We start from the raw sequence: 101,948 nt of genomic DNA, 5'->3' as shown, positions 1-101,948 counted from the left end.
TGACGGAGGCGCCGCAGCGCAGAGGGCGCCACCAGCAACTGGTGTGTCAGCCGTCCGAGCGCCCGCGTATGCGCGCTGCGCGGCGGGGCGGATCAGTACGTTCTTTTTTGCTTGTGCCTCGTCTCGATCTGCTAGTGTCAACATTTTACAAATATGCCTACTAACGGGGCTCAGTACTGTTAGCGCTCATCTAATATATTTTCCATTTTGGCCGTCGGCAACGCCTCGGGGAAGCAACATGACAGTAGTTGGGCTATAGTGCTCTTGGGCTCCGAAAAAAACAGCTTGGAGAGGGGCGCGCGCACGAATTCAGACTCGCACAGCACGGTTCATTCACCGTACAGCTTGAGTTAGCATTCCTAAAGCACCTAATTCGCGTTTTAGAATGTAGTCGTTTTGAAAAGAGGGCGGTGTGGAGCCAGGATGTCTGAAGAAGTCAAAACGTGCAACACATGCGTTCGAGCGCTGAATAAATACAGCTGGTCATCAGTAACCAATTATTAAGTCCAAAATGGTATATTCCGTTGATTGACATGCAAACCATGCCGACTACACTGCGTCACCTGAAAACACTAGAAAAGTCGGCATTGCAGATCGAGTGAATTAAATATAGAGTATCCCGCTGAAGGTAGATGATAGCAAGATGAAAAACGAACGAGAAGCAGGTAAACAGGCTATTGAATAACAGAACACAGTGGGTCTGGAAACGTGGAAGAAGTAGGAGGTAAAGACTGCAAAAAAAAAAAAAAAAGTGTCGCCTAACAGGGAGAGAGAAAGGGGTGTGTGGGAGGCATGCGGCATCGTGAATAGAGCGACCGTGAAGGTGGAGAAAGGGTTGAAATTTTTGTGCTGCACGGCAAACGTACGACTCAGAAAGCGGACAATTAAAAATAGAGACATATGAAAGGCAATAAAGAAAAACGGAAACAGCCGAGCTTAAAAGCCAATTGAAGTCATGGGAAGACGAAAGCAGTGCACAAACAATTAAGCTACAATTCGGGCGTGCAATCGAACGCGTGTAGAGGTGTGACTGTCGATATTTAGAAGTCAACAATTTAGTGAAAGTGTACGTTAATCTAAGGACAAACCTTTTTTTTTTATTTCAATAAACTGGAATTTCTAGTAACGGATGGCTTTAAATACTCGGAGATGCGTGTTTACTTAAGACATTTAATCTCAATGCGTTATAGCTTGACGGTAACTCAATTGTCCCAGAAAATGTTTTCATTCTAAGTAGTTTTTTTTTTTATTCTGCGTGCTCAAGCAACAGGCAATATGCAAGTGATTCTTACTCCCAGAAAATCGCTCTAGGGATGTTTTGGTGCACATACAAAATGAAAAAGAAAAAGAATAGCTTTGAAAAAAAAAAAAAAACGACGCCTAGAAGACGCAGATGCTATAGTATGCGCGTAATTCGCTGCCGCTAGACCATTATTATAACTATATGGCGGGATTTTCGATCAGCTTTTAACACGCTGCGAAAGAGAGGTTGTAAGACCGGCACTCGGTTTCTCACCATGAACAAAAGCTGCGCAATAGGCTCGAAGCATAGGTCACAGTTTGTCCAACAATTTGACTTGAGTGGTCTTTCTGGACTCCTGCGCAATTCATATTTTGCAACGTTCCTGTAGAGTGTTGAAGCTGAAACATTTTATCTGCTTGGAACAGAAAGCTTACACTTCAAGCAATGAAATTTCATGTGCTTTTGCGGCTTCGCTTTTTGCGAAGTCAAAGAAACGCGACAACAGTTCCCAAAGGAAAATATAATTAAATTTCCTTGGAAGTATTTCACGTGTAATATCAACCTTGTTATAATTTTCTTAGGGAAACAATTATAGCCTGATTAGTTCTGTAAAGAGTAGTCGCCAAGTCGCCCCATTATAGTCCTTTAACTATACATTCGATTACTCATATTTCGTACCACACACTCGAAAATAAACACGCATTAGTGTCCGAATTTGAATTTAACCTTATATTAATTACTTGCTTATTAGGTGCTCCTCATTTGTTTCGCATTTTTCCGTTTTCTCTCGGTGCGCGACAAGAACCGCAGTACTTGCCAAGGTGGCACGCAATTATAAGTGTCTTTTTTTAATTGCTCTGTACATCTACCATTTATATGCTATTAAACGTCCACACTCAAGTGCCCACTACAACCGCATTCCTTCGTAAGTGACTGGTTCAATTTTTCGTATTTTATTTGAAGCATTGCCCTAGCTGTACTTGACTTTTTTTTTTTTTTTTTTTTTTTCATCTGTGCAACTGTTTCACCCTTTCGTGAGCGGCACGTAAACTATTGTCCGTGACATATGTATTTGTTAATCGCTAACAAAAAATAAATCCTTGAGTGGCGTATATGTTCGTTTATTTTCGCCGGTACCCAGTGCAATGCTTCAATTTATATGTTTAAGAATAAATATATTTTGCTCGCGCACTGTAATTTGTGTAAGCGGTGATTAAGGTGCAGAAAGAACACCAATTAAGGAGATAAATTACAAATTGCTAATGATTTAAGATAATTGTTCAGTCATATATTGATAAGCGCAAGCTGCAAAATATAAGTAGGTGTTCGTAAAAGATTCGCAAAGAGCCCTCATAAAGCTCAATTAAGCATTGATTCTCACGTATACTGTTTTCCTCCGCGTATAATACCGCTCCTTACGGGAAGAACGATTACAAAAGTCCACGCTTCGTTGGAAACAATGCGTACAAATATCTCATCTGACGATTTGTGGCTGTCCGCAGGAATAAAAAATGTTGAAAGAGTTTCAAATAGCGATTCAAACATCGCACGCAGCTCTGAAGGCATACCAAAGCGTGCAAGGCGTCTCCACAGAGATGTAAAGGAATTGCATGGATCAGTTTAAGCCCCTGGAATAAGTAGCCTCTTTATTAAATACTGCACCAATGGTGTAGCGTTGGAAAATAGCTCCAAACAGAACCGCACCGCTCATCTGTACCTCCGCTGTCCCCGCAGCGGCTACGCGCCGAGCGCCGAACGTGGCACCCCTGTTGCAGGTCGCGCCCTCTCGCGGAAGTCGGTTCCTGTCATCGCAAAAGCGCCCCGCTCTCCGGCGCCGGTCGTCACACTGCCCAATCTTCTAGAGCACTATACCCATGGCAACCGAACGAGGCGAACTCGCTAAGCCTAGCAGCTCGGTAAATCCGGAAGCAATCAGAAAATATAGGGCGTTTTATTGCTAAAATTTGGTGGTGCGGGCATCATGAGACATAGCATAAGCTTCGTTGGCCTTTCGTTTGCCATGAACGCGTGACACCATGGAGCGGTGACGACGAATGTGTGCCGAGGCGAGCGGCCGCCGCTTGGCCGGCCGCCGCCATGTTGCCGTAACCCAAGCGACCCAACGGCGGCTTGGGGCGAAAGCTATTTCCGAAAAATAGGGGCCGCCCCTAGCGTTAACCCAAGACCCCAAGCGCGCCTTACGTTCTGCGCATGAGCATTTCGACGCCCCAAGCTCCTTGGGGGCCCCAAAGCTTGGGGGGCCCCCTATTCTAAAACTCTCTTATAATTGTTGATTCTTCGCGGGCCTCAGCCGTCAGGCGGATGGCTTCTTTTTGGTCTACAGGGTTGGCGCTTTGAAGCAGGGTTTCCCAAGCTTCTATGCAGTGGCGTCACTAGGGTCACCCGCACCCGGTGAGGAGACGTGACGCTGCCCCCCCCCCCCCCCTTTGTCCCCGCGATTTAAGTATTGCAACTTCCTTTCTACCTCCTCTGTGCTCATGGTTTGCGTTGAAGTTCGCTTTGCACCCAATCACCACGTGGCGTCTCTTTTCTTTTTTAACACGGCGTGGAGTCTCTAGCATAAACTAAGGATTGTGTTTTCAAGTGCTCCTCACAACAGAATAATTCGTTCTATGAGGAGATCACACTTGTCATTCAGTGTCTCCACCAATGCGTGTCTTTTCGTGTCTTTATACAAAATTTATTTCGCCCCTCCCTCCTTTCCCTATCTAACTGCTGCACCCCCTCCCCCTCCCCCTGAGGCGTTGCACCCAGTGCGGACTGCAACCCCTCGCGACGCCAGTGCTTCTATGTCTAGAATGTTTATCATAGCCACAGGTGGAAAGGGACATTGCCATATGATGTGATCTAGTGTGTCTTTCTGTCCACAATGTTGACATGTGTAGGGCCCGTGGCGCGCCGCGCATTCGAAGGCCGCGCCACTTCCCAATGCTCCCTGCGCGCTGCCTGGTTCCCTCTCCCCGCTCGTTCGGGGATAACCGGTCCCGCGCGAGGGGGCTATAAAAGAAGGCACGCGCCGCCGTCTCGGCCTCCTCTTTGCTCCTGCTCTTCGTTCCTGCTTCGCTCCTGGCGCTTCTCCACGGAAGACGACCCGCAGGCTGCAGCCCCCCGGACGACAACCCCGCACCGCCTTGGACGACCCCCTGTGAGATTAAAGGCCTACTTTACTCAAATTTTCTAGGCATCAAAAAAGCTACGTTTGTGTAGTATACATGTAGAGCATGCTACCATAAAAATATAACCTTTCAGGCCCTAGAAGTTACGGCGCAAGCGGGACGCAAAAATCAGCATTTTTAGAACCGAAACTGGAAAAACAGGCGCCATTACCGCTCGCCGGAAGTGACGCTTGTTTGAGACAGGAAACGTGTGCGTCGTCTGCTGGGGCGGCTGTTGCAAAGCGCTGACTGCAAAGCGCTGACAGCGGTTGCGCGTGATGCTTTTTGATTTTATACGACTATAATATGTAAACGAACACGCGATGCCGCCTGTGAACACCTACATTCGGGTAAAATACCTGTGGTCTATGTACGACAGGTTTGAAAGCATTTCACAGTGGCCAAAGTGCTAGCACTACACGTGTCACGCAGCTATATTCGCCTTAAAGTATTTAATTGGAGCTTATGCGGAGTTCGGATCACATTTAATGAATCAAGCATAATCCAGTATAACCCAAGAGCAAGTAGCCGATTGCTTCAAGTCATTTCTACAGTCAGACACGGGTATTGCATGGCAAATCCGAGCAGGGGTAAAAAACGCGAGGTGATTCAGTGACAGTACGGTGCGTCCAGGCCGATTACATAAGAGGAATAGATGTCCTTTGTAAAGTGAACGAAGAAAGCAGGAAAGTTTTACGTCTTTCAAAATCAGAATCTCCTCTTTGTTCCATGAGCACGAAATGACGCTGGTGCCGTTGATGGGAAGGTATCGTACTTCGGAGCATCATGCCGCTGTATAGAAATAACGTAGTTTAGTAGGTACGGTACACAAAAACGTGTCATATATGAAGCGAGTTTATTAACACACTTACCTAGGACCACTTGAAGCCCGTGTACTCAACCGATGGGAATGTTTTCCTTATCAGTGTTACGACACAGCTGGGCCTAGCCGACCATACGCCCACCACGCAAACTGTCGGTACGCAGTGTACCTGTATCGACTGAGAAATAATGCATAGTCAAAATTACATTGTGTGCATTTGGAAATAATCACTGAAATAGCTAACGCATTCACTTCAACGACGTCGTGAAAGCGCGGGTGGTAATGTTGTAGTTTATTGTACTCGACCTCGAGAATGAATGGCGTGAGGCAGTATGTCACGAATTCGGCGTTTTCAGTGACGCAAGTCTGGCCATTCATTATCTTTAACAGGACCTGCTGATCTTCGCGGCAACACACAGATTCCGCTCAGGTTGGCATTACTATGCATCGGGCGCAGCTGCACCTGCGATAAGAGCGTACACATGCATTTCCAACGAAGCAGTCCAACACACGCATGCATGAATACGTACCATGCCGTGCTCATAATCCTGTCTAAATTAGGGGGGCTTGGAGCCGAAGGCGGGTGCTGTGAACTGCTGTCGCGCTCGGCGGAATCGCTTCTCGGCTCGAATTGATATGGAACGACCCCATATCTGGTCTCTTCATCCGAAGCACTTCGCCAGATTCGCGATAGGAGCTAATATCCGACATGTTTGCTTGTACAATGAAGCATATGTCACGTATGTGGTAGGTTCTCATTGCTATGTACCCCAAAAGCCGAAAGGCAAAACATGCGTTTCAGTTTCGTTTTCGCTGATAAAACTAATTGCCTAGCTTTGTCATGGCAAAAGTAATATCTAGTGCCATGCATCTTCGTCAAACAAGTTAAGATTTTTTCTCATCATTCGCGGAACGAACCGCCCGACGAGGCACTAAACACGGCTGGCCGGTGGGCAGATCAACTGATCTAAATTTTTCCTTCTATAAGCTACTATGCTTTATTAAATAAAAAAATACCAGTGACCCTCAAACAGTGGCTATCCAAACAAAATGAACAATATGTAATATTGAAAAATAAAATCTGTCATAGGGTGCAATAGCAGACGCGCCAATGTAGAGAAGTGCAACATCAGGTGCTAATGAGAAACTAGAGATGCCATTTTCCAGAACGTGGAAACAACTACAGATAACAGCCTTTATTAGAACAAACAATGGACACACAAAACGTATAAATCGGTAGAAACAACAATTGAGTTTGTACAGTAACCGACGAAGGCTGATCCCCGGAACCGAGTGCGTGTTGGAGCAACCAACAGCGGCGCATTTTGTTGGCATGGCGCCAAAAATTCAGATAATGGCGCCACAGTAGCCAAGTCAGCATTCGCAGCGAGACTACCGAGACGCAGCAGCGCAAAAGCAAATAGCACGCGAAGATAGCAAAGCGAAAGGGCCGCTCGCGCACGGGTAGCGGCAGTGGTAGCGGAGCCGCGGAGCGGCGGAGCGTCTCAAATGTACGCAATTTCCGGTTTAATGCTTAGTTGCTTAGCACGCCGTTAGATGGCTGCGTCGTCTGCTACCAAACCTTTTAACCGCCTGTAACTATAAGACCAAACGCTTTACAGCCTTAAAAACACAGATTAGTAATGTTGGTTACATTGCCGATGCATTGGGAGCATAGTTAACCGGCGAGGATTTTCGGTCAAGTAGGTCTTTAAAGATGTTTGTTACACGGCCCGCTGTGTATTTGTCGTGAGCATCCCTCGCACAGAGGAATCGCCCACAACTGGCACCCAACTGGGGCTGAATTAGCACCCATGTGGACGATTTCTCTGCCGACGAGGCAGCGCACGGCAACACGACGGGCCGGTCCTTTGTATGATAGGCGCGACGCCATTTTGAGTTTGGGGCTAGCGTGTGTGCATATGAGGCGGAGTGTAGTATAGTGGTGCTTGTACAGTGTTTTAATTTTGTTTTGGGTTATCTGTGTGTTTTTTAGTGTCGGGCGGTTTGTGTTTGAATTTTTTTATGTGCATATGTTAGTTTTATGAAGTGTTTAGCCTTTGTGAATAGCCTCCTGACGCGGACTAGGTGGTAGTCGTGCGCGTGCAGTTGTTCTGCGGCTCCCGGCCGGGCTTAGTTGTTGAGTGCAATGCCTCCGAGAAAAGACGTGCCAGATAGGGCCGCCGCAGTGAGGTAAGGGACGCGGTAGAGTCTGCGCAGGTTACCGATGCGGCCGCCCTGATGAGGCAGATGAACGAAATATTGTCGGTGTTCACCCGTCAGCTCGGTTCGGTGGCTAGCTTCAACTAAGCCGCAGCTGCGGCGACAGTCTCGTGTCCGCAGATAAATGTAGAGGTTCCCTCCTTTTCCGGCTACATGGACGTGAAGTCAGTCCACGAGTTCTTGCAAGAACTCGATGATTATCAGACGGCACTGGGTTCCCCAGACAACGTGGTGCTAGCGCAGGTAATTCCCGTAGCACGTGTTGAGAGCGCGGCGCGATGGAAACGCTGCCAGCCGGCCTTCCAGTCGATGGCAGAATTCACCGATCGCTTCCGCGCCCAGTTCTTGCCGCCCGATTACAAGCGCCGGATGCTTGAGGAGCTAGCGTTGCGCACACAGCACCCAGAGGAGAGCCTCCTTGAGTATGTACGCGCAATGCAGGAGCTCTACAAGAGGGCAGATCCCACGGCAACCGATCTTGAACAGGTCGCTCGCGTGATCAGGCAATCCCATCCGCGCTTCAAGCCGTATTTGCGGGGACGTGGTTTTGCAAATCTCGAGGCCCTAGCACAGGAAGCGAAGGTAGTGCAGGCGGATTTACTCGCTGAATTGCGCTACCAACCACCCCCCAGGCCAGCCGAATCGCTAGAGCCGCGATGCGCCTGGGCCGGAGGCCAAGACTCCGTGCCGCGCGCCAGAGGCGCAGACGTAATGACAGTAGGGCAGGAAAGGCCAGCGGAAGGCTCCGCGATTCCTCGTGCTCTTGACCCGTACGCGTTCGAGCAGCGGCGTCGAGCTGGGCCGCCAGCGACGTCCGCACAGGCGCGGAGAGAGGGGAAAGACGTCCCCAACCGCTTCGTGGAACGCGGCATCCCCCGACCGCGCGGCAGGTGAACGATCGGCTTTGCAACCGGCCGGGCCACGTACGTGGCACGAGAGTGTCAAGCAAGGCGTATGCAGGGAAACGCGGACCGCCGGTGGCCATAATTGGTAACACCAGCCTGTCGCCGTCTGCGGGTGCATTTCGTGGTAGCCAGGGCGAAAAATGGGAAATGTACTCCCACGCCGCGTCACCGGGCGACAGCCCCGGGTGCGCAGAGGCTTTTGTCCCCCTCGCCTGTAGAGCGCAAGGAATGTTGTCGCGCTCGAGCCCTTTTATGCTAGTGCGGTTAGTTGGTCAAAGCTACTCGGCACTCATTGACACAGGCTCAACTCTGTCACTGGTCGGTGATGTGTTCGAGGCCTGCCGTAGATGTAACATCCGTGTCAGGCCAGCAGAAACCCCTTTGAGCTTAGCAGCAGGGACGACAAAAGCGGAGGGAGCGGTACGTCTGGTCCTGCGTTTTGACGGCAGGAAGCGGAGGCATCGCTTCATCTATCTGCCCGGCTTAGCCATACCAGTTATTCTGGGAAGAGATTTTCTTTCGAGCGAAGGCATTGTGCTTGACATGGGGGAGAACGGCTATCGCTACAGCCCCTTCATCCCCCTAATTCCCTTTGTTAGCGCACCCAAACAGGAATGCGTCGCTGAGCGAGCGAGCGTCCACGCTTTTGTGGCAGACGGCTCCCCCGCGACCCTGAATGGTAGCTCATTAGAAGCAATTATCGCGCCCTTCTCAGGATCCGGTAGTCAGCGCCGAAGGCTCGTGGAATCTTTACTCCCGTTTTCGGATTGCTTCACAGAGAAACCAGGCAGAACTGACTTGCTTCAGCACGAGATCGAAACGGGTGATGCGCGCCCTTTCAGATGTAACCCGCGGTCGTTAAGCGCGCGTAAGAGACAGCTTCTCGACAGCGCCTTTGACGAGATGATTGATACCGGCGCGGTGAGACCCTCACAAAGTCTCTGGGCGTCCCCAGTGGTTCTAGCGCCAAAGAAAGATGGTTCGGCCAGGCTGTGTGTTGATTATCGAAAGCTCAACTCACTGACGCCTACGGTTGCGTACCTTTTCCAGTTGATCGAGGCTGTGATGTATGCGTTAGGGAACGCAAGGTTCTTCACAGTCCTGGATGCAAGCAGAGGGTACCTGCAGATTGAGATGGCGGAAGATGACATTCAGAAAACCGCATTCACCTGTCACCGCGGGCTCTTCGAATTTACTCGACTCCCGTTTGGTTTGTCTAATGCATCGAGCACGTTCATGCGATTGATGGACATCGTGCTGGGCGATGCAAGGTTCAACTACGCGATGGCGTACCTCGACGACGTCGTGATATTCTCACAGTCGTTTGAAGAGCATCTCATTCACCTGAATTCCGTTCTTGAAAGAATGAGACGTGCGGGTATAACGATCAACCCAAAGAAAGTGCAGTTGGCATCAAAGAGAGTGAACCTCTTGGGATTTGTGGTTGATGATGGCACTTTGAGACCAAACGATGACAAACTGCAGGAAGGATGTGCTGGGTTACGCCCGTACATGTCCTGTTTGCCAGGTAGCCAAGCCTCGGGCGGGAAAACCCGCTGGCATGATGAAGCCGGTAGTTAGCAACTATCCATGGCAAGTGGTCGCGTGCGATATCATGGAACCCCTCCCTCGCTCCGCGCGCGGACACCAATATATCCTGGTAATAACGGACCACTATTCCAAGTGGGTTCAGGTTTTCCCCCTTAGGAAGCTTGTGTCAGAACGGATTTGGGAAAAACTGTTGGGGACATTCACTCGTTTCGGTTTCCCTTCCGACCTGATTACAGACAATGCTTCGTATTTCACAAGCAAAGTCTTTGTTGATTCCTGTCGGGCGCTTTAAATCCGCCACAGGAAAACGAGTTCCTACCACTCTCAGAGCAACATAACCGAGAGAGTGAATCGGAATGTTAAGAGTATGCTGGTCGCGGCGACCGAGCAGCACAGATTGGGACGCATGGCTGTCCGAACTGGCTTTCGCCACTAGAACAACCATGAACAGGTCGGTGGGTATGACACCTGCTTACTTGAATTTTGGGAAAGAGATCGCTTTTCCGCTAGAGAACGTCCTACTTGACACGGCGGGGCCCGCGCCCCCTCCGCTTACGCAGTACGCGGCAAAGTTCCGCGAGCGCCTTGAGGCAGCGCAGCGCGCGGCTCGTGACAACCTCGATGTCGCGCGCATGGAGCAAGCGGATCAGTACAACAAAGGTCGTCGTCACGTCGTTTTCAACACGGGCGACTTGGTACTGAAAAGAACGCACCCGCTTAGTAATGCAGCGCGTGGTTTCGCCGCGTCGCTAGCGCACAAGTGGGTTGGACCGTTCGAAGTTACGGCACGGACTACGCCATTCACCTACCAGCTGCGGTTGTTGGCGAGCGATGAAACCGCTGGTCCGGTGCACGTCGCAGACCTGAAAGCTTACCACCTTCGCAAGGACGATAACTGCGAAGCGGGGGAAGCTCAAAGCGATGCAGTGATCTCCCCCAAAGTAAGGCGTACAGGTAGCAACCCGGTTCGCAACCCGCGCTATGACCTAAGGCCAAGGTAGTGCACTACTTTGTCTAACGTCTTTGCTTCTTTCAGAATGCATTCTGATAAGATTTTGCAGCAGCCAGATGAACCACCGTCGCTGGGGCGGGAAACCGCACCCAGCGCATGGTTCAAGGAGGGGCCACTTAAACAGGGGGTACCCTCCTAGTTTTTAGTGGTTTGTGGCACATCATTGTGACCAGCGCGGCCATGGGCCGTCTTCAACGAGTCTGGATTGGTGCCCGCTGCTCAGGCCTCGAGTACGGGCCTCAGGAAGCCAGGTGTGCCCGGGGCGGAAACGCATGCTGCAATGTGCATCCAGCACGGCGCCACGTGGAAAGGGGTCAACGATTTAGAGTAGCAGCTCAGGGCCGCTGCCAGGCGTATCCGTGGCCGAGCCCAGCTGCGCTATGACCCCGAGGATGTGGCCGCTGCCGGAGAGGGACCAGCCGGAACAGTCCCGCTATGCCTGCTGCTTCTCCCGTCCCACGGACCAGCTGAGATGGCATCCCGCCAGAGTCAGGAGACAAGCCTTCATATTTTACGCCGACCCGGGCTCGGACATGAACATGGCCCGGCTGTTGGCGGAGCCCGGGTCGGACGCTGAGGGGGGGGGGAAGATGTAGGGCCCGTGTTGCACCGCGCATTCGAAGGCCGCGCCACTTCCCAATGCTCCCTGCGCGCTGCCTGTTACCCTCTCCCCGCTCGTTCGGGGATAACCGGTCCCGCTCGAGGGGGCTATAAAAGAAGGCACGCGCCGCCGTCTCGCCCTCCTCTTCGCTCCTGCTCTTCGTTCCTGGCGCTTCTCCACGGAAGACGACCTGCAGGCTGCAGCCCCCCGGACGACAACCCCGCACTGCCTTGGACGACCCCCTGTGAGATTAAAGATGTTTGTTACACGGCCCGCTTTGTATTTGTCGTGCGCATCCCTCGCGCAGAGGAATCGCCCACACATGTATCGTGTTCTCTGTCATAAATTTTGAGATGGTGTAGCCATAAGGGATTGGGGCAGTTTCCAGCCTACAGCCTTCGAAGCCGTTTGGTCTCTCCATTGTTTAGTTGCTTGCGTGGTGTTTGGAATATTTTCCTGTTGAGTCTGTAATATTCGCAGATTTCGTTGCATGTGCTTAGCCTCTTCCCGTATTCTGGGTTATCGAGCCTTTCTGCGTTCGTACGGTAGTAGATGTCTCGGGTGAGCGCGTGAGCGGCTTCGTTTCCAGACACCGATTCATATAGTCGTTTTGCTGTCACTGATTATCATATTTGCCTTCGTGCCGCCGCAGAATAGTGCAATCGCCACCTCCTCAGCGACGTCTGCATCTCTTGTCTTTACTGATGCCGTGATCAATGGGGTGCCAGTTCCGTTTACCACTGCCGGGACTGCCGGGACTGATTTGCCAGTAGCTGCGTCTGTGTATGCTACAGTGTTTGATTCAAGTTCATTCACGTTTCTTTCGATGGCCTTGGTCATGTTTTTTCTTCTTCGTTGTGGGTGGGACTCACATTCTTGGAATGAGTGGGATGCGCAAGTTGGCTCTACAACCTTGGCTAAAGCTGATTTTGGGGTTTGGCCCTCTTTTATACTGGAGCCCGACCCATTCTAGAATTTTTTGTCCTGTTTCGTTCTGGCTCAGTCTTTCTACTTGTGCAATTCGCGTGGCTTCTGCCCCCCCCCCCCCCCCCCCACGTGTTATGTACTCCCATTTCCATCAATCTGGCTGTGGTTGTGCTGTTTTGGAGGCTGAGCACGATTTTGACGCTTTTTCTTATTACGGCATCGATTTTTCCCCTTTCTCTTTTCTTTAAGTTCAGGTAGGTGTTGCATATAGCAAACCCTAAACTCTGCTGATTATGTATACCTGTACTAGTCTTAATAAACGTTTTTATTTGAGTCCCCTGTTTTTGAGGGACAGTATACTGATAACGCCTTTCATTTGTTGCTTCATTTCCTTATAGTTTGCAGATTAAGCATCCGTTTTTGCCGTATGCTTGAATAATGAGGCCGAGAATCCTGGTTTGGTTCACCTGGGGTACTTTTTGGCTACCTACAATGATGTCGAAACTTGGCTTGTCCTTCTTACTCGTGTAGACTAGTGGTGCTGATTTTTGCGGCGAGCACTGAAGTCCTATTTTGGCTGCGTACTCCGTAGGTATTTTGACCGCGTGTTGAAGTTTCTCTTGTATTTTCCCGTCCGAGCCTTCGTTTACCCAAATGTTAGACACCGGCGTAGAAGCTGAACTCGATTGCTGGGATTACTTTGAGCAGAGGCAGGAGGTTGATCATTGGTATATTGAAAAGCAAGGGGGAGGGTACCGATCCTCGTGATGTGCCTTTGCCTGTTGTCTTGATTATTGGAGATTCAGCCTCAAGGAATATGTATACGTTATCAAAAAGATCCAAGCCTAGTATGGCCTTTGTGTCCGTAGTCTTTCTTTTGTTTACGATGTCGTGTTTTAGTCTTAGCATGACATCCTGTACGCTGACTCTTCTGAAGCCAACCATATCATGGGGCCAGAGTCGCTCGGTCTCCATCTAGTTGGCTAGCCTTGTTTGGATGACTTTTTTCATCAGTTTCCCTCTATTTCTGTAGTTTCTGTGGTTTTCCAGGCTTGGGAATAAATATGACATCGACTGTTCTCTATTGTGTGGGGAGCTCTCTTCTCCCATACTTGCGGCGTGTATTTGGTGAGGTTAGCGATGGAGTCGTCGTTTAGGTAGGTTTCTAATTATTCTGTTAGTTATGCCGTCCGGTGCGGGTGCAGAATTCCTTTTGAGGCTGATAATCTCTGCTTTAACTTCAGCTTCTGTTATGGACTTGCCCAGCTCCTGGTTATGCTGGAGGCGCTTGGATGAGGCTATCTTCAACGTAATTGTCTTTGAGTTTGTTAAAGAAGTCTTCTTCTGAGCCCTCGAAAGCATGTTTTATCTTCCGTTGGTTTATGCCCAGGTTGCGAACGGAAGTGGGCCAATAACGCAATCGCGTTCAAGTTTTAGCAAAAATGTATACAAAATACAACATACGAGAGATAAATTCTATTATTTCCTAGATAACATTGAATGAATCATTCACGCTGAACAGTTATGCGTCACTCCAAAGAAATGTTATAATGCCGCACCAAGCCACAGTTTTAACTTACCTGCGTACCACAACATTAATGGGAAAAGCTGATTACTGTTCAGTGGTACTATCATATGAAATGAATTGCCTAAATGTGTCAAGCGGCCCACCAAATTTATTTCTGCGCTAAGCAGGTTTTTGCTCAAAACACAATGAAGGCTCTTTTTCTTCATTGAGGTCTGGTTGGTTACTTTTGCGTTGCTAGCATGTACCACCATGCATATATGAGCTGATTAGAGGACAAGACGTAGATTACGCTTTATATTTCCATGGTTTATCTCTGCTTTTCTTTTTTCTCAGCATTCATTCCACTCCTCATACCCCTGCGCCGCTTACTTTCCTTTAAATCATCGCTTGCTTGGAACCTCGAAAAGAAAATTGTGAAACTACCCTCTCCATGTTCCTATGTGTGCTTTCCTCAGTCTCACCGCGATCACACAATATGCAAATGCCGGTTATCAAACACAGACTGAAAACCGATCTGGGGTTGCACATTAGTCCGTGTACTTCTGTCACACGGACAAGTCCCAACTCCCTCGAACTTCTTTTCCATAAAGGACCACGGAGGGAGCTCAGCCCCAAGAGAGTTGTCGCCGCGTCACATAGCTAAAAACGAGCTCTCAGAGACACCGTCAGGGTCCCATAAATCAGTACGAGCGCAAAACGACTTTTGCGCAATTTCCCATCGATAAACAGTCGTTTTTCTTATTTTGCTCAACCACGCATCGCGCTGGCTTAAAAAAAAGAAAACCTTCACGAAGGCTGCTTGCTGCACAAAAATGTCGTGTGGTTCAATGACGACGCAGCTTCACCCCCACTAATGCATTTAAAACGTGATTTCGTAATCCTAGGTGTTGTGTGCGCCACTGACGACAGCGCCCCAAGCGGCAAGCTAACCAGGCGGACCGCCGGGAGGCCCCGGCATGGGCGACCGCGCCAAGCAGAACGAAAACGGGCGCCATTACTACCTGATGTATAAATAAACAGTTTTGCTTGTTATACCGGCTACGTCTACCACATGGTGGCAGCGGGGGGATAACCTACGCAGCATGACACCCAGGACAGCGAGCCCAACGTAAGCGACCGCAGCGTCATGCCAGACACTCGCGGCGCGAACGAAGAGCGCGCGAGCGGCACTCCGAGAATGACGTTCAACCCGCTCGCCGTGGAACTGCCGACAAAGCTCGATTTCCGCAAGTCCGAAGATTGGACATGATGGCACCGTAGGTGGGAACGCTACCGACTCATCTCCGGTCTGACAGGACAGGACGAGACGACGCAAATCAACACATTACTCTACGCCATGGGCGAAGAAGCGGAGGACGTGCTCGCTGCTTTGAAACTAACAGACGAACAGATGGCATCATACTCCGCCGTGGTGAGTGCTTTTGAAAAGCATTTCCTACCTCGAAAGAATGTCATCTATGAGAGAGCGCGATTTAACTCCGGAAACAAGAGCAGCATGAAAACGTCGACGCATTTGCGACTGAACTGTTCAAGGTGGCCGAAAGATGCGATTACGGAACTCTCAAAGACGAACTGATTCGGGAAAGACTCGTGGTTGGCTTGCGAGACGTAAAACTCAGCGAGAGCCTGCAGCTTGACGCAGAACTCACTCTCGAAAAAGCAATCACAGCTGCCCGCAATTCAGAGAGCGTGAAACTTCAACACAAGGAAATTCGCTCCATCGAACAGCCAGCTCTCGACATGGGAGAAGTTCGCGGCCAGACAAACGTCAAAACTCGCCGGAACGAAGCGAAGGTGCCTTTCAAGTCGCGCCCTCAACGTACACACAAGACGGGAGACGAACGCTGCAAGTGGTGTGGTGGTGTGCGTGACCAAACGAAGACACAGTGTCCCGCGATAGACAAGGCATGCAACCAGAGTGGGAAAAAAGGCCACTAGCCCGCGTCTGCATGTCTAAGCCGAAGGACGAGACCTCGAGTATCCGACAATGACCAAAAGATCTCGGAGAGCTATATCTAGGCGAAATAAAAGTGAGAGTGAACACGCCGTGGAGGATTACTGCTACCGCGAACAACTTGCCTTTTACCTTCAAGGTCGACACCGGCGCGGATGTGACTGCAATCGCACACGACCAGTACGACAGAACCGTCATGGGACCCATAAAGTCAACGCAACAGCTGTTGATAGGCCCAGGCCAGACAGCGATAGCCACTGTTGGCTACATTGATGCAACAGTCACCTGGCGCAACACTGAAGTCCAAGAAGCAGTCTTCATCATCAAAGGATTAAAAGAACCGCTGCTCAGTCGACCAGCTATAGAATCACTTGAGATTCTACAGCACCCTCTTGAGCTAGACGAAACCCTCGCACAATCAACTGATGTCCCCAACTTCTTGGCGTCATACCCAAAGCTAACGTCTGGGCTTGGAGTCATGAAGACTGAGTACCGCATCAAAGTAAAAAAAAAATGCTGAGCCATACGCAGTCAGTTATCCTAGGCGCGTGCCCCTTCCACTGCTTCCACTTGTGAAGAAAGAACTAGAAAGGATGGAAGACTTGGGAGTCATCCAGAAGATCGAGCGAGCAACCGAGTGTTGTTTTCCAATGGTTGTCGCACGAATAAAGAACAATGAGCTGCGCATCTGCGTGGACTATGGTCGACTCAACCAACAAATAATATGCGAACGTGTGCTCATGCTTACGGTGGCCGAGTGTCTTGCAAAATTAGCAGGTGCAATAGTTTTCAGCCGCCTAGATGCACGAGCAGGGTACTGGCAGGTGCCACTGTCCAAGGACTCTCGCGAATACACAACCTTCACCACACCAGTTGGCAGGTTCCAGTTCCTGAGGCTTCCCTTCGGAATTTCCACAGCGCCAGAGTTCTACCAACGAGAAATGCTTCGTGTGCTCGAAGGACTAGATGGTGCGAGTTGTCTACAAGATGACATCATCGTCTCAGGGAAGACAACTGAGGAACACGACACCAACCTACTGCTGGTGCTGAGGAAGCTGGTAGATGCAGGTGTTACCCTCAACATCGACAAGTGCTCCTTTCGACAAACAGAAGTAACATTCTTAGGACACGTCGTAAACTCAACAGGAAGGGTGGAAGAACGGGCTAGTTGGTAATTCATGTTGAAAATCAAACTAGCGCACTTCAAAACAAGGACACAGGGAGAGAACGACAACACAGCGCTGACTTCAACTGGTTTTTATTGGAGAGTGACACATTATATATGTACGAAAAGTGGGCGTAAAGAATTGATAACAACTGCTCAGTTTGCACGTGGCGTAAAACGACTAAGGCAAAGTTAAAAGGCGCACGATAACAATATAGGTCAAAGCAAGGTAGAACGGCAGGGGTATGAAAAATAAAGAAGCGAAAAACGGGGAGGCATGTAGGGAAAAAAAACAGTTAAAGATGGCATGATCCGAAGATACATAAACTAAAATCAAAAAAAGCCAAAAGGGGCACTAAGAGCGATAAAAGCCAAAAGGGGCATTAAGAGCGATGAAAGCCAAAATGGGCATTAATAGCGATAAAAGCCAAAAGGGGCATTAATAGCGATAAAAGCCAAAAGGGGCATTAAGAGCGATAAAAAAACAAAAGGGGCATTAAGAGCGACAAAAAATCAAAAGGACAATTAAAGGCATTACAAGACCAAAAGGGCATTAAAAACAGAATACCTAAAACAACCAGCGCCCCAAGCGGCAAGTTAAACAGGCGGACCGCCAGGAGACGCCGACATGGGCGACCGCGCCAAGCAGAGCGAAAACGGGCGCCATTACCTGATGTATAAATAAACAGTTTTGCTTGTTATATCGGGTACGTCCACCACGCTAGGCATCAAAGCGTGCTTACGAACATGAAGATTTTTTACGGACATGCAGCCAGTTCGTCATTTTTCATGTCATCATTTCTTGCAGTTGAAATGAGGCAAACCCAGCCGGCTGTAGAGAAATCCCACTCCTTAATCCTGCCCGATCGTTTCTGTACCGCATCAGGCATTCCCCCGAATGCCCGAATTGTCCTGAATTCTATGTTGTCCGAACACTGCATGTTTTCCTGTCCTGTTGCAATTCATTCCCCTTGTTTTCCACACCCTTCTCCCCCAAAGTGGCCGGCTTGGTTAGCCTCTGACCAGCTGAAGGATCAGTTGGCCTTGGTGACCGTGGCTGAGGATATTCTTGATACTTAATACTGCGTTAAATTAAATATTTTTCTTTCTCCTCTTCCTGCTTTTCACCACTTAAGTGGTTGAGTGAACATACAGAGTCAGTACAGCGAAAACTTCGAAGCGATTTGCCTGAGCACTCAATCAATGCTGAATAAGACACTGCACCTTTCAGAAAAAGCCGGTGTGCATATGCACTAGCCTCCCAACATGTTGGTCATTGCGAAAGGACATTTTATTTTGAGAGAGATGCAGACACCTCTACGCACATAGCTTTCGACGGTTTTGGATATGGGGTTATCCGGTCCATCAGGCAGAAGTGACTGGTCGCAATAATCTGCTCGCTTTCGACAAAGCACAGAGAATTCCACGTCGTGGCGTTGTTTCACATCACAACTATAGAAATCGAAGCAAAGCGCCAAGTGAAAGTGCCGCCGTGAACCTGTATCGGATGGTCATCTTTGGTTATGTTGCGCAGTGTTGCTAGACACATGACGTTTTCTAGAGTTGCGAATAGCCTACAGAGAAAAATTTGGCGCCGCCATATTGAAAACTCCGTGGCGCTCCCGCCTATTGAATGCGGAAAAACACAGCTTACGGGCTGCCACGGTATAGGCGTACGACACGTCGAAACGGGAGAAACGGCAAGTCAGCCCTTTATAAACGCTGCACATCACTTTAATTATCCACCTAATTGACAGTGAACGACTAGATGTATCCTATGACAGTAAAAGTCCACGAATCGATGCAAGCAGACTCCAGTAACGCAGCCAGCATTGCTAGAGGCCGTTCATCTTCAAGCCGCCCTCTGAGCGATAATGCGGCGGTACCTCTATACAGTATAATGCATATAGCAGGTCTGATAAGGTTTTATCGAGCCGTTTTCTCATAGCAGGACTAGGACAAGGGCCACTTGGTTCTGGATCTTGGTTACCGCGCGTCACAACACTACTAACACAGTCTGCAGAAGGATACGAAGAAACAGACAGTACGAATGGAGAGTGTGCTCACAACTGTTTAAGAAAACTAACACATGTTATATATTTATAAATTTTTTTCGCATGATCGAGTCATGCAACTATACAGGATGCAGGTGTCACCGCAGCTTTATCCATTCTTTATATCTATTTCAACTTTTGTCAATGTGATGGAAGTAGGAGAAGGCTTTATTGCAGCACATAATGCATCGATGACCTGAGGATGAGCAGGCGCTGTTCTTCCTTACCCTCAACACCAAGCCAATCCAGACAGGTCCTAATAGTATGTGAGGGGGTGGGAAAGAAACGTGACTGAATGGATGAGGGAACGTAGTCTGGTTGAGAAGCCAGCGCCCCTGAACTGTATAGAGCGGCTTTAAACTGTTCTGAAGAGGCTAGCCACCTGCCAGTCACGGCGAAGGGAAATAAAACTGCGAAGAGGATGAAAGAGCCCGGTGGCATAAAGTTAATCGGTGGAGGTGGTTATGGGAAGGTGGAGAGCAGCCTTATAAAGACCGTTAAAAACTCTGGCAAGTGTGTCCAGCTGGGTCTGGGTGAATAACAGATATGATATGAAGTAAACAAATTTGTTAAGAACTAGCGTGTGAGCCAGTTGACAGGCGTGAGCTTCCCTCAGTCCGGAGGGCCGCCTCACAACTCGGCGAAGTCAGTGGGTGACAGGCTGACAGGTAGAAACAGCCACATGGGGAGCCCGGACATATTTGGCGGCATGCAGAGGCATGTTAAGAACGCGACATTGAGAAACTGAGGATAGGGGAGCCGCTCAAGGTAAGGAAGATTAGTGAGTTGTGAGCTCGTTGATAGGCGGAGTTGTTTAGAAGTAGGAGTTCTGACATCTCGGGCGCGGGAGGAGGACCTGCGTGGTCAAAAAAGGAAGAGTGGTGTTCAATCCCTGATGAATGGCGTCTTACACATGGCCAGGAGAGCCGCGCGAGCACCACAGTGTGATGTCATCGGCGTAAAATAAGTGCTGAAGATCGAGCATAACTGAACCGCGAGAGAAGCCATGACAATGTTGAAAAAGGTAGGTGAAAGAACGGTACCCTGAGGTGAAACGATGGGGTGTAGAAGTCAAGTCCAATGCTCGGAAACGGGCCTCGCGATTAGAAAGAAAACCTCGAACGTATAAATGCTGGAACCACGGTGGGCGTTGGAAAGGCAGGTAAGAATATGGTCATGAGAAACACAGTCGAATGCCTTGCGGACATCGACTGTGACTACGGCATGAAGCTCACAACTACCACAGGTGAAGGAGGTGTGCTGAAGTATGAGGAAGAGGTCCGGTGCAGGCACGTGGGGCGAAAACCAATGAAGGTATGAGGAAGCGAGTTTGAAGCCTCCAAATGCCGACGAAGCCTAGTGAGTGCAATTCTCGCCGTCGTCTTGCCGACACAGGAGGTCAGAGAAATGGGGAGATCAGAAAGGGCTGGTGGCTTGCCAGGTTTGGGAATGAGGGAAATTTGTTAGGAAGTCCAGGACGAGAGAGAACCTTATTCCCAGGTGATGGCATAGAGCCTGAGAAGGCACTTTTGCGTTGTCGGAAAGACTACGAAGAGCGGAGTAAGTGATTCCATCTCCACTGGGACCCGACCGAGTGGCGTTAGCAAGAAGTGCAGCTTCAAGTTCGCGCAGTGTAAAAGGAGGCATCGAAATCACAGTCTACACAGCATGCATATGCAGGGTAATTGGGGAAAGAGGAGGGTAAAGATCTGCAAGGGTGGCAAATACCTCTTCGGGAGACTGTGCTATAGGGCTTTAGCGAGAGTAGGGCACGAGCAGGGGTGATACCGAGGAGGGCTTGAAAAAGGGCCCAGGTCGATTTTTTATGGAGCGCTGAGTCAAGATTGTCGCTTAGGGTATACCGTCTAGAATCCTCTAGCGTAGCACAATATGCCACAATGTCGTCTCGTAGCTTTTAAAGGGAGGTCTGAAATTAAAGATTAAGGATTGCAGTCTGGCTGTTCGGAAAAGGTTTTTGCGACGTTTCCGTAGTCTGAGGAGTTGGGGTCGGTGTCGGAAGTGGGATACACCGTGGCCACCTTGAGAATAGAGCACGAAGTCGCTTGAAAAATGCGCTGCTTGCGGGTGTGAATACGGAGGGGGACTGAGATAAAAATAATGTAAAGGTCGCTCAGAAGGGCATCGACAGTGGCTGACCCCTGAGGTGAAATGAGACCACAGTAGTAAGTGTGGTCAGGGGTTGCGTGGCGCTGGGAGCTTGTGCCCGCCCTAGTGGGTACTCCGCGGGTGTTGAGGAGGGTGAAAGCGTCACTAATGCATTCTGGATCTACCTACAAATGTATACATCTCTTTGATCACTCTTTGAATCCTTTCGCCTGCATGTCCAATTATGCTAGCGCCAGCAGAGTCCGGATGACACCGTGTCAAGTGCAATGCGTATAGCTACAAGTTCTCTGGATGCGTATTCAGCCAACATTTTCTGTAGTGTTCACATTTGGTTTGGTCGATACATCTTTCGGTTTATTAATATTGGCCACAAAAGACTAGAATCTGGAATCTGGTAAAATAGGCGAATGCCGCATTCCACATATGCCTTTTTTTTGTGAGTGATAATGCATTTGATTTTCCTTTTCATTTCTGCTTACCCTGGCACACATAACTCTCTTCTGTGGTGTCAAGAATAATACTGCAACATCTGCCTTAAAAAGCCCATGGTATATCTTATTTATGCACATTAAAGGAATGGGATACTTCTTCTCTTTCTCTGTTTTGTGGCATTACCTCGTGCAATCGTTTTTAGAGCTTTTCTGCTACTGACGCAAGCAATACGCTTGGGTACCCGCTTTTCTTGAGTCTTTTCACTTGCACAACTAAGCTGCCTTCAGTTCTGTAGTGGCACGACATTTTAACGCTCTGTAATTTTGAAAACGCTATGCTTCTTTCAACAAGTTTTGATCGAGTGGCATGAATCGTACTTCATCAAGCACTTTCCGCAGCGGCCGCATTTCTATGCAGGGGAAAAGCAAGGCGCCCGTGTATACGGTGTGATGTCAGCGCACGTTAAAGAAAACCAGGCGGTCGAAACTTCAGGAGCCCTCCACTACGGCATCCCTCACAGTATGAGTCGATTTGGAAATTTATGTCTTATAAAAAAAAGCAAGGCCATTTATTTTAATACACGTTCACTGAATTTAAAAAGTAATACAATGCGATCAGTGGGACTCACTCGACAGTAAAGCCTTAGCATTAGTTTAGCAAACACAAGCGTAACGCCCGGACAAGGAGGTAACAGGGGACTTGTCCAGAAGGCACTGTGGCACGTCATTTTTATTTCCCTCTTCGAAAGCGGGGAAAAGGGAAGTGTAAGGCGGCTGTAATGGTGGCGGGGAGAAAGGAAGATCTTTATCATTTCACATATTGCGTTCCCTACACTGTTTGAATGTTGCTTTCCCTCTCTCCCGACACCACTGAACGGTGCAATTGACGGCAAACCACGAAAAACTGTTTCCCAGTCCGTAAGCAAACGCAGATCGATCGTCTCATAAAAAAAAGGCTTACTGGGTGGTGGGGAATTAGTTTTTGCAGGACGTGGTCTCCGTTATGTCAGGCTAAACGAAGTTACATTTGAGGGGGGGGGGGGGGGGGTCTCGTTTTGTTCTGATTTTCTCGTTTCATACGTGTCGCTAGAAGTTCCATTAACTATAGTTCCATATATGAAGCATGTTAGATTAAATGGGCCACTTCCCCAGCTCTAGGAGATGGGACCTGGGCTGCAACCTCCTTAGACACCGCCCGCGAATTCGGAACGCGACAGTGTACACTCGTTCCCTATACCTCCTAGACACCTTGCTCATTCGATCTTCGAGGAACTTCTCTGGATTGCTGGTTGGAGTACGCCATCCTAAAAAAAAATATTACAAAAAACGCAAATGCTTCTGTTACAAACATAAATACTGGAGGCCTCTGCCGACTATCGGCCATCGAAAGTTTGCTGGTGATTAGCGCTATCAGACCTCTCGAGATACGGCGCATCGCAAGCTGATAGCAGGAACAAAGTTCGCTGCTGGCAAACCACAATTCCTCCGTCATTGGACCGTTTTTTCCAACCAGGTGCTCAAAGCTGACTAAGCGCTGTCGCTGCAACCGACGTTTCCATCGCGTGTATAGAGCGTTTCCTCATAGAGAAAAAGATTGGTAAAGAGCGGACACTCCCATAGGGCCCAGCGGCCCATTTGACTGCAGTGCACCAAGCGGCCGGCGGCAACTACTTCCGGTCTTGCTGAAAGGCGCGCGATTTGAATGCTAGCCACGCGCTGCGCCCTTCCCTGCCCTTTTGGCGCATTATTTTGGTTTTAAATGGTCTGCTAGTGTTTCTATTTATATTCAGCATTCTTAACAGGAAAAATAGCTTCCCAGTTCTCTAAACTGGCCATCAACGCAGCTGCGCCACAGCCTTTGCAAAACAGTATTGCAGAAAAGACGCCAAGTGCTTTGTGAAATTAATTTATTTTGCTGCATATAAAACACAAGAGATGCAACAGATGGAGACGGATGCATTGACAATACTTGACACACATTAGGCGATGTGCACAATACAGAAAAATAAAAATACACAAGGTGAGAAACAGCACTTAGGCAGAGACAAAAAATAGCATAACTGATTTCCGAATTATTGAAAATGAGATGTAACAAAACAGGCAGTATACATTAACTACACAGCCCCAGTCGCGGCCACCTTAGCAAGGGTAACTTGTATTTTCCAGGACAGAGAGGAGTACCGACGCTTGAGGGAAGGCTACACCATTCACTCGTCACATCTGCCGTGCTTCGGCTGCAGTCCGTGGGTCCATGCAGTGCTGTTGGAAAAGGAATGAACATGATGCAGAAGGTTGCAATGAAATGTAAGGCCACTGCACCGCGCACACATCTGTGCATGTGGGTGGGTAATGGTCCAGAACAGAAAAGCTGTCATTCGTAAAATTGATACAAAAGCTACTCTTGCAACGTAGAGGTCAGGAAATGCAGGCTAACCAAACCTATCTGAAAATGCATTTCTACAGAGCGTGAAATGACAGCCACTAAACTAACAATATTCCTCAAGAGCACTGAATAGCTGAAGCAATGAAGCTTGCCGCATAATAAAACATTTTTCACTTTAACGTTGTCTCGTTAAAAGTAACGCGACACCACGCAAAACCGCGGCCTGGCCTCACCGCGGCCGGCGAGCACGCCATGTTGGCTTGCCTTGCATACGCGACTTTGTGAAGCGCAGACCACCGCGCTGAGCTAAACTGCCCGAAATGCCTCGCAGTTTTACAAGAATGAAACATTTGTCACCTTGCGGTTGCCCTGTAAAACGCTACAGCACGCAAAACTAGCCGTTCGCAAAACCTCACGCCATGTCACATGTCGTCGCGGCCGGCGAGCCATTTTGGCGAGCGCCTTGTCATGCCTGTTGGCTGCCCTTCACGTGCGACTTTGTGAAGCGCAGTCGCCGCCGTACTGAGCTAAACTGCCTGAAATACTGCGTAGTTTGACAAGAAAGTCAAGAATGAAACATTTCTCACTTTACGGTTGCTCTGCTAAACGCGACACTTAGCAAAACTAGCCGTTCGGTAAACTGCGTCAGCATGGCCGCACCGGCCGGCGAACACGCCATTTTAGCGCAACGGCGTGCCTTGGTGCCTTCACATGCCATTTTGTCAAGCGTGACGAGCTAAACTGTTCGAAATGACGCTGTTTCCCGGGAGCACAACATATTACACCTCGGCGTGGTTGGGAACCGGCAGAGTTACGGCGTAACGAACTGCGCCTGAACAGCCGGCGCGCCTGTTCAAGAGCTGCGAAACTTATTGGCACCGGCCGGCATGGTCAGCATAAACTTCTTGAAATGCAGCGTAGTTAAGCAAAAAACGTTGCTCACCTTGCCGTCGTTTCAAACCGCTGTCGTTCCGCGCAGCAGCCCACGAGAGGTCTGTGCCGTACAAGCGCGGCGAGGCACAATCACCCAACCGCACCCTTCGACAACTTCTTGTCGTCTGCTCCGGCGGGCTACCGCTGCAGCGAGTGCCGTCGCGCGCGCGTCCGCGCATGCGCATGTTGGTGCCGCCATCCATCAATCGGCGGCAGCGCAAAAAGTCGCGCGTCATTTCCTGGGGCCAGTTTTCGCCGAGTGACCGCTCTTTACCAATCTCTTTCTCTATGGTTTCCTTTCCAAGCGGTGGATCATTGCGAACGCACAGGTCAGGAAGGTGCATTGCACGATGTCGAAGCCGACGGTGGTGCTCGCCTACAGCGGCGGCCTGGACACTTCGTGCATCCTGGCTTGGCTCATCGAACAGGGGTACGAGGTGGTCGCCTTCATGGTGGGTCTCCTTTGCAGTAGCGCACGCATATTGCTCTTTCCCCCTCTTCCACATGCATGAATGTGTGCGTCACGCGCTGTGGCTGAAATAAAAAAAAAATGCCTGATTAGCCAACGATGGGCAATGTCGAGCGCAGCTGTGGGGATAGCTGCGCCGTCCTTGCGAAATGGAATGCGCTAGCATTTATGCAAAAAATAAGAATGTAGAACCGAATCAAGCATTTTAAATCGAGCATTAAAACGCTCTGATCAGGTTCGTGCGCGGTGTCGTGTTTATTCGCGCCTTTTTAGGTACCAGTGGACCATCTACTGCGGAGTTGTACGGGCAATACGAAAAGGAACGCGTTATTTCCATGCCCTCTGCAGTTGCTTAACGGGCACGCGTAAAGCTTGCTTCCTTTTTTTTTTATTGAAAATGTATTTATGTTTTGGAAAAACAATAATTTTCAAAACTCGTAACCCTCCGTGTACAGGTAAGATTTTTTTTTTTAATGCAAGCTATCCATTTTTACTTTTGTGGCCCGTAATCGTGCCTGTACTCGACATTGTATATCGAGAAGCCCACCGAAATCGATTCAGTATGATGGATTTTTATGGTGCAACGGTACGTCCACGACGCAAGGTATTTTTTTCACAAGGTTAAAGAAGACAATTTTTCCGAGCATTTCACCTTCTTCAAAGCCGAGCATCAGGCCAGGGGAAAAGCTTGTGCCGATAGTATCATCGGTGGGAACACTGGGAATCGAGCCCTGCACCTCCCGCATGCGAGGCGGATGCTCCAACCTCTGGGCTTCTGCTGCGCTTCTAAATCTATTCAGCATAGGTGTTCGCTGTTCTCCAATAATTCAAGAACATTTGGTTGCTTTCACAACGATTGGGTTAAAAGAGGCTGTGGCACCCGATTTGTCCTCTCTTTTTTCGATCAACCCGTCAACACAACGCGACAGCTGGTCAGGTTGGTACCGTGTGCTCTTTCGAAGAAATTTTTTTCACCTCATATCTCAACGATGTATTTTGAGCTGTGAACTGTTCGTCGTAAAAAAAAAAAAGAATCGACTCAGTACTGGCCAAAATAATTCCAAAGTCCATAACGTACTCAGTCTAAGTCGCTGACATTCAAATTGCATGCGCGTTCTATCAACATGCAAGGGAAATAAACAACTCCCTGTATTCAAACAAGCCATTTCGGTGAGCAGAAATACATTTAAAATTTCGCCGTACACAGAAGGAAAAAAAAAATAGTTGCTTTTTTCCCGTTTAAGACAGGCTTGCAAATCGGCCCCATTCTGCACTTCAATGAAAGTGCGTGCTCCCCGTAAAACACGAATATATATATTTAGGCATTTCATAAAAAAAGCACTTCCATTTTTTCCTTACATAAATATCTCCCCCCCCCCCCAAAAAAAAAAAAAAAAACAACAACAACGACTATCTCAAAATTTCTGATCATGCTCAGAGAGCTTCCACCGAAACACTGGAGATCCGACAGGACATGTCTTTCCCACAGTTGTCCATCTGTTCTACGCTTCTCCTTTGGCTATGGTTCAGCAAAACCTCCGTACACCAATGAAGAAGTACATAACTCAGACTAGAGCTTTTCATCAATCAGTTTGCGCGCATATTTTTGAAGCGCGATCCGTACCAAAATACACCTGCTATCCAGTTATAACGAGATTATTTAACAACAAAGCACGAGCCACCAGCCCACCGTTCTTGCTATTTGGAAAAAGAAAAGAAAATGTGTCAGAATGCCGGCATGTATACCTGTATGCCTGTAGTACCTGTATACCTACCTGTACATAACGAATTGCCTGACATCTCTCCAAAAGACGCGGTCCGCTACTTCCCGGGTACAATTTTCTGATCTCACTCTATTATAGGCGTTGTAAGAGCAGCCTCAAGACACCGGTAGAGGCGTCCAGAAAGCAGACCGCACGCATCGCTAGCAGGAGACAGACTGGCCCACCTCGCTGTACGCGGGGAAAGCGTTTATTCCGCTCTTTCCCTTCCCGCTTCTCCCTCACGCAGACCGGGTCGGGTAAAACTTTTTGTTTGGCTAGTTGGTCCATAACGATGTGAAAAAAGTTCAGCGCAAATGAAATAGCTCGAAGGCGAAAAAAGAGGGGGCTATTTCGCCTTCGGGCTATTTTGCGCTGAAGTTTGTTCACATAGTTCAGGTGTTGTAGGGAAGACGTTCAAGTAACGGGAAACCCATGGGACACTGCTTTGAGGAATCGTCACACACTCTTACATAGTTCTGCCAAAAACATCTACAACAATGCACCATTCAAGAATTCCTCGCATGGAAGGAAAGATATTGGGGCCCCCGTCAAAGATACTTTTGACAGCACAATCGTTTTGGTTGTAAGTTATTTAGCGGGGATTCCTAGCACATCTGGCAGTCTCAAGTTTGGGGGGATTCAGGATGCGAGGCCCTTCTGTTTTCTAGAGATTATGATCGCTGGGGATGAGGGACGAGAAGCAAATCTCTTGGGCTGTATTCTTTTGACGAAGGCTGTACGCGTTGGCATCGCTGGGCGCGCTGTACAGCCAAGAAGTTTTCGAAATGCGCTCGAGAAGACCAACATTTGCTGGGCCACAGCTCTGAGAATCTCTTTCTTGAAATTTGGACTGAATTTATATTGCTAACGGCCAGAAACAAATATGATTACAACCAGGCGTTGTTAGAATGCTACTGGTAGCAAATTAGTTCATAATGCTTCCTAATTAACATAGTGCACCTATTTTTCATGTCGGCCACCACTGGTATATAATGCCGAAAATTCCATGATTACACCTCAAAAAGCACAATTGTAAAAATTAATGGTGAGCTTCGCTGCAAGACCTGCTGTGTATTTAGTGGTCGTTAGTGGCTGACGGTCCAAAAAAGCCAGCCCTCGACAATCTTTTCGAAGAGACAGGAATAACATTCTAAAACAGCGCAAAAGAACAGGGACGAGAGAACGAAACGTACAACACGAGCGCTTCGTTCTCTCGTCCCTGTTCTTTTGCGCTGTTTTAGAATGTATACATACCAACTCGCCCAGGCTTCTATTTTGACAGGAATAACCTTGATTTTCCGTGCACATTAAAAAACGAGTATTGATTAAGTGTGGTTCGGCCAAATGCGAATTATGTTCACTAGCAAGTGGGCTTTCTCTTCGGTTTCGCTTTCAAGGTTGATCAGGCTGCAGAGAAAGAGCGGTTTGGGGACCTTAGTAGAAGCCCATTATATAAATCAGGGGCCGCTTAATGCTCCTGATGAGGGAAGTGCGACAGAGGTGTTTTGGATCCAATGCGAATAGATGGAGGCAGCTAGGGCACAGTGCGAGAGAGTGGCAGTTCAGTTCGGCTGGTAGCGCATTGATCTCTCCGTTTTTCAAAAGTGGGGCTTATTTGAATAAGAGACAAAGGTTTTGATGATTGAAGCTTCAGCAAGGATCGCATTCCTGAAGATGGCAGAGGTAGTTCAGTATCGACTCGTGAGGGCGACTAACTCTGTATTCCTCCGTGAAGAGCCGACTATGCACCGATTTTTCATGGATGGCTCCGGGAAGCACAGTCTGCCGCCACTTTTGCCTCCCTGACTCTTCCTGCGACCCTTGTCAACATTCGGCATCGGCCACTGCGAAACAACAATGTCTTGTCGCTTACGTTTGGGAGAGATCTTTACGAACGCTTGTCTTATCTGATAGTGACGCCCAGCTCTTCAGTTTGTCGGCACTTCAGGTGCGAGAAAACAATTGAACGTGTGCTTGGCCACTGCCGCTGTTTCGACAGTCAGTAAGTGCTTCTCGAGGGCAGCAGTGTGCCGATAAGGTTCGCATCCTCCCATGGAGGCCAAGGTTTCAGGACTTGAAGCTTTCACCGGCACAGAAAGTCCCCAAAGTGCTACTTAAAACAACGCCAAGGAAAACAACATCCGTGCATTTCTCACCGAAATTATATTGGCTGAATTTTTGTGGCATAGGAGTTGTTCGTCCATTAGCAAGGAGCCTTTATTCAGAAAAAGGTTGAAATTCAAAATGTAACGCCTTCTGGTGTTTATAATGTGCACATTGCGTATCTTTTTGGTGCAAAGTTGAAGCGACTTACTGCCACTTCCACGTTGAGGGCTCTTTTGTTGAAAACGCTTGGTTGTGTCCGATCAGCTGTAAAGTATTTTATTTTTGTTTTTGCTGCTTTACTGCGCCGCCAATACATTGCTGTGACACCTGCGACCATCGAGTGAAATTTACAATAACCGGGGATTCTTCTTTCGGTTAACACAGGCAAACGTTGGGCAAGAGGAGGACTTCGCTGCTGCTGAGAAGAAGGCGAAGCGCATCGGAGCTAAGAAGGTGACAGTTTTACGCGTTCCAAAACAACCTTACAAAGAGCGCACAACGCGGTGCCTGAGTGCGAATTGTGCTCAGAATAACGAAATATAGCTCTCATCAGACAATGCCCGAGAAATTTGCGTCTTGGCCACTGCTTCTTCTTCCATAAAACTTGAACTTCTCAAGCAGGAACCTGTTGTTATAGATAGATAGATAGATAGATAGATAGATAGATAGATAGATAGATAGATAGATAGATAGATAGATAGATAGATAGATAGATAGATAGATAGATAGATAGATAGATAGATAGATAGATAGATAGATAGATAGATAGATAGATAGATAGATAGATAGATAGATAGATAGATAGATAGATAGATAGATAGATAGATAGATAGATAGATAGATAGATAGATAGATAGATAGATAGATAGATAGATTGATAGATTGATAGATTGATAGATTGATAGATTGATAGATTGATAGATTGATAGATAGACAGACAGACAGACAGACAGACAGACAGACAGACAGACAGACAGACAGACAGACAGACAGCCAGCCAGCCAGCCTGGCAGGCAGGCAGGCAGGCATCACTGAAAGCGCACGCTCCCTCTCTACCGTAGGTGCTGGTGGAGGACCTGAGGCGCGAGTTCGTGGAGGAGTTCGTGTTTCCCGCTTTGCGTGCGGGAGCCGTCTATGAGGAACGCTACCTCCTGGGCACGGCGCTGGCCAGGCCCTGCATTGGCCGTGCACTGGCCGAGGCGGCCACGCGGGAAGGAGCTGCCTTCGTATCGCACGGCGCCACGGGCAAGGGCAACGACCAGATACGCTTCGAGCTCGCCTGCAGCGCGCTGCGGCCGTCCGTGCAGGTTCGCATTGCGTAGATTCCCCAGAGTTTCCTCAATGGGGATCGTCGACTCGGAATACCCCTAGCCGTGCCACGGAGTCGGGGCACGCGTCCTTCGCTGAATTTTGCGCAACTGAGATGGTACTAATCCGCACACATTCACGGCCATATTACCGGTATTGTTTGCGTTCATCGGAACCCAACTTCTTCGCATGCGCTGTTTAGAGTTTACGAGATTTCTGAGTCTACCCTGTTTTCGTCTCCCTCTTTAGTTTTCAAAACCATATATTTGTCACATATATTTCAAGTTCTCCAGCATACATGGCAGTAATTGAATTACAGTAATGAAATTAGTGTAATTTAATTACTTTTCGCGTTAATTTGTAATGTAATGAATTCCTTTTTCGTGTTGGTAATTTAGTAATGTAATGAATTACTTTTTGGTAGTAATTTCGCAGCAAAAGTAATTAATTCCTTTCGAAATTACTTTTACTAAAATGCGCCACTACTCCTTCAATAGACGACGAAGTAGAGTGCCGCGAAAGCAGGAACGGCGTGCGGCAAGTGAAGCCAGCGTAACGGATCGGCAAAGGGGGAAAGAGTTGTACAGAACAGTGCGTCTGAGACCTTAACCATTCTCCAAGCAGCAGGATAGAAGGCGTCAAGGGAATGCTGGAGAGATGGTGCAAGAAGGCTGGAGCGGAAAACTAGTATGGAGCGCGGCGTAGCGCCACTCCCTGTTGCGTCGGCTAGGGCATAGGGGTGCCTGGTAACACTCAACACCACGGGGCGAAGGAGGATTGAGGTTGGGGGAGATAGGCGGAAGGCTCCATGACGCGAGGCACCGTGGCTTGAGCATTACTGAGCAGTGAGCACAAATGTGCCGACATCGATTCTTGGGACTGCGGAAGCAATAAATAACCTAGCTTCTCAAGCCCTTCAAATGGCGGAGACAGCTCTGGGCCAGCAAGACGCTGGGTTCGCCGGTCATTTCAGGACCGTTCGACCATGTTTTTGTTTTTTTGCGGTAGTCTTGTTTTTGTAATCGCACGTACTGTAGGAGAGAGAGAAGGATAGCTCTCTGGGATGGAATTTGGCGGGAAGATGAAAGAATGTGGGTGCTTCGCGTCTGGAGAAGATGTTGTTTTGCTTACTAGCTTTGCTTAGTTTTTGCATGGATGGAAACTAGAAAGTAATTTAAAAGTAATTTAATTACTCAGTAGAAGTAATTGTAATGCAATTTCATTACTTTTTTGGGAGCAGTAATGAGCAATGTAATTTAATTACTTTTCTGGGATTTACAGCAAAGTAATTAGTAATGTAATTTAATTCTTTTTCAAAAGTAATTTTGCCATGTATGTTCTCCAGGGCTAAAACTCACGTAAGGAACTAGCACCTAGAAAATATATCTCTTGCACAGTCAAATCAGGCTTGTGTGGCCGCAACAGAGGAAACTGAGCTGATGACCCCTGTCACTGAAATTGTGAACACGGACAGAAGAAAGAAAGAACACACAAGCAGGTTGGCATTTGCTGACGATTCCAAGTACCGCGGGACAGAATGGGTGCAGTTACAACCCATGAACAGCTTTGATTTTAAATAAATGCTTATGCCGGCCACCGAAATGTTTAGAGAGTGACATTTAGTCCAGACTTATAGCTATGTGTGAGGTGAGGGGAGCTGTACAGTCTCTAGTAATTATACCTTTTTCACCACAGAGGGCTAGAAACCTGAATTTTATCAATGGCTAGTATTCTAGTCATCGAAGTCTGTCTATCGAACTTTGACAGTGTTCGGGTCTCGAGTGCAGACATACCGCTGACTCGCTGTGACAAATTTCACCCTCCACTTCTAGTTACTACTGTTGTCTCTGCCCCACCTTCTACTAATTCAGATCGGGCGAGGGATTCGCCCCGTTTTGCGTCTGCATGTGGTGATTATGTCGGTCTTTTCAATTTCTTCTCTTCCATTGACTGGTCCCTTTTAAATGACATTAGTGATTCCGACGGACAAGTCAGTCGCTTCACTGAAATAGTTCTTGATGGTATGCGTCGGTACATACCTCTGCACACTCCTACGCGTAGGAAGTTTCCTTCCTGGTTTTCAAGGGAACTGACAACGGCGTTAAAACTTAGGGAACGGGCCCATCGTAAAGCAAAACGCCTCGGGTTTAACAATTGGGCTGATGAGTTTCGCCGCTTACGTTCTCTTTGCAAACGCTTATACAAGCGGGACCACGACTCGTACCTTGAGTCTTTAGAGAGAAGTGGCTCAAATCTTCCTAGTCAGTTCTGGCCATACGTTCGCAAGCGTTCCATTAAATCAGATTCGAGTATCAGCTTAGTTGACTCTCAGGGGTCGGAAATTTAGGATGTTGCCGACAGTTTTGCCAAACATTTTTCCTCCATATACAAACCTGCACATTGCGATTCCGTATGCCTCCCATCTGGTGCACCTTCTAATTCTATTCTCTTTGACGAGGAGTTGATAACTGGGAGTTTTAAGCGTCTGAGACCATCTTTGTTTCCTGGACCTGATGGAATTCCAGCCGCCATAATAAAAGCATTCAGTTGTATTTTTGTACCACTATTGACTGCCATATTTAATAACTGTTTAAAAAATGCTGCCTTTCCTCGCGTGTGGAAAATGGCACGCGTGTTTCCTGTCTTTGTCAGGAAACAAATCAGATGTTTCTAATTATCGTCCGATTTCTCTTTTATGTGCAACCTCTAAGCTTTTCGAATTAGCTTTGCACAACGTACTTTCCTTCCATCTCAAACATATTATAATACCGAATCAACATGGCTTCATATCGGGTCGCTCTACTTCTACCTACCTAATCACGTTTATGACATATGCCTCTGCAGCAGTTCTTCAGAGGGGTCAGGTTGACACTGTGTACTGTGAGATGAGCAAAGCTTTCGACGTTGTTACTCACTCACTACTTCTTGAAAAGCTTCTAGTCTCTGGCGTCGAAGTCTCACTCGTAGCCCTCCTACGCAACTATCTCCTTGATCGCTCCTGCTTTGTCAGTGTCAATGGACAGACCTCCTTCGTTTACCCTGCAACGAGTGGAGTTCCTCAAGGTTCTGTATTAGGCCCGCTTCTCTTCTCCGTTTTCATTAATGACGTTTCCTCCGCGATCAAGAACTCCTCGTTTCTTATTTATGCCGATGGTATAAAAATATTCAAGGTCATACATTCTTTCCAAGATTGCTTGTTGTTGCAATCGGACATATCTGCCTTTTCTGATTGATGTGCGAGGAATCGACTTATCCTCAATTCTTCCAAAACTAGGGTTGTCTTATTTACTCGTAAAACGCACAGCTTTCTCTACCATTATTCTGGGAATTCTGTGCTGTTGGACAGGGTTGATGAAATTAATGACCTTGGTGTACTTTTTGACCGCACCCTCAGCCTCTCCTCTCATACTAAACGCATTGCTCAGCGGGCTATGCGCACACTCGGATTTGTTTGCAGACTTTCGAGAAAGTTCCGTACTCCACTTCCGTTCTTAAATCTGTATCTGTATCTGCCGCTCTTGGAGTACGTGTCGGTTGTTTGGAATGGTACTTGCAAATCGAGCTTGGACAACGTTGACAGAGTACAGCAAAAAATTTTTACGAATATTTAGATATCACTTTCCTTGCACAACTTCCTCCTCTCGCTCCACCAGGAGCGCCCAATTGAGTCTTCCCTCTCTTCACTGCCGTCGTATCAGAGTTGATATCACTTTTCTGTACAAACTCCTTCATGTCCACATAATGCGCCCTCAGCTCTTAGAGTACATCCTACTGCACGTTCCGCGAAATAGCATTAGGAAATTCAGACCATTTCAAGTTTCTCCGTCTCTTCATTCCCATTCCCCTCTGGACAGAATGCAGTGGTTGTTTCACTTTTTTTGTCCTCACCTTGATATCTTCCAAAACTCGCTCTGTTCATTTATATTAGATGTTCGTAGCGTTGTATTTTAAACAGAACTTCATCACATACAACTTCCACTTTCTAGCCTAATTATTGTATTCACTTCACTTATGGCTCTTTCTCCTGTTCAATGCTGTCTGTATCTTAAACTGCTTTCTATCCATTTCTTATTTATATTTTAACTTTAAACTTTATATTCGAATCTTACTGTCCCGCGTTCAACTCTATTTCTTTATTGTATTTCCTTCTGTTTCTAGCCTGTGTTTTAGATACCAAACACTTGTTGCGCCTCGAGCGGTTGTTTATTTTATTGTCATGTAGTGGTGACAAGGCCGTAGACACCAAAAGAAGACACAGGCTGGATGTTACTGAAATTAACTCTTTATTGGGCTGACTTGCGCCCGCAAAAGAACTAAGCAACTCGGCGGCGGCGATAGCAACAAACGTGCTCGTCGATCGTCGAACAAAGAATGCCCCTCACACTCGTCAAAGCTCAGTTTAAAGGCTGCCCAGAGTAATCTAGATAACGCCGCAAACTGCTAGTAGCACAACCTGCAACATTGTAGAAGCATACGCAAGTGATCGGAATCTTCAAGACAGATCTCGGCGCATCGTTCGCGACAACGAAAATGATAACGCGTCGTATCGCGACAACGAGCATGAACAAACACGGGATACAGAATTGATACGCGTGCCAGGATTACAGTGATAAGCGCGCATGCCGGCGGCTGTTAAAAAACAACAAATACAGTTTTGAAGGTTTCGCGGCATTATGTATACTTCTTTATTACTATAGTCAATGACATTTATTTGCTTTTTTTTTACTATTGTTTTTTTTCTTTCTTTCGTGATGTGCTCTACAATTCTCTCACCGTGTATACAAGACATGCTATTCATTGATTTCTTGCTCTCCGTGACTCATTTCGTCTTAGTTTCATTTCGTGTGATATTTGTTACTTCTTTCGTGTTCTGTGTGTGTAAAACTTTTGTGTGCATTTTTTTTGTGCTGCAGCACGAAGACCACATGGTTATTCCTGCGCAAATTAAATAAAGATTGGTTATTATTATTATTATTATTATTATTATTATTATTATTATTATTATTATTATTATTATTATTATTATTATTATTATATGGCCAGTATAGGAAACACCAGTTGAGAAGTTGACAGCCGTTCTTCTAAGCTCATAGAGTGTTCGGGCTTGTTTGACTTGACAACAGAGTAGAGAAGAATTGTTTATGGGTTTCCTTTAATTTTCACGACATAGCCTTAAAGGCCTCCGTTATCCAGAAAAACCGGCATAGTCGACGTTGTAAGCGAAAAATAATGGGCATGCCTCTGGCAGGTGGTAATCAGCAGGTGGCATGGCCGGGAATTGGTTTGTGCGCGGGTTGTGCGACGCCACGAGACCACGTGACGTGGCTGAGACGGCAGGAGGTGCCAGCTCGGGATTCCCCTCTTAAATGGGAGGAATCGAACCCACCAAGACCCTTGGTTCCCGATTCGGACACGCCACTCATACGCCACACGGACACCTTTTTGTACGGATTGGTTAAAGCATGTGGCCTTTCACCACACTGTGGTAACTGACGACTGTTTGCTAATGGTATGTGCGAGATAAAAGCAGCTGGCACAGGACAGTTTTTCGCCTCCCGTCATTATGGTGCTTACGTAACGTAACTATGCGGAGTGAGCAAGTATTTCGGGGGTCTCAACACAGTCATGCTACGAGAATTCCGTCGTATGGAATGGCCAAAATATGCGACTGCCTCTAAGCTCGCGATATAAACTCTCACGTCAACTATGGTGACTAAAACGTTCATTAAATTAATGCACTCGTTTTTATGACTGTAGGCGAAAATTTTCCTTGCACATAGTGCTCCACTGATGCATAATGCGTGCGAAAACACTTTTCCCGCATTACTTATCGTTTTGTTTTCCAAAAATCGAAAAAAAAAATCAATTTTGAACACCTTGTACACGGCTTTAAATTTTCACGCCATATTATTTTATCGTCGCGTTTTACTTTTTCAGGCGAGGTTGTTTTTAAGATGGCATCAGGTATCCTGATGCCTGATTATATGTTTTTTATAAAAACATATAATGCACGAGGCATATCTGCTGCATATTTTTGGTGCATTACGATATTCCGCATTTTGTTTTTGTAAGTTCGCTCATAAATTTGTTTGATGCGCCTGAGTAACTATAGGCCTTATCTTACAGTGTCAACGTAATAATGCCATGACAAGGTGGCCTCAGGTAGAATTCCTGAGCACTTCAAAAATATATTGCATGAAAAAGAAAATGCGGGAACAATCAGTGCAGTTTTTCGTGCGCATTAGCACTGTTTTGAACAGATCCGGTTTACCTTAAGGAGCCTTTTGCTCTGACGAGCCAGAAAACACACATTGTCCATAGTATCGTGCAGTACCATGACACGGTTTTTCTTCGCTAAATTAGCGATTATATTCAGCGAGAGGCTACTTTTGGGGCTGAAAATTGTGAATGATGAACCAACGTGTATATACTAAATCCTACAGAAGTTTATACTTCGTTTCACAAGATATCTGCAGCACTGCGAAAGGCAGAGGCACCCCGGTCCAATCAGGATCACGCGCACTACAATAAGCAATTGTGCTCCTACGCGCCTCTCGCCCCCCCCCCCCCCCCCCCCCCCTTAATTGGCGGAGGTTACAGTAGGAGCGCAATTCTCTATTTTACTGCGCAGGGGCGAGGTGCACTTAGGAGCACAATTGCAAGGGCTCCTATGCCTTTGCTGCAGATACCTTGTGAGACCAAGTATAGTGTCAAAGATTGTCACTAAAGCGCTTGAGGTGCGCCAGGCAGCCGATGAAGGACGTTTCTCATGTTTTCGGCATGTGACCCGTGATTTCAAAGTCGCCGCTTTCTCCACCTCAGAACTAAACCAGGTTATTTGGTTTTCGTCCACTAATTTTGTCTTTAGCATTACGGCCGACAAAAAAAAAAGAAAAACGTAAACCAACATGGGATGAGCGCTGTCTGTCGTCTCAGGGGCTATTCTCTCTATCATAAATGCAAAATGACTGGCTCACATATAGGCTCTGCAAAAGGTCCTTTCATTAATATGAGCAATTCCCCCGTAACTTTTGTTATATACATGGCAAATTTTCTTCTTTTCTTCCAGACCATTGCTCCTTGGAGGATGCCTGAGTTCTATAAAAGGTTCCAAGGACGGCAGGATCTTTTTGCTTACGCCAAGGTAATTACTTGCACGCTTAGTTGGCTAACTATTTAATAAGTAAATAACGTCACCGATAATTTAATAGCGCCCCGCCGTGGTGGTGCCGTGGTTAGGGCGCTCAACTACTGTGCCCAAGAATGCGGGATCGAATCCCGGCCACGGCGGGCGCTTTTCGATGGAGGCGAAAAGCAAGGCGCCTGTGTGCTGTGCGATGTAAGTGCACGTTAAAGAACCCCAGGTGGTCGAAATTTCCGGAGCCCTACACACCGGCGTCCCTCATAGCCTGAGTTGCTTTGGGACGTTAAACCCTATAAACCTAAACCAATAATTTAATAATCTTAGTAAACGAACGCATAAGTAGTTGAATAAAGTTTAAAATTTGATTCACACGTACTTTTGGTTTAGTTGCACCGGCTGATTCCTCACATATGCATAGATTCAGAGGCGGTCGGAACAAAGCAGGAAAACAGACGGCTTTCGGTATTGTGAAGAAGGAATTTTTTGGTTGTTTGCTGCATGTCTTCGGTGCTACTAAATCGCCGGATTTTGCTGCGCTTATCGAATTTGCTTGCTGTAGAGGGCCGTTTTCTATGCTTAGGGACTTGCAGTTAAAACTATTGACTGTTTGTGTTTCACGGCCTATAGAGGGTGCTACCAGACGTGCAATATGGTGGGCAAATGGATGATTTCGGCTGCCTCACAGCTCCCACGCATCCATTTTTGAAAAGTTTTCGGGCTGATATGGAATGCTTCTGCGTTTATTTTTTATATTTGCCGTATGCATGAAGGCGCTGACAATACCAGTGTGGCCCGCACCTCGGCGAAACCGAAAGTGCTTGAAGGAAGTAAATTTAGAGTAAAAGCCAGGTATACAAAATATTGCAGCGTAGCTGAGTAATGGCAGTCGAGCAGTAGAAATACCTTGCTCCAACCTTGATGTTTTATTTAATGATTATTGCAATTATCTTCTGGCTAATCTGTTATTATAAATGTTCTGCGGCTCAGAATGGGAAAGCGGGATTTTTTTTTCAGCCATGTCGACCACGCAATTAAGAGGGGGCAATAGCGGCGAACATTTAGGCGCAGTGTGCGATGCTAGTGAACGTCAACTGATGATCGAAATTCGAAGCCCCCCTTTCTACTGTGAGGTTCACCGCACCTTTGGCATACAAGGTTCTATCCACAGCTTGTAATGCGGTTACTACAACGAAACTCAGGCCCGAATCCACGGCATTGACTACGGTCAAAGGTCAACCTCGGAAATCAATTTTCCTTCAAAACAAACTTTATCGTTTACAGCTACCAACTGTATCAACGCAAGCTGATGTAACACATTAGATAAGGCAGTATATAACGTTTAAACGCACCCGCGTGCTGTTTTCGCCGACGATTAAACTAATTAAGAATTTGCAGGTGTACGCTGTTGGCGCCGCGAACCCCGTGGATGTTCGATTCCCGAGTAATCGGCTTTGTTTATAATTGCTGACCACTTCAAATAATATTTGGGAAAGAAAGGTGAACGTGTGCACTCATCATCTCGTCGAGATAGAACCTCGCAATAAAAGTGCGAGACATAATTTTGTCCGAACAAAGCTTTTATAAAACTGTTGCGGTGCATGAAAGTGAGATGTTCCTTACCAAATAATATATCTACACACTGGGCAGTGACTTCTAAGACTTATAACAAAAAAAAAAGCAGTGGATCGTTTATTTTCAGTAGAACATATATTTCAAAGCAAAGTTTGCTTATACATACGCTGTGTTAAAACAACCACGTTTTCAGTTATATAATTCACACTCTTTCATCTTGAACGTTAAAGTTGCATAATTTATCTTCAAAAATAGAAAAGAAAGAGGCATGACGCTGTGAGGTTAATACAAACGCTCACCACTCGTTAAACTTCGCACTTAACCAAAGTCGACGCCTCGTTAACGATTCGCTCGATAGATTGTCTCCCTATGAAGCAAAATACTTCTTTTTTGTCATCATCAAGGTTCCTCCCACTCACAAAGTAACTCTGATAAAAATCTGGCTAGTAAATCAATTGGAAAATGCTTCACAAGCACCGCACATAACTGGAGAACAGAACGCTGAAAGCCGCTCGCCGCCGCTACAGCCGATCATCACGGAGGCAGGGACACTTTTCGCCGCGTGGCGGCGCGTCAGTCTGTGAAACACGCTGCCACAACAACTCGTGAGTTATACTCGGGGACACTTTTTCTTGGCAATGAAGCCAAAGCTACAGAGCCAAAACGCACCATCTTCCTACGCAGCTGAATATAGTTATTCCTTAGTTACATGAGTAGTTTCTGCAAAAACAAATTAAAATCATAGCGCTAGTTATTTACAGTATATTTTTTATAACAGAACTGATTTTCTGAAACGAAGCTGCTATGCCTAAAACACTAGTCTTGGTTCCACCAAGTTTTCTTCTGTGATGTCTGACGCGCGTTTTAGAGACGCCCCGACCTTGCAGACAAGATGGCGACTGCCGCCTGTTCGGGCAGCACCTCCTAGAAGCTGTCTAGGAGATGTTGGTTCGGGTCGTTCCGGTTCTGGTTCGTTCACTCCGCAATGACTTGAAGCGTTTTCACCAGACAAGATTGGAGTCAAGTTCAAGAGAGGCTGGCTGTCGAAGCAAACGAAAGAAATGATCTGCAACGTCTATGCAGGCCGAAAGCCGCGCGGTCGAACTACATGGCGGAGCGACGCGTTTAAAGGCCTCGCCTCCCTACCTTTGCGCCCATTGCCAAGAATAAGTGTCCCCGAGTATAGTGAGGCACAGTTGTTGCTTCTCTTCTGCGCCGTCTACATCGACGACTGCATTATTGAAAAACAATCAACCATGTTGTGCACGGTGATGAAAACTTGGAGAAAGTGTTTTTATAGAGAGGTTCCCCCTGCGTCCTGATTTGAGAGCAGACGCTACTAAGTATGCAAGGCTAGCATGTGTCACTACGTAACTGTTTTGCCTTACTCTCAAAGCGCTTACTGTGAGACTAGTATTTAACCAGTCGCACCTTTTCTGGTAGCAATATTTACTCAGCATGAACTAGCAAAAGGCGAATCACTTTTTGTTTGTTCTTGTGAAATCACCCCGCCGGGGTGGCGCAGTGGTTACGGCGCTCGACTACTGTTCAGAAGGACGCGGGATCGAATCCCGGCCTCGGCGGCCGCCTTTGGATGGCGGCGAAAAGCAAGGCGCCCGTGTGCTGTGCGATGTCAGTGCACGTTTAAGAACCCCAGGTGGTCGAGATTTCCGGAGTCCTCCACTACGGCGTCTCTCATAGCCTGAGTCGCTTTGGGACGTTAAACCCCACAAGCCAAACCAAACCTGTTCTTGTGAAATTAGTTTAGCCCTTGCTGAAGAGCATTCACCAGGCACCGAAAGCACTATCCGAGGAAGCATCTGCATCATCTATAGGGCCCGTGCCTGACGCAGGAATAATAACAGCAACATGACAGTCTCTTTTCTATATAAGACAAGCTTGCTGCCTTTATTTTGAAAGTGTGCGTTCAGCTTCCGGGCTGCCATATGCACATGAGTGCTTGTTCAAGCGCAGACTCCGTTACGATTTCTTCATTTCATGCACCTGCTACTCACATTTCAAACAACTTGTTCGAAAGGTCCATCATACCGTATTTACACGTAAATAAGGCAACAACGAATATAACGCGAGGTGGGATTTGCTACCAGAAGAAAGAGAAATAAAAATGCGATTAACGCGAAATCGTAACTTTACCGATGCATTGATCTGATCTAACACAACGCGAAGCGTCATGTAGGCGTCACGTAGCGTCCGAAGCCATTGTCGCTTCGAAGTAGCCTGCTGCCGCCATCGCGCCGTCGTTCGTTAGCGTTCCTCGATCTACGCGCTCCCCGGGAGCATGTACAGGAACTTTATCGTCCGTTGCTTCCCAGTGCCATCTTCGGCCTTTCCTGATGGCCATATCCTTTTTTTATACCTCGCCTCATTTTATACGACTCCGAGGAGGCAATAATGTTGGTTTCTTCTCGCAGCTTGGAAGTCCAGTGGTAGAGCTACCTTGACGAAAAGCGGAAAAAAAGATCGCGCGTCATACTCTGACCTTAGTTCCGAATGGAACACGAAGTGCGCTCTCAACAATATGATTTCTAGAATAAAAAGATCTCGCGTTACAATCGTGTAAATACCTTAGGTGCATTAACTTGTGACAATGACGATATATCCTTGAAAAACGTCGTGGGTTCGCGGATGCTGACTGCGGTATGAACGACCATCGTGCGTCACTGTCAGTCGATTCGTTGATGGGCTGGGATCCAGAGTTTCAGATTCTGCTCACGGTATAGCGTTGGCTCACTCGCTGCTGTGCGAATGTCTTGGAGTGACACAGAAGTCTCCGCTGGGACTTGTTACCTTTCGTGTGAATGCTAAAGATATTGCCGATTTCTTCGTAGCTCTCTGCCATCCTCTGTGACATGATATGTGCATGACACGACCATGCCTTGAACCTGTGGCTTGCTGTTCCTTGAGCGGTCACCCCTTATGCGGACGCAGTCGCCAGAACACAGGGTGGTTAAAGGCGTTCTATAGTGGGCTGCGCTGTCGAACCTACTTTGGTTACTTCCTGTCAACCGTAGGGGGTATCGTGTAACTCAAGAGATCCAAACATACGTTTTTATTGCAGCGCTTGTGTCTTGTTTAGGATACATTTCCCAATTTGGACGCCGTTTTTGGCAAGGCGGTGGGCGGGGAAAGTTAAGACTATATAGGATGTGGCTAAAATACATGTTTTCTTTTTTTGTAAATGCTAGGAACTCACTGGATGTGAATCTTGGGCCCAGTATCAGAGCAGCTGTTCAAGTGAGATCCCATAACATGCGAAAATGAATCAGTTTTGAAATTAATGTTTGAGAAGTGGCGCCTTTGAGGTGTTCTACTTCTGAGTACTTGGAAAATGCATCACTGGAATGGTTCTACACTTGCCTACCAGAGGTATCGTGGTGGTGGCCTCGTCATCAGTGGTTCCGCATGTTGGCACTGCTGGCGTACTCTGAAAGTACTTGCATCCGTGTAGTAATCAATTCCAACGCTACAGCGCAGGGCCACTTGCACACGAGAGCCCAATTTCAAACACGTGGCCAGTTTTATGCGAACGCTTCCATAAGCGCGGACACTCGAGCAACCCAAAAATGATGCCAGGAAGCACCGTCTAACGAGAATATAGGAAGTCGCATGAGACAACGGAAGATTTGAACCATACCGGAGCAGGCCGGGTAACAAAAAAGTTGAAATTTTCATTTGTGTTGATGAACTCAGTTCGTCAATACAAAGCGCTCACGGAATCGGAGACCGCATGCTGACTCATTCCCCTCTGCCTAAATCACACTGATCGTCCGTTTTTGTTTTTCCTCGCCTACAAAACTATATTAAAGTCTCAAGGTGTACGCCTACATTACCGTAAATCTAGCTCCAACTTATCTACACGTCACTTTTGAGCTTCTGGCCCCTTGCGACGGCTATAGCGGTTTGTACGCTAGGCTGCTGAGGCGAATGATCCGGGTTCTGTCACGCGTTTCGATAGAGGCGAGACGGAAGAGGCACCGGTATAGTGAGTGATGTAGGCACACGTTTAAAAACTCAATGTGATCTAATTATTCGGAGACCTCCACTACGGTGTCGCTCATAGTGTATGTAAGTGTGGCTTCAGGGTATTAAACCCAGTAATTCAGCTCATCTTTGTACCAGTGCACTTTTAAATTAAACTTCAGATATATAGATGAGCAATCAGAAAAAAATATTTTACTAAATTACAAAATGCAGCAAGAAAACGATAGCTTTTAACAACATATTGGTTAGTTGTTATACAATGAACTCTCTCTGTCTTGCTCTATACAATGAGAACGCTTTAGCCATCGTAATCGCCTACCCACAAAACCCCACAAAGGATTTTTGCCACGCCTTTTCCTGTTTCGAGCAGACTGCTGCCAACAGACTCCACTACACAGTTTATTTGACCGACTACTTAATACGAATGTAACTACCTGTAGTGTCATAGCTGAATTATGTCGTAACAGTTCAACAGCTCCTATGAATTTTTTTTGTGTGTGTGCACCGCGCACAGTGACGCGCTCATACACTTACGCGCGTTCATGCCACGCATTGCATTATTTTCTTATGAGGTCGTTGAAGGGTCTTGATAAATGGCACTTGAAACCGTTCCGACGCCAATGATGGTCAAGATGTTGCGTCGCGAATATATTCTCGTGCAGGAGCACGACATTGAGGTGCCAGTGACGCCGAAAGCACCATGGAGCATGGACGCCAACCTAATGCATGTGAGGTGAGATGTGGAATGGGGTTGAAGCAGAGCGAGGACGTTGTCCGTGACTTACGAGACCAGGCGTGACCCATACCTCCGTGACAGGTTTTGTCTAGAGGTGTTGGCCAGAAGGATAAGATGTAGAATGGAGTAATAGCGGCAGGCAGGTAGGGCGCGCATGTACTCGAGTGATATGCCTCGAAATCGCCATCATAAAGCCGGGTGGCTTTCAGAAAGAATCAAAATGGACGGCACATCATCTTTAACGACTGTATACTTTGGGTTTTCCGAACTGCCTCGAGAAGACGCATGGATCATACGAATAAATACGAAAATAAATAAAACGCATACTAGCCGTTTAAGAGAACTTCTTGTTGGGCTAGTTGGTGTCTATTCATTATAAGTTAAAGGCGCCAAAACAACTTTTCTTGTGTGTGTGCGTGTTGTTTTGGCGCCTTTAACTTATAATGCATACTAGCCGCATAGACAGCGTCCATAAATCGAGGCAAAGATTTATCATTGAGTCGTCAGTTTCAGGACACCATCTCCATAAAATTTTTCTACTCAGCTACTGCATTTTGCTAGATTTTGTATGACGTAAAGGTGAAGCGATAACGACTTAGCGTAGCCGTTAGATATTGCTAAACGACCCCGATTTGTTCCATATGCGTGAAACAGTTGACTAATCTTATTTAGTATAAGCGCGTCACTGCAGACAAACGGCGACGACGCAGGGGGCCAGCTATCAAGGCAGTGGGCTCACACCAAAGTACGATGTACCGTAGTGCCCTACGCTTTGGTTGGCGTTGCTATATTGATGAACGTCTTTTTTTTTTTTTTTAACAACTTAGTGACAGCGCGGAGTTCAAGCGGAAGACGTATACGTGCGCAGTACACCTGCTTAGGCTGGGCAAGTGCAGACCATTTTCCCATGGCGATAGTTGTAGTAAAGACGATATTAAGAAAACGTTACATATTTCTCGTTTTCAGAAATAGGAAAAGCGCCGATAGAAAATAACTGGTCACGAAAAAAAAAAAAAAAAAAAAGCCTTCGTTCAGCGTTGTATACCATTTCATAGCACGAAAAACAAATTAAACAGAATCAAGCTTTCTATCGCGGTGGCCACACGCTGCTTGTTGAGCAAATTTGCGGCGTAACGAAGACTAGACCGTGGAATGTCAAGGCTGCTACTTCGCTGGGAACCAGCGCGAACGGAGTTTTTCGTTAGTTTCATTTCTCAAGTGTCACTACTATTTCGTTGTGATGAGGGGGAGAAAACAGCCAACTTCCTCATCAGGTCCATTTTGTTGTTAGGAGCTGTCTCCACCTTCAAAAGGCTTCAATTTGTTCTTCATTTAGGCTCACTATGGTTTCAATGAAATTATAGCCTCAGTTGGGTTATAATCGTCGCACTGAATGGGACGTTTATGATTTTCAGTCTTTTTCAGTCTCTTTCTTCTTGTGCCTTCACCGCAGCTACGAGTCTGGAATTTTGGAGAATCCGGAATCACCGGCTCCCGAGGAGATTTACATAATGACGAGTGACCCCAGAAAGGCACCCGAGGAGCCAGAAACGATCGAAATCGAGTTCGAGAAGGGTGAGTCTCGCTGGCCGTGCCAAATGTCTTCGGTCACCGGGCGACACATTCAATAACGCACTTGACGCTGTAGTGGTTTCGTAACTCTTTAAATTGCTGCACGTATCTAGAGCTGCGTTATATAACCCCGCTTCTTGGCTGTCAGGCACGGGAAGATCTGAAACGGTCGCAGCTTCATCTTGCTGCAACAGAAGACGGCAGCCTGATTATTTGTGGGACTGTTATATATACTGGTTGTATAAGTAACAAAGAGCATCTGTACGAAGTTGCACCCCTGCGACGCTCATTGCGGTCGACGCACTGCTGTTCTAACTGTACTAGGTGCCCCAGCTAACCAAGATTTAACAAAAAAGACGGAGTGTCCTTGCCGAGTGAAATCAACTGTGTGCTGCTGAGAGTTGTGTTGCCTATTCTGCACATTTATTTCCACTCTCTAAGTTTAAGTAATTGGTGACAATTCAGTGTCTAACTTTTTAATTTTTGGCTTGAAGAAGAAAGTGTGATTAAGACGTAGATCGCCTCGAAAACAGCTTGCTGTAGTGTTTGCAGCTTTATTTGTTGACCTTAAGAAAAAGCTGCCCCGTGACCAAATGCTATACTATATATCCTGCCCAGTGCACAGGCAAAGCGCCGTCGATGAGAGGCTACCAGAAAAAAAAAAAAAAAGGCGGGGAAGGGGGGAGGGGGGGGAGGGGATTCTAAATGGGCAGCCTTAAAGTCTCTATTATGCGGAAAATTTGGCGCCATCGGCGTTGGCCGTGGGCGAAAAATCCTGACGAAAGAAAATAAATAATAAAATATCATTAACAGCTCTAAAAATATTCAGATTCGCGCCAAATTCCCCAAGCAGTTTTCTGTGACCACAGGAAAGTAACTGAGATTAAAAAGAGAGAAAATAGAATAAAAGGACAGGGAGGTTAACCAGGCGATGCCCAGTAGGCTACCCTACACGTGGGGAGGGGAACAAAGGGAGAAAAAGGAAAGAAAGAGCATCAAGGAAAGGAGTCTGTCACATGCCCAGAGAATCTGTAGTGAAAGGGGGTAGAGAGCGTACACTTAAAGTCTTGAACTCAACCCCGAATCCTTTAAAAAGCTTAAGGAGCACCTTCACTGATTTCCTTTGTGGTGAAGGTGTCGTCCAAGGGCCCATAATCTTAGCTTGCGTAAGAGAGCGAGAGTCCAAGCGGTGGAGTGTAGCATCCAGGAAGGCACGCTCACGCTCAAACTGAGGGCAGTCACAAAGTATGTGCGCAATCGTTTCAACACACCCACACTGCTCACACGTTGAAGAGTCTGCCATGCCGATGAGGTGGGAATATGCGTTTGTAAACGCCACTCCTAGCCACAGGCAACACACCATTGTAGCCTCACAGCGGGGGAGGCCGAATGGTACCTGCAGTTAAAGTTAAAGTACCTGCAGTTAAAGTGGTGCGAGCGGGACGTCCAGCCTCCAGGCGTCGACCATGCTTGTTTAGTCACGTTTCGGGCGATCAGTCGAAGGTGCCTTGCTGCGTCGGCTCTTGTCGACGGTATCTCGAGAATGTTGGTTGTATCGTGAGCCGATCGAGCAGCATCGTTTAAGCATCGTAAACGAAGCAACTTGGGCGGGGTGGGAATCGAATTCAGGACCTTCGGCTTGCGAGACTGCACATATAGATCACGAAGCACGAAGGGATTTTTTTAATTACGAAATGCTTTTAGCTCCCGTTGTCGGCGATCTTGAGGCGACGTCGAAATAGAATCGAGAGCCAACATTCGGATGCCCATTTCCACTCATCCAGGCACTATAACGGGAGCAACCAGGTGCCGAACGAGATTTAACGAGACGAGTCCGCTCTCTAAACCCTCGAACAGGACCGGCGTGCAAACGTATGGGCTGCCAAACCGCGTTATTACGTCGTTCTAGTTTCTAGGCGCAATGCTGAATGGCGCAAAACTATCTCATTTCTCGGTGAATGCCTTAAACGTGCCGTGAGAGGAGGCACATTCCGTAACAGAAACGAAACACCTTTACCGCGGTACGCCATTAAGTCAGCGCTGCTATCTCTGTCCTACTCACCGCATCGGCACTGTGAGTCTTCAACGGCGTTTTTGAGTTCCGAACCGTCGCTGTGCGTGGGACAATGAATGGGCCGGCGTTCTAATTTTCTAATTTTACAAATACTCACCTTTAGGCCGGTGCAATCTGCACAGGAATTACGTGCTTGAAGTGTGGATTTCACAACGACGAATTGCACGTGCTGACCCTCCTAGAAGGGCGTCCGGCGTCTTGGAATCAAAAGTCGCCAAGTGCGACTTAAAAGATGCTGCACCTCCTGCGCGCGAAGAGTTGCATCCCGAAATCACCTAAGAACCATGACACAGCTCTTATTTGTCTTAGCTTAACACTGTGCGGTGAGTCGGGCAGACATATATCATTTTTCTTTTCCCCCCTTTAGTTCTTTTTTCTTTTTCAGCATTCTTTGCCTTAGGCTCTATAAATGCAGCTGTTAAGCTTTCGCGAGTTCGCTTCTAACGCAATATGCAAATGGTGCGTGGTCGACATGTATTGAGCTCTCTCAAGTTTGGTTTGGCTGGTTTGGTTTATGGGGCTTAACATCCCAAACCAACTAAGGCTATGAGAGACGCCGTGGTAGAGGGCTCCAGAAATTTCGACCACTTGGGGTTCTTTCACGTGCCCTGACATCGCACAGCACACGGGCGCCTTGCCCTTCGCCTCCATCGAAAAGCAGCCGCCACGGCCGGGATTTGATCCCGCGTCCAATTGGGTACAGAAGTCGAGCGCCCTAACTACTACGTCAGTGCGGCGGATCTCTCAAGTTTGCGTGGTAAAAACGAAAGAAAAAGATAATTCGGAAAATGAGCACCTAGATAAGTGTAAGGTCACGCGCTGCTTGGCGCAAATCGTAAACGTTTATGTGACGTCATAGTTTTCCCGAGTTCCATGCTTCGTGTTGATATAAACGGAGGTTTACTGCGCTCGCCAAGTTTGGTTCCTTTGCTTCTTTCCGGTGCTGCGCACGTATCACATTTCATGTCGATTAAATATAAGCCGGTGTTTGTGACTCGAATTCGCGGTCCTGCCATCTGCTTGTTTAGCTTTTTTGAGGTCGTTGCTTACTATGCGGCGATTGCGTTGTTTTCTTCGCTGCAAGCTCATGGATGTTATCAAATATTTTGGGGTGCCCATCGATAACTGGGAAAAGGAAGGTATCGCTTTCTGACTGGTTTGTTCTGCCCTTTATCGTTTTTTTTTTTTTTTTCAGGTAAACCCGTTAAAGTCACCAACGTCTCCAGCGGCGTCCAGAAAACAGACCCTCTCGAGTTGTTCCTGTATTTGAACGAGATCGGGTATGGACAATTTATAGCGGCAATATGCGCGCTGTTACATTAGTGGTGCGGACGGAGTCTGTCTTCGGACTCCAGTTTACCTTCGGTCTAAGAAATGCTTTAGCCCTGTCATGTACAAAACTGCTCTTAACGTGAATGTTTCGGATTTCGGGCACTTTCTTCAATGCGAGAAGTATGGCTTCACAATACAGCTACTACGACAAAGGTCACACCATTTGTCGTTTGCCTTGTCGAGGTACATCTTGCAAGATTTTTTTTTTTTTTCGCGCTTGCAAGAATTTTGAAGATAATAATTTTGGCGCATTCAATTACATTGCCTAAAAAATAGTTCGCCTTCTCCGCGACTATCACTAAGAGTACTATTATAGCTCCATTGCCGCAACCTCTCTCCACATTTTTATAGCTCTTCGTTCGCATTAACCACATCGTCCTGTGTAAGAAAAAGACTTGATTCCATGAGCGAGTATAACTTCGGCTTAGGTGACCCTTCTTAATTTCTCTCAGCTGTGATATCTGTGTTACAAAATATCTCTAACGTTTCACGTGTACAACCAGTGTAATCCCGTGACTTACGTTTCGATTTTGCAGAGGCCGCCATGGTATTGGACGTATTGACATTGTTGAAAATCGAGTTATTGGAATGAAGTCTCGCGGTAAGTTAGCAACTTCTTTCCCGGCGCATAGTCAATTGTTCCGTTCTTACTGAACGTGATGTCTGGATAACCCCACAACATTCCCTAGAGTCTCCTCTCTCCAAAAAATAAAAATAATAAATACTTGAGCAGAGGAGGATACTTGAGTACGAGTAGAAGTTTTTTAAAAGAGCAAAAACCAAGAAACAGAAAACGAAACTGGGTTTTGACCCAACAATGACATCCCGACAGACCTATTTATATATGACATATCACAGATGCTGTCACAAAACCCATCATGTGCGCTTTGATTCATATAACTCACGACTTTAAATGAATAAGTCTAAATCTTTCATTTTAAAAGAGAAAAATACCTCGCGCTACATGCACAGACATACAAAAGAGACGACGAGACGACGCACTGGCGCAGTTTGTGTGTGTGCACATGCAGCGCCAGGTATTTTTTTTTCAATTTAAAATGCAAAAACCAACTAGCCCCGCAACATGCGTTACCAAAATTTTTGCCTTCGGAAAAGCTGGGCAAGCATCGACGACCATGCATCCAGTGACGTCACACATGCGGGGTGGCCCTTGTAATCTCCCTGAGCGAGGCCAGAAATAAAACTCATTTGCGCCGCAGCAAAACACTATCCTGAAGCGAAATTCGGTAAAAATGAACGAGAAAACTACAAAAAGCGTCCCGTGGAACTTTCAGTAAAATCCGAGGAGGCAGAAAAAACGGCAGAGTTGCACTTCAAAAACAATATGAGATACTTCAGTACGTTCTTTTCAGGTAAGTTGTATACAAGGCACACATTACGTACGTAACAGAGCTTAATGGTTATACCAATAAATAACTGAAATTAACTAATCAACGTTTTTGTTTTTAACATTAAGAGAAAATAATATATTGAGGAATTGAAGGCTGCCATAAATAGGTTTGAGTCGAGTATTTAGACTTTCTTGTTTGGTCAGTGTTCCTAGCAATATCGAGCGTCAAAAAATTACAGGGATGCACTAAAGCCAGCCTACCTCCAGAAGTGCCAGAAGATTACGTGTTCCGTGCCTAGTTCCGTTGTGAGTTCTGCGTTTCGTTGCTTAGCACCGATGCTCAGATGGCGTTTCTAATCGTCACATTCGGACGAAGTATTGGGAATCAGGGGAGCAAAAATCAGGGAAGGCCCACCCTAATTTTGAAGTCAATATTGAGTTGGCCATACTCAAATTAGGCTAAACACCAATTTTGGTCAAATCCGGATGACGTCAAATCTCGGGGGGTCCAGAGAGGCCACATTTCTAAGGTAGCCCACGTAAGTTTGGAGGTCATTACTGGATTTGTGATACTCGGATTAGGTTAGCCATCAATTTTGGTCAAATTGTAACAAGGTCACATTTTGGGGGTGGTCTATCCCAATTTGGAGGTCATCCCTGAATTGACCATGCTTGACTTAGGCTATGGCATAGATTTTGGTTCAATTCTGACAGGGTGAAATTTTAGGGGCCGGGGGCAAAATTCCGAGAGTAGTCCATCTAAATTTGGAGGTCACCATCAAATTGGTCGTACTCTAATTATATTGGATACCAAATTTGGTCACATTACCTGGTCATTCGTGCGGACACATTCTGATAACAGTTCCTGCTGACATTCTCTGTTCACAGGTGCCGTTACAGCTTAATTCGTCCAATTAACAAATCATTCAGACGTTTAACTGACTTCATTAATTTTCTATCTACATATGTCCATTCTGTCTGCGGCGGCCGCTTTTCCATAGAGGCAAAAAGCAAGGTGCCGTGTACTGTGCGATGCCAGTGCACGTTAAAAAAAAAAAACTCAGGTGGCCGAAATTTTCGGAGTCCTCCACTCCAGCTTCTCTCATAGTCTGAGTCGCTTTCGGACGTCAAACCCTACAAGCCAATCCAAACATATGTCCTTAATAAACTGTTACATTAATTAGGTACCTGTGAAGTTGACGACTGAAAGTTCATGCGGACACGTTCTGATGACACGTTGTGATGTCAGGCTCTGTCCACGCCCCACAAGAGCTAAGAAAATCATTATTGCGCATCTGAAAGCACGTTGAGTTGGCTTTCACGAATTATACAAGTATAAAATGACAAAGCTGTGCGCGGTATTGCCACCAAAATCATGTTAACTTCATCTACATGACCAAATACACAAGGGGCGTCTGCATTTGACGCATAAAAAATGCAAGCGAACCATTTGAGTAATGCCCATTTCCTCAAAGCTAACTTAAGGACCTTTCAGATACGTATCTTTGACTTTCGATATTTCGAGCCAAGCTGCCAATGACGAAAATTTAAAAAGACGACTCACGTTTGATGTTGATGGCATTAAATATCATATGTCCCTTTAAAATCAAAAGTAAAAAGCTGATTAGTCAATTTTAGTTATCCATTTGTCGAATCATTAACCTTTGTAACGTACATAATGTACCTTTGTAATGTACATAACCTAGGTCTTCTTGTACAATTAACCTACTTGCACAGACACCGGCGATGTATCTTTCATAGTTTTTTCAAGCACAAATCTGCGAAGAGTAAAAAGAAAAAAAAAAAAAACCCGATATGAGAGAACTTGAAGCGAAGCGAAAGAGATAGCAAGGGGAAGACCGAATATGCTTAACGCGTAGTCATTGCATAATGACGATTAAGCGCTCCCGTAACATTTTCGTCGATCATATGAGGCAGCATTTTTAAACCTTTTGTAAAGCCTGTCAACGCGGAGTAATCAAATCAGGCATGACGCTAAGTTGGCGTTCTCCTCTCGCCTTGCCCTGCTCAGCAACAGCGGCGCGTTCTCTCTCAATTTCGTAGCGTCGGCACTTGACTAGTATAATAAATACAGGCGACAGTTTTACGCGAAAACATGACGTCCACTTGTTTCATTTTGGTTTGTGGGGTTTAACGTCCCAAAGCAACTCAGGCTATGAGAGACGCCGTAGTGGAGGACTCCGGTAATTTCGACCACCTGGGGTTCTTTAACGTGCACTGACATCGCACAGCACACGGGCGCCTGGCTTTTCGCCTCCATCGAAAAGCTGCCGCCGAGGCCGGGATCCGATCCCGCGTCCTTGGGAACAGTAGTCGAGCGCCGTAACCACTGCGCCACCCCGGCGGGGTATTTTAGCCTGGAGAGATATGATTGCTCCACCCAACCCGGACTATATCGGCCGGTGCCCGTCTAAAACTTTCGTTTTCGCTGTCGTCGAGGGTATTCACTCCTTTCTCCTAGAGTACCGGGAATGTTCTTAACGATTCCGTGCCACCAGCAGTTTAGCGGACAGTTTTCTGCGAGATGACCTGGGGTCGACCCTGATGCTGTACTGGGGAGTAACATAAAGTCCTGCGCAGCGAGGGACTGATCTTTTTTTTTTTGTTTTGGTTATCGCACAGCCGCGGGGTGGCGCAATGGTAACGGCGCTCGACTACTGTGCCTGAGGACGTGGGATCGAATTCCGGCCGCGGCGGACGCTTTTCGATGGAGGCGAAAAGCTAGGCGTCCGTGTGCTGTGTGATGTCAGTACCCCAGGTTGTCGAAATTTCCGGAGCCTTCCACTATGGCGTCTCTCATAGCCTGAGTCGCTTTGGGACGTTAAACCCCAAACCAAACCAAACCAATAATAATAATAATAATAATAATAATAATAATAATAATAATAATAATAATAATAATAATAATAATAATAATAATAATAATAATAATAATAATAATAATAATAATAATAATAATAATCAATATTTAGTTAATGTGCGCAGGAACAACCATGTGTTCTTCGTGCTGCAGAACAAAAAAAAAATGAAAATGCACCAACAAATTTTACACACACAGAACACACAAGAAGAAACAAATAACACATGAAATGAAACAGACGAAAAGTGTCACGGAAAGAAAGAAATCAATGAGTAGCATGTCTTATATACACAGAGGCGCCGTAGTGGAGGGCTCCGAAAATTTCAACCACCTGGGATTATTTGACGTGCACTGACATCGCACAGCACACAGGTGCCTTGCTTTTCGCCTCCGTCGAAAAGCGGCCACCGCGGCCGGGATTCGATGCCGCATAGAGCAGTCGAAGGCCTTAACAACTGCGCCACCGCGGCGGGGCTGTATGCTAATGAATATGCACGAGGTAATGAAAGTGTATGTACCCGAACGAGAATCTGTAGAGCCACAGAGGGGAGCCATTATCACTGTCTAGTCACACCCTTATAAAGGTGGAGCTTAGGTGTCCCCCATTTTTTTTTATTGCGTCTTATTGTGGTAATAGAAATTGTCATGCGCTGTAGCTAGGATGATTAGCTAGATGTATACCATTGCTCAGCGTGTTTACTTTGTGCTGCTGTTTGTGCGTTGTTCTTTTAGGGTTTGTTTTTTGTTGCTTTGAGGAAAACAAATCATTGCAATGTGATGAAGACTGCATTTTCCTCATTGTGGATCTGATTGCACACCTGCGCTGTTGTAGCTTTTGAACTAGCAGTATCTGCATTCCGTGGCTCACGACCTCCGCCATGGTACGCGCGGTGCGGGAAAGCCTCGCAGAGCACACGATCTCAGCGGTCGAGCTTGAAATAAAGTAATATGCAGACACGCTAGCGGAAAATAAATTTAATATCGGAATCACTTTTGCAAAAAAGAAAAAAAAAAGGAAGCTTTTTCGACTACATTTGGGCGACTACGAAGACCGCTTTCGTTACCTGTGGTTGGCTCGACCAGGTAACCCTGGTTATGAAGTTTTTTTGCCCTATAATCTGGATCACGCCGCAGGTGTGTATGAGACTCCGGCTGGAACCGTTCTGCGAGCGGCTCATCTGGACCTGGAGGTCTTCACCATGGATAAGGTATGAGCGGGGACACTTAAGGATTCTCTGTCGCCAATTTGGCTGTGCTGATGATTCGGCAGCAGCGAAAGCATTCTGCCGATGAGCCTGAGCGCTCTGCGTTCGAATTTGAGGCCCGGGGACAGCACTTCGACTAGAAAGAAATGAAAACACCAGCGCACTATCTTTCCAGCGTTTAATGAAAAAAAAAAAAATATGGTCGGTGATAGCCAAAATCCTTTCACAGTCCCCTTCCAACTAAGATGAGCAAGGAGGCCGGCGTCAGGTATGGGCGGATGGCTGATTCGGGAAGGCATCGACATGAGGTCGACATAGGCGCCGTCTGCCTAAGACCAGGAAGTGCGCCGGCGACATCTTGTGTGATGGTGCTCCGGATCGTAGGAGTTAACTGGGCTTGACGGGCGTGGGCCAGACTGGAGCGCAGGCTGCCGGATGACCTCGTCCCACACAGCCTTAGAGTTCACTGCCGAGAGCCAGCGCCGAGATGTACTCGTCAGGCGCGAGAGGATAGCGTCTGTAGTCTATTTTATAAGAATTTGAGGTTACTCATGCCGAACGTGATATGCAATTGTAAAATTTACGAACAGTTGGGGTCGGTCTGACGGTACCATTTCCCTTTGCTGTTCAAAAGCATCGCGCGCTGCGGCCTCCTTTTATCTACCACAGAATTGACATGTCACGACACGCCTGCTTTCGATGTAACACCCTTTCCCCTATCCACTTTCTTGTCCCCCCTCACATTTGCTCTCCGAGGCACTGCCATGGACCGTCTGCTTGTAACCTCACCAGCACACCTTCCCTCCCTTAGCTTCTCCGCACCTCTTCTCCTTATTCCGTCGGATGCGACCTTTCCCTCAATTCACTTCTACACTGAATATCCCGCTCACAAGTTGACATGCTTCCCGCTGTTCCTTTAATCGTTTCCTTCCACTTCGGTGGCGTCAGTCGACGTTTTTTTTTTTTTTTTTTTGTTTTTAATTTCTCAGCTATGGCCCCTTTAATGTTCACGAATTAAAAAGAACGTCGTTGCAGATCTGTCTACAGGTATAAACTCCTATTTATTGCATAGCCCAGTTAAGACAAGTTGAATAATTATTGTTACTTGTATTAGCTCCTGGCAGATTATTTTTTTCAGAAATGTAAGTTTGATGCTTTGCGCTAGTATCTGATTTTGTCACTTTTCATGCTGTTATTACTGTTTATTTTTACTGATAAGAACACCCTGAGAAATCCTGACAGATACAAGGGACGGCCGCATGCGCCTTTTGCCCAACTGTCAACAATGACCATTCGGAGCGTCTTTTATCTCAAAACTAGTGTCTGTAATGCTGGCTTTCGCTCGATGTTTCTGTTTTTACGTCCGGCCATTAAATAACGGTTGAATGAACGAAGCTGCTCTCCTTCGTTTCTTGCAGGAAGTGCGGAGGATCAAACAGGGCCTTTCCTTGGAGTTTTCTCGTCAAGTGTACGGTGGTGAGAAACTCTTTTTCGCCTCGCTTAGTACTTGAAGCCTTGATTACCTCAAGATGTTCTCTGTTAAAAAGCTTTAACGACAATTGCCATTGCGGCCGGAAATCAGTTCGCATTGGTTGGGTAAGCGATGGTCGCCTGCATACATGGCAAAATTACTTTTCAAAAGGAATTAAATTACATTACTCATTACTGCTCCGAAAAGGTAATGAAATTACGTTACAATTACTTCTACTGAGTAATTCAGTTACTTTTAAATTACTTTCCAAGTTCCATCCATGCACAAACTAAGTAAAGCTAGTGAACAAAACAACTTATTCTCCAGACTCGATGCACAAACATTCTTTCGTCTTCCCGCCAAATTCCGTCCCAGAGCAGAGACCTATTCCTTCCCTCTTTTCGACAGCACTTGCCATTACCAGAGCAAGAGAACAAAAAAAAAAAAAAAGAAAGCTGAAGCAGGGTCGAACGGTCGTGAAATGACCGGGAAAACCAGCGTCTTGCTAGCCCGGAGCTGTTTCCGCCATTTCAAGGGCCCAAAGAAGCTAGCTTATTTATTGCTTCCGCAATCCCAAGATTCGACGTCGGCACCTTGTACTCACTACTCAGTAATGTTCAAGCCACGGCGGCTCACGCCATGGACCCTTCTACCTGTCTCCCCCCATCCCAATCCTCCCTCGCCCCGTGGTGACGAGTGTAAACAAGCATCACTCTGCCATAGCCGACGCAACAGGGAGTGCCACTGCGCCGCGCTCCCAACTAGTTTTCAACTCCGGCCTTCTTGCACTATATCTTCCTTCGGCATTCCCTTGACGCCTTGTGTCCTTGCTTCTTGGAGAATGGTTGTCAGGGGATAGCCACACTAAGTGACCTTGCTACACACGAGGTCTCAGACGCGCTGTTCTGCTGAATTCTGTCTCCTTTTGCCGATCCGTTACGCTGGCTTCGGCTTGCCACACGTCGTTCCTGCTTTCGCGGCACTCTACTTCGTTGCCTATTGAAGGAGTAGTGGCGCACTTTAGTAAAAGTAATTTCAAAAGGAATTAATTACTATTGCTGCGAAATTACTACCAAAAGTAATTCATTACATTCCTAAATTGCCAACCCGAAAAAGTAATTCATTAGATTACAAATTACCGCGAAAAGTAATTAAATTACAGAAATTTCATTACTGTAATTCAATTACTGCCATGTCTGGTCGCCTGGTAATTTTTCACAAACATGTCGCTCATTCTTTTCAGAATCAGCGGCGGAGAATTGTTTTGACAAGTGCTACATGCGTCTGGTACGTAGGTACAGGGGTAGTCAAAAGTTCCCAGGCCACATGGTCTGCTTCTGAGCAGTGTAGTCAGGCAGCTACGAAGCCTCCAAATCGCAAAATATCTGTGGAGGGTAGAAGAAGGATTATTCTAACCTCTGAGATAATTGATAGGTTTAATTAGATCTCAAGTGCCAGAATATGCCAAACAGAAGCAGAGCCCGTGGCCTGGGAACTTTTGACGACTCCTGTACGTTCGTTTATTGGAGGCACGCTGATAATACGTGGGTACATTTACAGCAGAGAAGGCTGTGCTTTCGGCGCATGCGCTGCTGCTCGGATCTCTGGCGCTGGGGTCTTGCGATGCTCATTAACGTATGGACACCACATTGGGATAGCCGCCGCCGCTATCGTGCAATTTTATGCTGCCCGCTTATAAAGTACTTATTGCACTTAGAAAATTCATCACATCTCGCGTCATCAGAGCCCGTCTCCTTAATGGTAACAGGATGTCCAAGTGGGCCTTGCAGTAACGTTGCCTTGAACCTTGCTGTGTGGGGCAGGAGATAGCACCTGCTTTTTAAATAGTGCAATGTATTAAGCCTTTCTATGCGACGCTATCCACCATTGTGGACCAGCGGAACTCGCAGCAGGAAGCTGCACGTGTATATTTTTTTATTTGCTGCAACGGCTAATGGCGCTTAGTTGGTTAAGATTCATACCAATGAAGCAGCGCGCACATATGACGGGCGAGAAAAGGAGAGACACCAAGGCGCTCCTCAGTGTCCGTCCTTCTTTCGTACATCGTCTATGCGCGCTGCTCCGTTGATATGGATGTATTAAAGCGCAGGTCTTTGCCCGTTCCTGCGTTTCGCGTCGTCGTCGCCGTCGGCGTTATCCCTCGTAAACATGCAGCTCCGCAGCCCAGGCTGCGGAGCTGGTTATTCAGTCGCTTCAGTTCAATTCAGTCGCTTATTGTTTGATGTCATATCTGTCTCATACGGAGTTCTAAATATCAAATTTCAGTTATTGTGTATTGTTAAACTAATTAAAAAACGAGTCCATGTTATACATTATCCTTGGAGGCGCAGGCCGAAAGACTACCAAAGTGCCGAGCTGAGGTCACGCGTCTAAGCTTGCTACTCCAGCCGAGAGTAAAAAAGAGCGGCTAATCAGCGAAACTGAACCTAGAGAGAGGCTCGCGCGAGCACGGCAACACCCCTTCGCCCCTTATATAGTATCAGCCGAGGCTTAAATGCGTGCCGGTTACGTTGCGTGCTCAACGAACAGGAAGCGAAATGCCAGTAACACGAAAATAGCACATACGTTCGGCCATCTCGGGTGAAAAACCATATACAGGTTTCTGAACTTTGGTACGCAGCGACATAAGTAGTCGTCATATAGTTTGGTCGCCTTCTTTTTGCCTTACATACTACATAAGCCTGAGACTGTACTTTTCCTACTCTGCTTGTTTATTATTATTTTTTTGCTGAATATACTGACGACGTACTTACTCAACCTTTATTTTATGAATTTCATGCACAGCGTCTTCGCCAGCGGCTTCTTTTGAGTTTTGCAATCGTGGAAAGTCCGGGTATTGCGATCGAAAACGCCGAATACACTAAGGAAAGAGTGAGGAAAGAGTAGGGGGGGGGGGGAGGGGTGCATATGAGCTATGTTTGGCTGAATCTCAGCATTGTGCGGCATCACAGGCTCTTTGCAGGCGTATAACTGAACAAGCGCAATGTGACTTTGTGACACGCAAGCCAAGTAATATACTTTGTGCTTGACTGAGTGAGAGATGAGGGGGGGGGGGGGGAGAAGGGGCCATTGATTTTATCACGCCATATGGTTTTACCTTGTTAAGGAACCGTATTTTTTCGATAATCTTTGTTCATGCGTCGTCTCGCGTGCATGCAGGTCTGTGGTACAGTCCAGAAGCGGAGTTCACGAGGAAATGCATCGAAATGTCCCAGAGCTGCGTGACCGGCAAGGTCCGCCTGAATCTGTATAAAGGCCAGGTCTACATTAAGGGCCGCTGGGCTCCCAACTCTCTTTACAACCAGGAACTGGTTAGGTGAGCTTGCTCGGCCACATCCCACTGTTCTAGCGCATAACGCTGGGCAAAGCTTTACGACATCTGCTTCCACGTTTTCAGCTGCATGGAGCGGCTTTGCTGAGAATATATTGGGCCTATCTTCTGCTGGGGTTGCCCTCAGAAGTCCTGTATATAACAGATTGTAGCACTTTTCGTGTAGACAACTAGTTTTTAAGGTATCCGACCGAGTCTTTTAGCCGTGCGGTCTCACTGCTACCTTAATTGACAGCAATCTCGTAAGGCTTCACCTGTTTTGATTCCGCAGAGGGCTTTTCAGCGTGGATGTTTGTGTGTGTGTGTGTGTGTGTGTGTGTGTGTGTGTGTGTGTGTGTGTGTGTGTGTGTGTGTGTGTGTGTGTGTGTGTGTGTGTGTGTGTGTGTGTGTGTGTGTGTGTGTGTGTGTGTGTGTGTGTGTGTGTGTGTGTGTGTGTGTGTGTGTGTGTGTGTGTGTGTGTGTGTGTGTGTGTGTGTGTGTGTGTGTGTGTGTGTGTGTGTGTGTGTGTGTGTGTGTGTGTGTGTGTGTGTGTGTGTGTGTGTGTGTGTGTGTGTGTGTGTGTGTGTGTGTGTGTGTGTGTGTGTGTGTGTGTGTGTGTGTGTGTGTGTGTGTGTGTGTGTGTGTGTGTGTGTGTGTGTGTGTGTGTGTGTGTGTGTGTGTGTGTGTGTGTGTGTGTGTGTGTGTGTGTGTGTGTGTGTGTGTGTGTGTGTGTGTGTGTGTGTGTGTGTGTGTGTGTGTGTGTGTGTGTGTGTGTGTGTGTGTGTGTGTGTGTGTGTGTGTGTGTGTGTGTGTGTGTGTGTGTGTGTGTGTGTGTGTGTGTGTGTGTGTGTGTGTGTGTGTGTGTGTGTGTGTGTGTGTGTGTGTGTGTGTGTGTGTGTGTGTGTGTGTGTGTGTGTGTGTGTGTGTGTGTGTGTGTGTGTGTGTGTGTGTGTGTGTGTGTGTGTGTGTGTGTGTGTGTGTGTGTGTGTGTGTGTGTGTGTGTGTGTGTGTGTGTGTGTGTGTGTGTGTGTGTGTGTGTGTGTGTGTGTGTGTGTGTGTGTGTGTGTGTGTGTGTGTGTGTGTGTGTGTGTGTGTGTGTGTGTGTGTGTGTGTGTGTGTGTGTGTGTGTGTGTGTGTGTGTGTGTGTGTGTGTGTGTGTGTGTGTGTGTGTGTGTGTGTGTGTCCAAACAATCTGCAGCAGTTACTCAGGAGACTAATTTTAAGAACACTGGAACACAGTAATGTTCGAAACAAATCCACGGCAACAGCAGTCCCCAAATGTGGTGGAAGCTATATTTTATCTCCATCAGGCTAAATAATACAGTGGCCAGGCTCAATCCGGCCTTGGTTTTCTTGGGAAGACTTATTTATTTCTCTTACGGTTGGCCGAGTCAGTCAGGGTCTTTTACGACGGCCTTGGAAAGCGCACTGTCTCATGTTGCACCTTTTAAGGTCCGTCTTGGCCCTTTGCAAGCTTGTTCTCTCTTTGACAGCATGGACGTTCAGGGAGATTACACTCCTTCCGATGCTGGCGGATTCATCAAGATACAAGCTCTGAGGTAAACCATTGTCCTATGTATGCAGGTAAACCAGTGCCGTTTTTGCTGCATCCGAAAACATTATACGGAAATGAGGGTGCCAGTCGACGCGAAGAACGTGTTCCCAGCTTCGCACCAGTTACGACAAAAACAAACGAGAGACTAATGATATTCGTCCTTCATTCTCTTGTGCCGGAGGGGGGAGGGGCGGGGGTGCTTGGTACAGCTCTCAATTGTTCTGCTGAATTCGAGCTGAAAGGCAGGAAAAAGCAGGAAAAGCCACAGACTTGTCGGCATTGGCATTATTCAGTATACACGATATTCAAGGTACATGTAGTCTCCACATGCAGTATACTCTTCCAAGTTTGAACGCATAAATTAACGCGTTTTATACACCCAATGATGACCCCGATAGTCGTTCACTTCTATGCCTCTCTTTTTAATCCACGTTTGCCATGTTGCAGGCTATTTGCTATTGGGACACTTAGCAACCTCGGCGTATTTTGCCCTGTTTCTAAACTAAGGACAGATTTTACACAAACTAGCTTTCTGCTTTATCCTTAAGCAAGTACATGCCCTATTTTTGTTGGCATGATGAGTGTCGTCCTCGTGTCATGTGTCGCCGAGTCATATGCGCTGCAACTTGAATCCCGAGAGACAAAACTCTTTTCCATCGAGAGCTCAAAAAAAAAAAAGAAAAAAAAAAAAAGAGGGCGACACGAACGAAAGAGTTACGTGCTTTACATTCCATGAACATGTACGCACGCGCAAATGAACAAACCAGCGCAACTATCGCGTGACATAGTTTCGCCAGCGGCTGTTAAGTCGAGCATGATTTTTTTTTTTTCTTTTAGTCAGCAGATGGAGTGTTGCACTTCTGTACACCGACTCCAGTCGAGAAGTTGCCTGTTTTAATCCTGCTACCTAAATCATTAAGAGCTCTTCCTTCTATGGGGATTCGAGGTCACATCCCCTGTGAGTGTAATTTCAGTGCCTCACAAAACACCCGTAATGAGGTTTCCGCCATTGTACTCGTTGGTTATGTGCATTGATGGGCCGAGCCGCTAAAAAACGAAACATGACAAGACAGGGCTGAAACGGCGACGGTACTTTGCATGCACTGCAGCCTGAAATATTGCCAAGCAAACTTCCTCGGATTCTGATTGGTCTAGCGGAATCTCTTGGTCAAATATGTTTTGCTTGTACTTGGTGCGCTGTCGCGTAGTCGTCCGTTGGCATAATGTATGCAGCGAAAGAACAATGAGGCACGTACGTGTGTGGCGGCACTGCAGGGGTGCCCCAGCGGCAGCTGTGGAGTCATTGCGCAGTCGTCGCAGATACGGGCGTAAACCTCTTCCATGACGGCGCACGAACCTCAGTCCCCACGTAGGCCAGACACACCCGAGTAACATATTTTTCGCATAGGAGTACGCGACGGCTCCATCAGGATCTGATGAGGCTCTACCATAGTGACAACTGTCATTTTAGAAAGGAGGTCGAGAACGGCGTTTTTGTCTCCTGCACATTTTTTTTTTCTGGAGTCACTCACGAAGGTTTTGCGTGAAGTGGATGATTTTCTGAAAGGAACACGCGCCTTGCGCAACTCAGAAGTGATTTGTTCGGAGGCGATCACCACCAAATATGAGTACAAGAACATTACCCGTGCGCTGACGACCCAGAAAAAAAAAAAGTCAGCAGAGACACAAAGAACTGCTTGCGTGTGAGAATGTGAAAGCATTACATCACTTTGTAAAGCGCTGAGTCATGTTACGTTACATTATGGCTACGAGTCATGATATTGACACGCTGCATTCTTTATTTTCCCTCTGTGCTGATCGCGAGCGTGTGCCTCCTCGAGGCGAAGAAACCGACGTTCGTCTCCTCGAGGCGAAGAAACTGAAGTTCTTCTGTCGAAGCGGGCCTGCTAGTTTCCTGCCGCACTGTGACTTCTGTTACTCCTGTGTCCCGCGGTGACTTCTGATCAGAGACTTCACACCGTGACATCTGGTGGAGGTGCTGGGTAACGCAACCCATGCTCCGAACACCTCCAACCAGCCGAGACTCCAGCCCTCAAGGATCTCCTACCATCGAGATTACGCCTACCCATCAGAGTAGCCGACGGCTTCGAGGGCTTGATCCTGAATTCGCGCCTCTACAATTTTCTCGTACTGTGAGGCCGCCACCATCTTCTCCAGCACCACCTTCGGAGACAACACAACCACCCGTGATGACGCAGGTAGACACCACTGCCCCCTCCTTCGTGTTGCAGCAGCCGCGGGAGATACCCATCTTCCAAGCCTTTCCCGGCGACGACCCGGAAGACTGGCTAGATAAATTTGAGCGAGTAGCCCAGTACAATCGCTGGGGCGACGACCAGAAACTGCAACATGTATTTTTTTCGCTCGACGGTTCAGCTCGTACATGGTTTGAAAATCATGAGACTACTATCACAACGTGGAGTTCCTTCAAGGACCAGTTTCTGCAAGCTTTCACCACCGTTTTTCGGAAAGAACGCGCCGAGCTGCTCCTACAGACGAGAGTTCAGCTCCCTAACGAGAGCGTCCTCGTTTACTTCGAGGACATGACGAGGCTATTCCGTCGCGCTGATCCAAACATGTCCGAAGAAAAAAAACTTCGATATCTCATGAAGGGAATTAAGGAACAGATCTTCGTTGGATTAGTGCGATGTCCCCCCAAGACCATCGGGGAATTTGTATCCGAGGCCACTACCATTGAGAGGGCTCTAGAGATGCGATCTAAGCACTACGAGCGGCCGTCCATCCCTATTGCTGCCGCCATCGCGGACACTGGTAGTACTGACGTGCTCCGTGAGACCATACGGGCCATCGTACGCGAGGAGCTGCAAAAACTATTTTCGACGGCAGCACCCCCACAAGTATCCAGCCTTTCTCAGATGGTGCGGGAAGAGGTCAACCAGGCACTCAACCCACCCGAGCCACTCCCGACAATGCCACCACAGCAGGCCATGACCTACGCCGCAGTCACTCGTCGTGCCTGTCCACCTCCCAGTCAGCATCCACTTCCCAGTCAGCGCCAAGCAGCCCCTGCATACACTCGTCAAGCACCTCCCGCTCGAATTTCTCAGGTGCGTCCACGCAAAAGCGACGTCTGGCGCACTCGCGATAATCGCCCGCTGTGCTTCCACTGTGGCGAAGCTGGTCACCTGTTCCGCGATTGCTATTACCGACGAATGGGTCTGCCGGGATTTAGCGCCGACGCGCGAAAGCCGCAGCGTGGTGAACGACCCCCTGCCATTGACGCGTACTTGGCTGAATCATCCGGAACGCCCTATGGCTACTCGCGGTCGCCTTCACCGGGCCAATACTCCTCGCAGACACGTGGTAATGCCGGCCTGACGCGGGTCCGCTCCCCTAGCCCCATCGGGAAAACTAGACGCGGCAACCTTTGGAGGGAAGGTTGCTCATCGACGAAATTCTCAAGCTCCTCCACCGCTGCAACCGCATGGCCACTCCGTTTCACGACGACACGACGCGCCCCAAAATGATCCGCTGCCTCGGCGCTCCAGTTCTCCGACGACACGAAATCAGCTAGTACCACACCGCAGCCGTGACCGGAGCCCGCGACGTTCCGGTAACACCACAGCCGTAACCGCCGACCTGAACATTTCAGTGGACGGAACCGACGTGACAGCGCTTGTGGATACCGGCGCCGATTATTCTGTGATGAGTGGGCCTTTCGCCGCCACTCTGAAAAAGGTGACTACACCCTGGACAGGCCCACAAATTCGTACCGCCGGAGGCCACTTGATAACGCCGACCGGTACCTGCACTTCTAGGGTAACTGTGCAAGAAGAAACGTACTTAGCAACCTTCGTGGTACTTGTCCAGTGTTCCCGCGACGTCATCCTTGGCATGGATTTCTTAGCAGAGAATGGAGCCGTTATCGACCTGCAGACTAAGTCAGTGACCTTATCGACTGAGAACGCAATACACAGTGCTTCAGAGCGACCGACAGCACTGCACATCCTTGATGATCACGTCACAATTCCGCCCCGTTCCAGCGTGATGACGTCTGTGGCTGCGAATACACTGCGAAACTTTGAAGGTGTCGTGGAGAGTAAACAGATCTTACTTTTCGAACGCAGTCTTGCTGTAGCCAGAGGAGTCGTTCGCCTCGAACACGGCAAAGCAGACGTCCTACTCACAAATTTTGGCGGTGAGCACCAGCATTTAAGCACTGGGACTGTAGTGGCCCATATTTGCGGTATCACGCATGTTCGAAAAGCCTCTGGACTTGCGACGCTGTCATTGACCGAAATGGAGAGGCCTACCACCGATTTACACTTCGACATTAACCCTGCGCTTTCTCAACTGCAGCATCGCCAAGTGAACCAGCTCCTCCAGCGCTATCGGGCGACCTTCTCCAACTCTTCACGTGTTGGCAGAACCGATCTCGCCAAGCATCGCATTATTACGGATGATACCGTGCCACCTCTCAGACAGTCACCTTACCGAGTGTCTCCGACTGAACGCGCCGCTATCACCCGCCAAGTGAAAGAGATGCTTCGCGACGATGTCATCCAGCCCTCGCGGAGTCCATGGGCTGCACCTGTCGTTCTTGTGAAGAGAAAGGATGGTACGCTGAGGTTTTGTGTGGATTACCGCCGGCTAAACAAAGTTACAAAGAAAGACGTCTATCCCCTGCCACGCATCGACGATGCTTTGGATCGTCTCTGCTCCGCGAAATATTTCTCTTCAATGGACTTGAAATCCGGATACTGGCAAATAGAGGTAGATGAGAGGGACCGCGAGAAAACGGCGTTTATTACTCCGGATGGGCTCTACGAGTTCAAGGCTATGCCCTTTGGTCTCTGCTCTGCTCCGGCTACTTTCCAACGGCTTATGGACACCGTACTTGCAGATCTCAAGTGGCAGGCATGTCTCGTTTACCTTGACGACGTTGTGGTCTTCGCTGCAACGTTCGAGGAGCACCTTCGGCGCCTTGAAACTGTTTTGCAAGCGATAACATCCTCTGGCCTTACGTTAAAGAACGAGAAATGTCATTTTGCTTATACGGAGCTCAAGTTCTTGGGGCACGTCGTAAGCCACGCTGGTGTCCTGCCGGATCCAGAGAAAACGACAGCTATTGCCAACTTCCCTCCGCCCGACCAGAAAGCTGTTCGACGATTTCTTGGCTTATGTGCCTACTACCGGCGCTACGTCAAAGATTTCGCTCGACTCGCCGAGCCCCTAACACGTCTGACAAAGACAGACACGCCTTTCACTTGGGACGCACCACAGGAACAAGCATTCAAAGAGCTTCAACGCCGCCTACAAACACCTTCCATATTGGCTCACTTCGACGAAAACGCCGACACGGAGCTTCACACCGATGCAAGCAACATAGGCCTGGGCGCCGTTCTAGTTCAAATCCAGGGTGGCCAAGAACGTGTATTCGCTTACGCCAGTCGCTGTCTATCTAAAGCGGAATCGAACTATTCCGCAACAGAGAAAGAATGTCTAGCCATTGTGTGGGCGACATCGAAGTTCCGGTCATACCTTTACGGGAAACCATTCAAGTTAGTAACTGACCACCATGCCCTATGCTGGCTTGCAACCCTAAAGGACCCTTCAACCCGTCTTGTAAGATGGAGTCTACGATTACAGGAATTCGACATAACTGTCACGTACAAATCTGGCCGTCAGCATTCGGACGCAGACTGCCTCTCACGGGCCCCTGTAGATCCCCCCGCAGATGAAATTCCTGATGAGGCCATACTGCTAAATGCCATCAGCACAGAGTGCCTCGCTGAAAGACAATCTGAAGATCCCGAACTTCGTCACATCATGGACTATCTAAACGGTGCATGTACAACCGCTCCGAGAGCTTTCAAGCGTGCTCTGTCATCGTTATGTGTGCGCAATGGTGTCCTCATGAAGAAAAACTTTTCCGCCAGCCAAACGCCGTACCTGATTGTTGTACCTATGTGTCTACGTGATGAAATCTTACAAGCTTGCCACGATGAACCAACCTCTGGACATTTGGGAGTCACGCGCACGCTTGCAAGGCTCAAGGAAAAGTACTACTGGCCTCGACTTCACTCAGACGTTTCACACTATGTGAAAACGTGTCGCAACTGTCAGCGTCGTAAGGTGCCGCCGACTAAGCCCACCGGACTCTTGAAGCCAATAGACCCACCGTCGAGGCCTTTCCAGCAGATTGGCATGGACATGCTGGGACCATTTCCCCTTTCACACTCCGGTAACCGATGGGTCATTATTGCCACGGATTACCTTACACGATACGCGGAAACCTCCGCTCTACCCAACGGTACTGCCTTAGAGGTTGCAAAGTTTTTCATCAATTGCGTTGTCCTGCGCCATGGCGCACCGGAGATTTTGATTACTGACAGAGGAGCCGCATTTACAGCCGAATTGCTGCAGCAGATTTTAATTCACAGTCATATTGAACACAGGAAGGCAACACCTTACCATCCTCAAACGAACGGCTTGACCGAACGCTTGAACAAAACACTCGCTGACATGCTCTCAATGTACGTCGACGTAGAGCACAAAACGTGGGATGAAGTGCTCCCGTACGTTACCTTTGCATACAATACAGCGGTCCAGGAAACAACGAACATGACACCTTTCTGTCTGGTCCATGGCCGCGAAGTGACCACAATGCTTGATGCCATGTTACCACATCTAGACGACGGCAACCAACAACCAGATGTTCACACCTTTCTGCACCTCGCCGAAGAGGCCCGTCAGCTGGCCAGGCTGCGAATTCAGAATCAGCAACGCCGCGATGCCCAGCGATACAACCTCCGACACCGTGACGCCCGGTACACAGCTGGAGACCGTGTCTGGGTTTGGTTTCCTGTACGTCGACGAGGCCTCAGCGAGAAACTGCTGTGTCGTTACTTTGGCCCGTACAAAGTGGTAAGCCAAGTTGGGGACCTAAACTATGAGGTTGTTCCTGATGGATTTAAAAAGTCCCGACGCTCCACGCTCCCGGACGTGGTCCACGTGGTCCGCCTGAAACCGTATTACGACCGATAGTGTTGACTCTTTCTGTGCGTGAGCAACTGCCCTTCGTGCAATGGTTTTTTCTTTATCTCTACCCACACTCCCAGTATCGGGACGATGCTTCTTGTACCCGGGGGGCAATGACACGCTGCATTCTTTATTTTCCCTCTGTGCTGATCGCGAGCGTGTGCCTCCTCGAGGCGAAGAAACCGACGTTCGTCTCCTCGAGGCGAAGAAACTGAAGTTCTTCTGTTGAAGCGGGCCTGCTAGTTTCCTGCCGCACTGTGACTTCTGTTACTCCTGTGTCCCGCGGTGACTTCTGATCAGAGACTTCACACCGTGACAATATGATTATGAGTTACTCTTATAAGGTCATGGAAAGCTATTTATCACCATTCATGGCTATACATATCCTCATATATGCGCTATGTCTTCGTACACAGGCGTAGTGACGTGATCCAAATTTCGTGTCATGGACGGTCGACAACAACGGTGTCTTTTGTACTAATGGGACATTTAATGCTTTCGCATTAAAATGACTATTAGCACGACACTAGCATTTTTTGGACTGCGCTGGGATTACAATGGCAGTTCCACTTGCGCTGAACGTTTCTAGCGTTTCGTTGGTACAGTCATAGGCTTTTTTTTTTCGAAGAAACGTTTTCAGTAGCTCTTGTGCTCTGACTAAAACTTCGGTAAATTTTAAATGAAATTGTCATTCTTAGTGCCATGCGGTAAAAAAATTACTGTCTTCTATTACTTGCCGTTTTCTATATTTCCTACTCCTGCGTCATGATTCAAATATACTTGCTTCTGTTGTGAGCTGCGTTCTCTCTCTTTTACTTTTTGTGCCATCCAATTCCCGTGAAACAGCTTTAGTTTACTAAATTAACCATTCACCAAATAGGGTGACCACATATCTTGTTCATTGAGACTGCTTAAAAGTAGTAGCCGCGTTTCTGGGTATTTGCAACCATTTAAGCGAATCAAAGTAAAGTAAGAAACAGCAGAGAGCAGTCCAGTCACCAAACACCTGTACAATGAAGAAATAATCATATAGCCGCCACGATGGAGCTCGAGTCTCGGAATCCGACACAGGTTGGTACAGGAGGTATAAAAACCCTCCGCGGAGACTTAGTGGCCATGTCTTCCGGCAGCTAAGTTCATGGTCACGGAATCAATCGAGTAATGCGTCTTGAGTAGCTCTGTGTTATGGTTACGTATTTTTCGGCTGGTGGTAATCTGTTCCGGAACCGAAATGCAGAAACGCCTGTGCGTTCTGGCCATGTCAGTGCAAGTTGAAAAACATCAGGGAGTCGAAAGTAATCTCGACTCCTCCACTACGGTGTCTCGCCGTAGCTTACTTGCAGCCGTGGAACGTTAAACACCACACGCGACGTAGTGGGTATAGGCTTCCAAAGCACCGTCGAGCGGCGCTGCTGCTCCTGACAGGGAGCGCCATCTCTGACAGAAAAATAGAAACTGGGGATAAACACGGCGGCACCATAGAGAAAGCATCCCGTGCAAGTTTTCTCCTTTCGCTCGCTCGCTTCTGCGTACGTGCAGACGTCTCGCGCTGCTTTGTCGCGCGGGCACTCACTCACTGGACGCCGCCGGCTCGCTCGCTGCCTTCATGGCGTGCGCCGTGCGCTTTCTCTCGCACGAGCACGTGCAGTGACGCGCCGCAGGCGCACCGCGACATGCCACCTGCATTCCGGTTTTATTGGGCAACCTGACGCGTATTTTCATGAAGGATACTTAATTATAGGTGGGAAACTTTTTATTCACATCTGCACTGTAGAGCAGACAACAGACGGGGATGAGTAAGTATTGATTGTGAATGCGTCCTACGTTAGCATAAACGTAGGAAGTGCATCTCCAGGTAAGTCCGCTATGTAATTATATTGTCGTATATAATATATTTAAAAACTGCTAAAGTATCATCAGTACTGTGAAATATAGTGGCCCGCTCATTGACCATCGTTTTGGCCTGTAGCATGCGATCTATATACGGATTTCTTTTTTCATTATTACGACGTTACCAAAGGAAATCTTGCAGTAGAAGAATAAGTATGTAGTTCGAAGAAGATGCTTCTTCAAAGACAAGAACGCTAGCAATCTCATAAGCACATGCGTGCTCCGTGCGCTGCACGCGACATAACCGGCTCGCTGGCTCGGAAGGCAAGTGAAATCCAAGCTTGTACTACATAGTGTTTTATTTAGGTTCTTATTAAATGGTTGTGCTTCATTTATAATATTTGGTTTGCACTCACGAACCCTGTGACGCGAATGGGGTGCTCCTTGCGAGTAGTGTCAGTCGAGCCATAGCTATAGGATCACTTTTGTACTGCACTTCCGACATATCTTCGTTATTATTATAATTAATAATAATAATAATCATAATAATATTGGTTCACTTATTGGCCACTTTGCGAAAATCTGTAAAAGCGTCCCAGCAACGCATGTTTTCCAACGCCATCCCCATCCCCGAAAAAAAAAAGGCCTCGTTCCTAGATATTTTCTTGGTCAATCTAAAAATGAAAAGGCAGCTGTGGACACTTAGAGCACATTCACACATCAATCTCGATGGCGGACGTCGCATCAGTTGATTTGGTTGCTTTCAGAGCACCCACAAAGCAGGGAGAGAGCACAGAAAATCGCCGAAACTAGACACGCGGGGAGCGAAGAGCAGGATAATCTTCCACCCTCTTCACTTTTTATGCATGGTGTTAAACCACTGTACTTTTTTGATGCCTCTCCAAGCCGTCTTTGTCAGCTGTCAACATTTCTGAGTTTACAAAGAAAGGGGAAATTGGCTCTTATCGTTTCCACAAAGAACGCGAGACTTCCAGAACGCTGTCATGCGGTTGGAAAACAGGTCTCGCGGACACGCGTCCAAAGGAATCTGCAAAGTTTCACACGTGAGCCTCGTCTTTTGGTGCTTCGCTACTATTGTGGCTTCCCATGACACAATGCTACTTAGTACATCCGTTTCACATCAGCGGAAGCGTTTTTGTATCGCCAAATAACCACCAGGCGCAACGCGATCGCCGCGCGTGCAAAGGAAGCTGGCGGAGCGTCTGCTCAGGCGAAGCCCCATCGTTTCACATTTCGCCACCACTCCAGGAATGCGGCGCTGCCGTCGCGCGGCGAAACTTGAGCTTGGGCTCCCTATAGGTGTGTTCTTGAACAATTTAGCCTCTACAGCACACAGAAGCGTACGGCAATAACTTTTTCGCCTTAAAACGAAACTTGTCGAGAGGAGCTGAGGCCCTTTTGCGTTCTTCTTGGCAATCTAAACAGCTATTGATTCTGTTACTGAATAGGTATTTTATTTTTTTCAGACTTAGGGAGTGGCATCGTGTCAAGAGTGCGGAAAAGTAGTTTTTTCAGCGAGTGCCATCTTGGAATTCGAACAACGCAATAAAAAATGAAACTTTTACTTGTTGTTTCACTCACTACTTCAAGGAGACATTCATGCTTCAGAAACAACAAACAGTGGTGTTTACCTGCTATTACATTTTTTTTTTTGTCTGCAGCTCAGGCATTAAATACTCCCGGCGCTAAAATATATTCAAAATTTAACTCGTTGGTTAGAAAAAAAAAAAAAAGCTACACCTTTTGTTCACCTAATTTATTCAACGCGTCACTCCTACTGCAATGCCAAATTAGCTTAAGACGCGCAAGCCTGGCTGCGTTCAAGAATGCAAGAGAAAATGGTAATTGACATTCTACAGTGACAGAAAAGAAATACACGTGTTCAACGCTGCTGAAAGAGTGTGGAGCGAAGGCTTTTGCTGCGGGTGACCGAGCGTTGCATCGAACACAACCAGCGTTTTGTTGAACGCATCGAAGTTCACCGGCGTTTTAGATGGTGGTGGTAAAGGCGTTTATTGCATCTAAATATGGGTGACACTTAAGCTCCGCCTTTAGGGGTATGAGGCGATAGCGTGGGCTACCAGCCCAACATATATAAAGCCCCGCTTTAACCAAGCCGTATGGACGTGCCTTAGTGGCCTATAGGGGTAACGTGAATGTCAGGGTCCTAGCAGGCTGATTCTATTATTTATTTATGGCGCTGAGTTTGCCACACGGCATAAAAGGTGGTGGTATAGCGTCACAGGAATGTGTGGAGCGCAGCCATGTGCAAGAAGTCACACAAACTGCGTGCATAAATGTTGTTTGTTGTCCATAAGTGGAAATGAGAGTCATTACTTGGTGAAAGTCCAGCTTTTTGTAGTATGGTGTTGCGCATATGCGAAGTTCCTGGGCATGTCCATATTAGATGCCGTACAGTGGTGTCGCAAGCCGGTTCTTCGCAGTGTGGGCATTTGTCGGGAACTGGAATAGTAGTACTTTGCCACTGGTGTCGAACGGCGGGCGTAAGAGCCACTCCGACCCTCAGCCGTCTCAGAGATACCTCCTCCACCCTTGTTAGATGGGGGGGAAGGGGGTACGTACACGGGGGAATTAGAGCACGTGTACGCTGCCTGAGGGATGCTGATGATGTCAAATGGGTCAGGAGTGGATCCGGTGGCAAGGAATCATGAATAGGTTGTGACACATCATCTGCATGAGGAAGCACGTCTGCTGTTATGGTATTCAAATTTTTGTTGTCTTGAACCCAGTGAATGGTTATAGTCACTGGATAACGGTGACAAGCAGCATGTATAGTCTGTGCGACCCTAAGAGTGCCATGGACTTTCTTTAAATGTTTTAAGGCTTCTTTAGAGTGAGTCATTATTTGTACTTTTTTAAACGTAGGGTCGGCAGGTAACGCTTCTATGGCGTTTAAGATAGCTTGCAGTTCGAATGCAAAAGTTGATTTGGCGTCGGTAAGGTAACTTCGATTGGTGTTGCAGGCTGATTCTGACATACCGACCTATGTGAAACGAGATACCCAAGTTGGCAGCTCCTGCCGCGGTGCGTGCCACACCGACGGCTTGAAAACATATACAGTAGTGTAGCTTTTGTTACAAAATAGCGGGGAAGTTGGCTCTCGCATGTACTGAGGCGTCGAACAGCAGGTTGCGCTAATGCGGCGTTCGTGGTTGAGCGTTAACGCCTGACACACGGCTCATTTGCACGGATGTGCTCGCCTCTTTGAGTTCACATCATCCCTGATTTGAGCTGTTTTGGCTGTCAGCAAGCGCGTGACATCGGTTCTACCAAAATGCAGTCCGCATCTGCATCTGCTTCGTTTATAGTGTACGCTCGTGGCTGGACACTTTAATCCTCTTCAGAATCGCTGAAGAAGGATTTTAATTTCATTACTCGATGGCCAGGCGTGTGACTTGGTTTTATTAGCGGGCAGATGGCGTCACACATGACGCCACTGAAGGACGCTGCGCTAATTTGCTAGCTGCAATGACATCGCGAATGACGTCAATCCAAGGCATCACGCTCACTTTTGAGCACGAAATGACATCATGCATTACGTTAAAGGGTCCCCGCTGATTGGACTGCACAGGGGGGCGTAGTGTAGGACCTCTCTGCAAGTGGTCACTATTACGTACGTGCACTGTCTGTATTATAGTGACCGACTTTAGAAATTGGCGAGACGAAACTATTTTTGGCATTTCCCCTGCATTGGTGGCTCAGTGGTTATAGGTGGTTGATTGCTGAACCCAAGGATGTGGGATCGAATACCCGGCCACGGCGGCCGCTTTTCGATGCAGGCGTCCGTGTGCTTTGCGATGTCAGTGCACGTTAAAGAACCCCAGGTGGTCGAAATTTCCGGAGCCCTCCACTACGACGTCTCGCATAGCCCGAGTCGCTTTGGGAGGTTAGACCCCATAAACGGAACCAAACCAATCACCTTAGTAATCAGCTAATCAAGATGAATATAAAAAAAAATCACTCTGAGGACTGCCACATGCTGGAAAAGCTTCCCCCAGCTGCGGTTTCCCATTTCTTAAATTCTTGGTTCCAATTACGTGTAATAATAATAATAATAATAATAATAATAATAATAATAATAATAATAATAATAATAATAATAATAATAATAATAATAATAATAATAATAATAATAATAATAATAATAATAATAATAATAATAATAATATTATTATTATTATTATTAAAGGGAAGGCGCAGTATTTGTCACACTTGCCCTGCGGACACCTGAAACGCGTCATAAGGGAAGGGAGGAAGGTGGGAGTGAAAGCGGAAAGCAAAAAAAGGGTGCGATAGCGGAGGGCTCCGTAGCAATTTAGGCCACCTCGGAATCTTTAACATGCACTGACACCGCGCAGCACACGGGCGCCTCTTCGTTTCGCCTCCATCGAAATGCCGCCGCCAGTGGTCGGGATCGAACCCGGGTACTCCGGCGCAGTAGTCGGGCATCTTAACCACTGCACTACCACGGCGGGGAAATTACGCGCATATTTCAAAATTTTGCCCTGGTGAGATGAAACACCTTTACTACAAAAGCGACTGTGTGCCTGTCTACGCCTGACTGCACTACATGATTCGCTTGTGATCACACCTCCTGATCACACCTCCATTGCAACTTCGTGATATGAGTCTGGCAGTAAAGTTGCAACAATATATTTCTGTAGCTCTGTTTAGGCCACCGAATGGAGCAAGTTTCGTCTGATGTACCAATAGTGATTTGGTTACTAGACGCTGAATACGACATTGACAGTATGTTTTTTGATTAATTTCTATTGATAAAAATCAGTTTAGCTTACCATGCTAGCTTGCGTGTGTTCGTTTGAAGAGCTGAAATAATAGATACATGTTTAGTTGTTACTTGCAGCATGTCGCCCTAAACATGCGCATGGGTAAGGCACACAGAATGCAATTCGTTCCCGTTTTTTCCCTCTTTCACATTCTTGTCCGCTGTGAAAAGGTGAAAATCGGCACTCGTGCATACCCTTTGTTTCTGGTTAAAGCATGAAAAATTCTCTCTTCTCCGCCGTTTATCCACACATGGCGTGGCCCCACCAGCAGTTGAAGGTATGAAACTTCTTGAGCAGTACACCACGTTGCGGGCGTTACAGGCCAAGAAGTATTCTATGGTACTATGCGCATACCGAAAATGTCGCTCCTCGCATCTCGCTTTCTGCTTCCATGTAACTTCGCTCGATGCTCATCAAGTCTCCGGTTAGAAAGACAAAGTTCCCCGCCGTGGTGGCTCTGTGGTTACGGCGCTCGAGTACTGTTCCCAAGGATACGGATCGAATCCCGGCCTTGGCGGCCGCTTTTCCGTGGAAGCGAAAAGCAAGGCGCCCGTGTGCTGTGCGATGTCAGTGCACGTTAAAGAACCCCAGGTGGTCGAAATTTCCGGAGTCCTCCACTACGGCGTCTCTCATAGCCTGAGTTGCTTTGTGACGTTAAACCCCACGAACCAAACCAGAAAAGGCAGAGCCCGTTCGCTTATCCTCCGCATGGTCCAGGCGCACGAAGCTGCAGAGAGAGTAACCAAGAGCTTTCTGCAATAGCAAAACGTTGCGTCTCCGCACTCTTCGTTGAAATAGATGACATCTGTTCGCTACCCTCCCTTTGCCTCATTTACACGGTATCCTACAAGGCGAAGTATGCAATCAGGGACAATGAACTGGTTGTAAACAAATTGCCCGGTGGCACAGCAGAGGAGTAGTGAAGGGCCGTTAGGCGCTTATATATTACAGCCTAATATGCGTTAGTGGTGTACCAGGCGGTCTTCAGATCTCTTTTCAATCAGATTGCCTTTGAAATGAATTTTTTTGTACGCACTACGACACTGGCGTGGTTCTTACTTTTTGAAGGAAGGAGAGTTTCTACGAAACCGTGCTCGTTGTCATAGAAGTTTTCTCAAGAAATGCTATGTGGTCGGTACTTTTATTAGTGTTTTGTTTATCTTTGACACATGTTACGTTATACTATCAGTTCTAAAATACAATTTTAGAGCGGTCCGGGTTTCTACGAATATGGTTCCAGGTGCGGAAAGTGTATCAATGAGGGGCGGGTTTGGCGCCATTCATAATATAGGCTATCCGGGAGAGAGTTTCAAACGCTCTAGATATCCGAGTCGTTCCTGCTGTTCGGTTGTCTCCAGCTCTTGCTCAAGCTGAACGATGCGCGTGACAACACGCAGTTTGCTAAGCAAGCGGTAATTTGTCACACTTGACCGGTGGCGTGTATTCTGCGGAGATTTCAGTTTAGCAGCCGCAGATATCTGAGGTGCGTTTAACTTCAACAGGAGAAGGTAATATGCGGTGTAATTGAAACAACCGATAAATGTATCGTATCTGCTGACGGTAGCTTCACTTTGCGCTCCTGGTGTGGTTCAGATTCAGGTTGCCTGAAATAGTGGTGCAATGAGACTTTACTCCGCGATCACGCACAGCGTGTTTGCTTTGTCCCGCAACCTCTTTTGAGTTTACCATCAGTCGCACAGGTTTGCTCACGCCAAATCCTATAAATCTGATGATGCCTGCATATTCCCCCCCAAGTTATATAGCTTTCTTTTTTCGCTTCATGCTGCGTCGAACTCGTTGCACGAGGATTACAATTGTATCGGACTGCAGCGAATAGCTCTATCCTCACGTCCACATGCAATCGCACGCGTGAAGGCGATGGACACCGTTTTTCGTGACCATCTCTCCTACCTTCATTTTCTGCTGGTCCAAACCTAAACGAATCGCTTTAGCCTTTCGCTGTTTTCGACGTTCCTAAGCAGTCTACTGAAATCGAAGCACGCACAAATTCAAAAGAAAATATAATGTTTCTTCGGGGCCCAACCGCAATGGTGTTTGCGGTGCGGTGTCCGCAATTGTGCGTGGAACGACGACACACAATGGGTGACAGAAGTGTTGACCAACACGCGCCCGCGGAGCGAATGGTCGCAGTGGACGAGGCCCTATTTGTGCGAGGGAAAAGAAAAATTAGTTTGTTTTTCTACGCCCAAAGCGACCCGTCCTACCCCGTTTTGAAAGCGCTGCTGAAGCTCGCGTTGCAGCGGAACGGTCGTAAATCGCCCGGGTCTCGCGTTCGTCGTTTTATGCAAGGAAACTGCGAGCCAGACGCCGCTGACATAAGAGCAAGCATTTCCCAGGGCGGCTTCAGTAAAAGCGGCTAAGAAATGAAACTGTCTCGGCGCTTTCACTCTCGCAAAGCGCTGCTCCCGCTTCGTGCCTTGCAAAGGAAGAGGACCAGTAAATTCCCGGGCGCACGAGCTCGCGAAGCTTCGTCTCAGACCGCGAAACCAGCGCCCGGTGCTAAAGACGTAAAAGGCTCGCGTGTGCCGTACCCCGCCGCGCGACTTCGTAACGCGAGAAGGAACAGTGCCGACTGCGTTTCCTTTGTTGCGAACTACGGAGCCGAATGGTCGCAGCTCAGGCGACAAAACGCGTCGTGGACACTCCACCTTTGTGCTCTGCCGCAGAGGGGATAACCGACAACTCTGCAGGGAGGCCGGATTCGAACGGAATCAGCCACAACAGGGCATTCCCTGTCTTCGACCGAGCCTTTTGAAGCATGTGGAAGACAGGGACCGGCGATGTTGTACACGGCAGTAAAAGGCCACCGTGGCCTGTGGAGTCCAAAGCGCGTCGCGTGCGTCACCGCGGTGCCGTGAGTAGCAAGAGCGAGATTAGACTTACCCGCGCCTGAGCGGGTCTGACAAAAGGCAGAAAGCACGAGCGGAAGGCTGGAGGAGCAACAATGGAATGCATGGACAAACGGGGCCGTTTCGCACTGCGCCCGCGACACGGAGCGCGCGCGAATCGTCACGCCTCCTGTCAGCATGCATCGGGCGCTAGCGCGGCCTCCATAAAGCCAAGAAAGGGGGGCCAAAAATGGGCACCACCCTTTATGGTCGTACGCGAAGCGAGTGAAAGCAGATATGACAGTGTCTATGGCGGCCGCCACTCTCCGTCGAAGAATGACCAGTGCGCGGCTAACTGCACACCGGAGCTTTCATTCAAGAATTTCTACGGCTGGCGGCTGCCGTTCAGAACTCAGCGGCTCATGAAACGCGTGCTCATTCCTGATCAGTGCGCAGAGTTCGTTCATGTGCTAAGAGACTAAATTCCTAGCTTTTCTAACAAAAACCAACAACAACAACAACAACAACAACAAAAGCTTAGGGGGACGGGGGGCGGCATTTGTCAAAGCCGCATTATCCGCCTGGACCAAGTGGCGCGCTCTTTTGAGTACGCTGGACTGTGGACGCACTTTCAGTGGATAAGCATACATAGATCGTAATGATATCGAGAGTTAAGGGATGTAAACTCAGTTTTGAAATCTTAAGTTTCATGCCCAGTGCTGTGAATTCGCAACCTACCAATTCGCAACTGTCGGACGTAGACAGGTCCGGACGTTTTTCGACAATCGCGTATTCTGACAAACCTTTTATTGCAGGCTTTTATTTCTTTCCAGACGCATTCTCCTAAATTTGGGGACCGTGCGGAAAATCATTCGCGCGCTATTCGATTTTGAAATGTGCCATTTTCATGCCCCAAGGCCTAAGTTCAAACCACGTAGGCAGGAAAAGTTAGCTTTCCTTTCTCCGTGGCTCAGACAATTTATGCAGGAAACACTGCGTTTGCGATTTTACAAACATTATAGTACCCGCTTCACTGCCCGCACCCCTCGCGAACAAATTTTGAGAGGCCATCGTCGATGCTTCCAGTGTGCTTCCGCCATTCAAAACGCCTGCATGTTTTTCCCATGGAGGAAGGAAATAAGGAGAGGCCGTTCGCCGCTAGCGCTGCTAGCGCCGCGAAGATCAGAGCGAGTAGAACATGAAGTAGACGATCTAACGTTGCACCAGGCCGCCACCAGCTGTCGCGGGCTTCCAAGCCCGTTTACGACATGCTGAATGAACTAAAAGCGCAGCAATGAACAACAACGCTCACTGTAGCCTTTGAAACCTTGCGCCATCCTTGAAAACGCCGAGACTGCATAAAGATGAGAAATCTAAACTTTACCTGGCCGGCTTTGTCACCACACAGTCGATATGGGTAATGGAGACAACGGGTAAGATTATGGTGAGATCATGGAGGAAGGAAAGAACTTTATGAACCGCGCTTACGATCCCAGTAGCCATCGCAAAAGCACGTGACTTACGCCACAGTCTTTGCAATGCAGCTTTTATTGAGAGGGCCTCTCCTAAGCTTTTTTTCCTCCATGGTTTTTCCAATGGTGTAATAGATGTGATCGATTCAAACGTCGTTTCTAGCTATGACGGTTTCGGTTTCGATTAGCTGTTTCTCCTCTTTAAAAACAGCTCCGCATAAATTTTTGAAAGAACGGTTTGTTATTTGGAGACAGGGGACACCTGAGAAAGCGATACAATTAATGACTCAAAATGATGCGCTTACGGGGTTAACAAAATGTGATGTCAACACGCTCTGAGTAGCGAGTGCTTTCTGACAAAATACCTGACGAATCTAAGGAAGGTGTGACAAGGAGACCCCTCATCCTTCATTTCGTGAGATGTGCTGTGAGAATAATATGAAAAAAAAAAAAAATATATATATATATATATATATATATATATATATATATATATATATATATATATATATATATAAAACAGTTGAAGAAACATTTGACGTCTGCCTTTACGGAGATAACGCTACAATATTAATGGCTCCCTTCTGCGGCTTTCTTTGTGAATACTCGTTCTCCTACGCGCACTTTGAAACTCACTTAATCACTGACCTCTTAATTTGTGCCGTTTCGTCTCACAGATACCCTCTAGTCGTAAGCTACCACCACGTAGCTACGTTCGCACGGTTTGGGCGAAGCGGGGCTTTACATCTATGTCGGGTGGACTTTCGCATTGTGTGGTAGCTTACGACCGAATTTGCGACCCGAGACCGAAGGGAAAACCGAAGCGCAAGAGCACCTAATTCGCCTTTGGCCTAACTACAATGAATCGGCCGTCACATTTATTCGGAGCCTCTACCGCAACGCTAGCCAGCCGGACAGCTGGGAGCGCTCGAATTCGTCTTGACAGCAAAGTAATAAAAATCACTTAAAATGGCGCAACTAACACTCATCGCAGGAGAGAAACAGAGTATGGAAAAAGGAAACTAAACAGTGCTATTTTCAAACGTGGCAACATAAACTTTTTTTTATACCACCACTCTTTAGATTACTTTATGCATATAGCAAAACATGTCTTTTCAGTTAACCTCTTCCTACAATGCCACTTCATTCATTTTTTTATATAATATGCATTTGGACGCGCCTAGCATGCTTACACTATTAATTTTTAATGATTTTAATAATGCAAACAAATATTCATGTACCTTAATTTTGTAAAGGTTGCCGTATTAATTGAGGTGCGTGCATCAAGCGCGCTTGAACTGAAAGGCCCGACTTATGTCCTCGAGACAAAAATAGTTATCATTAGTTCAAAGTTGACTTCGAACCTTATCTAATGTCGTCTTATGCTTGACAACGATCGTTATCCCAATATGTCTTGACAATATCACGGATGAGCGAAAAAAATTCATATGCCATTAATGAGATTCATGTACCATACAAGCGCAAGAGTTGCAACACTATTATGTCATCTATGTGAAGAAATAACAATTATTTGTTGTGTGTCGGCGCTTCCCTTTAGTTGCCCTAGGCCGGATGGCCGCATGTCATGTTGACATTTATTTCAACTGAAGGTTCCTATCCCAATTGCATCATCACAGTCATATGGTCAGAGACACTCCCACGCTACCTGCCAGAGGTGTGCTCGCTTTTTTTTTTTTTTCGAGGCTGCGAGGCTTCAAACGATGTTGTAAGGGACCCTTGTGTTCGACTGCGTCTCATCCTTGCATACGAAAAAAACAAACAAAAAAAAAACAAGCTGCTCGAATTGGCAGCTCCTATGTGCTTGATAGGACGTCCTATCTCGTGATGTCCCACAGCCCGCCGACCAATCACACATCCGGCGACTTCCGTGAGCGAAACAGAAATTAGCTCCGGCACACCACCGCACCTCCGACAAGGCAGAGCCTGGCCTGCCAGAGGCATGCTCATAGCTTTTTGAGGCTGCGAGCCTTCATTCGGGGGATGCGAGAGTCCTTGTGTTTGTCACCTGCCAACTACCACCTGCCAGAGGCATGCTCGTTAGGTTTCAAGGCCGCGAGACTTTGAACGGTCGATGACGCCTACAGACAATATTTTTCTACTAACTCTCCACGTTAATAACACGAGTGGGACACTTGAGAAATACTTTTGAGCTGTCGCAGTGCCGGCAGAAAGCGACAGCGGATGAAACAACGTGCGTGTGCAGTGCGGTGTTACAACACGCAGATGGCTGGCGGTCACAGGATCATTTGGAATATTCTTTCTTCTGAGCCTTGGAGAACTAAATATGTTGCCATTTCTTACTGTACATTCGTCGCTGCACAAAATTTAAAACCGAATGAAAATTCTGAAGGAAGAGCTTCAGTCATGCGTTCACGCAAATCCTGCTGCCCGGCGTGAGCCCACTTCTCGGCGGCGGAGAAGCAGAACTGCCACGAACGTGGAGCTATACGCCTATCTTCCACGAACCTTAGACTGTTGGTCCTGCATTGTCGCTGAGCGGTAGCAGCCATGATGCGTCGTGCTAAGTTACACTGGGCTGCGTAGCAATTTTCCAGCTTAAAGCACCGTGGCTGATTTATTTGGTCGCTGATTGAACCAATGTATGCCCTTTATTCTCGCGTGCACGCGGATAAAGAAGCGTGCTCTTTGGCAGCTTGCTAATAGCAGTACGATGCATGTTAATTATATATGGACAGCATCGTTCACTGTCGGAAGAGTAAGGCGGTACCTTCGGTAATAGAAAAAGGTCCCTTAAGACCCCCCAGAATGGGACAGAGTAAAATGTGCTAATTTATGCAGGCGAAATTTCTACCAAGGGGGCGAATTAACTGCTGGGTGCCTTTTCACTTTTTGAAACAACTGTTTAATAACAAGTTAAAGATAAGGGTGACTACATGGGTGCGTATAGTCTGGAGTTCATCTTGCGTCTCCTTCGTTTTCCTCTCCAGGATTGTTGTTGGTCCTTCCTTCTCGCCAAGGTTTGCCATATAACACCGCTTTTTCCGTTGCACGTCCCATCACTTGCATCGCGAGGCGGAGGCTCGCTAACATTTCTTATTAATATTTCTGATCCTATCGGGTGGGCAGAGTGGTTTCGTTCAGGCCAGAGAGAGAGAAAGAGAGAGAGAGAGAGAGAGAGAGAGAGAGAGATGAATGGATGCTAACCAGAAAAAGTGTTTCGGTTTGCTACTCTGCATGCGCTGGGAAATTGCAAGGAAGGTATTAAAAAGGGTAAGAGAGAAGGGGCGGAGTACACAGTGACAATGTGCCACTCAAGCCAGTAGCTGTCAGGAAACAAAGCAGTGCCTTGTAGGCTTTGAGGGCAGTGGTCTGCTGTGGCCATGGGCCTATCTTATCCTCTTTTCAAGGGCGGGGCAAAATATACATTCTACAAGAATTCTCTTACCAACTACACGAGTAATTTGGACCCATTTCATTTAGCTGAACGCTATATTTAAATACTCGGTGAACCACAAGCTGTTTTTAGCAAAACTTCATTTGCTATTAAGTTTCAAATACTAAGCTCCAAACCATGCACGCCCGTACAGTGTCAAGTGATTAGAATAGGCTTCCAAGATGCCGTTATCCAGAATGCGGCTAAACAATTGGAGTGCCGCGCGGCTCAATTCTCTCCCAGTTACTATTAATTTGTTGAGTAATGACTAAACCATCCCCGTATTTAGGGGTTTGATTTTTCATTGCGCCGATGACACCACCGCCCTTACCAGGCATACAATGAAACAGCTATTCATCTGTGCAAGGAATTGTTGACCAGTTATATGTCATGGATTTTCAAACAGTAGTATGTCAGTTATCAAAAAACAAAACAAGGTCATATTCGTGAGTCACCCCTTAAGAACGGCGTTAACTGACCAACCTGTGTTCGTATGATAGGCGAATCTATACGCTCGCGTCACTGGAAGCCAGTTGGTACGTTGGCTCAGTCAAGTATCTCGGCATAATCTTTGATTACAATCTATCATAAAACTTCCAAATGGCGAACTACTGGGGCATCAGACTGCTCCGAGTTAAACAGCCTGGCTTTAGAGGTAGATAAAATGGCAATGCATGCATATATAGTTTATGTTTCTGGGGTAGTCCCAAAGCAAATCAGGATATGGGAGACGCTTTAGTGGAGGGCTCCGGAAATTTCGACTAACTGGGGTTTCTTAAAGCGCACTGAAATATCACAGCAGACGGGAGCCTTATTTTTCACCTCCATTCTCCTGGATTCGATCTCGCATTCTCGGGCCCAGTAGTCGAGCACCCTAACCACTGCACCAGCGCTGCGGGGCGCGTGCACTTGGGTGCAGCTCGCTGATATACGCAATCGCAATATTTGGCGTTTGTTCTTCGCGTCGAAAAGAATGCATAGACAAATTGCTCCAGAAGGTGATATTAACTATAGTTTTCAACTCCGTTATCTTGTCATCGGATGACCGCTTTTGGACTCTACAACTCCCTATGTTTGGTTCGCTGTTTTTCCAGAGGACTGTAAAAAAAAATATTTTTTTGCGTGTAAGATTACTAATGCTGCTCCACGTCTTCTGCTTAACCAGCCTAAGTTCGAGGTTTCCGAATAGTTTGTCTCGTAACGCGCAGTGCTATATTTTAATGCAAGCGTTCCCGACGAAGTCTTCGCGGCTATTTCCTTGCAAGGTTTATTCATATTATTCATACTTCCCAGAAGGAGTAGAAGAATGACCCCCCCCCCCCCCCCACACACACACACACACTGTACCAGCTTTTCAAAATACGGCGTACTAGCCCGATGAGATCTACTGAGAGCTACTGAGAGCTATTGGAAGTTAGCTATCCTATATAGTCTGCGGTATTTTTTTCTTTTTTCGGGTAAGTTTATTATTATTAAAGAAAAATGATATAACTCTTTACTTCTTGGTTTGAGGATGAAAGTGTCATGAAAAAGAGCACATCGCGTCGAAAAATAACCAGCAAGGTTGTTTTCGTCGAGCTACCATTTACGTGGCTTTATTTATTTGCTTTGGAAAAACGCCTGCTAAATGCAAAAAACAACCACGCGATTTTTGCGCTCCCAGAGGACCAGCCAAGTTACGAAATACGCTTATCTCTGCAACGCTGTCTCGAACGGGGTTTGGCGTTTTGCGATGATATCGAGAAGTGCACCAGGGACTGCTTGTTCGTGCAGAAAGGGAGCGGGCGCTGCTCTTCACGGAAGGCAGCTTCTGTAGAGCGTCACTATCGTCGGGCATACCGTGTAAGCGGCGGGGATGACGACGCGTCGCGCTTTGAAGTGATCTAGCGTAAATATCTCTTTCCTATTAGATATGGGTTCTGCACCGAACGAAGCTCGAGCGCTCAAGGCTAAAAAAAATACAAAAAACAAAAAAAAAAAAGCTCAGCATTGGGCAAATATTGCTGGCAGAATGCTTTTATTTGAGAAGAGAAATTCCATCTTCATGTTCTCCTGCCCGCTCGCTATTTACGCCGACAGTCGTTGGCGCATACTTCGTCACCAAAACGCCAAACCCCGTTCAGCGAAGCGTTGCGGAGAAAAGTGGCCTTCGTTACTTGACTACTCGTCTAGGAATGCTGAAATGGCTGCCCTACCACACGGTTGTTCTTGTATTTTGAGGAATTGTTTCGAAGGCTAATAAAAAAAGGTACGTAAATCGTAGTTCGAAGGAAACAACGCCGATATGCGTTTTTCGCGGCGATCTACATCTTTTGCATCGACACTTTCTTCCTCAACCTATTAGATGAAAAGTAGGGGCGTGCGAACATCGAAATTATCGAATATTAATCGAATTCGAATATGAAAAAAAAAGTAATCGAAACTCGAACATATCATCTGTGAAAAAAAAAAAAGAATGAAAAAAAAAAGTAGAACACTGCTTGGCTTGTTTATTTCGGAATTCACATAATATTTGCAAATAAAATTAAACTAGAATTGTAGAGAAGTGTATACCCTGCTGAAAAATCCAGTATAAATTTTATACAGTACTCCGTACGCCATTTTTTTTTTTTGTACAGGAAGGGCCTGCATGAAACCAGGTGGAGCAGTCATATCGCTGCTGAATACAGTAAACCCTCGTTAGTTAGCCCTTCAAGGTACCGGAAAATGTGTCTGAGTTAACTGAATGCTCGAAATATCGAATGAAGCTGAAAAGAAAAGACTGCCAAAATACCATTTGCAACGCAAAGTTTTTATCTGACGAACAGCTGTACAATGGATGTCTTCATTTGAGATGAAACCGAAGGAAGAACGACGTTTTTCCCCGGTTTTGTCAAGTGCTTGGCTTTGCGCATGCGTTGGGAAGGCCCTCTTCACCAAAAGGAAGGTCCATGTGGGGCTAAAATCCCAATTTTCACACACGCAAAACAGCGTGTTATTAAATTTTGTTGCTTTGGATTGTACTTGTATTAAAGAAACTTCTCACTAAGTTTGTTTTTTATCTGCTTAGTAGAAAAATTAAAATTAATATTTTTGCGAGATGGGGTGCACTCACTACCGAAAGTGCCTATGAACGCTGATTTCAAGACGCAGCCTCATAGCGACCAAGAAACTGGACGTAGAGTGTGCCATCAACTTAGAGTGCTTGTTTTTCGCCCTCTCTTGCCAAAAAGGACTGCTGTCGAGAATGCAGCGGGCAGCTAAACAGAAAGCAGAAAGAAAAGACAAATTGTGAGCCGTGGCCCTAACAGATTGGCTGGTAAATCGAAATAGAAGCTTGGATTGAGTAAAACGCAGCTCGCAACCTCCAAACGCTGTCTCGCACCACTGGGAGTCTGGCTAACCAAAGCGCTCGACAAGCTGGAGATAGATAATGGAGTCTAGACGAAGAGGTACGCGCCCAGCAAGCAATCAGGGATAGCAGGACAGCTGTAAGCGGAAAAAAAAAAAAGAAAAGAAAAGAGGCAAACTCGATGCAATAGTCATAGAGCAGTGTCGTGTTGAAAATAATGTCTCAAACTATGCACCAGGTCATTTCGATTTAACAATTTAGGCCATATATGTGTAAAGCACGTTTTGAAATCTTTGAACTCATTTTTCTCAGTTTGCACTTTTTGCAAGAGTACAACCGCTGGGAAAATACCATTTCCAAACACTTTCGCAAAGGCTGCTTTCAAGGTAATTTGTGGACTAAAATTTTGTTGGGAACAAGATAAGGGACTTTTAGGACTCCTAATTTTCCTTACGAAAAAAAAAAGTATCAAATATGTGATACATAGTGACATAAGCAAAAATGAAGTTCATTTTTATTAATATTCTCAGATTTTTCAAAAATGTCATTGAAGAACATCATATTGACTTTATCCTGCACAATGAACTACCCAGAAGGCCTCTGAGCAAAAACGATTAGTCCATCTTTCATGATTTTTGAAATGATGGTTGTCCTAGGGAGCACATTTTTGAAATGATGGTTGTCCTAAGGAGCACACACTTAATACTCATTATGACAGCTGCAAGATATTTTTTTATTCATGCTAAGGTGATGAAACCTAAAATATATTCTATTAAGTGGAAGATAAGACATTCCTGAAAATTTTATCGAAATTGGTGAAACCATTCAAAAGTTGACCCTTTAGCCCTACATCTTCCCCTAAAACAGCCCCGTCGCATTTTTAGGACGCTTTGCTGCACAGCCCACGCGCTCAAGCATTGCGGTGAAGCACACAGCGCGGGGGATCTGCGATGTATTTGAAAATTTTCGGTGTATTCGGTTATTTTCGAACATTCGAAAATTTCGCATCATCACACATCACTAAAAAGTTAAATAATATTTCTTTAATATTAACGTCAGCGAACGAAAACAAAAATACTGCAGGCTAAGATAATCGACTGTCAACAGCTCTCAGTAGATTTCATGGAGATAGGCGCCCTGCATCTGAAATGGATTTATTTTTGTGCCAAGTCGAACAAGCCTCGTTATACTTTGAAGGGCCCGGCTGTATGAATTTGTATGCGAATATTGTGCAATGAACATTATTATTATTATTTTATTAAATTTTGCATACACAGAGTCGGGATGTTCTCACCGGGCTTGCATAAAATGGACACAATAGGGGAGGCGAGCCTCTTGTTCTCCCCTAAGGGCTCGAGGACAAACATGTGGCACAAAAAGCACAGCACCAGCATTTAGTGGCCTTCTGTACCCAAGCAAAGCAGGCATACAAAACGTCCCCAGGGCGACGCGTAATCCTATTCACCTGCTCAATCCGCGCATGGGTTCTCGATCGAAGCGCTCAGTGTGTGGACAGAGGACTTCATCACTTACAATAATCTGTCAACGTCAAGCGTGGTGCTTGCCGGAGAGAGATATTTCCTCGCTACATGGACGAAACGTTGATCTACAGAAGCATAGGAAACGGGTGAGGGCCCAAGCGCTTATCCACTGTGAATCAGCTTGCCCATATCGAACGCCTGATTTAAACTTCCTCTCATGATTTCCCCTCGCTTCGTAATGAAAAATAAACAAAAATTATTGGCCCACTTAATCTCACTCTTTTAGCGTATGACGTGACAGCGTCCATGGCTTTCGTCTGCGTCTCCCCTTGCGTATCCTTCTGCGCGTACTGTACTGTCGCGATTTCGGGACATCGGAGGGCGTGGCAAAACTGCATTTTCTGCAACCTAACGGCACCCGCTCGTTTTATTGCCTATCGCAGGTGTCTGTATTGTCACTCCCCCTTTACGCTCGTGGTACTAGATCGGAACCGGTACCGGGTGCCGCTTCGCTATCCAACTAGCGTGTGCCTCAGCCGTTGCAATGGGCGAACATGTTGCGTGCCGCCATAGCAGGGAGTATACGACAGGGAAGGGCGGGAAATATTATTTTCTTTGTTTACTGCGTTACCAATACAGACGACATTCCCCAAATATGGCAGCATTTGAAGCCCTCCCCGCACAGCGCGTGTGTCTCGGAGAAAAGCCTTCACATTACAAAAGAGCCAGCCCATCCCCATCCCATCTTCTACTAGATATGGTGTATGTTTACTCCTGCCCTCCTGGCCACCAGTCGGCACCCTTCAAAAGAGCCGCTTCTCGATACCACATGCCTCCCCGCTACACAGGGTGCTCTCCCGTTCTACCTACTACTCTACCGCCATCACCTTCCAGAAGAGCCACTCCCAACCCTCCTCGTCTAGGGTGTTATCTTCTATACTAACCTCCTAAGCCCTTGTCAGATTCTAGAAGCTGCGTTCCAATGTCCCATCCAGATAGGGCGCTGCCCCTTGTACCCACCATCACCTACCAGCCCCCTCTCCACCCACATCTCCGCCCGTTGCCCCACCAACGTCACCTGCCGGAGCCACGCAACAACTGCACCACGCTATATAGAATGCTGCCTCAGCACACACCTACACCCGCCGTCGCCCTTCAAGAGCGTTACACTCCGCTTCCACCTCCAGAAGCCCCGCCCGCAAAGCACCCAGCACACAGTCCAACGACGTCACCGTACAAAACTCCCGTTCAGAAAATCCGTACTCGCATCCTCGGCCGAGATCCGTCATCCTTTCGTGCCGACATCGAGTGCCATGTCCGGGGACAACTTGAAGACTTCTACGACAGTCTTCGGTTGCTGACAACCCCCTCCATTGAGGAGTCCCGTCGCAACCTTGTCCCCCCTCCTGCCTCAGGGCCTCCACCGCCCCAGGTCTCTTCATCTCCGACCGGTAGCCGCAGCCCATCCCCCCCTGTGACCCGGTTGAGAGCGGCGCAATTCCTGAAGGATCCTGCCGACAACCCACCTCCCAAGCCTCAGCGCAAAGGAAAGGCCAAGCGCCAACAGCGCAAAGTCACCGACGATGCTGCTGCGACAGCCGAGTCGTCCGACTCGTGCCGATCACCTGTTTTGCTCCCTACCGGACAGCCAGAGGCGTCTCTCCAGGCACTCGAGGCTGTCATATCTGGTGAGAGCAACACTTCATCTACTTCCCTTCCAGCTGGCAAAGAAGACCTTGCCTCCCAGCTCAAGGCACTGGACGAGGTACTCGCAACTGCGAGCCGCCTCCGCAAGCCTCGTTCCTCCGGACCCTCGCAAGAGCTCACTTCCCAAGGTGAAGTAACTCTGCATAACTCCTTTGCAGCCTTAGGCGAGGATCTTGAACATCAAGATTCTGACAAGACCGTTGCCCTACCATCCTCCGGTTCGCCTCCTGAGGTTCCCTGGTTTACCTCCTCTGATTTAACTCAGGACCAGGCTAACTCCACCACGGCACAACAGCCTTCCCGCTCCAACCATCCGGCTCCTGATCGCGATCGGGATACCGGTGGTTGGACTACGGTCACACGCCGAATCAACCGCCCCAAGGTGACTCGTGTGGCCACGGTGCTGTTCACCCCTCGAGAGAAGAACACTTCTTTCAGGGCAACCATCAAGGAACACATGAGTGCCTATCTGTATGGCCAGCCAGGGGTCATCGAGGTCCGGCTCAACCGGAAACGAAACATCGTGGCTGCTGATGTGTCATCCCAGGAAGCCCGCGATCACCTCCTGACCCTCAAGTCCCTCCTCGATATTCCCGTTCGCTCGTTCGAGGCTTCCCGCATGGACTTCCATGTGGGCACTATCTTCGGCGTCGATCGCGAGGTCCGGGAACAGGACATTGCCGAGGGCATTGAGGCTGATGTTGAGATACTCGGCGTCCGTCGTCGGGGCCACCCTGTCTCCGTCCGCTTCGCTGCCCCTCCACCTAACCATGTCTACATCAATGGGATGAAGTTTGCTGTTCGACCACTGAAAGCTCGTCCCCTCCAGTGCACCCGCTGCGGAGCCTTTAATCATGTCTCCGCCGCTTGCACCAGGCCTGATCGCTGCTCCATCTGCGGCGGATCACACCACACTCGGAAGTGCACTTCTAGCACTCCCAAGTGTTTTCATTGCGGAGGTCGGCACCGGGCTGCTGATCCCTCGTGTCCCAAGTGGCGACACCAACAGCAGCTAACCACGGCTCTCCGCAAGACAACAACACCTGAAGATCGGCGGCAAGTGCTCAACGAGCTCCGCCCTCTTCAGCCCACTGGGTCTGGGTCTACCCAGTTCGAATCCTACTCAAAGGCCCTCCAGTCACGGAGTCCCAAGCACCCCAGCGTACCAGCTAGGGAGCCCCCTCAGCAACCTGTGGCGGTGGATATCCAAGCCACACTCACTTCGGTAACCGAAGCGCTACAACTTGCTGTCCAAGCGCTCATGACCCAGCTCCCACCCAACTCTGGCGCTCGCCGATAGGGAGAAGCTGCTGCTCTCATTACTGGGAGCCCTACCACTCGCCATCATGGCCAGACGTAGGAACAGATGCAACCCTGTTCCCAGGAGACCGCGTGTCTTGCAGTGGAATACCAACTCCCTGCGAGTACGACACGCGGACCTCAAAGATCTAATCCTCCAGAAATCTCTGGAATTTGATGTCTTTGCTTTACAGGAGACCCGAGTCCCAGCGGAGAACCTCCGACTACCAGGATTTACCGGGTACTCTGGCCGCTCATGCTGCTCCAACCAGGACTGCAATGATGCCCCCTGCCTGGATCCTTTGCATCCACAACACAGGCCCCGCACAGCCATCTATGTGAGGAGTGACATACCCCACACACTGATGGATGTTGCCCAACCTGACCTAGGACAACTGGAGATCTGTGCCGTGCGCGTCCGTATGGGTGACACGGACACTACAGTTGCTTCAGTATATGTCCCTCCAGGAGTTCCTTGGGACCCCTCCTGCCTCATTGCCCTTCATTCCCGTCTAGGTAAGGATGTCCTTATCTGCGGGGATTTCAACTCCCACCACAGGGCATGGGGCAACCAGTCCAGCACCACCCGAGGCAAAAAGCTCTTGGACGCCATCAATGCGGCTGGCCTTCGTTTCCTACAGCCTACCTCCCCAACCTTCATTCGGCCAGGGCGATCTTCTTTCATCGACCTGGCTCTCATCTCTGATGCCTGCCACTATTCGTGGGCCAGAGCACCTGACTCTTTGGGCTCGGATCATTTTCCCATCTTCCTTAACCCCTCTGTGAGGGGTAGGAGGAGGGAAAAGCTTTACCCCATTACCAAATGGGCCGAGTTCAGAGAACGAGTGAAAGACATCCCACTTGCAGGTGACTTCCTGGATTTTCTTGGACGTTGTGCCAAGAACTCCACAATCACCTGCGCAGTACCACTACATGCACCAGTCCCGGACCTACGTCTACTCGGACTTAGGGCCTCCAGACGAAGGGCTGAGCGAGTGGCCGAGCGCACCCACCATCCCGAACATTGGAAGGCCTTCCGCAGGATTGATGCTTGCTGCCGTCGTCAGGCCAATCGTCGTTCCCGGGAAAGCTGGGCCAGCATTTGCCGGTCCATACACTCAGCCAGACAGTCCTCTGCTGCCTGGCGCATCCTCAAATCCCTTTTGCAGGTTGCCTCCAATCGACAACCTGTCCTGGGAGCAGCCATCGCAAGAGGCATTTCCTTTCAAGACTTGGCAGAGCAACTTGCCGACTTCCTTTCCAAGTCAGCCACGCCCCCCCCCCCCATCCGCTGGACTTCCAGTGGCGAATCCCCCTTCGCCCCTTCGGGCTACCCCTTCACCACCAGCAGCTTTGGCACAGACCATCTCTGCCCTCTGCAATGAACCCATTGCCCCTCATGAGCTTCAACGTGCCCTCAACCGCTCGAAGAAGAAATCAGCTCCTGGCGCTGACGGACTTACACTCCAGATGCTCCGTAATCTGGATGCCCCGGAGAAGAAGCGCCTCCTCGCAGTCTTCAACGACACATGGGACAGCAGCATACTACCGGACAACTGGAGAAATGCCATCGTTGTTCCCATCCTTAAGCCCCGTAAGCCGGCTAAACAACTATCCTCCTACCGTCCTGTATCTCTTACATCTGCAGCCTGCAAGACCATGGAGTTCATTGCCCTGGAACGACTCACATGGATCGCCAGAGCAACCAACTTCCTTCCAGAGATGCAGACAGGATTTCGGAAGCACCGCTGCACTGCAGACTCTATAGCAGATGTGGTCTCCACCCTTGAGGAAGCCAAATATGCGGGCGATATTGTCTTCCTGGTCCTTCTGGATGTCCAGTCCGCTTTTGACAACCTGCCCCATGCCATCATTGAGCAGGCTCTGGATGCCCTTGGAGTGACTGGGAAACTGCGTAGCTTTGTCTCGGCGTTCCTCTCCAATCGCACCTTCCAAGTTCGAGTTGGGCAAACACTTAGCTCTCCTCGTCCTGTTACATCTGGGGTTCCCCAAGGATCAGTCCTCAGTCCTTGGCTGTTCAACCTCGTCCTAGCTGGCCTGCCGAAGTTCGTTCAGCAGATCAGAATCCACAAAGTTTCCTGCTCCATCTATGCAGATGACATAGCCCTCTGGATCCGAGCTCCAAAGAGACGTATTGTCTCCGCTAGGAAGGCTATGCAACAGGCACTGGACAGCGTCCAGTACTTCCTATCATCTAAAGGATTGACCCTCTCGGCTACTAAGTCTGAGGCCCTCGTCTACCATCCCAGAGGAGCACGGAGTTCCCGCCATCTTGCAACTTTGCATATCGAAGGAACCCCTCTTCCATGGAAACGCCAGGTGAGATACCTAGGTCTCACAATTGACGACCGTCTCACCTGGATCCCAGCTGACAAAGCCCTCATTCCCCATCTCGATCGTGTGGGAAGAGCAGTCCAGCGTCTCCTTGCTAATGGCAATGGTTGCTCCTCCACTTGGGCAATCAAGCTCTTCAAAGCAGCGGCGACTTCGGTCATCCTATATGCCCTTCCCTTCGTTTCCCTTCGGTCGACTCGAGTCATTCGTCTCGACACGATTCGAAGGCGTTGGATTAGAAGATTCCTCGGAGTCCCTCAATCCTCACAGATTCCCGCTACCCTTGCGGAAGCTGGTATCTACCCTCTGGATCTTCTCCTCGCCCAGAGGGGACTGACCCACATTGATCGTCTCAGCCATGCTCCAGATGGTGCCTCACTCCTAGCACGGCTGCACAGCAAATCCCATTCTCGTATGGGTAAGCTGTATACAGTGTACAGAGAAATCATCGGTCCTGCCCCAGGTTTCTCAGTCCTACCCCTCCACCCAATCGACCCCCAATTCCTGTCTTTTTGGATACGGATGGTCACACCAAACGTCACACCCCTGTAGCTGCCTTCCAGCAGACAACTGCAGCCCTCCTTGAGGAGTGTAGAGAATCTACACTCCTCTTTACGGATGGCTCGGTTCGACCCGCTACCTTCCAAGCAGCTGCTGCTATGACAGCACCGCAGCTAGACCAGTCTAGGTCCTGCCGCCTGTCATTCCCTGCCAGTTCAACAGCTGCTGAGCTGGCCGGTCTACACCTAGCCGCACAGTTCATCGCTTCCAGTGTCCCTCCTGGACCTGTGAATGTTCTGTGCGACTCCAGATCTGCTCTGCAGCTCCTGACTATCTACCACGGCACCAACCTCTCGGTGAACATTCTCCGAGCCCGTCTCCTAGCCCTTCAGGACTCGGGGTATCAACTGGCCCTACATTGGGTTCCAGGACATACTGGAGTCCAGGGCAATGAAGAGGCGGATGCCTTGGCCAAAGCGGCGCATGACAACGGCGCCCCAGTCACTGAGGCTGTTACACCTTTTGACTTTTCAAGACCCCTCTTGAGAAGGTCGATAAGGTCTTTCCATCCTGACCGTCGTATTGCCGCTGGTGAACATCTCCAACGGCTCTCTGACAAACTTTCACGGAAGGACAAATCCCTCCTCCTACGACTTCGAATAGGCTGCACGTGGACTCCGTCCCGCATGTATGCCTGTGGCCGAGCTCCCAGCCCAGCCTGTCCCTCTTGCGGCAATACTGGCACACTGGGACACTTGCTCCTCGTGTGTCCAGCCTCCGCTGGCCATCGCCAGAAACTTCTGAATGGCTATCGGAATCTTGGTCTCCCTGCTGATACCGAGGGGCAATTGCTCTTCCCATCTCGGAACCAACTTTCTGCTCACCGGCTCCTCCTGATTTATCTGGAGGAGTCTGGCCTCAGCTCTGTTCTGTAGGCCTGCATGGGCCCATAGTGCTTTGTGCGGAAATGGCGGCGACATAGGCGGCGTCAGCAACCTTCCCCTCCCCAACCTTCCCCTAAACCCAACTTCCCCTTCCCCCTGGTCACCAAGAGTGATGCCACAAAGATGGCCAACATAAGACGTGACCAGTACCCCCTCCCCAAAATAAACCATAGTCACCACCACCACCACCCCCCATAGGTTTTAACCAAGGTTATCCACAAGATCGAGCGATGGCTATATGATTTGTATTTTCTGGTTCTACATGTCGAAACTTTTTACCACGATATATGACATTATAACGTAAAGTTCAATTTTAATTACAGTGAACTAATTGAAGGTAATTAATATATGCAATTAGTGCACTGCTACCGTTCTCTAATAAGCTACCCAAAGATGTGACAACGTTTTAGCGTCAACGTAAGTTTCGGATTATAATTAACTAATTATTGCGAAATAATGAATGTACAATTAGTCCAGGGGAAAATATTCGACATAAGCATCCAACGGCATATGTCCTGATGTGTAGTGTAAAGTTCACTTTTAATCACAACCATTGAATGGTAATTATTTACCACCTAAATTAATCAAGTACAATTTTACTTGACATAAGCTATGCAACAAGATATGACTCGATGCTGCTATGTTCAATATTTATACACATGTCACTAATTACCGATTCTTAATTATTAATGGTCATCAAAGATTATACTTTCCTGTACATCAAACTATATATCATCGTATAGCTTATCTCCCCTATAATTCCACTAGACTAGTACCAGGTGTTAATTATTTCACCGTTAACTAGCTAATTTTGATTGAAAATTGAACTCTACGCAGCAGCATCAAGTATACGTACATTTCAGTGGCATATGTGGAGTATAATTTCGAGCATGTATATATTAGAAGTGATTTGTTCATTACTGTGTATATATGCATTTGCTTTCCTTTTCCCTCCATGTAATAACCCTCAAGTGAGGGTTGACAGTATTTTTAAATAAAAAATAATTACACTGGACTAATCGCAGGTATTAGACAGCACGTGCCATTATTACTAATGCTGGCCAGTAATGCTAGTATTTTAATTATTATTTATTATTTTCCGAGGAGCATGTAGCCCTCATGGCATTCGGGCTCTTGTGCAAACGTTCAATAGGCGTGCGTGCATTGAAAATTCTTGGCTACACCAGCGGGAGCATACCTTTCCTTTACGGTGTGGTACCTGTGTCCGCGGAGCACTGTGACAGGTACTGCGGCTTTTCTATTCTGTAAATTAATTTCAAACACCGCTGATGTCTGCTGTCCTAACGCCTCCTAGACATCTGGGTCTGCTTCCGTTTGCTGTGTGGTGCGGCGTTCGAGGAAGCGGCAAATGAAAGGCGCCGCACGGACGCCTCGATCGGACGCCCGGCTAGGTCCGCTTCGCATATGCATGAATCGCCTGGTTACGTCATGACCTGTCGTGACGGTACATCGCGCGCCCCTTGTCGAACACAACCAGCGTTTCATTGACCGCATCAAAGTTCACCGGCGTTCTATAATTCGCTTACAGGAAAGGAAAGGCGCTGTATCTGTCACTCGCGGAATTCCGCTATTATCCTCACGGTAGACAAGGGGAATTATGAAGAGCGTTTCACGATCCGGGGCGTGGCGCAGTTGGTAAAATGCTCGGCTGGGGATACAAGGGATGGAGGCTCGATTCCTGGTGGAGGCAAGGTTTATTAATTTATTTTTAACTCTCGCTCTCTAAAACATGACACCCTCTGCCGACAGCTCCTGCTGACAACGATGAGAGTTCAAAGGCTTTCGCCTTAAAATTGCAGGCCCACTTGTTGTCACGCTAAGTCGCGGCGTCGCGAAATGCGGCACATGTTAGCCGACGTCGAAGCTACACCTGTCTCCGGTTGCGACTTACAGTACGACGCGCGTAAAGTCGGAGTGACGATACGGATATTTTTGCGACAGCTGATAGAGCGGACGTGTGCCATTAGATGGCGCGAAATTAAGTTTTGCCGCGCTCTCTGACGTCCCGCAGTACAGTGATCGCGACAGTTCATGAACTTTGCTACTCTGTTAACCATGGATCTTTTAATTTGTGCCTCTGTTATCTCTCACATATTTATTATTATTCATTCGTAAGCTATCTCATTATGTGCAAGACCACCCGACACAGATATAAAGCTCCCCTTTAACCGAGCCCTGCGAACATGCCTCCGTGGCCTACGAATAGCGTGTCTTTATTGGGACCCAAGGGTCCCGCTGGATTCGATACCCATCTCATATCCTCCCACCACACAGGGGCTACCCGAGTTAGTTGCTCTTGCCTACTCGATGTCAAGCTTTCTTATGACGCCACACAATTCACTGCGCACCAATCAGTGCCCGGTGATGTCACCTGTCAACTATCACCTGCTAGAGGCGTGGTCGTGGTTTTTCGCTCACCAACGCTCACAACGCCCTCGCTGAAAACGCCAGATTTTCTTAGAACGGGCTATTAACACTATCGCGTTTAAAGACTACGTCAACTGCGTTGTAGATTCGCTTGCACTCAGTCATCTGACGTACACACGCCGACCCAATTTTGACTTCTGCCCATTACCGTTAGCAATACAATATAATAACGCTACGGTGGCTAACAACGCGGTGGTAGAGCACACCTAAAATAGGTATAGCAGTGTGGAGACAGTTCCGTAACAAATAACTGGCCAGATTGCACTAATAATTTCATCTTTAGATCTTGGTGTTTTTGGCGTTTCACGCTGAATAACACTGCTATACGGAAGTTACAATAAATTCATGCCGCATTCATGACGCAATCTGCGGTTATTCCGCAATATATTCCAGCCACTGCTGGACAATTTTAATGGTGGGTGTGCCCTTGAAGTTTACAAGAGCGTCGTTTGTTTCGGCAAGCTATGAAGTTTACAGACGCGCTCTTCAGTTGATAGCCAGCGCTGTTCCCGTCTACTCGCTTGTCCTATGTTTGTTGCGCTGTGTAGTTTAAAAAAAATGATGCACCAACTAGCTCAACTCACAGTTCTTTTGCTCTTCAGCACAGTGCGCCGCCCGGATACCTCCATTTCCGCCACACTCCTCGCCTCCGGGGCACTGCGATTGTAAAAGCGGGGATGACATGTAAGGGCCACTCTGCGCACCTTCGTTAGGTTTCCACGCTACGAGGCGTCGCTTCACTAAACGAAAAGAAGCGCTTATCCTTTGTAAGCAAGACCGGTGGTGCATTGAATGACGGCACAGAAGTAAAAGCAGAAGCAAAAAAGAAAAAGAAATGAAGAGGACAGACACGGCTTACGGTTGACGCCAAGGACACAAGCATGACAAGAGGTGCCTTCGTGGCTTTGCACCCGTTCGCCCGCCCGCGCGTCATCTGAGTACACCGGTAACCCGACACAGGCGCAACCGCGGACGAGGCGACCTTTCTTTCTGCTACGCCCTCTGCGCGACAAGACGTCGATGGGAGCTGAATGGGGGACCCTGGGTTGACACGTAACTCGACACCGCGCGCACGTACATCGCTGGGGGCGCACGCTCACACATCGATTCACGACGAGACAGCGGTGTAGTGGAAGGCGAACCTCATCGTTGGCTTGTTTGAGCGCTTGGCTCGGGCTCCGCTTCTTTGAGCAGGCTACAGAACATTCACCCATTGGCAGGGGGCTCCGCTGACACCGAAGTGCGCTACTTCGCGCTAGCGTCCTAGAGTTGGTGTAGTGCAACACTTCTTACCTGCACACCCGCGGGGGACATGACGTAAAGCATTCTACTTCAACAATGGCTTGGGTTCGTATCTCCTCTCGTGGTGTTGCGGTTGGACGACATTGAAGGTTAGAAAGAAAGGGCGGTCACGCACAAGCTGGCTGAGAAAATGGCTAAAGGCAGGACACCGCTAGGAAGACCAACGGAGTTCGCCAATGAAAACTACTTGTCGCTGTACTTCAAGGTATCTGTTCGCCCATCTTGAATCTTCAAAAAACACCGAATTCTAAGCTCGTGCAACAAGTATTGAGACTGGATTAAGATATTCGAAGGCGATAAATGAGATTTATGTGTCATGCGTGTGGGCATTATTTTTTTTCTACAACATGCTGCACAATTATGTTGTCACCTATGTAAAAAAAAATGTGACAGAATATATTTTTTGTTTTGGAGTCACTCATTATGTTGCAGAGATTTTCTTTTTGGAAAACTACGACCATACCGAGCCCAGCCATATCGGCTCGCAGCTACCACCTGTTAAAGACATTCTCTTGATTTTTCCTGACTTTGAGGTTTTAAATAGGAGGTACAAGGGTCCTGGTGTGTTCGATTCAGATTTCGCCCTTCTATGTGGAAGAACCTACGCAATTTGGCAACTCTATCCAACTCAACCGTGCCATCTGGCCTGCTGACATCACTTTTATTTATTTATTTTTTTTTTTTTTTACATGGAGAGGGTAACGCTGTCGCGTTTAAACGATTTTTCTTCTCGATTTCTCGTATATCGGTGTACTGCGCTTCAACGCCTAATGACACATATCGATTCAACATTTTCCAGTAAGCAGCCGTTTGCGATGTTCCGCCATGAGCGCCCCGTCGAGTTGTGCGCAAAAGAGGTTCTGAAAAAACAAGAGTGTACTTGTGTTTGAACGTTTGCAGGATAGCCAACAATATCTGTCCAAGTACGCTAGATTTACCTCGTTGCTTTTAGTGGCACGGCTGTACATGTGAAGTTAGCGCTGAATGGTTCATACATCGTAGTGATAGCGGGGAATCCTTTGTTCGTGATTTAAGCATGATCTACACGACGTCAACGAATGAGGCGTCCATGGGAAGAGTACATAAACTTTACCGAGTGGTGTTATAGGAAGTCTGGTATAATCTGGAAGTATTATACAGCGTACGAGAGGCATTGCCGCAGCGAAATTTTGTTGGGCATCGTGGCGGCGGGAAGCAGACATTCACAATAACTTCTCGTACAGTAGGGACAGTTGCTTCAAATCTGGTGCCACTGGGGTGCCAGTGCTTAATGATAAGGAGGCCCCTTCCGTCTAGTATTGGATGGAACGCGAAAGTGCTGCCTCCCGTCAAAGCATGATGTCTGTTCATTATGCATTTCGCCTTAAATCCCAGGCTCTGGACGATTGCCCGACCACCTCATATAAGCGTAGATGAAGGAGGAAGTCCACTGATTGCACATATGTAATAATTAATTAAGCCTTCTCAGAAATACATGCTTCAAAGAGACGACCTCTGCGAACATTTTTTTTTTTGGAGGGGGGGGGGTGAATTCGTTGTATCCACCGCTAGAAGTGAGATCACATTGAAGCACGACATAATGGCGCTACTTCGACCTCCAGTCAGCACTAAAACGTCTGTCAACGAGTCACTGTAAGTTGGCAGCAAAATAACGACCAGGTATCTAAACTGTACCTTAACCAGTAAGCTATCGCGGTTGCCACACGTCTTTATTTGGCTTGGTTTTCACCTGCCCTGTTGTCGTAGTGGTTAATACGCCTCGCCATTGATCCGGAGTAACCGGATTCTAACCCGATCGCGCCGGCCGCGTTTAAATGGAGGCGAAACGAAAATGCACCCGTGTTGTGCGATGCCAGCAAACGTTAAGATCCTCAGGTGGTGGAAATTATATCAGAGCCTTGCACTACGGCACCTCTTTCTCTTTTTTCAGTCCAACCTTCATACATCCCCTTATAGCGTGGTTTAGGTGTCCACGTAGTTGTTTGACAGATACTGAGCCTGAAGGTGCGGTATCTGTCTGACTTCTCGGCGGACACCTACACTTACAATGAACGGCATACAATTAAAGGTAGGTAGCAAACTGGCCTCACGTGACTAGCAGATGGATGCTAAATGGAAAGCAAAATAGTATGACACTACCCTGAATGCAGCATAAAGAACAGTTGTGTCACAGTTTTGATATAAAGTCACGTGCGCATTATTTCCTGTACGTTCTCAGTTCTGGGTTACGGCAACGGTTTTTCGACTGAACGAGCTGTATACGGCATCGCGTAACAAACCATTATAACATAAATATCTTAGCGGCAACCACTTGATTCAGCCCAGAGATGGCGAAGATGAAGTTTGTCATACTCCGCGACGATTTCGTCTCGGGAAATTCACATCTGCGCCTACTAGTGCATAGGCACACTTTTAGCGCACCTTCGCCCATCTGTCAGCTGATTCACTGACAGTAGTATGACGTATTAAGCTCACGATCCCGGCAACTATCTCCGACAATTGCTCATATATCTTCCCGTGCTTCGCGTTGGCCTGTTTTGCGGTACAATGTCTCATTTGTAGACATGCTATAGCACAAAGCCTAAGCCCAAGCAACGGTAACTACTGTTATATAGTGAGTTTAGTTTCACTTCTCTCTTTCTGTTTGTTTCATGAAGTTCTTGTTTCGGTTTCGTGGATTGGATTGAATCCGTAATCTTGTAAAGTAACTCTACTTTCTGCATTCTTCGCAGCGAACCGTGGCATAATTTCCGTCGGCACTGATGTATCAGTTTCAGTTGCAGTCCGTTTTCTTCAAGTTTCTTCAACTTAAAGCTACCCAGCCAGGTCGTCCTCCATGAGGTCGTCGCCTGAGAAGCTACCCCATGTTGGGATGCCGTGACTGACTGGCCAACCAAGAACCCACAAGAAAACACAGAGACGTGAGAGGCGAGTCTGTATGGCGAGCTGAGCATAAAGTAGTTAGCGGTATACGCCAATGCAGCTCGACGATGCAGACGACCAAAGCGATTGCCTGGGCTATATGGGCTATATGCAGCGCTAGGAGGGTTTGCAACTGCACGTTACAAGCCAAATTGGTCGCAGGTCCTGGTCCACAACTGAACTTGAGTTAATAGCCATCGACGAAGCCTTTCAACTCATCATCTAAGAAATAGGTTGTGCCATCCACATCTACACCGACAGTGAAGAGGCTATAAAACTGAATGCCACTTCTTGCATGACCTAAGTGTAATACCGTATCAAACAGCACTGCCGCTACCAACAAGAGGCTTTGCAAGTCTCCGTACGCATTCACTGGGCACCTGGACATCACTAACAAAGGACCGTAAACAGGGCTGCCCCGAGGCCGCTGGCGCGTAGCTATAGAGGAAGATCGCCGGCATAGCCTTGACGTGATCCCGTCCAACTCGGGCCACCCTTACTGTTTTCCCCATCCCCCTCATAACACCCGACTGTCTCTACACGCCTTAAACATGAGCAGAGGAGCTTGTTGCGGGACCTTGCCTCCGACACCACTACTCCGATTCCGTCTGGTTTTATTCGCCCTGTCGAAGTTCCCAATTGCAATGTGCTAGCTGGTGCAGCATATGCACCAAACATCCCGAGTCGGTGGCGCCAAACCAGGATCGGCTGGCCCAGCTGCCCTGCGGACTCGATTGGTTTGCATCACTTGATCAGGACCTGTGGAGAGCCTTTTCTCACTGTGCACAGCCAGGCATACGAAGACTGGACAGCCCCCAGTACAGGCGCAAAGCGCAAGATTAGTGCCCTGTTAGACTTCGCTTAGGAGCCTGGCGCCCTCCCTGTCACCTATCCCACATACTTTCTCTTTAAGCCTCAGGTAATCTTTGTGAATAAAGATTTATGAATGAATGAATGCGGGCGCCGCATGCTGGCACTGTTTTTTCGCGTTGCAAGGACGGAGAACACCGGACTCGGCTTTTCTGCGACACGGGGCCCTTACAATACCGCGTAAAATATGGAGGGCTGGCAGCGAGAACTCCTTCTTGATTGGCTGGAGTATATTTGTTGAAGCTTATACGGTGTGTTTGTGCAACCAGACTTTGAAGTAGAGAAAAGGGTGAACGACTTCGCCCTGAAGGAAGACTACAATATTTGGTACAAGACATATAGCAGCCATAGAAAAGGGACGGAACTTGTATGCAGGTGCAACAAAGCAGCACGCAAACCCAAACTCCACCAATAGCACGGACATTCATGGCAGCGAATAAAAAGATGAAAACAAATGGCGGA

At 47.7% G+C, this 101,948-nt stretch overlaps 1 protein-coding gene and 1 long non-coding RNA gene across 2 annotated transcripts; one reads left to right on the top strand and one right to left on the bottom strand.

Annotated features, from left to right (window-relative positions):
* Window positions 1–23,612: 23,612 nt before the first annotated feature.
* Window positions 23,613–25,202, bottom strand: LOC146204944 (uncharacterized). The gene is made up of 2 exons (XR_014703077.1): window positions 25,047–25,202; window positions 23,613–23,979 (listed from the first exon to the last, which is right to left on the bottom strand). It is a non-coding gene; the product is annotated as an uncharacterized LOC146204944 (long non-coding RNA).
* Window positions 25,203–25,284: 82 nt separating this feature from the next.
* Ass (argininosuccinate synthase) lies at window positions 25,285–71,336 on the top strand. Its single transcript, XM_084586708.1, has 13 exons — window positions 25,285–25,488; window positions 29,759–29,827; window positions 30,436–30,681; window positions 37,752–37,826; window positions 44,063–44,133; window positions 45,590–45,711; window positions 48,978–49,062; window positions 49,651–49,715; window positions 54,481–54,554; window positions 55,970–56,027; window positions 59,203–59,359; window positions 60,847–60,912; window positions 71,249–71,336. The coding sequence occupies exons 1-13, from the start codon at window positions 25,387–25,389 to the stop codon at window positions 71,286–71,288; spliced, it is 1,230 nt and encodes a 409-aa protein (XP_084442834.1). The 5' UTR covers window positions 25,285–25,386; the 3' UTR covers window positions 71,289–71,336.
* The last annotated feature ends 30,612 nt before the right edge of the window (window positions 71,337–101,948 follow it).

This window comes from Amblyomma maculatum, chromosome 1 (genome assembly GCF_055883805.1).
Source record: "Amblyomma maculatum isolate TAMU_Amacu chromosome 1, ASM5588380v1, whole genome shotgun sequence".
NCBI classification, from domain to species: Eukaryota; Metazoa; Arthropoda; class Arachnida; order Ixodida; family Ixodidae; genus Amblyomma; species Amblyomma maculatum.
Note: the sequence above shows the minus strand (reverse complement) of the source record. Positions and strands in the feature narration are given on the sequence as shown.

Excerpts from the sequence above, each read along its gene's own strand:
- Ass (XM_084586708.1), top strand. The coding sequence starts at position 25,387 with ATGTCGAAGCCGACGGTGGTGCTCGCCTACAGCGGCGGCCTGGACACT. Across the intron at positions 37,827-44,062 it reads ATCTTTTTGCTTACGCCAAG|GAGCACGACATTGAGGTGCC; the intron begins GTAATTACTTGC and ends ATTCTCGTGCAG. Across the intron at positions 49,063-49,650 it reads CTGTATTTGAACGAGATCGG|AGGCCGCCATGGTATTGGAC; the intron begins GTATGGACAATT and ends TCGATTTTGCAG.